This window comes from Leucopleurus acutus (genome assembly GCF_964270905.1).
Source record: "Leucopleurus acutus genome assembly, chromosome: 2".
NCBI lineage: Eukaryota > Metazoa > Chordata > Mammalia > Artiodactyla > Delphinidae > Leucopleurus > Leucopleurus acutus.
Window position 1 is genome coordinate 76,371,386 of NC_139143.1, and position 116,916 is coordinate 76,488,301.

Below are 116,916 nucleotides of genomic sequence, written 5' to 3' on the forward strand. Positions count from 1 at the left end.
CCCACAGAAAACGCTGATCATGAGAAACGGAATTTTCCCCCAGACCAGCTTTTCATGTCATACACCCACTCCCCTCCTCTGTCAAACTGGAGACTTATGTGGGTATTAGTCCTGAAAAAGTAAGAAGGGGACAAGAAGGGAAGGAACTACAAGCCCTGCGCCCTGACAGAGACTGGACAGGACCAGCCGCAGGGTCTCTGTGCCCATCCTCCCAGTGCCAGCCTCCCTCTGTCTGTCCCTGCCTCAGCCCTCAGATACATGCCCTTGATTCCCACCCTGGAGCCCAGCTCACTGTCCCTCACCAAACCCTCTTACCTGCTTGTTCAACCAAAAGGATTAAGAGCAAGACCACTGCTGGAAACATCTTGGGCAGGGGCTGAGGGGCCGCGAGCTGGGGATCCGACGCTCTGACGGCACCGTGCAGCTGTGCTCTGCGAGCGGCTCCCGAGCGGCTCCCTGACCACAGCGTTGCCCCCTTCCTGCCACGCCTTCCTCTGAGCTCTGGCCCCATCCCCTTCCTGCACTAGAGACCGGGCGGCTCCCGGAAGGGCCAACCAAGGGAGCTAGGAGATCTGGTCTCCTACGTCTCCGTCCTTCAGTGACCAAGCCCCTGCTACCGTGGAAAGAGGCAACACCCATGCTTGGGAAAGGCTATCTAAACCCGCCATCTCACTCTAGCCCTGTTCAGAGACAGAGCTCTGATAACTTGCCCCTCAAAATTCCCTAATACCCCATGATAGCCCCTTTCTCTCCCCCCTGGAACTCTGTACCCAGTCTTGATTTGAGGAGTTTACCAATTGGTGTGGGCAGCAAGGTTTGGGCAGGGAGGAAGTAAGGGAAAAAGAGGAAATGGGCAATGGAGAAGTGGAAAGGACAAGGGTCACAAAAGGGGCAGAGATGCACAGGAAAAACTGCTAAGGACTGAGTCTAACAGAGAAGTACAGAGTTAACACTCATGAGTTTCCCATCAAACTGAAAGACAGTAAGATACTTAGAAAGACATACCCACAAGTTTGGGCTTGGGGCCAGAAGGCGGCTAATTTATTATAATTTCTCCTTTTCCAGTACATGCACAGAAAGCCTGACAGCTAAGCATTCATGTACGTGTACACACACACACACACACACACACACACACACACATACACACACACACACACACACACAGAGTCCCATTCCCAACGATGGACAGGCTCCGCAGACGAAGCAGGTAGGCAGGGATGTCCAATGCTGTTCCCGTGCTCACCGATCTACTTCTCCAAACACAATATCTTGGGTACCTAGGAGGTCAGGGGGAGGAGAAGAAAAGTGATGTTACCAAGAATCTAGAACTCATTACTGTGCTCAGGAAACTGAGGATTTCAGTCTATGCCCATAGTCTATGTTGAACAGAAGTGTTCAGTTTCTGTCCCCAATCAGAGTCTCAAACTCCCTTGCCTAAACACCTCTACTACACAACAGGCCTTGTACCTATGATGGCAACGACGTCCGCCAACATGTGTCCCTTAGACATCTTGTCCAAACCAGCCTGCAGAGATTAAGACAGAAACAGTGTTAGGCAAGATTAACAGGGTAGAAGGAGGAGGAGTGAAAGTGCATAAAAATCTCAACCAAGGCCATTAATTACTGGCTTCATGTATTAGCGTTAGAATCTTTGGGGTTGGTTCTTACCAGGTGGGCAAAACCAGGAGCCTTGATCTTGCATCGATAAGGGCGGCTGCTGCCATCAGACACCAGGTACACCCCAAACTCTCCCTGTCCAAGGAAGAAGGTTGGCTGCCTCCATTAACAGGAAGAACCCTTTCCTCTGCCAACAAAAACCTCTCTATTTACCCTCACGTCCTCTCTCTCACTGATGAACAAGCATTTATCTGAACATCCATCGCCAGTCACCCACTCCACGTACTGTCCTTTCCTTCCCCTTCTTGCCTCACCTTAGGAGCCTCGATGGCAGTGTATGTGGCACCTGGAGGAACTTGGTAGCCCTCAGTATACAACTTAAAATGATGAATCAGTGACTCCATAGAAGTCTGGAGAGAGGAAAAACGGAGCATCAACAGGCCAGACCCAAACTGTATGGCAGGTGTACCCACACACAGAATATAATCCTACCCCCAGGGAGTCTAAAATCCCACATGTAAGCCAATGAGCACAGAAGGTATAGAAAAAGAGAGGAGGCTACGGGAGGTTAAGAATCTTATACAGTGAATTCTTTGAAAAAGGAAAACTGAAAAGTAGGAATTTAATCCCAAGATACTCCTCCCCAGCCGCTGCCCCCTTTCCCCCTTTTCCCTCCCCCTATAGCTAACCTTCATCTCTGCTCGTTTTGGTGGAGACACTTTGGCATCATCAACCTTGATCTCCCCAGGAGGCATCTTGTTCAGACACTGTAAGATGATTCGAAGGGACTGGCGCATCTCCTCCACCCGACACAGGTACCTGAAGTAGATGAGACAGACTCAGATCAAGAGAAGAGCAGCCAGAGGATGAGATGTGAGGCTGGGAGGATGGATGCCCTTGGCCGAACTGAACAGTGCTAGGTAACTTTCCTCATCCTTTTCTCCTACTACAGCATCTCTGCTTGGCCTGGCCACCCATAGAAAACCTACAGTCTTCTGATTTGAGCACTGGGCCCTCTCCTAGTTTTCTCAGACCAAATCCTCTTCTAGTTTTCTCAGACCATGTCCTGTAGTAGTTCCCTCTTTAATTACCCTCTTAAACATTTTTTGGAGTATAGAACAGGTGAGAGTCAAAGTGACTCAAAAAGAAAACAGTAGCAAATTTTTCTTGGGGTCAGTAAAGAGGAATGGAATGTGAAGCTTAGAATCTAGTGGAAACAGCACTGGATAAGGAGGATTCTAGTCTCCAGCACTACTAACAGAATAATATCCCAGGCTAATCTCTAACTTTTAATGCTTCAGCTTTCTCAGCTATATGATGCAGCCCAAACTAGTTCCATCTAAGACATAAGAAGAATGTAAGGGTAAAATAAAACGTCCCATATGTGCAAGTACTTTGAAAAGCAACCTAGTTTAACACACACAAGAGCTCCAGTAGATACTGGAGAGTATGAGAAAGAAGAAAGCAATTAGGAGAAAAGTTAGACAGGGGAAACTAACTGGAAAATGAGCTAAGAAGGGATCTGGGCCTCACCTATCATAGCAGTCCCCTCGAGAGCCAATAGGAACATCAAACTCCACCTGGTCATAAACATCATAGGGCTGGGTCTTCCGCAGGTCCCACTGGATGCCCGAGCCCCGGAGCATTACCCCGCTGTAGAGAGTATAATGGGACCAAGGGTCACTTTCCACAAACCAAGAAAAGAGGCATGCTCTCTTCCCTAGTCTCCCCTCTCCCTCCCGCACGCTCTGGGCATGGGATACAAAGACAGCATGGCAAGGAAGGCGCCACGCCTGAAGCCAAGAGATTAAGCTGGAACCCACCCGCCCCTGAGGAGAGAAGTCTTATTCCTCACACCTAAAACCATAGTTAAGTGCGTCTTCTGCTGTTACAACCCCAATGTCAACTGTCCGATTCCGCCAGATCCTATTGTTGGTCAGCATCTGTTGGGCAAGAGAGCTGGTGTGTGAACACTCTTCATGACACTCTTCAAATACCTCTGTATTTCTTTATAATTGGGGATTAATCCCACAGATCCTCTTGGGGTAAAAGAGGGATTTTCCCCACGGACTCCTATCTTACCTCCTCCAGCTCATCGATGCGAAGAGAGAAGTTCTTAGAAAACTCATAAATGTCATCCATCAGCCCAAGGGGTAGGTCCTAGAAGACAAACGGAGAATCAGTAGTGAGTGCAGAGTCTCCACTGAGGAGAGCCAGCCCTGCCTCAGGGATACAGGGTTAGCGCTTCCATCAGCCTGGGCTGCCCTCCAGTGGCCACAGAGGATACAAGCAAGGACTGGACCTTAAGAGAGGCAGGGGAGCCTGCTCACCTGGTGCACACCTCCTGGCCGGACATAGGCAGCATGCATCCGAGCCCCAGACACTCGCTCGTAGAACTCAAACATCTTGAGAGGACACACTGGGAATTAGTGACAAAGTCCTGGGCCCCTAAGTCCAACACCACGATGGTCTACTCCCCCGCCCCCAGCCTTCTGGTGCCCAACCAACCCCTCATGACACAGAGCTCCTCAAGAATACAACCCAGGTTAAATATACCTTCTCCCCCTAAATGTTCTCTCTCCTTTTACTCTCGTCTCCTTCATACCTTCTCTACCTCTGGCACCTCCTTCCCTTTTCCTATTCTTTCCTCCTTCTCATACCTTCTCCCTTTCTTCAAACAACCAGAAGAAAGGGGTCATGGCCCCAATGTCCAGGGCATGTGTGGTCACAGCCATGATGTGGTTCAAAAGCCGAGTGATTTCTCCAAACAGCACTGTAGAGAGGTGAAGACAAGAAAAGGATATAGGAGCCAAGGATCCAGGCTGACAGAGCAGCTCTGGGCAGAGCCTGGGGTCTGCATACTAAGCTCCGGTTCGGCGCTCCTAAGATGCGGGGCAGAGGCACCATACTGTGCTCTCAGTGGGCCACAGGAAGAAGGGGATGGGGCATACCTCGGATCCACTGTGCCCTAGGAGGAGGTTGGATGTTGAGCAACTTCTCCACAGCCAGTGAATAGGCCTGTTCGTTACACATCATGGACACATAGTCTAGCCGGTCAAAGTATGGAAGGGCCTGGGAAGAGGGAGGAATCAGGATCACATCTAACAGGCCAAGGAACCCTCAGTCTGGCTGCTAGAAGCACTGCTCTCAGTGGGCATCAGAGGTCAGTGCTACATAAACCTTCCCAATCTCAGGAGTCTCAGAAAGGCAGGATGAAACACACTGAAGGGGTGAAGGTGGGGGGACCCCGATTTGTCATGTTTGCCCATTTCCATGGTGAAAATACTCCTACGAAGTCCCACTTTAAACTACCAACATTATGTAACTGACCACAGACAGCGCTGGGCCGAGTAGCACACCATTACACAGTATTTCCACGGTACAGATACAATGGAAGTAAATACCTAAGGAGCACAGCGTAGAAAAATGTAGTAAAATAATGAAGGCGTGGATTTTGATACTTCTTACCTTGATTTTTAATATATTAAATCACAAGCTAGTATAATCTGATTTTTAATAACAGCTGTGTTTAACAACTGGCTCACAAAATTCCTGAAAATTTAACAGTGTTCTTGTGAGCCACTGAGTTAGCTCCAGCACAGCACTGCCAACCAAGTCTTCTGGGCCAAGTGACGCCTCTGTCAAAGACGATCGCCTCTCTGAGATACTGCAGGAGAAAGGTAATCTCAGGAGGAAATTAAGAACACCAAGAAGAATGGGATTTGTTTCTGTAGGAAGAGTCAGGTAGAAATGGTTCTTCCCCAGAATACCAAGAAAGCTAAGTCCCAGCTGTATGCTGAACCAGCTTCAGCTTCCAGGAAGGAGGCGGAGCTAAGACGCCTCTCCTTGGAACAGCCAGTTCTTGCCCTGATGTCACTGTGACGTGGGATAAAGCTACAGGGTTTAACTCCATGGACTCTGGGACCAGAAACCATCATTGCCTGGACTCTTTGGGGGAATCACATTCTCGTCAGCTGGTTCTAACTCCTAACTCCATCGTCCTCTGTTATCAAGAGCTTTCTTCATGATAGTAAGAAAAAAACTTCAGATCCCTATCCCAGATCCAGTTTCTTCAAATCTGACCCTACCCTCATTATTTGGGTCACAGAGTTCTCCTAAAAACAGCAAACTCTGTTACAAACTCCCTCCCGGTCACTCTGACTCACTGAGTATTTCGAAAACAAACTTAGAACGCTGGAAGATACAAGAATCAGCTGTTAAACCTGGGGAGTTGACGTCTCTCTCCTCTTTCCCTGACCCCAGGGACACCAGCTCTGACGTACTAGTACGACATAAGAACAGGGAAACTGAGGCACTAGAGTAAGGATAAAGGGGTCAGCCAAAAGTCAGCCAGAGAAGAGCTAGGAGTGTAGCTCCAGCTCCGAAGTATTTCTGTTGGATAAACCAAATCCACATGATTCAAGTCAAGCATCCCCTGCCACATCCCTCCATCCTCCCAATCAAAACTGTCCTAATAACCTCAACGGGCTACTCCTCTCAACACCCTCCTCCCCTGGGGTTTTGGGGCAGTAAACTGGCAAAGTCTGAGGCTAAGGCATCCCCAGGTCCTGTCAACAGGTCCCCATTCACCCCCCACACCTGCAGATAGGTCTTGTATTCAATGAGCTTCTCCGTGCCTCGGTGCAGCAGCCCGATGTGAGGGTCACACTTGCGCACCATCTCCCCACTCAATTCCATCACTAGCCGCAGGACTCCATGGGCTGCTGGGTGCTGGGGCCCAAAGTTCAGGGTCAGGTTCGACACCAACGTGTCCTTTGGAGGGTCCTCATCTGAGAAGTGGGAAATAGTTGAGCCAAATGGTAATTCCTTTGAGAACCCCCAAAAGACAGCAAGGAGTTAATATCTCCCTGGAGACTTTCCATCTCACCATTCCATACCGTGCTGATTTCCTAACCTTTATCATAACCAGGAGGAAGATCATTAGATGGGAAAAAGGGAAGGGAGACTAAACTTTCTCATGAGAGGGACCATGAGCCTCACTCTTTCCATGTCTCTCAGGATACCTTTAAAAAACTAATAATGAGGGGCTTCCCTGGTGGCGCAGTGGTTGAGAGTCCGCCTGCCGATGCAGGGGACGTGGGTTCGTGCCCCGGTCTGGGAAGATCCCACATGCTGCGGAGCGGCTGGGCCCGTGAGCCATGGCCGCTAAGCCTGCGCGTCCGGAGCCTGTGCTCCGCAACGGGAGAGGCCACGACAGTGGGAGGCCTGCGTACCAGGAAAAAAAAACCCAACAAACTAATAATGATAGATAACACTTATACAGTCCTTATTATGTGCCAGGCATTACTCTAAGCACTTTACTTATTTTAATTAATTTAATTATTTCAACAACCATATAAGTAGTCGATACTATCATTATCCTCATCTCATTGGAGAAGTTGAGGCCAGAAAGACTAAACGAATTGTCAGAGTTAGTAAGTGGCAGAGTCAGGATTTAACTCAGCCTGGTCAGCTCCAGACTCCACACTCTTAACCACGAAGATACACTGCTCTCCAGATGTATCTGCTGAATGGACAACTAATTGGGAAATGTATACTTAATTCTTACTATTACTAATTGACCGTTTTTACCCTCAAGAGGCTTACAATTTAATTCGGGAGATAAGTACATGTGAGAAACTAGTAACACAGGTCAAATTTACAAGTTGCCAAGTAAGTTGCTTAGCCGTTAAGTATTTAAAGAAAGGAAAGAACACTGTGAAGACCTCGTGGAGGCAAGATATGAGCTGGTTCTTAAACACAGGGAATGATTCAAATAGGTAGAGAGAAGAGGCATCCCATGCTATGGAATGAACACATGTCAAATCTCAGAAACAAGAAAGTAAATATCTATGGAACTCTTGTTTGCCAAGAGACAGATTAAGTGTTGGCAGGCAGTAGGGGGCAGTGGTTCAATTATCAATATTATTTATTTATTTAAAATTTATTTATTTTATTTATTTATTTTGGGCTGCACTGGGTCTTCATTGGTGCACACGGGCTTTCTCTAGTTGTGGCGAGCAGGGGCTACTCTTCGTTGCGGTGCGTGGGCTTCTCATTGCGGTGCCTTCTCTTGTTGCGGAGCACAGACTCTAGGCGCACGGGCTTCAGTAGTTGTGGCTCGCAGGCTCAGTATTTGTGGTGCACGGGCTTAGTTGCTCCGCGGCATGTGGGATCTTCTCGGATCAGGGCTTGAACCCGTGTCCTCTGCATTGGCAGGCAGATTCTTAACCACTGCACCACCAGGGAAGCCCCAATTATCAGTATTATTAGTAACACTTAGGAAGGACCTAGCATGAGCCAATCACTACATTACGTGGTTTACGTTACTTGTATCTCATTTAATTCTTACAATAACGCTATGAAGTAGGTACTTTATTCACTGGTAAATGGAGAGTTGAGATCTGAAACCAGAGTCTACCTATGCAACCAAAATTCTTCACCATGGGCTTTGGAGTCAGACAGACCCATGTACAAATCCACCTGTGTCCTCGACCACTTTTTAATCTCTCTACACCACAATTTCCTCAAAATTGGGATAATATTAGTATCACTCTCATAGGTCTGTTGTAACAACTAAGTGAAATAATGCATACAAAAACACTCAGCACATGGTAAGCACTCAGCTGTTGTTACTGTTAAATTTTTGAAAGGTTAACTGGAAGTTCCTTTGAAGGTTTTCGAGCAAAAGAATGAATGACATGCTAAAATGATGTTTGGGGAAGATAAAGGCATAGACACTGTATGGGATAGCTGGAGGGAGACTATATCAGTGGCAAGAACCCATCAAAGAGACTTCCGAAATAATCAAGGTCTAATACAAAATAAATCGAAACAACAAAGGGAGAAATGACCAGATGTGAAACATTATTAAAGAATCTGCATGTTATTGAACATAGACATGGAGGGCAAGAGAGAAAAAAGAGCCAAAGATGACTAAAAAGCTTCAATCCTGAGGGATTAGGAGAATGAGGGAGTCACTGATCAAAATTAAAAATCACGGGCTTCCCTGGTGGCGCAGTGGTTGAGAGTCTGCCTGCCAATGCAGGGGACACGGGTTCGAGCCCTGGTCTGGGAAGGTCCCACATGCCGCGGAGCGACTAGGCCCGTGAGCCACAACGACTGAGCCTGCGCGTCTGGAGCTTGTGCTCCGCAACGAGAGGCCGCGACAGTGAGAGGCCCGCGCACCGCGATGAAGAGTGGCCCCCGCTCGCCGCAACTAGAGAAAGCCCACGCACAGAAAAGACCCAGCACAGCCAAAAATAAATAAATGAAATTTAAAATATATATATATATATATATATATATATATACTGAATCTCTGGAAAAAGCTGAAGCTAAAGATATAAATTTGGTAGGGATCTTCGAGGGCTGACTGGGACCTTTTCTTTCTTTTCTCTTGAAATATTCTACTTGACAAATACCTCCTATTATCACTATAGTCACGTTTGTTGAGTTGCAAGGTTAAAGCAGCAAAAAGAGTTGGCGGCTAAAATTTGCCTCACACGGAGAGCTCAAGAGCACTTAGAAATCAGCTTGGGGCATGGAGGGGTGTAGGTTGCGACAGTGGCACTGGGCACTCACCATTCCAAGGTGGAGGCTTCCAGTGGGCTGTTTCCTTGGTGGGGTACATGACAGCGCCCCCAAACTGCTCTGCCCATTCCACATCTGGCTGCCATTGCCGAGCACCTCTGGGGAGGTAATGACAGATCCTACACAAAGGGCCTGAACAGTGCTTGGTTCCTCTGTTCCCATTCACTTTCAGGTGGGCCCAGGGAAGGGTGTCTTGGATTCTTCAATGTCAAGTCACTGACACAGAGTTGCGTCGCTTTGGCAGAACAAACCGGAGCTCTAGAGGTTCCATCCTTAATAACAACTTATTCCCGAAATCACTTCACCTATCACCCGTACACATGCAAAGCCGGGGATCCCAGCTCCTTTAAATTCTGGTCATATTCATATTCCCATGCTGGTGAATATGAACTCAAAAAGGTGTTTATTCAAGGTCAACCCAAGAGTAAGAAAAGAAAGGGGGGTGGGGCATGCTGGCTCCTTGGCTCTGCTCAAGTACGGCCAGAACAAAGCACTGAAGCCAACCGGGGATTCTTGGTTTATGTTCCTCCTTTAAGTCTATCGGGGTTGCTCTCCTTTTCTTCCACAGCGTTTAAAGAGACTTTTCACCAGTCGCGCCCCACCCGTGAAGGGGTTTGGGAAAAGCAGCAGGACATAAAGGGAGGGTGACACTATCACTAACACTGAGGCGCGGAGTCTCCCTCCAACTGATTTCACCTCTGGCAGATCGAGCTCAAACCCTCTTTCCTCCCTCGGCCAAGGCAGGCACCACTGGATCCTGGAACTCGATAGAGCAGGCCTGGACGAGGGGTCACGGGCCTGGGTCATTCTTTCCTAGGGGGTCACAGGGCCCGTGGAGTCCCCGGACTCGAGAAACCCTAGCCCTGGGGACAGCGCATCGAGGGCTGCGCTTGGTCTCACCTGGTGGGCTGAATCGGCAGTCGGGCCCCAGCCCCGGGCCGCAGCACCAGGGCCGCGACGCCCCGGAGGCCGCACAGAGCCCTGAGCGTCGCCATCTTGCCCCGCCACAGACTGCGGGAAGGAGAACCGGGCGGAAGTGCCTCTTGCGCGCCTCCTGTGGGCTTCTCGCCTATTGGCACCACTCAGCCGCCCTCTTGGAAGCTGGCGGGGTCGCCGAGCGCGAACCTGACAACATCCGGGTTCTGCACCCCGGCTTCACTTTCGCTTAAATACCGGAGGCTGAGGCCCTTGCTTCTCACCGCTCCTGGTGGGCTCTTCTAAGGCTGAGCAGGAGAAACTTGCAGTTCCTGCTGCGGGCAGCGGCGCCCTCGTGCACCATCGCCGAGCTGCCTGCGCGCCTTAGAAAGTGCCCTGCCGCCCGGAGCCAGGCGGACGGTCACATGGGGGCCCTTCCCCACTCCGCGCGTGAGCTCACCGCTGCTGTAGCCCTGCTCTCTGTGTCTGAGCCCTGCCCTTCTGGGGTAGACCCGGGCTTTGCCAATTACCTCCTTATCCCCGAATCCAAAAGATTCGGAGCCGGGAGAGCTAACTAATTTCCAGATGGCCTAAATGGGTTAGGGAAAAGGGGCCCAAGTGGGGCTGGGCGGGTCTGAGAGCTCCTGTCAAAGTAAAATGAAAAAAGAGTAGGATGCGAAGGCCACCAGCATTGGAACGGGCTGCTGCGGTGTGTAAGAGCCACCTCATGAGGATAGGAGGTCCCCTATGGGTGACCCTTATATCTGCCAGGCTTCCAGAGCCCACAGAATTACAGACCCAGGAAGTGCCCTTAGCGATGCCTCGCACCCCACTTCCACCCTGGGTCAGTCTCTTTCACCTCATATCTTTCTGACCCGGCCTTTGTACTGGCCAACGGCATAGAACTGCAGCACCATCAGGAGTCTGATCCTAATCCTGTGTGGAGGAGACAAAGAGGAGTTCCAGCCTTGGAGCTAGTTGCTGTTCTCTCTGCCTCCAAGCCCAGCTCCAGCTGGGCCACCCGTTAACTTTGCCCATCCCTCCCACTTGGGGTCTGGAAAGAGGCCTTCCCCAGATCTCCTCCAGACAGGGTGCCTGGGCCACAGCTCACCAGCAGGACAGCAGGGTGGGGCAGACAGACCAGGAGAGTGGCAGAGACAGGGAATTCTTAGCTGCAAAGAAAGAGGGGAAAGCCAGACTTCTAGCCGGGGAGTTGACCTAATGGGAACTGTACCAAAGGGTGGGGCCATATCTCTGACTGGGGGAACTGACTGGGACACCTGGGTGGGCTCGGCAGCCCTCACAGAGCCAGGCAGAGGCTGTGCCTCCCTGCTCCGCTCATTCCCCACCGTCTCCCTGGGCCTCCTCTCCCGGTACAGCTGAAACACACAGTGAATGTGGTGATAGTGAGGGAGAACGATGTCGGGACTGCATTTATTTGCCCTAATCCAGCCTAGGAGAAGACAGGATGGACTCCGGGCTGCTTGGCCCTAGGGGCAACTTGAGCTGGAGCTAGGGTGAGGGATCCTGGGGGGCTGCCTAGGACACTGCATCTTTTGTGCCTTCTCCAGGCTGCCAACGCTCCCCACACACACACTGCTGCTGTTACTCTAAGGCCTTTTGTCTCTCACTGCTTACTCGCCCCCTTTGTCCTCGTCTCAGATGCGGGTGCAGAGGGGCAGTAAGAGTCCTCTGGTGACAGCTCCTCTTGCTCCTGCCCCTTCTGGTCTCCCATCCTTTGTCTGACTCCTGCAGCACCAACCCCCTCCCCTTAGGACCAGGGTCAGGGCATGTGGTGGGTCAAGAGGTGGGTCCTGCAGTCCAAAGCGGGTGGGTGATACAGGAAGTGATGGTCACCAGGGCAGGTATCTGCAACCTGAGCAGGAAGGGAGGGGAAAAGGAAGTATTCTGGCGGATGGGTTGTGGAGGACAGGAGGTGACTAGGCCGAGAGTGAATAGAGGAGTGGGGGCAGGGGCAGGTGGTCTGCCTCTGGGAAAGGAAAGTGCTGACGGTACTCTCCTTCCTGGGGATATCCTGGGGAAAGGAGTGGCCATAGCATGGGGTGAGCAGAAATTGCCCCTACTTCTGAGCCCTTTCCTTCCTTGTCATGAGCATCCACCCCCAAGACTTCTTTGCTGAGTTCTCTCCGGTACCAAACCAAGGAAATCATTCTGCTTCCTTGCCCTAACATTGCCTCTTCCTCCCCAAGCACTCTCTCCATCCCAGGCACTGGGTTCCTGTTTCTCTCAGTTCCCTAATTTTCCTGTACCCACAGTGCTACAACCACCCTCTCCCTGTCCCATGGGGAATGAGAAATAAAAGATTACTAGATATTCCAGGAACCACTGGGTACTTAGGAAAAGGTGGGGCTGAAAAGGGGAACCAGGTGGGAATTCCCTCTGATGGACTGACATAGGGTACTTCTGGGTTCCTGAGAGAGCACTTCTTTCTTGTGCTGGGGGCTGGCTGACTTGAGGCTGGGGGAGGGTTTAGGGCAGTTGGGAGTGGGTAGGAGCAGGGCCAAGAGCCTGGGGGAAGCTACTGGGAGCTGGGCCAGGGAAATGGGGAGTCAGGAAGTGGGGAGGGGGAGTTCTGGGGGGAATGGAGGCTGGAGGCAGAATGGCTGTCTGGGCTTCTGAGGGGGCGGGGAATGGTAATTCAGGAAAGGGGATCCTGAGGGAGAGAAGGTGCCACCCTAGAGCTCCCTTCTGTAGAAGGAAGAGTCGTTAACCCCTCCTGCCTTGTCCTCTGCCGGCCCCGTGTGCCCATTCTAAGCAGACTCATCGTACCTTTGGGCAGTACACTCCCTGATCACTGTCTCCTTGCCTGCCCCTTCTCCCTGCCTCCTGTACTCTCTCCAGCTTCTCGGTCCCATCCTGAGCAGTGTCAAGCCACCTCCTTCCTTTGTTCGGCCGTCTTGATGCTTCCTTACCTGTTCCCCACCCTCTTTCCCTGGCAGCTCACTCAGTTCCCTCGGCCCTGGAAACCAGCCTCTAGGGGCAGAGGGCATCATGAGGGATCCCTGAGAAAAGGGAGGATGTGCCAGGTTAGACAGTGGGAGCTAGAATTCTCCTGGGACCGTGGTCCCTTCTCCGCGTGTGGTCCAGGCCCTTTCCCTGACTTCCTACCCCTCCTGGGGCTCTGTCCCACCAAAAAGGGAAAGAGACAGCTGAGAGCTGACCGTGGGGTTTGGGAAAAGACTATGTCATCAGCTGGCCCAGTGCCTATGATCCATCCGGCTGCTAGAGATTCCCCTCCCCTGGGCAAGTCCCATTTTTTTTTTTAAAGGAAAACAAAAACTAGATTTTTGGGAAGCAATGAAACACCCATCTGAGTCCTACCACCAGAGCTCCTGGCTGAATGGCTTATAGCTCAGCCAATCGTAGTGGCTCAGGATGCTTAAAAGAGCTGGCGCGGAGAAAGGCTGGGAAGAACTCACAGGGAGACCCACAGACTCATAGACACGGGAGAGAGAGGAGGAGAAAGACAGAAACAAAGGCACGGCGGAAGGAGGCAGAGAGAGGACAGGCACAGAAGCGAAGCCAGACAGAGTCTGAGGGAGTGCAAAAGGAGAGGCCAAAGAAGCTGCAGAAGACACAGGCAGGGAGAAACAAAGATCCAGGAGAGGAGGGTGTGGGAGGAGAGTTTGGAGGAACCAGACCACTAAGGCACCTCTCCTAAGCCTAAGGGCCAAGTTTTCTCCATCTCCTCTGAAGGTCCCCAGACCCTCTGAAAATTCTGCCTCTGACCCTGGCTGGGGTCCGAGCCCCGAGGCTGCAGAGAGGAGTTTTCCAAAGCCAGGGCAGGGAGGACTTGGTGCCCAGATGGCCTCAGTCCCTCCCAGCTTCAGCACCAGTGCCATGTCCCGGACGGACTCGCATCCCGGGAGGGGCTTGGCGGAGTGCTGCCTGTGGGGAATCCAACCCCGCCTGCTGCTCCCCAGCGTGCCCGTCTCCGAGCTGCTTCTGCTGCTGCTGGCCTCCCTCCTGCCCTCAGCCTGGCCGGCCAGCCCCCTCCCCCGGGAGGAGGAGATCGTGTTTCCAGAGAAGCTCAACGACAGCGTCCTGCCTGGTTTGGGCACCCCTGCCAGGCTGTCCTACCGCTTGCCAGCCTTTGGGGAGACGCTGCTACTAGAGCTGGAGCAGGACCCCGGCGTGCGGGTGGAGGGGCTGACGGTGCAATACCTGGGCCGGGCGCCTGAGCTCCTGGGCGGGGCAGAGCCGGGCACCTACCTCACTGGCACCATCAACGGAGATCCGGAGTCGGTGGCATCTCTGCACTGGGATGGGGGAGCCCTGTTAGGGGTGCTGCAGTATCGAGGGACCGAACTCCACATCCAGCCCCTGGAAGGAGGCACCCCTAACTCTGCTGGTGGGCCTGGGGCTCACATCCTACGCCGGAAGAGTCCAGCCAGCGGCCAGGGCCCCATTTGCAACGTCCAGGCTCCTCCCGGGAGCCCCAGTTCCAGCCCACGAAGAGCCAAGGTAGGCAGCCCTGGAGTCTGTGTCCTGCAGTGTCCTCCTGCCATGTCTGTCCTACTGACCCCTATTCACCTTCTCTCCACCCACTTCCACTTCTGGCCAGCCTGCTGCTTCCCTCCCTTCTGTCTGCCTTTTCTCTTTCCACTGGCCTCCTTTCCTGGGAAGGCTCTGGTTTTTCCCTGCCCCAACCCTTCTCCTAGCCAGACCGCTGATCCCAAGGGGGTTCCCAGGGTTGGGTCAGAGACGCTATGCTGGGAATGACCGCTCTCTCTCTCCACACCGACCCTGCCTGGCCATGGCATCCTACTGGCACAGTCCCCAACAAGGAGGCCCTCCTGATAGCCCCTTGGCCTTGACTCTTTTCTGGGCCCCAAATTTGATTTTCACCACCAGCTAAAGGAGTGAGGTTTGAGGCCCAAGAGACTGGCCTCTGGCTTCTGATGCTGTCTTCAAAATTGTTCTGGCAAACTGCAAACTAGGGCAGGAGTGGGCCGGGGAGGAAAGGCATCCTGAACCCACTTCTGGTCCGTCCCCTTCCCACATTGCGGACTGACTGCAAGGCTGCCTGAGGCTCCATCCTTTCCTCCCTCCCACTCCCAGTCTCCCCCCTTCTTCCCGTCCTTCCTCCCTCCCTCTCTAGCTTTAATCCAGACCAGACGCTCCCTCCACACCCGCCACGCTGAAATCTGGCCCTGGCCCTAGCTGCTGACTGAATTGTTCCTCCAACCACACAGGGAAGACACGTTGCAGCCCAGCCCTCTAGCCCCAGTCCTGCAGCCCCAGACACACTCAGGCATGGGGGACCCCAAAGTCCCTCCCAGAGGCAGTCCCAGCTGCTTTTCACCTCTTGGGCCCACATAGCCCTGGGACGTGGCATCCCCATCCCCTCCCCTTCTCAGAACCAGCAGATGATTTCTCAGCGTTACCACAAAAGCCCTGGGATTTGGAGTTGGGGGGGAGGCCCCACCGAGACCCATCAGGAATCCCGTGGGATGTATGTGGCCCAGCTGGCTCTGCTGAGTTCCAGACCCAGGAAGTAAGGGAGGGGAGAAGTGATCCATGGGTCTGGGAGGCTATTTCAGGATCCTCCTCCCCTTTTTTCCTCTCCAGCGCTTTGCTTCACTGAGTAGATTTGTGGAGACCCTGGTGGTGGCAGATGACAAGATGGCGGCGTTTCACGGTGCTGGGCTAAAGCGCTACCTGCTGACGGTCATGGCAGCGGCGGCCAAGGCCTTCAAGCACCCAAGCATCCGCAACCCTGTCAGCTTGGTGGTGACTCGGCTGGTGATTCTGGGGCCAGGTGAGGAAGGGCCCCAAGTAGGGCCCAGTGCCGCCCAGACCCTGCGCAGCTTCTGTGCCTGGCAGCGAGGACTCAACACCCCCGAGGACTCGGACCCTGACCACTTTGACACGGCCATTCTGTTTACCCGTCAGGTGAGGCCCCAATCAGCACCTCAGGCCATGCACTGCACAACTCCAAGAAGCACCACTGCACAGACCGTGATGTCAATGGTGCCCCTGGAGTTGTTCAACATGGTGCCCGGCCCCAGCCACACTGCCAGTGCTATCTGGGCCCTGACAGTGCTGGATACGCAGTGCCCAGGTCTCCACTAATCTGGATCTCAGCTCAGTGGATGCTGGTGTCTTGGTTCCTCATGTATTGTCTCTGATCTCCCTCTCCACAGGACCTGTGTGGGGTCTCTACTTGTGACACTCTAGGCATGGCTGATGTGGGCACTGTGTGTGACCCAGCTCGGAGCTGTGCTATCGTGGAGGATGACGGGCTCCAGTCAGCCTTCACTGCTGCCCATGAACTGGGTAAGTCAGGGGTGGGGTCATGGGGCACCTGTGATGAGTGAGAGAGCTATCAGGGGTGAGGTGAGGGGACAGTGAGCTCACCAGGGTACAAATGCAAGTCACAAGGTGTTTCTTCCTTTTCCCCAGGCCTAGGTCCAGGGCCATTACCCTTCTCTGCTCCGGATGTAGACAAACATTTAGATTTTTCTATTAAATGAGATAGTGTGTAGAAATCTACTGTGAACTGTGTTTGGAGGGGAGGTGGCACAGCACTGAGAGAGATTATTCACAAGAGTCAGTGATAGAGTGGATGGAATCAGGGTTGGGAATGTAGGCTATAAGGAAAAGTGGGTAGGGAGGGGCCCTGAGAGTATCATGGGGAGAGGGGAGACAGAGCAAGGGGGGCTACATATTGAGAAGCCCTTGGAGCACCAGAAAGACACTGGGGGCAGGTTGGGATGGGGAACGGATCTGACCATCCATACCTGCAACCAGGTTTCTGATGGGCCTGCAACCCCCTGAGGGCAAAGGGATGAGACCCTTGGACCCTAACAGGGCCTCTGCTCCCACAGGCCATGTCTTCAACATGCTCCATGACAACTCAAAGCCATGTGTTGGTCTGAATGGGCCTGGGAGTACCTCGCGCCATGTCATGGCTCCTGTGATGGCTCACGTGGACCCCGAGGAGCCCTGGTCCCCCTGCAGTGCCCGCTTCATCACTGACTTCCTGGACAATGGCTATGGTAAGCAGATGGCCCTCCCCTTTCCCTGTGCAGGACCCAGTTCCTGCCCCCCGCTGTACTTTCTCTTCTGCCGCATTTCACATGGGCCAAACTGACTCCTTCCAACGTGCCTCCTCTGCAGTGTGGGATGGAGTGAGAAATGCTGCTGCCTTTGTGTGGTTCCCACTTCCTCTCAAAATAAATAGCACAGCTACAGGAGGCAAGTTTTGGCTCAATAGAATTAGAACTGACCTTCTAAGGGCCACAGCTGTCCAACACTGCAAGGGGCTAGTTGTGAAAGAGGTGACTGCCTTGTCACTTGAGGTGTGCATGCCTAGCAGTATGACTATGGTTGGGCAGCGCTGTTGAGGAGAAGCAGACTCAAGAATTCTGTAGCTGGTTGGAATAGGTAGGAAGGTCTAGTGCTTTGAGTTCCTATCCTGATCCTGTTCTTTAGATGTGTGTAGACGTGTGACTGTAAGTTACCTCACTTCTGTGTAGCTGATCTGTAAGATACGCATAATAACGGTAACGACCTCATAGGCTTTGGCCATGATTAAACACGATACTGTTGGTCAAGCATCTAGCCGATGTTCATCACATAATAAGCATTGAATACATTTAGCTGCTACTTAAAGCTTCTTCCAGCCCTAGAATTTGGATCTTAGGATCTGTCAGGCCCTGGGGAGCCCAAGGCTGGCACCCCTTCAACCTATTGGTGACGTCATACCCCTGCCTCTTTTCCCAGGGCACTGTCTCTTAGACAAGCCAGAGGCTCCCCTGCATCTGCCTGTGACTTTCCCCGGCAAGGACTATGATGCTGACCGCCAGTGCCAGCTGACCTTTGGGCCTGACTCACGCCATTGTCCGCAGCTGCCGCCGCCCTGTGCTGCCCTCTGGTGCTCTGGCCATCTCAATGGCCACTCCATGTGCCAGACCAAGCATTCACCCTGGGCTGATGGTACCCCCTGTGGGCCCGCACAGGCCTGTATGGGTGGCCGCTGCCTCCACGTGGACCAGCTCCAGGACTTCAATGTGAGATCCCAAGGGCAGGGGAGGGGCAGAGGGCCTGGGGGAGGAGGGAGTGGCCCTGAGCCCAAGAGAGTGTATTCATCCCACTCTTCCATTCTGTCCTTCTGCAGATCCCACAGGCTGGTGGCTGGGGCCCCTGGGGATCGTGGGGTGACTGCTCTCGGAGCTGTGGAGGTGGTGTCCAGTTCTCTTCCCGGGACTGCACACGGCCCATCCCCCGGAATGGTGGCAAGTACTGTGAGGGCCGCCATACCCGCTTTCGTTCCTGCAATACCCAGGACTGCCCAACTGGCTCAGGTGAGGAGTGGGGGGGATGGGAGCCTTGGGAGGGATGGCTAGGACGGAAAGGACTGTCCCTTGAGTTCAGGGACCAAGGAGGTGTTGACTGCCCCTGCTGTTGGGGGGAATGACTCTACCCTTCAGGAAAGTGACAGGTAGTCTGTGGGGGAGAGAGCTGCCGTACTGTCTGGAGGTCTGAGAGGCTCGGTGGAGGGGCTGGTGGGGCAGCGTGAGGAGAGAGGGGCTCTGACTGTCCATTTTAATCCTACAGCACTGACCTTCCGTGAAGAGCAGTGTGCTGCCTACAACCACCGCACTGACCTCTTCAAGAACTTCCCAGGGCCCATGGACTGGGTTCCTCGCTACACAGGTGTGGCGCCCCGGGACCAGTGCAAACTCACCTGCCAGGCCCGGGCACTGGGCTACTATTATGTGCTGGAGCCACGGGTGAGAACCAGGATGTCCCAGGGCCCCGTCTAAGCTCACACACTACCCAACCCGCCCTCTACTTTCTGGTGGCAGAGATCCCAAACAGCACTACTGCTGGCGTTCCCACAGCCATGCCCGGGGCCCACTCAGACTTCTCTGGCCAGGGGTATTTAGAAAACTAGCCCTGGACTCTGGATAAGTTGCCAATCAGGCAGCTCTAGCCTGTCCCATTTCCCCTGGTTTCTTTTCCTCTCTCTCCCCCATCTTCCAGTGCTCCGTTTTGTGAGAATGGAAGTGCGTGGACTTTTGGGCCCTTCTCTGACCCCCTTCCCATGGGCTCGTCTGGCAAATTACAGTGGTGGCCTCACTGAGCTCATGGATGGCCAGTCCCTCACTGGACAGGCCTCCTGGAGACAGCAATGTCCCCGCACCCCTCCCTCTGTGATAGGGCCCTGGGTTGAGGCTGAAGAAAGAACAAGCCTAGCGGGTTGGCATCCTTCACCCCTGTTCTGGGGAGAAAGCCTGCGCGTTGACTGCCCTCTAGTGTCCAGCTGGGACGGTACCACCAAGATTTAGGGCTTGGGGTTGGGACTCAGACCTGCAATTCCCGTGTTGGCTTCTCTGCTTGCCAGCTGTGTAACCTTTGGGCAAGCTCCTAATCTTTCTAAACCTCAGCGTTCCATCTCTACAAACTTCAAATAGTGGTTTTGAGATTTATATAGCACTTAGCACCGTGCCTAATTCATAGTGAGTGCTCTGAAAATGGTGGCTTTTATGATTATCATCCCTTACAGTGGCTGGGGTTCCCTCCACACTCCATCCACATCCCCTCCCTGACCCAACTTTTCTGGCATCCCCTCCCTGATGGGATATGGGTCTTGTTCGACTTACCAACCCGTTTTGACTAAGGAAGACCCTTTCATCACTCCCTCTCTTCTCCTCAGGTGGTAGATGGGACCCCCTGTTCTCCAGACAGCTCCTCAGTCTGTGTCCAGGGTCGCTGCATCCATGCCGGCTGTGACCGCGTCATTGGCTCCAAAAAGAAATTTGACAAGTGCATGGTGTGCGGTGGGGATGGTTCTAGCTGCAGCAAGCAGTCTGGCTCCTTCAGAAAATTCAGGTTCGTTCACTATTTATTTCCTCCTCCCACCTTCCTGGATGTTGTCCTGGGCCCTGGGGATACGGAGGTGAACTCAACACTGCTTCTCCTTTCAAAGAGCTGACGTACAGTCTAGTAGCGGAGACAGACGAGTTCACAGTTACAGCGCAGTGTCCCACCTGCTCAAAGGTGTCAGCCTGGGCTGCTGTGAGGGCACTTGTGGGCATCAGGGAAGGCTTCCCAGGAGGTGACCTCCCTTCTGGAGGAAGAATAGGAATTGGACAGGCACCAAGGAGGCGGGGCTTAGATGGGGACATCAGTAAGGGGGCAGCAGGTGTAAAGGCCCAGAGAGGAGGAAGGAGGGCACATTTGCATGTAGCTCAGATCTAGGCTGGACAGCTCACGTAGGTCTGGGGAGACAACCTTCTATACACATACGATCATAACAAACACAGCTCAGAAAGGCTGAGAGGATTCAGGGAGATGCTGAGTTCTCCTCTACTCCTTGCACACAGGTACGGATACAACGATGTGGTCACCATCCCCGCAGGGGCCACCCACATCCTGGTCCGGCAGCAGGGTACCCCTGGTGTCCGGAGCCTCTACCTGGCCCTGAAGCTCCCCGATGGCTCCTATGCCCTCAATGGTGAATACACGCTGATACCCTCCGCCACAGACGTGGTCCTGCCCGGGGCAGTCAGCTTGCGCTACAGCGGGGCCACTGCAGCCTCGGAGACACTGTCCGGCCACGGGCCCCTGGCTCAGCCTTTGACGCTGCAGGTCCTGGTGGCTGGCAACCCCCAGAACGTACGCCTCCGCTACAGCTTCTTCGTGCCCTGGCCAACCCCTTCAACGCCACGCCCCCCTCCCCAGGACTGGGTGCACCGCAAGGCACAGATTCTGGAGATCCTCCGGCGGCGCTCCTGGGCGGGCAGGAAATAACCTCACCGTCCCGGCTGCCCTTTCTGGGCACCGGGGCCTCGGACTTGGCTGGGAGAATGAGGGGGTTCGGCAGCTGCCTCGCACCGAGACACAGTTGGGGAGGGGCTGTGAGGTGAGCCCGCCCCTCTTCTCTGCCTTACCGAGCAGGCTGGCCCTGCCCGGGTTTCCTGCCCTGGATGGCTGGTGGATGGAAGGGGCTGGGAGATAGTCCCCTATCTAAACTGCCCCCTCTGCCCTGCTGGTCACAGGAGGGAGGGGGAAGGCAGGGTAGACCCCGGTTGTATTTATTTAGTATTTATTCACTTTTATTTAGCACCAGGGAAGGGGATGAGGGCTAGGGTCCTGGGGAAACTGACCCCCTGCCCTCGTAGCCCTCACCCTGTCTAGGAAATCCAGGGTGGTGGTGATAGGTGTAAGTGATCTCTCTCTGTGTGTGTGTGTGTGTGTGTGTGTGTGTGTGTGTGTGTGTGTGAGAAGATGTGTGTGTGTGAGGTTCCTCCTGCCTAGCTTTCCTCTCCCTGAATTTTCTTTTGGGAGAGGAAGAGTCAAGGGTAGGATAGGCCTTCAGGGAGTAAGGGATTATCATATTTTTAAATATAAATTGAATTCTGCTATTTATGTGCTCCTTTTGGAGTCAGACAGATGTGGGTTGCACCCTGGCTCCACATCTCTGAACACTAGTTTCCTCATTTGACGATAATAATACCTCCCTTGGAAATATGTTGTAAGGATTAATGTAAATAAAGAACTAGCATAATGCCTAGCACTTGGTAAGTGCCCAACAAATGTCAGCTGCCGTCAGTTATTATTATCACCACCTTACCGTCCTCAGCTCCACTGTCCATGGAGTCCGCGGTGCATTTGAGTGTGGCAAGGATCTGCGTCAGCCCTGCCTGCCCTTGTCCCCCAGGCCCAATTCCTTTGGTTGGCAGAACCCTAGCCTGGATTTTGAAGGACTGTCAGAGAAAGGACAATTCTGTCCCTGATCTCTGGAGGCTCCCAACCACATGGAGGCGTAATAAACACTCGGCTACAAGCACAATTGACAAGAACACGAATGTGAAAGATAACTAGAACACTACCGTCAAAACAAACAAGCGCTTAGTAATGGGAGTGCTAGTTGAGGGCGTTGGGGGAAGCTGCTGTAGAAAGAGCACTGGAGCGGGAACCGATGGGTCTGAATCTCAGTTGGGGTTCAGCATCTTCCTAGCTGGTAGTGGTGGGTAAGTCACAGATGCTTACTTAGCCTTCGGTTGCTCATGTGTGTAATGGGGCTAAAACACACCTGTTCCCACAGGGTTGTTCTGAACAAATGTTACAATATTTTCAAAATAGTGAAGGCTGTACCCGTGTGAGAAAATAGTGAAGGATGCACCCATGTGAGAGGTTATCCTTATGACTACTGAGTGACTGGTACAGGGTCCCCAGAATCAACCAGTGTAAACCCAGCAGACTTCTTTGAAGATGTGATGTTAGAATGGAATTTAATAAGAGGAGTAGGGGATAGTCTGGAGGGCAAAAAAAAAAAAAGCATGGAGAGGGAGCTGAGGCGAGGGGGAGCCAGGTGCTCAGTGGTGGCGGAAATCAGTTCTACTTTTCCGTCTGAGCAGGTGACTCTGCTTAAGGGAACAGGGTTGGGAAAGGGCGGCAGGTGGACCCTGCAAGAATTTAGAGTCTTGACTGGTAGTAGCAGGACTGCTAGGGATTGGAGAGGGGCTGAATGTGGAGGTGAAGGAGGAGCTATAGGTAAAGAAGACCCTGAGGAGGGAGTGGAAGAGGGGGAAATGGGGGAACTAGGGGTGCTTCACTCTGCCGTAGTAGCTCTTAGCTGGGCTGCCCAGTACTGCTCGGGATATAGTGCTGGGACTAGGGGATTCAGGCAAGCCGTGGAGAGTGTAGCAGTTGTGTACACTCTGCTCACTGGGGCTGGGCTTCGCTGCTCAACTTCTGTACGAGGCAGCGCCTTACACGGTGCCCTGGACTTTGTACCACCAAGTATGGCATTTACTCCCTTGGCAGCACTGGGAACAGGGCAGCCCCCTGCTCTGCTCGGCCTCCTTTCTTCCGTATGCATGGCCCCCACTGCTGTGCTTGGGCCCAGGCCCTTCCTCCTGTCCTCCTACCAACCAGGCTAGAGGAGGGAGAAACAGGAGAGTGGGACAAGGCCAGAGCGATCTTCAACTATTTCATCTGATTAGCAAAATTGGACCACCAATAACATGTTTATAGACAGACCTTAATACTATGAGCTGATGGTACTATAAGCGGAGTTCTGTGCTAAGTAGATGTAAAGTACAAACGCCAACAACACACACATAAAGATGCTCACTGCAATCTGGGGGAAGGTTCTTCAAAGAGAAATATTGGATGGTACAAAGAACTGTATGATGAGGGCAAATTGAACCGTAGAGATTGATGCCTGGGCTTAATGGGCTATGAGGGTTAAGGAGGGTGAGTCTTGGGCTGGACCTTGAGGAACAGGTAACCACGGTAGCCCTTCTTACATTTCTTTAGTGCCTACGGTAATAAATCACCTATATAAATTATTTTAAGAGAAAGCCCTTTACTCACTGAGTAAGCTTCTGACTGCCATGAAGCCGTTTTTCCCAGAAAGTTACTGAGTTTAGGGGACACCTGTGTGATTGGATGGGTGGGGGCCGGGGGGAGGCATACAGTGAAAGAGAAGAGAAGACAGAGCTGCTCCTCAAAGAGAATTGATGGGTATCCTGGCCCTAAATCCCTAGCAAGGCCTCACCCCTTCCTGGAATGTTCTCGCCCATACCACCCTTGCCAGACCCAGGCTGTAGACTGCCTAATATCCCGATGTCAGGGGTCCAACAAGTTCTTGCTATGGATGTGGGGAGAGCATTATTGCCTTCATGGGTCTGAGCTGGGATGTGGGTGTACAAGCAGGAGGAGAAACAGGAATAACAGGAAGGAAGAAGGCATGGAGACAGTTCAAGTATCTGGTCCTTAAGGGAAAAAGAATGGTGATGAGCTGGAGGAAGAAGAGTCGGTGACTGCTGAGAGAACCCCGTCCCTGCAGAAGTTCAAGGAGAGAGGGACAGCTATTTTATGGGATGGCAAGTGTGCCTGTGTGTTCAAGGCGGGGGAAGAGGTCGAAGCAGTAACTGTGTGTTGGGCCAATTTCTCTAAGTCCTTTCTGTCCCTGAGGTTCTCGACTCCAGTGATTAGAGCGGAGGAAATCTGGGCATTTGTCCAACCCCTATCTGTGTGGTGGGGGTGAGAGAGCCAGCATTCCTGAGGGGTGCTGTGGGACCAGCTACTCGGTTACGTTTCTACTCCATCTCTGGCTCCACTTGTTTAATCTCCATACGGTATTACAGTGTTTTGTTTTCTGAAATACCAGATTGATAGTAATTGACAAAACCAGCATCCCATCGGTCAGGACTTGTGGGGGAGGAAGGGGGAAGAAAGTAGAACTTAACGTAGTAACATTTTATTGGCTCAGACGATGCCTCTGAACAAGTCGAACACCTTCCCCGTTGACTGTCGCTGGGGGCAAGCTAAAATCATTGGCAGCAAGAGTAACCAGCTGACAGCTGCAGGAAACCACCACTTCTAAAAATGCTCAGAAAGAGGCAGATGAGGGGAGGGGGGGGACAACAATTCCGAACAACTTCCTCGGATAGGACCTTGTATGGGGACAGGCCCAGAGTACTTAAGTAGCTTTAGGAAGGAAAGGGAGGGGAGGAAGTATAGATTGAAGGCATCCCTCACAGTCTTTGAGCAACCAATAACAGGCCCTACAAACCCAGTAATAGACAAATACACAAACAGTGACACACATTGACATACACATGTCCAACTCCATAGAGATACATTAGCACATTCTCTTGATAATGTGGATGCAAATAAGCATTGAGAAGCTGAAAATGTGAGAACTGGGGCCTGAAAACGGGTCAGAGGAAATATATTAACTGACCTAATTCCCCAGTGAGAATGAATTGTTCATCCCACTTATTTGTTCAATAAATAAGCCATTTTGTTATAAACTAGAATCAAATCATTCTCTCACAGTGTCTGGAAAGGACACAGATTTTTGGAGTCAGACTGAATCTAAGCTTTGCAAGAGCCAGGATGTAATGGCATGATCTTAAATTACTTGATCTCTGTGAGCCTCAGTTTCTTTATCTGTAAAATGGGTATATTACCACCTGCGTTATGGAGAGGTTGTCAGAACTTAAGAACATAATGATGTAAATGCTTGGCCCTGTGTGTGGCTTCTAGTAAGTGTCAATACATGCTGATTCTCTTCCCCTCAAATCTCTTCCGTTCCCTGTTCCCTTCCCACTCCTGCATTGGCCTGAGAAAATAAGTATACCAAGGAACTTTCTAGGTCAGATCTAAAATGGGCTATTTTGTAGAATTTGTGCCAAAAGTTGTAGGTTACTTTCAGGGGATAATAAAGAGGAAGACATGGTCTCTGTCCTCAGAGAGTTCATAGTCTGGTGGCTAAGGCAGTCAGGTAAGACAAAGATTCCAGACCTGTGTGATAGGTGCCATGATAGAAGAGGCGCATAGAATATGGGGTCAAGGAAGTGTTCCTGGAGGAGGTGTCTGCCTCCCCTTCTAGAAGTAAGCTATAAGGGGTTTTGGAGAGTAGGGTAGTGGTGGAAGGTGTGCTTGCTAGTTCAGCTCCCAGGCTCTGCTCTGTTATGCAAAATCAAAGTAAAGTGAACAGCCTTGAAGCTGGTGGATAATACTGTAAAGCAACTGAGTCGAGTTGGAAGGGGTAGTTTTGGGGAGAAGCTACCATCTCGGTAGAAAATGTTAAGTGGGGGAGAGAGGATTTTAAAGACATTGAGCTGTGTATTAAAATGTGCTCCTGCTTCACTCTCCCCTCCCCCATCCTCTGATGTTTCCTTGAGAAACTAAGTAAAGATTTAAATTATGTTAAATTAGTTTTTTTTATTACTAGACTGCGTTTCTTCGGTTATGTTGTGTGTCATGACTGGGCCTCTAGAGACCCCAGGATTTCTTCAGAATACAGAAAGATCGGATGTTGTGGTGGAAACCAGCATATCAGAATTTAAGGTTTCAGAAACTAGCAATTCTAGGGGATGACTAAGCCCAGGATGCGGCCAGGGTGAAAAAGAGTAGAGATGAAGGTTCTTGAAAACAGGGAGCTTGCAAATGAATGTAGAGGAGTTATCAGAAGATGGTAGATAGGAGGCATAAGAAGGTGAAGTCAGTTTTACAAGAGTAGAACACCGTGGAGGAGCAGAGGCTGAGGAAGTGTCCTCTAGAAGAACTACGTTTCAAGTTTCTGTATGTCTGTCTTTTCCACTACACAGTGAGATCTTTAAAAAAAAACAAAAAACAAAATGAGGGCTTTTCTTGGCTCTTACTTTGTGCTCAAAATCAGATGTATTGAATATCTGCTGTCTGCTGGCCCTTTTCCATAATTCTCACGAATTATCACAAAACCACTTAAGATGGGTTCACTGTGTGGATGAAACCCAGAGAGTGTATTGCTCAACATCACACAGCCAGTGGGTTTCAAAGCTGCCATTGTATTCAAATCCAGTATTATCTAATTCTGAGCCTCCATAGGCACCTCAAACTCATGAGGTCCAAAGTTTAACTTGTCATCTCTACTGTTTCCCCCAAATGTGCCTCTTCTAAGGTTTTGTTTTTTTTTTTTTTTTTGCGGTACGCGGGCCTCTCACTGTTGTGGCCTCTCCCGTTGCGGAGCACAGGCTCCGGACGCGCAGGCTCAGCGGCCATGGCTCACGGGCCCAGCCGCTCCGCGGCATGTGGGATCTTCCCGGACCCGGGCACGAACCCGTGCCCCCTGCATCGGCAGGCGGACTCCCAACCACTGCACCACCAGGGAAGCCCACCTCTTCTAAGTTTTGTTTCTCATTAAATGTCGCCACCATCCACCCAGTGATCCACATTAGAAATCTGGGAGTCGAGACCTCCCTGGTGGTCCAATGGTTAAGACTCTGTGGTCGCAATGCAGGGGGCCCAGGTTCTATCCCTGGTCAGGGAACTAGATCCCACATGCCACAACTAAGACCAGGCACAGCCAAATAAATTACTTACTTACTTAATTCATTAATTAAAAAAAAGAAATCTGGGAGTCCTCTTGGAGTCTTCTAACTCCCTGACTTGACACATCCAGCCAATCACCAAGTCCTATTTGCCTCCTAGAAGTTCTCAAAGGTGTCCTCTTCCTTCCAGTCCCACTGATATTACCTTGTTTTGCATGAGTTTCATCTCACTCCTGGATTGCTGCAGTAACCTCCTTGATAGGTCCCTGCTTCCGGTCTTGACCACTCCAATCATGCTCCTCGTTTCCACCGGAGTAAAATTCCTAGTTCTGATCGTAGCACTCTCTGTTTAGAGCGCTTTAAGGCTTTCTTCTTGCCCACAGGATAAAACTCAATCTCTTTCAATGTGGTTTATGGAGTCTTTCATTATCTGTCACCTATTTACCTCTTCAGTTTCATCTTAACCATTCCCCTGACTCTATTGTTTAGCCTATTGATCCATTTTTTAATTTCCCCAGCTCCCTAATTTCTTCCTCATTTCCAGACTTTTGCACTGTGGTTTCCTGTGTCTAGAACGCTATTCACCTGTTAAAAGATAATTTTCAGAAAAGGGTAAAATTATGACTCTCACACTGTTAAAGAAAAAATTATTCTGACACTTGTTAAAATGGTAAGAAAGACTTTATTCAGGACTATTGCAGTAGGTGCCAAGGCTATCCCAATCAGAGAGAGATTGGGTTCAACTCTGAATACAGTTAAGGACAGGTGGATAGTTATAGCCAATGAGCAGAATGAGTCAGTAGACGGAAAATTACATCAAGAGTAGGGAGACTCTTGCTCAACCAACTTAGAATTCTTGCTAAAGGCAGGCCAGGGTGATCAGAAATTAAGGGTGAGGGGATTCTTGCTAAAGTGACTTAGCAGGATTCTTGATAAAAATGGCTATAGGCCTAAGGATGAGGTCTATTAGAAAAGAGGGCTCAGGGGAGCCTGTCTAAAATTTGGTCAAGGAGAGAGTTTTTGTCAATACACGTATAAAAATGAACACCTGTTAAAGATTTTATTTAACTCATAAGGAAACCAGCAGATGTTATAACTCGTTAAAAAAAAACAGACACATTTACAGATCAGAAATAAAGAAATATGAAAATGGAGGCAAAATTGTTCTGTTTTGTTCTTCCCACAATGCGGGGGGGGGGGGGGCGGGGTGAGGAGGGGAGTAGGGGGTTAATTGAACCTCTCTCAGACAGGACAGAATTTGCATGTGGATCAGTTAACCTACACAGAATTGTAAAATAGCTCCATGGAGACTGAATCTTATAAAACAGAAGGACATGCTATAGACAAGTCCTTCAGGTTTTCCATTAGTCATCACTTCTTCTGGGAAACCTTCCCCAAACTTCAACTTGTGAATGAGGTGCAATTTTTAGGCTATCATATTTATCACACTATATTGTGTACAACTACCCTGACCCCCTTCACCCCCACCCCGACCCCGCACAAAAGAACATGAGCTTTTTGAGGCAGACACTGCGAGTTATTTAAGTTTCCTCAGTGTGATGATCTGCTTCCAAGTAGAAGCCACAAGATAAAACATATTGCATATTAACGAAGCGTCCATCTTACTCTAACAACTGGGGCAACACATTTTTACATTAAAGCGGACGCTGCCCTTCCCTCCACACTCAACGTTTCCTTGTTTTATTAACCGTTTCTATTTCAAGGCCTACGGGATACCTTGGGGATACAAAAATGCGCCAGAGGAGTCCGCAACGATGTACCCTGAGCAAGAAATAATTTTGATAATAAGTGGCACTAGGTTAAAGGGGGCGCCGCTGACACACTGGGAAAGGGGCTCAGGTCAACTTCGGGCGATAGTGAGGTCTTCCGATGCACCGGCCTCTCAGTACGTCTTGGCCCCGATAAAGGTCCTGGTTTGACTTGATGTTTTCACAAGTCTGAGGGGTGAGGGGTGAGGGGTGAGGGGTGAGGGGTGGGGGGTGGAATCCCGTTGGAAGTCGGTCCGGTGGGGATGAGCCCCCGCGCCTTCTCCCGAGGGATCGAGCCCCGAGAAGCCCGCACGATACCTTCACCCGTGCCCCACAGGCCGCGCGGGGCTCAGACCCTGCGCGTCGCGGGCCGGGGCGGCTCCACCCTAGGCCCCGCCCCGTGACGCGAGGCCCCGCCCCCGAAGCTCCCGCTTCCAAGATGGCGGCAGCGGTTTCTTTCCGGCTGTCGGGGTGGTGGTGAAGACTGGCTGCAGAAGGTCAGGTGTGTGGTCTGGGGCTGGTGGGGTGAGAGGCACGGGAGAAAGGTTCGGGAAATTGGGAAGGTGAGAAGTTTTGGGTAAAGGCTGGAGACAGCCTTGAGCAGGGAGGGGGACGTAAGTGCAAGTATGGACAGAGGCCGGTGGGCTCACATTGCAAGGTAGAGCAAACGCAGGAGGAGATTGGGGTGGGATGAGGGTGCTCCGAAACAACTGGGCTGTAAGCCCCTGCAGAGCGCTGACCACGCCCCTCTAGGTGAGCTAGCCCAGGTACCTCTGACAGGTTCTGCCCAGCCCTCCATCTCCCTATCTCATTTCACCAATAACCCCTGATCCCCACCTCCGATAGGACCGGGGAAAGGTAGAAAAAGGTAGGGGATGCTACCCCCATCCTATTCCCCGCCGCGCTGCAAGGTTGTTTGCATGCAGCTCCCAGGTGGTCACGCTCCCTGCACCTGCAGAGCTAGCTCCCAGAAACGTGAAGAACGGAAAGGAGCCAGTTTCCTCCGCCTCCCTGGGTTCTCTTGAGGCCACTCCACAGTCCTGTTAAGACTGCCTCACCCCCTGGCGAAAGTAAGATCTCCGATAGCTTCCCTTTCCCCACTCTCCAAACAGGTTGGTCCTGCTGGGGTGGAGGATGGTTAAGTACAGAGTGAATCTGACACACTAGAGGGTTACGGGGGAGAGGCCAGGGACCTAGCATCTACTGCTGCATCCCTTTTCTCTCCAGCCACTTTCCCTCCCTTCCCCAGCTGGGAAACCGGCTTCACCCTGATCCTCGTGTCTGCCCCTCTGCGGGTGGCTGGCTATCCTTGACCACTTCTGTTTCAGCTGGTCCTAAGATTGCTGTTGGAGTGCTGGATGGAGCCTTTCTCTGTCCTCTGTGACATTTCCAATTTTATATAATGCCTCACATCTCTGCTCCCCCGGGACCCCGTGGAGTCCCCATGATCCTGAAGAAGACAGCTTGAACCTAGGTGAGTCTATCTCTACCCCCTCTAAAATTGGAAGGGAGGTTCTCCAGAGAATGCTCTGAAATGACCTTGGGACATGAATGATGTAAGCATTCTTGGGGACTGATAGTAGGTGATAGGAGTGGTTTGAGGGAGGGGTGGAGGAGAGTGAAACTTGGGCTGGAAGTGACAGGTGGTAGGTCTGATAGTGGTAGCATTCTATTTCTTTCCATACATCTGTGTGCTCCCTTCTGTGACTTTGTTCTTTTCCTCTTTACCCCGGCACTGCCTTCATCCATGCCCAATGATCTCTTTCTGCTGGCTTGCTCTCTTCCTGCCTGCCCCAGCACTCTCCTCTCTCCCTCTCCAGACTACACCCCAGGATGCTGCGGAGGCTGCTGGAGCGACCCTGCACTCTGGCCCTGCTTGTGGGCTCCCAGCTGGCTGTCATGATGTACCTGTCGCTGGGGGGCTTCCGAAGCCTCAGCGCTCTATTTGGCCGAGAGCAGGAGCCAACATTTGACTACTCTCATCCTCATGATGTCTACAGTAACCTCAGTCACCTGCCTGGGGCCCCTGTTGCCCCAGGGGGCCCCCCAGCTCCTCAAGGTCTGCCCTACTGTCCAGAACGATCTCCTCTCTTAGGTGAGTGCAGAAGGAAGGCAGAAGTGAAGGCGAGGCCAAGGTGTGGGGACAGGGAGGCTTGGACAGGCACAGGATGGCAGGAGTGGGTCTTAGAACAGGAGGCTCACGTAACTGGAAGGGAGGCTGAGGTTGAGATAGAATGGACTCTAAATTTGGAGTTTCGACTGGGCTCTTGGGTTGAGCCACAGCCCATTTATGGGCTCTGCTTGCCTTGGGCTAGGACTTGCTTCTTTTGTAGATCACTCCTAGTTTAGTGAGTTAGTTGGAAGTCCATCTGTTCTCTCCATCCCCTAACTGTAAGCTTCTAACCTTGTGAGGCAGGGGGGAGTTATGGAACCCTCAAATAAGAAGGTAGGCTAGGTAAGGAGCCTTCACCTTCCAGACTTTGCAAAGCTGTCCCAGTGATGGGGAACTCAAGGTTTTGTGAGGTTTCTGAGCAAGCCCTTGGGGGAGCTGAGCCCCAGAATAAGACTGCCAGGGACAGTTCTTCTTGCCCTTCTAATCCCTGACCTTGCCATTCCCTCCCAACAGTGGGTCCCGTGTCCGTGTCCTTTAGCCCAGTGCCGTCACTGGCAGAGATTGTGGAGAGGAATCCCCGGGTGGAACCGGGGGGCCGGTACCACCCTGCAGGGTGTGAGCCCCGGTCCCGAACAGCCATCATTGTGCCCCATCGTGCCCGGGAGCACCACCTGCGCCTGCTGCTCTACCACCTGCACCCGTTCCTGCAACGTCAACAGCTTGCTTATGGCATCTATGTCATCCACCAGGTACCCCCAATTCCCATACCCTTCTGATTTTCTTTCTTATAAGGAAGCCTCAAACAAATTCCACTCCACTCTCATATAATGGATCCCTGAAATAATTTTAAGAGGGGCAGACAAAAAAAAAAAAGAGGGTCAGACTGTTGAATGTGAGAAAGCAGGGGGCTTCCCTGGTGGGGCAGTGGTTAAGAATCCGCCTGCCGATGCAGGGGACACAGGTTCAAGCCCTGTCCGGGAAGATCCCACATGCCACAGAGCAGCTAAGTCCGTGCACCACAACTACTGAGCCTGCACTCTAGAGCCCATGAGCCACAACTACTGAGCCCACGCGCCTAGAGCCCATGCTCCGCAACAAGAGAAGCCACTGCGACAAAGAGTAGCCCCCGCTCACCGCAACTAGAGAAAGCCTGCGTGCAGCAACAAAGACCCAATGCAGCCCTAAAAAAAAAAAAAAAAAAAAAAAATACATACACACACACACACATATATAAAAAGAAAGCAGCAGCTGGCACTGCTCTGCCAACGTGTTAGTCGCATACTTCTCCTTAAGGATATTCCCACTGTCCTATAATCTTCCATGATTTTTCCGTTCTTGAATTTGGAAGTGGATAGATTTGGGCTAAAATTCTGGGTTCTGCCACTTGTTCCATATGTCACCTTGAGCAGGATCCCCAACCTGCTAAAATGAGGCAAAGAGTGATAACTAGTGTACCACCTGTTCCACATGGCTGGTTTGTTGTCGGGATTAAATGCTAAATAGCAGCATGCAAGTGTCAGGCACATACTGATGCTCAAAAAATATTTTGTTGAATGAAAAAACAAAGACGTTGTCTTTCTCTTCATTCTCCTTGTCCCATATCCCACTTTGATTTCCCTCTTTTCACTTTTATGCTTCTTTTCCATGCTACCTATAGACCTAGTTTGGTCCTCCGCCATTATCTTCCAGGCTGGAAATGGAACATTTAACAGGGCAAAGCTGCTGAATGTTGGGGTGCGGGAGGCCCTGCGTGATGAAGAATGGGACTGCTTGTTCTTGCATGATGTGGACCTCTTGCCAGAGAATGACCACAATCTGTATGTGTGTGACCCCCGAGGACCCCGGCATGTTGCTGTTGCCATGAACAAGTTTGGATACAGGTAGAGGGCTTGAGAGGGTACTGGAAGCAGGAATTCCACCACCCAGTGGAAGAAGGGGGGATGGCCCCCCAGAAGACTTGTGGAATCCAAGGATGTTTCTCTCCCCAGCCTCCCGTACCCCCAGTACTTTGGAGGGGTCTCGGCGCTCACTCCTGACCAGTATCTGAAGATGAATGGCTTCCCCAATGAATACTGGGGCTGGGGTGGTGAGGATGATGACATTGCTACCAGGTCAGACTTCCTGCCACCACCTCCCTCCCTAACCCCAGCCTGGATCACTGTCCTGTGAGACCACCCCTAGCCATAGTCCTTTACCACTAACTTTTAGCTCCCTGGTGTTGCACTGTGCCCATTCCTCTCCCTTAGTCTTTTCAGTCTACCCAGGTCAGGCTTTGCATACTGCTCCCCATTCTTTTATCCTTCAGTCTCTTAGATCTGGTTAGTAATGTCCCTGGGAGAGATCAGATCAGTAGACTATAGTATCATGGGATTCCAGAGCTGGAAAGGGGCCTAGAGACAGTTTAGTCCTGCCTCTGCTAGGGTTGCATCCAAACCACACTTCCTTTCAGGGCTGGGAGAGGAGAGGCTCAGCTCCACATAGCCCAGAACCACTTTTTTTTTTTTAAAAAAAAAGCCTGGGCCATTGGCATGATGCCAGCTTATTTTTAGCATGTGAAACATTTTGACCTTCAGCCTCAGCTGACCCAATTTCCTGTCATTTGACTATTTGAACTTGATATGCTGGACCCACTGCTTCTCCTCCCCCTTTGTCCTCGGGCATGACATCTCTATGAATTCTTGTCTTCTGTATGTGTGTAAAGCACCCAGCAATTTCTAAATGTATGTATTCTTTCAGTACCTTCCCAGGCCATCTTCACTTCTTGCTACTGTGGGTCAGAGTGGGAGTTTGTTTCTTTCCAGGTCCTGATTACTTGGTTCCACTCTTTTCTTAAGGTGGGTGGGCGGTAGGGGATGTGGCAGAGTACTCGTCTAAATAAGAATCGCTGAGCTTGGGTCTGTGACTCCCAGTCTTGCCCTCCCTTTTTGAGAAAATGGCTCCTCTCCCGGTCCTTTCCAGACTGCAGGGGCAGCTCCTGGGAGCCATTTAGGAAGCAAAGGTGGGAGGTGCCAATCTACCTCTGCCAATTGTTTAAAGCCCCCGGGGTGCCTGGCAGTAGGCCCCGAGGATCTGGATACATCCAGGCTTTTACATTCTCTTCAGCCATTTCTTTCTTTGTGTTTGACTTTCTCTCCCCTTCCAGTACTTGGCACTTCTTCTGCCTAGTTAGCAGCAGCTGTTCTTTGTGTAAAGAAACGTGCAATTCCGTCCTTGCTAGCCTTAGCTCTTCTTGCTCACCTGTCAGCAGCTTTCTTCTGCTCTGGGTCCTCCAAGTTGCCCTCACTTTTCCCACAGGGTACGCCTGGCTGGGATGAAGATCTCTCGGCCCCCCACATCTGTGGGACACTATAAGATGGTGAAGCACCGAGGAGATAAGGGCAACGAGGAAAATCCCCACAGGTAGGATGGGAGGGCTGCCTGGGAATTACTACTGGATCCTCAGGATTCTGCACCCTAGCCAGGCAGTTCCTGAAGGTTCCTAGATTCCTGGCTGTTCCTTTCCAGGTCTTAGTCTCCAATCTCTAATCCTCAGATTTGACCTCCTGGTCCGAACCCGGAATTCCTGGACTCAAGATGGGATGAACTCACTGACATACCGATTGCTGGCTCGAGAGCTGGGCCCTCTCTATACCAACATCACAGCAGACATTGGAACTGACCCTCGGGGTCCTCAGACTCCCTCTGGTCCCCGTTACCCACCTGGTTCCTCCCAGGCCTTCCGTCAGGAGATGCTGCAGCGCCGGCCCCCAGCCAGGCCCGACCCTCTGCCTGCTGCCAACCACACAGCTCCCCATGGTTCACACTGACTCCTCCTTAATCATGAAACTGAATCAGAAGAGTTGTGTTCTCCCCACCCTCAGCTCCTCACTGCTCTTAGAGGGGATGGGGGGGAAATGAACTCTACTGCCGTGCTGGGGGCAGGGGCCTCTCCTCACTGCTGGACTGGAGCTGGGCTCCTCTAGCCCTGGGGGTCCCTCTTTCTAGGGTCACCAGCCAGGGCTTATGACTGTGAATCCTTGATGTCATGATTTTCTGTGATGACTCCTAGGAGTCCCCTGCCCATGGGGTAAGAGCAGGGCTGGACCCCAAATCCCTTCCTCTTCCATGGAGAGAAGAGTGTTCTGACTTCTCCCGGGACCTCTGTGAATATTTATTCTATTTATGGTTCCCAGGAAGTGTGTTTGAAGGAAGCCCCTCCCAGGGTACTTTCTGCCAGTGCTGGAGTAGCTCCCTCTTCTGGACCTTGCTCAGGGGGCTGGGATTTTGATATATTTTCTAATAAAGGACTTTGTCTTGCCTCTGCTCCTGCTTTCTGTATCCTAAGCACCCTTTACCTACCTTTGCTCACCCACCCCACCCACGCCCACAGGAGACAGAACAGCCAGACCAAGCCACGCTCCAGCATCTTTTATTTTCATGGGTGAGAGAATCCCTGTGAGCAGGGGCAGGAAGAAGTGGGGTTTGAGGATCAACTGTTAGGTTCTGTGCCCAGGACACGGGCTGCTGCCTGGCGCCCACTCTCTATACAATCATTGACAGCAACCCCCTCATACGAGGCTCCGGCCAGAGTCAAAGGCAGCTTCTGAGCAGCCAGGAATTGGGTAGCTGACTCTGGGAGGAAAAGATAAAAGGAATGTTACAGCCGGGGGTCTATTTTCACAGCTCTTCTCAGCCCAGCTGCTTTCCCAACTTACCCAGTTTTTGCCAGTGGCCTAAAGTATACTGGGGGATACAGTTCTGGGGAGAGAAGAGGGGATACAGGGAAAGATTATCACTGATAGATAGACAGATCTATCTATCACTGATAGATAGATATCACTGATAGAAAGATTATCACAGGTCCCAGGCCTGGGTAGACAATGCCTCCAGTGGGTAGCTGAAGAGTGTTTACCTTGTGTAGATGGACCAAGCAGTGACTTGGTGGCTCCTTCAGTCCTAACTGAGTGGCAGCTGCTTTCTCTGCCTCCTTTTGGAACAGCTCCTGAGATAAGACACTGCCCCTGGCTTCTAATGTCCGTAACCAGGAACCTCCCAACATCACCTAAAGAGGGAATACGGCACTGACCAGCCTGGCCTTACTACGCTGGGGCACAGAGGAGCTCTTGGGAAACTCCCACTAAGCAAAGCTGCCTTCTCTCACAGTCACTCTGAGGCCAGGGGGACTCCCATCCTGCTCAGGGAAAGCAACTGAGTCATACACGATTCCCAGGATGCCTGGGTCTTCTGAGGATGGCACCAAATGTCCAAATCCCTGGAGAAAAGGAAGAGACTGGGTCAGGAGGGAAGAGTTCCAGTTGAGCCCACATCTCCCCTTCTTCTGTGTCACACCTGGACAGGCAGACGAGCTCCTCGGTACTGCAGATTCACCACAGCCACAGACACAGCAGTGATGGTACTCAGAGCGCGAGCCAGCGGTGCAGCCTCAGCAGGAAGCAGCTTGCTGAGCACTGGAGGAGAGCAGGCAGAGGCCTGCCTCAGGAGGCATTCACACTTCAATTTTACCAACCCTCCTTGGGATTAGACTCCCACAGGGTTGACCAGTTCAGGGGCATGGCATGGTCCTGCTGGCCCAGAAAGAAGCTACGTTGCCTCAACCTGGTTGGAGAAGGGGAGGGTGACCACCACATTACCTGAAGCTGGAATGGCACTAATAATGTGGTCAGCCTCCAGGTTGCTGTCCCCTAGAGACACCTGAGAGGAAGAAAACATTTAAAAGACACAGAGGGCTTCCCTGGCGGCGCAGTGGTTGGGAGTTTGCCTGCTGATGCGGGGGACGCGGGTTCGTGCCCCGGTCCGGGAGGATCCCGCATGCCGTGGAGCGGCTGGGCCCATGAGCCATAGCCGCTGAGCCTGCGCGTCCGGAGCCTGTGCTCCGCAGCGGGAGAGGCCACAACAGTGAGAGGCCCGCGTACCGCAAAAAAAATAAAATAAAATAAAAGACACAGAGATCATGGGAATTTTGCCTTAGTTTCCCAGGCAGGAGAGAGACTGGGTGCTGACTCAGGATGAACAGACTAAGTAGTCAGCACAAAAATCATCCCCCCATTACTCCAGGAAGTGGGCCAGACAAAAGCCCGTGGGCTACTCTGAAATGTTTAGTGGAGCTCAGTGGTTCTTGCCCCTAGCTGGGAGCCACTTATATATATTCTATCCACAGGTTTGGATCAAACAGGTCTTGGAGGAAGGTCCACAAATAAGGCCTAGGAATGTGGAGTAGCCCATATTTAAATAGCTTCTAGGACAGGAGAACAAGGAGAAACTCCAGTCCTGCCGGCTAAAGCATTTAGACAAAGTTGGAAACTCTAACAGACAGGTTCATTACACTCCAGGGGGCTCTCCTACCTTCCAGCACCCTTCTGCTTCGAGGCTGAGCCCACAGACTGGCTGGCCTCTGAGAACACTGACACCCCTACTAGTCAGGTGGGTGTTAAGGGCCTGAGGCAATGTCTCCAGCCCTCCACGGAGTGACCACTGGCTCCAGCGCTCAGCCCGAGCCTGGCGAATAAGTGCTGAGTCTGGCTGTGGGCCCCGCCCTGCAGAGGAGGAAGTAGAGAAGAATCATTAAAATAGCACACCTTGCTTCCAGTCCCTCACTCTGGCAGTCCTTAATATCTTCAACCCTTGAACCAACTCCCCCCTCACCTGCCCCCAGCAGCAGCCCCAATAATATGGATCGATGGGTTTGCTCAGCTTGGAAGAGACTGGGAAAGCAGGACCTGATGCTGAGCTCACGGCTGTTGCCTGCAAACACTCCACGGCAAAGACTGTCCATGGCTAGAGACGCCACCTTAAGGGTGAGACTGGGATTGAGAGGCCAAGGAATAAGTTGCACTAATTTCCACTGTCCCTGCTTGGCAGAGAATAGGGGTGGGGTGGGGTTTGGTTGGAAAGCAGTCCCACTATTACAGAAGGATGGAAAGGAAATGAAGGCATTCACCCCCAACACTGGGTTTGGGGGGCTACTGGGTATGAAGAGAAGAGGGCGTTTTCAGATGATACAGAAGAGGCCCTAGTGGAAGGTTTGAGTATGGGGATCTGCAGCTGGTTTAGGAGGGGAGGGATTTGGGGGCTTCTGGGCGGTGTTACCTCAGGACCAAGGCGGCGCTGGGCGAAACTGTGCACAGTCTCATCAGGGTCTTTGCCCCGGGGCGTAGTCAACTCCTTCAGCCCAGCCCAAAACAGAGGTTTGGAGAAGGGAGGTGAAGGGCGGAGTAGCCCCCTGCATGGAGGAAGGCACAGTGAAGAGGGAGCTCTGATTTAACCCCCCAGCTCCAGGGGGTCATTTCCATTCATTTGGCCCCTTTTGCTGGGAGGGCTGACAAACTGGAAGATGAGAAAATGGAAAGGATGTGAGGATGGAAGCGGAGAAGGATGGCAGTAAAGAGGTGATAGCATTACCTGATGCCAGAGGGCAGGGCGTGCAGGGCGCCACCTACATACAGGAACCTATTCTGGGCAGCTGCATGGTCTCCCCGGACAGGCAACACTTCTGAGTCCAAGCCAAGCTCGGAAACCTGCTCCACACGTCCTCAGAAAGAGCATAAACTAAGGAAAGGACTGACCACCAAATCTACTTGCTCCCCTTCACTCTGTTCTCCAGTGAAGGTCCCTCCACAACCTCTCCTAGGCATTGCACAAGCCGCTCACCATGAGCAGGGTCCGGGCTCCCAGGACTCCCGCCGGCCGAATTCCTCGAGGTCCAAGTTCAAAGACAGCACCATCTGGCCCTCGTACCGAGCGGATCCAGCCTCCCAGGCGCTCGCTGCCCTCCACCAATACCACCTGGGGACAAGAGGGAGACACTGCGGCCTATAGCCGCGGCCGCGGCCGCGGCGGCGTAAAGGGTCAGGAGGGGAATGGGGCGGCGCATTCCCTCTTGCTGGAAATGGGAGAGGAGTATTAAAGGAGGCTCCCTCTGGCACGGAGGGGGGGGGGCACTCACCTTGGGGGGACAAGGGGCCCGGCTCAGGTGGTAACTAGCGGCCAAGCCGCTGATCCCTCCGCCCAGCACGACCACGGTCCGGCCCATGGTGAAGCCTGCGGGTGTGGAGGCGATACGGACAGGCTGACCAGAAGCACCCTGCTCTCCAGAAGACCTGCGGGTTCCGCGTTCCACCCCCGGCCATTCGCTGCTTTAGGGGAAACTAAGGCCGAGCCCGCGGATGGGGTGGTGGAACTGTGAGGTCCCCGCCCAGGGCCTAGGACTCACCCACGAGAGGAACGAGAAAAATGAGGGGAAAGGAGGAGACAGAGGTCTCAACACATCATGCCGCCAGCGTCCCAGGGGCGGGGGCTGGGAGGTGGATAAGGGCCACACCCACGCTATCTGCTAGCGCAGGGCTCTGGGCTCCGACCGGCCACCAGTCTTCTGAAGCGCTTTCCGTCCCGCCCGCCCCCACTAGGCCTAGAGTTTCAGGCCGCTGCCTCGCCGCCCGCCCCGCTCCCAGTTTTTCGGTCTCTCCGACTCTCCGTCCACTCTATTCTCGCGGCACACTCCCAACCTTACCTTCCTGCTCCTGGATTGGTGGGTCCTGGAAGGCCCCGATCACACTCACCAATGAAAACACTGAACCGGCAACGGCTCCTCCTCCCGCAAAGGCGGAGGGTTGGCCCCTGTAGAAGGTTGCTCTGTGGAGCTGGAGATTAGTTAACTGTTTCGATGCCAGGTTGGGGAGAGTATCCGTATCCATCACTGACTTCCCCTCAAGGCTGGAGCGGCGAGAGCTGCGTGCTGGTTAGCATTCCCCAGCTCGAGCTTCCCAGGCCCAGCTAGGCTGAGAACCCTGGAGGGAGAGCCTCATGAGCTTTGGTTGTAGGGAGAATAGATAGGGACACTGGAGGCTGGTCCGTGGGGAGGTGGCTCCATAAACAGCCCCTTGATGGTAGCAACAGCCTGGACCTACGGGAGTTAGGGCGGCCCGGCAACGTACCGTGTTTATCAACAGGGGTCCTTGAGCACCTCGCTCTCGAGGGGGCAGCCCCCTACGCCGGCAAAACCCGTCTACCCAGTGCCTGCGCTCTAGCTCCAGGCTTCCCTACAGCTTCACGAGTCTCAAACTCGCCTTCCCTTTTCCTCCCAATGTAAACCTTCACTGCGTGGTCAAACCTTGGCATCAACGGGTCCTGGTCCGGCACCTCTATCCCCACTCCCACCCCCATGGCTTTGAGCGCGCCCCATCTGTTCAGAGAGGGAACTGAGTCCCAGGAAGACTCCAATTCGGCCTAGTTCTGTATCTCCACCCCCTTTAAGCACAAATACAAATAAGGACATCATTTTTTCTTAATAAATTTATTCACAAAAAAAAGTGAGACTGTAGAGGGTCTGGGGGCTGTACACGGGCAGGGGCCTGGGGAGCTCTGTACATGGGGCTGGGAGACAGGGGAGCCTCCAGGTAGAAGGGTATTTTTTAATAAAAAAAATAATGGGAGGTACAACCACCCCCTCCCCCCTCCCCGATTAAAAAGACACAAAAATAGACGTCTCTGAGGTAAATGGGGAGCCTGGGGGCTTGAGGGTGTTGAAAGGGTTTCACAGGTGCCAGGGCTTAAAGGGGATGTCACAGGCACCGGGGTGGCTCCTGCATCAGTTGGTAGAACAGCACGTAGCCCTCACTGGATGCCACCTGGTTTTCACTGACAGGGGAGACACTAGGAAGAAGGGAGATGGGGAAGGAGGTGTGATCATTCCTGCATATTCCCCCCTCCCCACATGATCAACCTCACAGCACCCCGGTAGTGATGAGGAAAGACGCCCCCATACCCCCCCACACACACACCCACCGCCCGCCTTTTACCAGGCACTGTGCTCTCCTGGGGCTCCGTATTAGGGAAAGGTGTCAGGGCTGCAGCGGGAATGGGGCAGGAGTTGAATAGGAGGCTATTCTCACCGAGAGTCATTGTAGACATGCCAACCAGTCTGGCACCGGCACAGGGCTGTGTAGTGGCCATAGTGGACACTGCCCGAGTGGTTGCAAAGGGCATACAGCTGATATACGGGGCTTCCTTCGGGGTTAGAGATGACCAAATTCTATAGTCAGAGCTGTGCCCCACTCCCACTCTCTCCCTCCCCTTCATGGGAGCTCCTCAGGACCTTCCCTACAAGACTCACCGGCTTTGTCACTGGCAAAGTCCCCTAGGCTCAGTCGCTGCAGCGGGAAGTCTACACCTACTGAACTTTTCTTGATGGAGCCCCGGGAGGCGGAAAATCGATTAAGATCTAAGCTCTGGTTAAGGAGAATTTGGGAGGCAGAGGGCCTCTGAGGGCGGCTGAGGAATTGAATGTTGTCCACTCCCCTCCCTGAACACACATGGGGAGTTTGGTAGGGAAAGGTGGAGTGGCAGGCTTTTCCTAAGGAAAACTGAATTCCCAAATGTCCAACCTCTGCAAACATGGGGAATGAGGAAAAAGAATGAATGGGAGAAATAAGAATTTGAAGATTAGGATACGGAGCACGAGGATTCGGGGGAATCTTTGTACTGTCAACTTTTTGGTACTTCGTGTTTTCTGCCGACATTGGTCACACACCTGAGTAAATGTCAAATAATATAAGGTTAACGTGCTCCTCACCTCCGTTGGCTTTTCTGACACCCTGACTCACATACAAATTTACTATGCTCCCTATTACTTCTGTATCCTCTGGGCCACTGCCCTCTGCCCTGGGAATCCCAGGACATATCTGAAACTCCTACACAAACCCAGACATATATAAGTGTTATTCTTCATACTAAGGCATCATGCAACCCCTTTTACCCTTATGGAGCCCCCCCCAGGTCTCCCACCCTTACTATATCCCTCGTGAACCCACACATACTGGGGCATTCTCCGATTCTAGCTCTTCTTCCTTGGTGAAAAGGCTGAAACAATCCCGCAGAGACACCTTGCCCCCGGCAAATCCTTTCTGGGGGGAAAGGAGAGTGAAGGGTCAGCATGTTCTGAATTTCCTTTTCCAACTCTTCTCAATTAATCCAAGCTTCATTTCTGCTCCAGAGACCCACAGGGTTCCCTCCCACACTGGGGGTGGGTAGGGTTGGGTCACAGAACCCATGTCCCATCCACCCCTGGAATCTTCTGGAATCCCACCTTGGGGATGGGCAGGGACAGGTCACAAAAAACCTCGAAGGTCGTGGAGCGATACCCACAGGACTGGCACTTGAGACAACTTTTCAACTGGCCCACAAACAGGTCTAGATAGAAGCAAAGGGGCAGGAGAAACAGTCATTGTGGGATGCCTGAGATGCTTCCTTGGATTCCCATCTCTTCCCACCCGTTTGCCTGATGCTTCCTTTCCCACCACCAACACTCCTCACAAACCCGTCACAACTTCTCCACATTTTCGTCATCCAGTCTTATTCCCACACCCCTGGATAGGATTGGTTTTTTTCTGCCAAGCCCGCATCCCCCACACACTAACTTTCCCCATCACTTTGTCTCATTCCATACCCACAATCTTGCTGTCCTCTCGCTCCAGGTAACGCTTCCACATTAGGTTGGCTCGGTCGTCATCGCTAGGACAGATCAAGGGAAGTGGGGAGCACCCATGAGACAGCAGGAACACTGGGCACCCCCAACACCACTGAAATGATCCACAGAGCCCTGTACCCCACCCATACCCCAGCTCCTTCTCTAAATTTCAAGAAACAGACAAAGGAGTAATGCTTCAGAAGACCTTCCGGGGAAATCCAAGGTGAGAGGAAAAGAAAGGAATGTCGACAAGGGAAGAACATGCCGTCTTCCTCCACCTGGCTTCAGACCCCTTAGGTACCTTGTAAATTAATTATCCCCTCCTCCATCAATATGGTGACAGCCATAGCACTGTCTTCTGCCTCCATCTGTGCGCCTCAGCCTCCCTCCTCCTCCTGCCTTCTTCCTACTTCTGCACTGCTTCTCAAACCATTTTCTGAGCTAAGTATTTCCTTGGACACTACATCCTCAATCTTGACTAGCTTACTTCTGTGAAGGATGAATGCTGCTGATAAACTACTGCAGAGGAGAAGGAGGGGAGCAACCTTACCTTAACTCAGGTTCTTCTAGCAGAGCCCCTCCACGGCGGGGTTGGGAGGGAGCTGGACTATTGGCCAGGACTGGCGGAGCCCGGCGGTCTCGTCGGTTGATTTCGAGGTGCAGCCGCTCCATGAGGAGCTTCAGAAACTCTTGGGCATCCTGCTGGCTGCAGTCAGACAAAGAACATGGGCAACTGACCCCTGCCTAGTCCACAGTCACTAACCCCTGTCCCCACTTCCTGGATGAAGAGCGTCTCAAGGCTCAGAATGATGCTTCTTGGCCCTACCCCCAGACAAGGCCAGAGAGAAATCCCATACCCTCCAGCTCTCCCACCTGTATCCAGAGAAGGAGGGAACGTATTTCTGGAAGACAGCTCGGAATCGAGTAGGATTCACAGCTTCACAGGAGTCAGGGTGCCACAGGGCACCAATCACATCTGCAAAGGCTATTAGGGTGGGAGTGGGGAAGGGAAACAGTGGTTAATGACTAGAAGAGGGAAGCAAGAGGAGGCTTAGAAGGTGGAAAAAACAACCTCTAGGAAATCAGGCACTGGGAAAAACAGATACACCTGCCAGCTTTCAGGGTTGGGGCCACTGGCACTGGCAGATGGACCTACAAGGGTTTGGGGAAAAGAGGACTTGAAAGAAGGGAGCAGGAGTTGTCGCCCCACCTTCAGTGAGCTCTTGGGCTCGGCCCCCTCCAGGCACCTCTTGCCGGAAGTCCCTTCGCAGACAGAAGTCCCGAAGAGGCCGAGTGCTACTCAAACACTGTAGCACAGCATTCAGGAAGCACTGGGGAGCAGTAAAGACAGTGCCATTACCTCCCCAGACCAGTGCCTAGGAAGCCTTAGGAGAACTTCAGTGCTGTCCTTCCCCAAGCTTCCCTCCCCATGCCTGCCTCCAACACCAGTTCACATTCCTGTTAGGAAAGACAGGAGAATGGCTCTCACCGTGTTCCCCAGGTTTCGGAGGCCAACATGACCAGAGCCCAGAAGCAGTGTGTGATGAGCCTGGAAGGTCAGAGTACAGTCATCACGTTCCCATATATCCCACCTGGCGCTTTAACCTTTCAACAGCATGCTGCCCACTGCCTTCCCCACCCCATCCTTCACCCCCAAACTCTACACTTTTTCCGTCACTGGGTATTAGGGTCTCCCTACCTCAATGGCCATGAGCAGTAAGCCTAACACAGCTGAGTGTACCACGGACTCAGCCATGGCTGTCCCACCTATTCCCCACTTACTCCTCTGCCCAGCTAGCCGGCGATGCAGCTCCTGGGGCAACTCCCCAAGCACTGGCATGGTTGCCCAGCTGCTCCCCACCTCCACCTTGCTACCCCCAAGGCCCCCTCCTGCACCCGTGGCCCCTTCCTGCACCCTCTCCTGACGGCTCCAATTGCAATCAGCCTAGCTCACTTAGCTCGGGAAATGGGCAACCGCACGAGCTCAGATGTTCTGAGCCTGCCCCTCTTCAGCTCCAGAGATTAATTAGGCCTAGGCAGCATCCTAGGAGACAAGGTACAGCAAGGGAAGGTAAGGGCCTGGGGACCCAAAGAATTCCAAATGGTTTATTCCTTGGGGACTGAAATGGCACACCATTCTGGGGAGTCACAGACAACCCTGGAAAGGGTCTATGAGGCTTAAAGTTACTTAAATAAGGGAGAGGAGAGTCCAAACTACTGAAATGAAGGGGGTGAAAAAGGAACTTGGCAAAAAGGGGAAAGGAAAGCCATATGATGGCAAGAAAGCTGGAGGCATGGAGGAACATGGGCATGGAAGGCGTGTGCTGGCAAGTCCTCACCATCTTGTCATCGGAGTAGAAAGGTTCAGAGGGCCGGGCAGATATCACGTGGAAGGAGCCATGGGAAGTAGGGGGCTCTGTCCGTATGCTGAACAAGGTGGGTGGCCCAGAAAAGCCCCCAAGGCGGCGGAGAGAGGTGCTACGTCTCAAAGTGGGTGGCTCAGGCCGAAGAGCCAAGCGGCTCAGTGCAGCCCCTAGCTCTCCAGTGCCGCGGTGCCCTCCCAAGGCAATCCCCATTGGACGCAAGTCCCCACTGCTCACAGACTTGGAACGGGCTAGGTTGGTTCTTGATGGGAGAGGCAGAGCCACAGTTGGGGGTGGTGAGCCAGGCAGGGGAACTCCATGATCTGCCCGAAGCGGGCCTCTGGGACGAGGGCCTGAGGTCCGTCCCCGTCCCAGCTCCAGTTTCTTGAGCCGTTCCTCAGGGGGACCTGGCCTAGGAGGCAGAGGTCGTAACACAGGGTTCGGCCCAGGGCCTGGGTTTCGGCGCTCCTTGCTCCGGGCCCTGGGAGCAAATGGTAGCTTGGATCCCACTCGGGGCTGGACATTAAGAGGTGGCTCTCGGGTCCGTCCCAGGCGGTGCTCAGAAGCCTGGGGCATTGTGGACACCACAGGCTGGACCTGGGAGGAGAAGAGACGATCAGCGTTTGAATATGGAGGGAGGTGGGAACGTAGGCTGCCATACTAGCTACATGCATGGAGGGCAGGAACCATGTCTAGTGTATCAATCATTGTATCCCCTGTGCCTAGTATAGTGTTTGGTACAAAGTAAACACTTAGTATCCATTGAGTAAATGAATGAATGAATGATAGCAGGCAGGGCTTTGACTCTTTCTACATTCCTCACGCCCTTCCTGCAGAATACTGCTTTACTGGAGAGCCAATGATAAAGAGTTCCTATCTCGGCTGTCTTTATAATCTAGGTGCTCATGAAGGTTCCCCCATACCTGCCTAGTCAAGTGGGATGTGCTCTGGGTCACTTGGGACCTCTGGTCAAATAGCGGTGTGGATGCAAGTATAACAGCCCCAAGGACAGCATTCCATTCTCAAACCCCTGCCCCTCCTGGCTGCAAATGAAACACACTAAAAAGGTTCCTCCCTCCCCCACCTCTGAGCTCCAAAGTGGTGTTGGGGCTCAGGGGCTGTGGCGGGGAGGGAGGACGAACTAACTCCCTGACCCCTAATCTCTGCACATCTCCCACCACAGGAGGTTTCAACCGGGTCCGCCCCCCTCGAGGGCAGAAAGGCCGAGGCTGCTGATTGGCTACGGGGTCCAGCGGCATATTCTACACGATCCATGGATGCTGGTCCCTCCAGCCCAGTTCTCGCAGGCCTGCCGGGCCCCCAGCACCTCTGCTTTTGGGGTGGGCGATCTCTCGGGTCTGGAACAGTCTTCCCTCGGCACCCCCACACCATAACGCCCCGGACCGTACCTGTCCCCGGGTGAGGCGGCGGGGTAGGCCAGCCGGGGCCAGGCCCCAGCTCAGGGCCACCCCCTACTACCCTCGTGCAGCGCCCCCGCGGGCCCGGCTGCAGCTTTAGCCGCAGCTAGTGCCCAGATCTCTCCCACCGCAGGGGCCGCCGCCATCTTTGTTGGTCCCGCCCGGCCACCGGCCGCCGGCTTCACTGTCTCTCAGAGCGCCTGCGCACCCACACTCAGACTCCGCCCACCGGCTTCCTCGGCGCTTGCGTGAACCCGCCCCCTAGGCTCCGCTGCCGACACCATGGAAACACAGCCAACTTTAGGACCGCCAGTTCCCAGCTTTGGCAAGAATTGTCTTTAAACCATCGCTCCAAAGCAAGTCCCTAAAGTAGAGTCCCATCGCCCCACCCCGTGGCTCTAAAGGATATAGATCTGACAATCGTAGTATGGCCCCCCGGCTTGCAGCACAGATCCTTTCCAGGGAGCAGGGGTGCGAATGCAGGGCCTGGGTCCAGCCCACAGACCAGTGAAGTATCCACATAGGGTTGGGAAGATCCCTGGAGGGCAGGGAATACTGGCCCTGCAAAACCAGTCGTCAAGCATCTTGCAGGCCAAAGCGGTAGGCTCCCTGCTGAAGGACAAAAGCAGATCTCAGCAGCAGGGAGAGCAGTCAGGATTTCCTTTCATTCCCCAGCTCCAGAACAGAGCATCCTCCATTTCCCCTTCCCTCCCGAACTAGTATAGTTGTACATGTGCCTTGGGTCTTAGCCTGCTGACCCTAAGCCTGCTCACCCTCTATTAACAGCCACCAATGAGAACCACAAGCCAAGCCACAGGAGGAAGCAGCTTTTATTGATGAGTTATCTCCAGAAACCAAAAAGACTATGTACCCACTTTCAGTCACCCCCTATCCCTCCAGGACCTCACACTGCTCCACCTGGACAAGGGATATAAATTGCCTTTTGGTTTTTCAAGGCCCTAGTCTTTCTTCTTCCTGTGTAGCCCAACTTAGAAATTCAGCAGCAATACCGTTGTTTTTTTCAGCAGTGTCTGCTGCAACTGTTGATACTTAGTAACAATTATGGGTGTGGGGGGAAGTGGTTAGATGAGTAAAAAGAATGATGCACAGGAAAACAGGAACGTAGCCTATGGAAGGTCCCTCTGTCCTGCCTCAGTGGATTGATCCTTCATTGGCTGCATTTCTCTTTATGCTGAATCACTCCCTTCTGAATCAGATCGGGGATTTCCACTGCCAGCCACGGACCCAGCTGCAATACAAGGGAGACCCTGTGAGATTACTACCACCCAATCAATGCCTCTTATTCCATCAGAAGCTCCTTCCTAGAGATATTCTAGGAGAGCACGCCCAAAGGAAAACACTGTTATTCCTTGTTTACTCTCAGTTACTTTTCTTATACCACTCAGGACCTAACCCCTTCTCCCCTTATATACCAAATACTCCAAACTTACCCCCAGAGCCATGAGATGAGCTAGTCCAAACTTAGGCACATTCCTGGCCCACAAAGGCTTAAAGTGATCAGTCAGGCATATTTTGCCACCCCTGTGAGAGGGACAAGATGATCAGAAGGTGTTGACATGCAAGGTATACCATAAAGCACAGCAGGCTCTTGAGAGCACAGGAAGACTACTGGTGATCGGAATTGAGAACAAGGTCAGCTAAGTGCTTCGCCCAGGCTTGGCAGAGGGAGACCTGGAGTCTCTCTAGGCCTGCAGACTCTGGGAAAACTCCTGCCTCAGAGAGTTCTTCCCCAAGGCTTTCTTTGACCTTTTCCCATCTCCTATTCGGTCCTACCTGTACATCTTTGCTGTTTTTCCATCCAGTTCAGGGACTGCGATTTCTGGAGCAGTAGTGGGATATGTGATAGGAATCTGGAAGAATTATAAAGCTTTAATAAAACAGAATCAGAATAGAAAGGAACTAATCTAATCAGATATACACATTTCTTGGTTGAACTGAAATGTTCTATAAACTCATCAAGCAGCAGTCACACACCAGGATTCTGGACATGGAGATGAATAACTATAACCTATGCTTGTTTCAAACCTCAGCTTTTCCCTCCCATTTAAAAAGTTATCTTTGGTCCCTCCTGGTTAGCTTGTTAACAATCACCTAATCCCTCCTGTTCTACTAACCTCCATAATTCCCACTCCATCATACTCACGTCAAACTCGATGTCAAACTCATATCTGAGGAGGTCATGGATGTACCAGCATTTTCCAAACCACCTGTAACACAGACCAACCTCAGTGCAATTTTCCCATTCTTCTAATACTCAGATGACATCTTCTTGGCTTAGGTCACTGGCCTGGGAGACTCATGGGGTGGGAATTGGGGAACTCTGGAGTTGTGGGAGTGGAGACCAGAAAGGGGCAGGAAAGGCCTAGCAGTGGGCTCTGGGACACCAAAATGCTCAAGCTATGTGGCATCCCCACCCTCACACCTCCCAAGAGGGTCTGCCTACCGAGTCCCTTCCTTGTTGGACTCCAGTCGGAACCAATCATTGTCTGCATTCTTGTTGTTCTCCACGTACTAAAAGTAAGAGAGTGAGGTCTTTGAGGGGAGTGTTGAGGTCAAGGGCAGTCCCCCTTCCCTCAAAAGAAAAGTGTGTGATTACTTCCTCTCTTAAGCACCCATATGCTGATGACTTTTAAATCTTTATCTTTAATCTAGAGCTTTTCTCAAAGCTTCAACTCCATTATCCAACTGTGTATTGAAATTTCTACCTTCATTCCACAGGTACCTCAAACTTGGCAGTCCGTTTCCCTCTAGTCTTTCAGACTTGTTTCTCCACTGCACCAATCTCAGTTGGCAGTATTAGCATTCAGTCACCCAAGCCAAAGACCTGGGAATCATCCTTGACCCTCCTTCTCCTTTACTCTACAAACCAATCTTTTACAACGTCCTGCTGATTTTACCTTCTGAATATTCTTTAAATCTACCTCTCCTCTCTATCTTCACCATAACTCCCAAGTTTAGAGATCATCATCTTTCTTTTGCCTAGATTAATGACAGCCTCCTAACTTCAATCTTATCCCTGTCAATTCTATTTTCCTCTCTACTGCCAGTGACTGATCTAAACCCAAATCTCATCGTGTTACTCCTCTGCTTAACATCCTTTAAAGGTATCCCAATGCCTCCAAGATAAAATTCAAGTGCTCAAATCTATTTGTCAAGCCTTATCTACCACTCCCTGCCACACTTTGATGCTCTAACAACTCTGATCTACTTGTGTTTCTTCATATATGTCATGGTGTTTCTAGCTTCTATGACTGCTCATGCTGTTCCTTTTGCCTTGAATGTTCTTCTCTTACCTTCATGTTTTATCAGGCCAACTTATGTTCACCCTTTAAGCCTCAGCTCAAGCATTGCCTCTTCTAGGAAACCTTCCCTGACCAGACCCAAGCTGGATTTCGGTATCTCCCCTCCTGCTTCAAAACATCTTAGCAATTTCTCAGACTCCTTCTCCCTGTTTCTCCACATAATGTATTATCATGATATGTTTCTGTCCACCTCCGTAGGCTCAATTTTATTCGGCTTTGGATGCCCTTCCTAGGTACTTGGTGTACACTAAATGTTTTTTAGTGAATGAATACATGCATCAGGAAAGCTGCTAGCCTTTGAAACAGAGACCACCGCAAGAAAGTCAAATTTTCTTCTCCTTCCACAGAAGGGAGATTAGCTCAGAAGATGGCTCGTTCCTAACCCTGAGCTCAGCTCCTTGTCTCTCTGCAACTAATATCTACCTGAATTTTTAGTTCTAACGTGGATTCCTCCCTCAGGACAAGTGAAAGAGGGAGCGGAGAGACGCGGACCGGGACTTAGGGCTCCAGGAATTCCTTTTGACCACCTCCCCTACATCCAGGAGAGCAATCACCTGGGGCCAGGAGGACACGTCATTCTCCGGGGCGGCATATCCCCCAAATAACTGCTGCTTTCAGTCAGAAAGTCTAGCGCCACCGTGGATCCTAACCTGAGTCTCTTGGGAGGCACCTCCTCCCCACCGCGCTTCCCTAAGTCCCCCAGCCCCGCAGTCGTCCAATATCTATGAATTCGTAAAGTTAAACTTTAAAACCGGAAGCGGCTTCCACACGGAGCCTATTCCTAAGGACACCAGATTACCCGCAACCCTTTTGCGACGCGGTTGGCAGTAGAAGCACAACTGACCCGGATAAGAGACTGATATTCCTCCTTGAGTCTCTGCACCCACAACTCCCGATCTCGCGGTCCGGCATTGGTCTTCAGCACCGGGATCTCAGACACGACACGCCGGGTGGCCTCATCCGCCATCTTGGACCAGGGCGCAAGAGAAACACGGAAGTGGTATTACCTGCAGTTTACATTCAGGGCGCCTCCATCTTTACTACTGGACGATGGGGAGTAGGGCTGCCTTGAAACTTCTTTGAATACGATCTTTATTTTATAGTAACGAAGAGAAATTTGTCACCTGATCACTTGCTTATGGGTGTAACGAGAAGAAAAGAATGGAAACGGATGTCTCTGTCCTGTCCTGAATATAATTAAACCGCAGATTGCTCAAAGGGTGACTTCCGCTCATGCTCAGAGACGTAATCTCAGAAAACGCTTCCGGACACTTGAAGAGTTGTTACAGTTTCAGGCAGTTCTAGGCGCTCTTCCGGACGCTGTCATCCTAAAACGCGCGATTCACATGTTTCGGCTTCGAATAAACTTCTTTAACTTATTGTAGTTAAGCTGAGATAGCGGGGGGCCAATGCAGTTATCCATTAGGAGGGTAGTAAACTCCTGAGAATTGTTGGGAACCGTGGAGAATCAAAGTATATACAGTCTCAGCCTTGAACCGTTAACACAATTGAATTAGAAAATTCTTAATAAATGCCAAAGGAGTTGAGAGGTCACGGGAAGACTTGCCTTAGTGTAGCTTAGGTATTTGGGTCTGGAATGAACTCATCTAGGAAGGAATCATGTCTCTTATCTCTAGTGCATGGCACACAGTAGGTACCCAGTAATCCTTTTGCGAAATTTGTATCTTCCAGTTGATTTTTAAACCTAAGCACATTATTTTTGGCCTTAACTTACATATCTTGTTGCAGTGTTAATCGTTCCAACCCATGGCAGTAATTTTGGATCAAATCCCATTAATCATCAATTCTATAGTCTATCTACAACTTTAATTTCTAATGGCTGAAAACTCCAGTACAGTGTTGAGATGAGACAACCTTGTCTTGTTCTGATTTTAGAGGGGAAAGCATTGTCCCTTCCTTAAGTATGATGTTACCTGTAGGCTTTTCGTGGATGCCCTTTATCAAGTTAAGGAAGTTCCCTTCTCTTCCTAGTTTTGAAGGTTTTTATCATGAATGGATATGGATTTTTTTCCCAAACGCTTTTTCTTTATTCACTGAGATGATGATGTGGTTTTTGTCTTTTATTTGCATGCTATATATTTCTTTCTTTGAAATATTGGATATTGGATAAGGGTAAGGCAAAGCTTGTAATATCTCACTAGAGTTCTTTCTCCTAGAGAAATAAAGATTTATTCCATTTAGGGTGTAGGCTCTGTGGTGTGGTAGAGTGCAGAGATTCGGAATGAGGCTTGCAATTTAATTGTCATAAGACTTTAGAGACGGGGGAGAGAGAAATGGGGAAACGTAGGTCAAAGGATACGAACTCTCAGTTATAAAAAGAATAAATTCTGAGGATTTAATGTACAGCATGGTGACTATAATTAATAAAATGGTATCGTATGTTTGAAAGTTGCTGAGAGTAGATCTTAAGCATTCTTAACCACACATGTGTAAACTATGTGAAGTGATGGATGTGGATATTGATCTTGGTAATCATTCATATATATATATATATATAAAACTATCACATGTATATGATTTATATGTATATCAAACCATCACGTTATACAATTATATTTGTCAACTATTCCTCAGTAAAACTGCGGGGGGGAAAGACTTTGGAGAGTTACTCTGTGAACTGCATTTTCTCCCCTATAAAAGGAGGATAGTAATGCTTATAGGGTGACTGTAACTATATATGCAGTGTCTCTTCATTCATTCACATAATAGATTTTCAGAATGAAATTCACATTAAATATATGGCAGGGCTTCCCTGGTGGCTAAGTGGTTAAGAATCCGCCTGCCAATGCAGGGGACACGGGTTCAAGCCCTGGTCCGGGAAGATCCCACATGCCGCGGAGCAACTAAGCCCGTGAGCCACAACTATTGAGCCCGTGCGCCACAACTACTGAGCCTGCGCTCTAGAGCCCGTGAGCCACAACTACTGAGCCTGCATGCCACAACTACTGAAGCCTGTGTGCCTAGAGCCCGTGCTCCGCAACAAGAGAAGCCACTGCAATGAGATGCCCACGCACTGCAACGAAGAGTTTTTTTAGTATAAAAAAATAGTATAGTACTATTTTTACTACTAGCTAGTAAGATCTTGGCAAGGGTTGGGAGTGTCAGAGGATTTGGTTAACAAAGATGAAAAGACGTATTCTTTGGGGAGGAAAAACTAATAAGCAGTCAATTACCATAAAATAAAAAATCTCTATTCTGGAGGTATACAAAGTACTGTCTGAGTAAGTATTCCTGAGAATCAGGTAAGGCTGTTAGTATTTGAACTGGAACTGTTAGGATGAGCACATTGAATGTGCGGGCAAGGAGAGAGCAGGGTAAGTATGGCATTCTAAGCAGAAAGAAGAACATGTGTAAGGCAGGAAGGCATGAGGGAATATAGTATTATATTAATGACACAAAATATCTAGATCATTATTTATAACAGAAGAGGGAAGAAAGCTCCTAGAAACTGTTAATGTTATATTAACTATATGGAATATGCTATAGAGAAATATTTATAAAATAAGTGTAAAATCAGAACACAAAATTGTACATAGATGTGGTTTTAAAATATTTACTTTTGAATAGGTAATACATACACCTGCTCAAAATTCAAAAGATACAAAAGGATATAGAGTGAAACGTTGTCTCCCTCTTATCTCATTCCTTGGCTAGTTCCCTTCCCCAGGGGCCTCTCCCCTCCAACTAGTTTTTTGTATATCCTTCCAGATATACTCTATGCACTTACTAATATGTACACACATACACATTCTTTTAAAACATTTTATAAAAATCATAGCATACTATTCACATTTCTGCACATTGCTTTTTTCACTGAATAATATATCTTGGAGGCTGTTCTATATTAATACATACAAAACTACCTCATTCTTCCCCCCCTCCCCCTCTTTCTTCTTTTGTAGATGCATCCCATTGTATGGATCTACCATAATTTATTCAACAAAACCCTCAGGATGTTTATTTAGGTTGTCTTTTGCTATTACGAACAGTGCTGCAGTTAATAGCCTTGCCTACTCATCATTTTGTACATATGTAATAAATACTTAGATATGGAATTGTTGCCTCAAAAGATTTGTGTATTTTAAATTTTGTTAAATATTGCCAATTTGCCTCTAGAAAGATTAAACCAATTTGTATTACTATTAGCAATATATAAAATGACAAGTTTCCCCACCGCTCCCCCTCAAAAAATCAGAGTTGTTTTTGCCAATTTCATGATTGAAATGGAATCTCAAGACAATTTTAATGTCTATTTCTCTTATTATGAGTAAGGCTGAATATCTTTTCATATGTTTAGGATCCATTTGTATTTCCTTTTCTGTAAATTCTTATATCCTTTGCTCCTTTTTAATTGTCATTCATTTTTTCTTACTGATTTGTATGAGTTTAAAAAATATATATATTAAAGAGGTTAGCCGTTTGTGATGAGTTGTAAATATTTTTCCCAGTTAGTCATCTGTCTTTGCTTTTGTTCAAAGTATTTTTAACCATGTGGAAAATTTTCATACATGAGGTCAAGTCTACCAGTCTTTTTTGCTTATAACTTCTGGTGTTGAGTCACCACAACAGTCTATATTATTTTAAAAAAATATCCCATGTTTTCCTCTAGTACTTTTTCTCTTAAAATGAAAATGACTTTGTTCCAGCTTATTTAAACAATACGGAAAAATAAAATTAATTCAAAATCCTACCCCAAGAGACAAAAACTTCTATCATTTTAAGTATACATCCTTCCAGGCATCTCTATGTGCACATTTTCTTTCTTCTGCTTTCTTTGGGTTTAATTTACTGTTATATAGGTTCTTTTTGTTTGTTTGTTTGTTTTTTGTTTGTTTTTTTGGCGGTACGCGGGCCTCACTACTGTGGCCTCCCCCGTTGCGGAGCACAGGCTCCGGACGTGCAGGCTCAGCGGCCATGGCTCACCGGCCCAGCCGCTCCGCGGCATGTGGGATCTTCCCGGACCGGGGCACGAACCCGTGTCCCCTGCATCGGCAGGCGGACTCTCAACCACTGCGCCACCAGGGAAGCCCTATAGGTTCTTTTTTTAAAATTAATTTTTACTGGAGTATAGTTGCTTTGTGTTATATAGGTTCTTGAAATGAATGCAAAGCTTATGAACTTTCAGCTTTTCTTTTTTCCTAATATGTGCACTTAAGACTATACATTTTCCTGTAAGCACAGCTTTAGTTACATCTAAGTTTTGGTATGTAATATTTTTTATTATCATTCAGTTCAAATTATTTTCTAACTCCAATTGTGATTTTTTTGGGGGTTACTTAGAAGTAGTGTATTTCACAACTTCTAGTTACTTTTTTGTTACTGATTTGTAGCTTAACTACAAATCAAGAAACACACTTTGTATAATTTTAATACTTTGAAATTTGTTAAAATTTGCCTTATAGCACACTACGTTCAGTTTTTAAAATGTTTCAAGTGTGCTTGAAAATAATTTGTAATTTAAAGTTTTGGAGTACAGTGACTATATATCTGCTTGTTGAGTCAAATTTGCTGCTCACGTTATTTTTTATATCCTTACTAATTTTTTTGGGGGGTGTCTACTGGTTCTGAAAGAGGTATCCTCTATCAGTGGATGACAGCAGTATATTAATCTCCTATTATGATAGTGAATTTGTCTATTTTTTTCCTTGTAGCTCTGTTGCTCTATATAATATGAAGTTAAGTGCATACAAATTTAAAACTTCCTGGTAAATTGGACTTGTTGATATGAAGTGCCCTTGTTTATTTCTAGTAATGCTTTTGCTTTCAAGTCTACTGTATGTTATTATATAATTTCCTTTGGGTTTATATTTGCACAGTATATCTTTTCCAATTCTTTTACTTTCAACCTTTTTGAACCATTATGTTTTATTTATTTTTTTAATAAAATTTTTAAAATTAATTAATTTTTGGTTGCATTGGGTCTTCGTTGCTGTATGTGGGCTTTCTCTAGTTGCGGCAAGTGGGGGCTACTCTTCGTTGTGGTGTGCGGGCTTCTCATTGTGGTGGCTTCTCTTGTTGTGGAGCACGTGCTCTAGGTGCACGAGCTTCAGTAGTTGTGGCACACGGGCTTTGTTGCTCCATGGCATTTGGGATCTTCCCGGACCAGGGCTTGAACCCGTGTCCCCTACATGGGCAGGCGGATTCTTAACCATTGCACCACCAGGGAAGTCCCTGTACCGTTACGTTTTAGATAGTTTCTAGTATTTTATATTAATTACGATTGGCTATTAATACATGTGGAAGTAATTTTAAAGGGTATGTATAATCTTTCCACTGATCTAAGGTGACACCTTTATCAATACAAAATTTCCTCACGTATTTGGGTCTATCCAAGAACATGATATTATTTTCCGTTTGATCAAGTTCTCTTTTATGTGGGTAGCATTTTATTTTAATTTATTTATATATTTAGTTAGTTAGTTTTGCTGCATTGGGTCTTCGTTGCTGCACATGTGCTACTCTTTGTTGCAGTGCGCGGGCTTCTCATTGTGGTGGCTTCTTTTGTTGTGGAGCACGGGGGCTCTAGGCACGTGGGCTTCAGTAGTTGTGGCTCGTGGGCTCTAGAGCACAGTCTCAGTAGTTGTGGCGCACGGTCTTAGTTGCTCCATGGCGTGTGGGATCTTCCTGGCCCAGGGCTCGAACCCGTGTCCCCTGCATCGGCAGGCGGATTCTTAACCACTGCACCACGAGGGAAGCCCGTGGGTAGCATTTTAAAATTTCATTCATATTGGGAATTCCCTGGCTGCCTAGTGGTTAGAGCTCTGTGCTTTCACTGCCAAGGACACAGGTTCAATCCCTGGTCAGGGAACTAAGATCCTGCAAGCTATGCGGCACGGGGAAAAAAATTTTTTTTTTCATTCATACAGATCTTGCCTATTCTTGTTAATTATTCCTAGGTATTTTATCTGACTTGTCACTATTGGGTCTTTTTTTGATTATACCTTTAACTTATTGTTTATATATAAGGGATATTTATTTCTGCATGTTACTTCCCCTCCCAACCACCACTTTACTAAATTTTAGTAATAATTTTAAAGTTGATTCTCATGATTATATCTATGTAAATAAGCTATCATCTGCAATAATAATTACATTATTATTTTAGCTATATAAAATGTTTACAAATAGCTAAAGCTTGGAAGAAAACATTAAGAAATGAGGTAAAATGAGTTAGGAAAAGTCTTTTTGTTAGTTATAAGTTCATTAATGATTAGCTAAAATGGTAACAGGATTCTTAGCATTTTAAATGAGTTCAGGGCCTGGACACATGGTATTCTAGAAATGAGAAATATTTGTAAGTGAAATTGTTTTCTGTCTAGGTCATCTGAGGAACACACAATATAGCAAATGTCCACATTTTCAAAGAGGGAAATTCTAGATGGTGAATTCTGGAAACTAAAAAACTAAGATTATTGATTCTTAGTCAAACTGTAAAAGTTATTAAAGAGTATTTTATGAATAGAAAAGAAAGCAGCGATCCCCAGATGCCTACAGTGGTTCATGGCGATGTGATTCAGTCTCCCAAGGTGTCGGCTCTTCCTTGCCTTTGGGCCTTTAGCAGGTATCCTCTCAGCCTGGGATATTCCCCCCTTTTCTTCAAGAAGGCTGGCTCCTTTGAGTCTCAGCTTCCATGTAACCTCCTCAAAGAGAGCTTTCCCTGATCATTCATTTTTCTGTCACAGCATTCTGTTCTTTTCCTTCATAGCACCTATCTTAAGTTAAAATGATATATTTGCTATTTTCTTTCCTTAGTGTCAGCCTACCCATGTAAACTGTAAACTCCATGAAGACATGGACCATGTCTGCTTTGTTCACCACTCTGTATCCTATCCTATATGCCTATCACAGTACTTGACATTAGTAAATGCCTAACGTATATTTATTAAGTAAATGACTGAATGACTTTCCTTGTCAGTGTTACTAGATTAACAGACTAGAACATCATACAGTACATCTTGACTTCAGGAAAACATAACAGTTTCCTGATATGTTCTTTGAAAAAGATAGTGAATTTGCTAGAATATAGAATCATTTTTATTTGACTGAAAAACCAACCAAAGAGAATTAATTCTCTAATTAGCTGGTGGGGTTGGTAAAAGAGGGCTGTTTTTTGTCATGGCCTACCTGTGGGATAACCAATGACTTGGAAAAATCATCCCCATGGGGGCAGCAGAGAGCATTAACAAAGATCCTCCTGAATTTCTGAAACCTGGTGAAAATTGTTGTATATAAATATTAGGTAACATTTATCCGCTGCTTACAATGAGCTAGGCCCTGTGCTGACACTGCACATATATTATTTAATATAATCATTAAAACAGGGACCTATGACATGGATGTTATTTTATATTTGCCCTTTTTACAGATGAGAAAAAAAGCTCAGAGAAGGAACTTGCCCAAAGTCATATTAGTGAGGGTCAGAGCTGGCAAATGAAGGGAACAGGCTAAGGAGAATTCTGGACAGCAGATCATTAGGATTCAGTGACTGATTGTGGTCTCTACTCTTCTATTCAGGAGCCAGCAGACACTGGAATTCTAGCTAAGGGCTTACAGCTAGGTTTGAAGTACAACTGAAATTAGGAGCAAGTATGATGCTTGGGTGAAAATGAGTAGCTAGAGCAGCTTGGAGTTAATGGGAAACCAAGACCTAGAGAGGACTGTCAGGTCATCAAGTCATTGTAGGATAAAGTTCAAGAGGAAAGCCCAGGCAGGGACATAGGGATCAGAGTGGGCCTGGAAGAGTCAAGAGGATACTTGTGACAATAGGTTGCTAACAGGGTATAGAATTCCTTAAGGGGATGTCTGGTTTAAAAAGATTTTAATTCTGGCAGAGCTGGGGAACAGCATGGACTGGGACAAGCAGCCTCAAAAGAGTATTCAGATTAAAAAAGATAAGAGATCTACTATAATTTGAATTGGTAGTACCACTGACTGGGAAAAAAATATTTAGTAGGGACATAGTAGCTATCTGAAGGGCTGACATTTAGCTCTGATGTGTTGATCCAGAGGAAAAAAAAATAGGACCAATAAATGGAAGTTACAAAGAGATTTTTCTAAGTACAGAAAAAAAAAAGGCGTTTCTAACCACTGAAAATTAGAGTGAATTGAGAATTAAGTGCAGGACATACTGGAAATGGGAGTATGTGAAAGGTAGCTGAAGGATGTCAGTTTAATGATTCTAGTGAAGGAAGAGATAATTGTGGGAAGAGAGTGTATTGAGAAGAAGAAAAGAATGGGATTCAGAGTCCAGTTGGAGGGGCCCGTCTTTGAAAGCTGGAGGGATGTTATCTCAGCTGAGGCTCCAAGGAAGAGACAGGAACTGATAGAAAGGAAGAGACATGAAAGGCGGAGGAACAGGAGAATCCTACATAGGGTTCTCAATCTTCTGAGAGTTTTCTCGAGTTTTTAGTTGAAGGAGAGGGTGGAAAAAGAACATCAGGCAAGAGATGAAGTTTTTGCTTTAACTGCAGAGATGATGTACAGTTTAAGCCAAAGGGGAACAGCTGCTTAGCTACACCTAACAAAAAATCTTAGTGTTTGAAATATTTTTTCTCAGTGCTGGGCATAAGAGTGCCCGTCTCCTTGGTTTAGTTAGTATTTATCCCATTTCACCTCAGGAAATCTGCTCAGCTCTCTTTATTGGCATTATGATCTCTTCAGCACCTATTATATCTCAAGGCTTCGTTTTTTGTTTGTCTGTCTTTTGTTTTGGCCATGCAGCGTGGCATGTGGGATCTTAGTTCCCTGACCACGGATCAAACCTGTGCCCCCTGCAATGGAAGCACGGAGTTCTAACCACTGGACTGCCAGGGAATTCCCAAAGGCTTCACGTTTTAAGAGTGAATTTCCAGGGCCCCCCCAAACAGAAAACTTTCCTACAAATGCAGTCATGAATGGACTAACTTAGGAACAGCTGGCCAGGCAACTGTCCCAATGTCTGGAATTTGTAAAATTTAGTTAAGGTTTGGCCCCAGGGAAAAGGATTAGGTCCTTCCAGTCCTATAAAGGAAGAGGGATTACTTTGAAGGCCTAATGAAGGAAAATCCCAGTCCTTCCTTTAGCTTTCCATTCTGAGTGAAGAAGGCAATCTATCTTTTCCCCAGAGGCTGCAAAGAGCAGACAGGACACCATACTATTAGAGAAGGGAGTCCTCAGCATGGACTTTCCTCTCTAATCCTCTAAATGAGGTTGGGTTAAGTTTAGGAGACGGGCTCATGGAAAGGAATTACTACCATGATGTCAAGATTGCTAAGTATCAAACCACTTCCGGATATGGGTAGGGAGAGAACATGATTCTATTTTAAGAAGTAGTGCCTGCATCTGCCTCTTTTGTGGGCTTATGTGGGTGGGGCACATCCCCCTTCCATATATCACAGCTAGCTACCTCTGTCCTGATGACTCGTCCACTAGGAAAAGTTAGCGAGTAATCTGTGAAGAAAATGAGAATATAGGGGAGGCTGTTTACAAGAGAACAGAGTTCCAGTATGGGGTGGTGGTGAAGCGGGGGTAGACATTTTTGGCTTTTTCTAATGGATATCTCTTCCCTTCAACTGTGTAAAGTAGAGGTTGTTCGTTCTTCTACTCCTGTAGGAAAGGGTGGCAGGGTATCATCCTTCTCTTTGCAATCCACTGCTACTTTCAGATGATTGTGCTCTCATCCTCTTGTAAAAACTCTTCCTTCTTTAAAGCCTATGCCATTTGGCTCTACTACTCTTTATCCCTCATGCTTACTGAGAACTCCAGTGCCTATTAAATAACCTCTCTGTGCCAACTCTTCCTATCTGGGTGGTTTTAGGAAAATCTACGTGATCGTTAGCTAGTTTTTGACCTTCTCAACTGCAACTTATACTCCTACTTTCTTTTTTGTTTTTAATTAATTAATTTATTTTATTATTTTTTATTTTTTGGCTGTGTCAGGTCTTCGTTGTGGCATACGGGATCTTTCATTGCAGTGCGCGTGGGCTTCTCTCTAGTTGCGGCATGCGCGTTTTCTCTCTCTGTAGTTGTGGCGCACAGGCTCTGTAGTTTGCAGCATGAGGGCTCTCTAGTTGAGGCGTGCAAGCTTAGCTGCCCCACAGCATGTGGGAATCTTAGTTCCCCGACTAGGGATCGAGCCCGTGTCCCCTGCGTTGGAAGGCGGATTCTCTACCACTGGACAACCAGGGAGGTCCCTATTCCCACTTTCAATTCCTTAACTACCATTTCTGGCAACACAAGTTTTTCTTTCTGGCAGCTTAAGGGCCATAGTAAAGAATGGGAGAGGAAGCATTCTTGACTGTGGAAATATTAGTGGTGCCAGAACTGGCTGGTGTTGACTTCAAGACCCACTGAAAGACTGGAACTGGCAACCATGATATATAAGGATGGAACAGCATGGGGGTTGAATTCCACGTGATATTTGGTGATGGTTCAAGATCTGGATTTGACCTTTATGCCAAGTTCCCAGGAAACCTGAGTCTGGAGCTAGCTTTTAACCTTTCTTGTTAGCTGCCTTTCTGGGGACATCTGACACTTTTAATAACTTCCATCCTCTTGAAAGACTCTCTTCCTTCTGATTCTGTGACAATTAGGATCCAGTGTTTTTCTTCCTCACTGGTTGTTCCTTTTCAGAGATTCTCCAAGGGCTCTCCTACTTGTGCCTTAAATGTTAGAATTCACCAAGGCACTCTTCTTAGCCCTCTGCTGTTCTCTGGGGAGCTTATCCAAATCTATGGCTTCAGCTACCACTGAAATGTTCATGATCCCGAAATTCTGGCCTATACATCATTGGAGTTTTTAAAAAGCAGCTTTCTATAAAAGTAATATATGTTATGTATACAGTAAAACAAATTCAAACAGTAAAGATGAATCTAAAATAAAAAGCGTAAGTTTCATCCCTCCCAGGCCCACTCTTCATAGGTAATTTTTTAACACTTGTGTAAATATGTAAGTATTCTTCTGCACTTGCTTTTTTTCCATTTAATATAATTTCCTCCCATGTGTTAGATTTGTACCTTCAACTGCCATTTGGACATCTCCATCTGGCTGTCCCACAGATATCTAAAACTCCTTCCCTTTCTTTGTAATTCTCCCTTATGCTATACCCTACTTCTAGCCTCTTTCTACCGTCAACACCGTGAAGAAACTGTCTTTACACACTGTGCCTTTCCAGTCACGCAGTTTACCTCAATGTTGTTTCTACCCCCACTGTATCTCTGAAACAGCTTTCTCCAAAATTACTAAACGACTTACTTGTTGCAAAATCCAATGGACACATTTTAGTCCACATCTTACCTGATCTGTTATGTTTGACACTGACCAGTTTCCTTGATACTTCTCTCCTGGTTTCTTCTTTCCTTTCCTTCTCAATGTCCTCTTTTCCTCTCTCTTCCCTTATGTCATCTCAAATTCCTCTTTCTAGGCCATCTTAGTCACTTCCATGGCTTCAACAACCTTCTATGTTCACACGCTAGGGCGCGCCCCCCCCGTCCCCCAAACTTTCCTTTTCTTTTGTTTCCAAACAACCCACCTTATCTAATATTCTATTGTCTAATGTATATCCCACAGGCACCTAAAGCTCACTCTTCCCCCACCCCATACAACAATGAAAATGGCATTATTCCCCAGGTGCCCAAGCCAGAACACTGGGAAATACCTTGGATTCCTCCCTTAGCCTCATACCCGTTTCCGATCAATTTTTCCCCATCTGCACTCCCCACTTCTAGAGGACAGACCGCTGTAGTCTCTTACCAGGGTAAGAGCTTCCCAATTGTTCTTGCCTCTAACTTCACGCCCTCCAATTCATTCTCCTCATTGCAACCAGTGATCTTTCTAAAACGCAAATATATTTGTTCACACCTCTGCTAAGACTCTTCAAAACCTATTCATTACCCTTAGGATAAAATAAACTAATTCACAAGGCCTTGCGTAAACAGGCCCCTCCCAACCTCCGGGACTCATCTATTACCTCTCTTTTAACCAAACCAGGCTGCTGGCAGCTCCAGAAGGTACCTAGCCCCCCACCCTCAATTCCCAACAGTCCAGTATTCAGCTCCGGCGACACTTCCTTCAGGAAGTGGGTGCTCAAAAACCAAATGCTCAAAAGTGAAATCCGAGAGGGCATCTGAGAAGCACTTTCTGTTCCGGACCCAAGTTTACGGAACGTCCGGGTTACCAGGAAGCTCAGAGCAAAGGTCAAACCCAGATCATGAACCTTCCCCCAAGTTCGCGGGGCAATCCGACCCCCGTAATATTCCGCCCTTATGCGTCATGGCTGCCAGTCGCAGTCTTTCAATGGATCCTGAAGTCGACACCAGACAGCTCCCACCCCACCAACGTTTCCACACTCAAGAACGCAACCCTCTCTCATGCCTTACTACGGCCCTGAAGCCGTACTGAAGAAAAACTTGCGTTGCCAGCTTGCCCCAAAGCAAGATGGCTGCCAATCTCTATTCTCCGCTACCGAAATGAAGCTATCCACTTCCCGTTTAATGCCGCTGCCAGGCTGCCCTCAACTAGCATGGCTACTCCGGCTCATGCCTCACTATGGTCTCGAAGCCGCCACTAACCGGCCAGGTTCCGGGAGGCGCTGTTCAGGATGCAGCCACCCCCGCCCGCCTCTCCCCTCCCCCACGCCCGCGGCGGCGGCGGCGGCGGCTGGAGCCCGGATGCGGCGCCGTGAGACAGGCCCGGGAGAGCGGCGCGGATGGATCCAACATGGCGGCGCCGAGCCTGAGCCGAGAGTGAGGCGGCGGGGCGGCCGGAGTGGGGAGGGGGAGTCGAGCGGGACGGGGCGGGGCCGGGCGGGGCCGCAAAGGGCTTGGGGAAGGAAAGTGGAGGGGGAGGCGGTGGCGACGTCTAGCCTAAGAACCTGAAGAGAGGGAGGTGACGGGACGCTGCAAGGTGGGGGAGGGGAGCGGCCGAGGGGGGCGTGCGGGGGAGGTGGCAACTGTGGGAGAGGGCAGGGTCGAGGCGGAGGAGTGGGGCAGGGGAGGGGCGTAAACAAGGGCCGAGGCTGGGCCAGGCTAGGGGTATTAGAGAGGCCGAGGTGGGGAGTGGGGCTGCGGTCCCGCCGGGCTGAGGGGGTAGGAACGGGAAGGAGGGGCCGAGGGTGTGAAGGGGAAGGGGGCTTGTGGCATGTGGTTGGAAGAAGAACTGGACTCTTGTAAGGGGTGTTGTGGAGAGGTGGGAAAAGGTGAAGATTGGATTTGAGACGTTGGGGGGAGGTTCTGAAAGTGTTAAATTGGAGGTGGGAGGGGGAAGGGCCTAGGGGAGAATTTGGGTGGAAAAGGAGAGGACGGAGGTTTGGGGAATGGAGAGCGTGTCGGTGTGACGAGGTAATGGAGAAAGTGAGAGACTAGGAAGAAAGTTTGGGAGGAAGGGGAATGGGATGGGAGATAGGACAGTGTAGCTGCACGAGTGATAGAGGTTCAGGGGTTTCCTTTTCCCCTGTAGAAAGGAAGAGAGAGCAGAGTTAAGCAGCATCAGTTACAGCCAATTCTAATTGCCAGGCCTTTAGCTTTTACTAGGGTGGGAAGGGCAGAAGGGAATAGTCATGTGGATTTGGAGAATTGGGGTTGGATGAGGGTTCAACTGGATTTCCAGAAGCTGCCTAGCTTACTGCTCCCTTGTTTTTCGTGGTTACAAAAAGAAGAGAAAATGGGGAGCCTGGTATCGCTGGAGTGTGGAAGGAGTAAAGGACTTTTCTAGTTTTAAACAATTAGCAATGCCAGAATGGGGAAACAGCCATGCTATGTTGGAACGCTGTTTGCAGGGAACAGAAAACACAGGGTGGTGTCTAGGCAGCCATGCTAATTAAATGAGTGCTTTCGTTTCCAGACCCTTCTTTTGCTGTTTAAGTGTTAGGAGCGGGGGTCAGTATTCATACATAAAAAATGTTCCCTGGTGAAATGTAGATGTTTGACTGGATGCTGCCTCAGTGGATATTTTGTTCTCACAGTGTGTGAGAATTTGGAGGATAGTTCTGGTCTCATAAGTGAAGTAACGGAAAGAAAGTGCCTTCTTTGGCTGTAACCACTTTCCTCCTAGATCATCTAAAGATGAAAGTCAATGTTAATACTGTAACAAAGTAGGTGGGCCTCATAAGGAATTGAGGAGTCAGGTGAGGTGTCAGAGGATAATTGGTTTTCCCACAAGTTGTTGAATTTGGGACCTTTCTTGCCCTAAGCCACTGAGACTGGAAATTCTTGGAGTTGGTTTTGTGTTGTGAATTGGGTAACAGAAGGTTAGGGAAGCCTGGGGACTTTGATGGGAGTGAGTTCTCTCATTTAGCTTGGAGTGGATCATTTCAATTGAAATGGCTTTAGGCTTGTCTGTATATCTTTGCAGCTGAGATTGACTACCTCTTTGAGGTTTCAAAATAAAGCTTGAAAATTGACACTTCCCCCTCTTATTTGTTTTTGCTTTGCTGCTGGCTTTGAACCTTGTGCTAGGAAGAGACCTGGGAAATTAAGTTTCTTGCAGAGGTAAGTCTGGAACTTCTTATTGTTTTCAAACAATGGAAGGGAATGGAAATGGCATGAAATGGAAATGGCATATTGGGAGTTGAGCTCAGTAATGGGGTAGCTGACAGGGAAAATGGGTTTTCAGTGGGTAAGATCTGTTGCAGTCGTTGTCCCTTTGGGTCACTGGAGATTGGTAGGAGGGAAAGGAGAACAGAAGTTAGGTGTCTTAGGGCAAGACTCCAGCCTTGTTTTGTTATTATCTAGCCTTCGTGGTCAGCTCTGAGAGAAACATTTTTAAACATATGGAACTCTGTACTCTAGTACGGTGTCTACTAAACGTTGGCCTTGGAGGGTTGCGGAGGCACCTGCCCTGGGAAGGCTTTTCCTCTAGCTTACTCTTTATCCTAGTTGTTCTGGAATCTTCATTTTGAAAACACAGTTTGTAATTCTGACTTCCAGATATTTGGTTACATTTTCTTGGTCCTACCAGCAAGAAAGCTCTTTATGTAGTCGTCTTAGTCATCTTTAAGGTTTTCCATGTCCTTTACATTTCAGGTTTCAAGACATCACTCTTTTTTAGATTTTCCACATGACTTTCCCTCTCACAGGGCTTCTGAGAGAGTCAAATACCTCTAGTTCTTTTGGGATGAAACTAGACTGTTGTTTTCATTTCGAGACATCACTCTTTTTATTTCTTCCACGTGACTTCTAAGGGCTTCTGAGAGAATCAAGTACCTCAAAAAATACAGATCTCATCCCTGGTTGGGATGAGACTAGACTTTGCATGGAAGTAGAAATCTAATAGATAACGATTAGTCAAGAGGAAGTCCTGTAGATACATATAGATTGTTTGTTGGCCCTTGGCTGGCTTGGACCTCCTCCCAAAAGAAAGCGAACAACAAAAAACCCTGCAGCCCCAGGAAATGCAGCAATTCATCAGAATAAAGAATGAGTCTTGGGAACCTATTAAGGGTGATCCATACGTTAGGCTCTCAAATAGACCCAAATCAGCCAGCAGGATCAGGACTGTTGTTTACTGGAGTGTTTGTCTCTTGGTATCTGGCGATGTTTCAGGCACCAAGATTCTGAAGTTCTTTCCAATCTTCATTTTTAGAGGGGGTATATTCTCCTCACTGCCCTGATACTTTTCATCTAGGATCTCTGTATAATTTAAGCTGAGTTCCTTCGATTCACTGCCACAGAAAGCTGAGTATATTTTGGTTTAAGGGGAAGTTGGCCACGTTCTTTTAGTGCTGAAGTTAGATAGATTCTTGGAACCCCCATCTGGATTGCTGAGTGAGTGAACTCACCATCCTAGATGATAATTAAGTGGGGAGGGCTGCCTATTAGTCTGCATGCCAGCCTCCTGACATTTCTCCCAAGGACAAGCATGGCCTTGGGAAACTTCTGCCTCTTTTTGCTTCATTGCATAAGCAGTATAAGTCTGATCAGCAGCCTAACAAGGAAGGGTCTGCTTTTGGTTTAGTTTTGGGACTTTAAAGATGGCTGCAAGGTTTAAGTGCAGGATCCTTTCTGTCTGTCTTGCAGAGGATGGCATTTCTCTGATCTGCACAGAAATTTAGATTGAACTAGGTCAAATTAGACCTCCTGGGATGGGGCGGAAGGGAGTGTAGTCCTGTCACCTGCTGTTCACCTAAATGGCAACAGCAGGTGATAGAGAAGCCAAGGTTGGAGTGGGATGGAACTCCTTAGTTAAGTTAAATGAGTCTTTGTCTGACTGGCTTTTCTTCTGGAATATTGTTTGATGGGTTTGGGTTGGAGGGACCAAATTACTTCCTTTTCCAGATATAGGATGGAAGTGACATGCTGTCTCTCCTTTTGACCCTCCATCTAGAATAGGATTTCTCATCTTTAGCATTATTGACATTTTGGACCAGATAATTCTTTGTTGTAAGAGGCCGTCCTGTGCATTATAGGATGTTTAGCATCATCCATCGCATTTACTCACTGCACGCCAGTAGCACCCTCCCTTACCACCCTCCCAGTCATGACAATCTAAAATGACTCCAGACATTGCTGAATTCCCCTGGAGGGCAAAATCGCTCCTGGTTGAGAACCACTGACCTAGAAGCTCTGATAATTCCTGTCACTTTGATCCAGCCTAGGATCTATGACTTAAAGGTGGCTGTTTTTTCCTCAAATCTAGGGAGTTAACCCTCAGGATTGAGACCTATTGTAGAATTGCATCCATTGATACATAATTAGGACCACAGTGCTTCCCTGTATTCTGCTTCATTTTCCAGTGACCAGGTATGTGGGGACAATATTTCCTAATTTCCTGGGGTTTATAGTCAGGACACTTTGAATTAGGGACCTCTGAAGCAGCCTGCTCTTCTGATTGGTTGAATGTGAAACCTGCCCATCTGTTTTTTATGGGATCCACATAATGAACAGCTGGCCAAGGGGAACAGGTGGGATAGGGAACAAGGAGAAGTTGTAGGGGCTCTAAGGAGACTCAGTTTTCTCATGTTACCTGCTATGAGCAAGAAGTTGTTTTCCTTCAGTCCCCTCTATTTGTAGCCAGTGACTGCAGCAGGTGAAACAAGAGAGGAAGAGACGAGGAAAACCAGTCAATAGTTGAATCACTATTTTCCCTGTTGTTCTCCATGCTTTGGGTGGGACATCTGGGCTCTCATAACTAGATATGGGCTATATTTCCTGTCCACCTATCTGAATCCATGGTATGGGGCTAGGTGATTACAGGGTGGCCCTCCCTTTTTCTTTTCTTATTTGTTTATTTATTTTTGGCTGTGTTGGGTCTTCATTGCTGTGCATGGGCTTTCTTTAGTTGCGTCGGGCGGGGGCTGCTTGTTGTGGCAGTGCGCGGGCTTCTCACTGCAGCGGCTTTTCTTGTTGGGGAGTATGGGCTCTAGGCACGTGGGCTCAGTAGTTGTGGCTCGCGGGCTCTAGAGCGCAGGCTCAGTAGTTGAGGCGCACGGGCTTAGTTGCTCCGCAGCATGTGGGATCTTCCCGGACCAGGGCTCGAACCCGTGTCTCCTGCATTGGCAGGCAGATTCTTAACCACTGTGCCACCAGGGAAGCCCTCCCCTTTTCTTAAGGGTATGCGTCTCTCTGTGCTTCCGTTTCAGGATTAAAAGAGAGAACCAGGTCCTACTTGCTCTTCAATTTTTCTGAGTCCCCAACAGCTTGACTTTTCTGAAGTAGTTTATAATTTTATTCTCATTCTAACCTAGCCTCAGTTTCTTGGAGTATAAAATGGACAGAACGGCCTGTCTTGCTGTTGAGTAGGGTGCTATGGTATGGGTAGTTTTGCAGTGTGGGGGAGGCTATAGCCAGTTAGAGTATATGCATGATACCTGAGTTGCGTGTACTTTTAATTGGGTCCTGTCACTCTTGGATTTTTGTGAGTTTTTTTCTTAATCGGTGTCGCTTGTGGTGATCTCTTGGAGATTCATTTCAGTTCAACAACAGGTTACTCCTACTATATGCCAGCCTCCATCTATTGCTAGGCACTAGACACATAAAGATGAAAATGACCTAGGCCCTCTACATGAGTCGCTTAAGATCTAATAGGATAATAAATACACAAATAATTTTAGTACACTTCAATAAATGGTTTAAGGGAAATATGTACAGTGTTCCATAGGAGCACAGAAAAGGACTACTTATACCAGCATGGGGGTGTAGAGAATGAATTTGAAGATGGCATCTGAGCTGATTCTTAAAGGATGAGTAGGAGTTAACCATCTGAAAAAGGGTGGTAATGGGGGGTGTGGAAGAGAAGGGAGAGGGGCATTCAGGCAAGGAGAATAGTCTGAAGAAAGTTACAGAGAAATGAATTGTATGATGTATATGAACTATAAACAAACGGATAATGTTAGAGAATAAAAGGTGAGTTATGAGGTTGGCAAAGTAGGCAAGGCCTGATCTTGGAAGGTTTGGTGTGTTGGGTAAGGAGTTTGGAGTGTTCTTACTGGTAAGGAGGGGACTGTAGCGAGGTCTTAAGCCGAAAAGTGATGTGGTCAGTTGTGCATTTTAGATAATTCAGCTGGACGTGGGGGATTGATGTAGGCAGGTTAGGGTTGGTGGCTGCAACAGCCTTAGAGAGGCTGTTGCAGTAATCCAGGTGAGAGATTGCTGGGGCCTGAACCAGCATGGTAGAGGTGGAAGGGTGAGGCAGATGTAAGAAGTAGAAAGTAGCATCAACAGGAATTTATAATTGATTGGGTGATTGGAGGCTGTGGTCAGATGGTGGAGCAGTATTGGGTGGTACTCTCTGCCAGGGCAGTAAATAGTAGTGGCTGGAGAGGAGGTGAAAGTTGTTGGACTTGAGGATTGGTTATTGGCTGGGTCACTGATATTACCCAGGATGATGGAGGAAATTTGTGAATTAAATGCCAAGATATATAATAAAAGTAGGACTGTGATTGGTCATTGACAGGGGATTGGTAAATGACAACCATGAGGAAAGGTTAGAAGGTGACATATCCAAACGGTGTGTGAACATCAGGCGAGTACAGGTGGCATAGGAGACTTACAACAGTGCTCAACCTAGGAGCTTAGTGATGTTTATTGTTTCAAATCCATGCGTTTTGGTGGATATTTAATTAACTTTCTTAGCATTTATTCTCCTGGACTTGGTTTGATTGTTGGAAAAATGAGGTTAGGTTTGTGGAGAGATGAGTCTGGCTGCAGAGGCTAGGATGCTTATCTCTTTGAAATCTCTTAACCATTTAGGTAAGTTTTACAGTGATTTCACATGCATCTTCTCATTGGATTCTTAACTCGAGGAGTAGTTTCTTTCATCCCTGTTTTGTAGATGGGGACAGTGAGACTTTGAAGTTAAGTGACTTAAGGTCACACAGCTACACAGTTTGTTAATGACATAGGCAGAATTTTTTTTTTTTAAGTCCCATTTTTCTTTTTTCTCTTTAGTTATTTATGGCTGCGCTGGGTCTTCATTGCTGCACGTGGTCTTTTTCTCTAGTTGCGGCGAGCAGGGGCTACTGTTGTGGTGCACAGACTTCATTTTGGTGGCTTCTCTTATTATGGAGCACGGGCTCTAGACGTGTGGGCTTCAGTAGTTGGAGCTCACAGGCTTAGTTGCTCCATGGCATGTGGGATCTTCCTGGACCAGGGATCGAACCCGTTTCCCTTGCATTGGCAGGCGGATTCTTAACCACTGTGCCACCAGGGAAGTCCTGAAATAGGCAGAATTAAAACTAGTTCTAGGGCTTCCCTGGTAGTGCAGTGGTTGAAAGTCTGCCTGCCAGTGCAGGGGACACAGGTTCAAGCCCTGGTCTGGGAAGATCCCACATGCCGCAGAGCAGCTAGGCCCGTGAGCCACAATTACTGAGCCTGCGCGTCTGGAGCCTGTGCTCCGCAACGGGAGAGGCTGCGATAGTGAGAGGCCTGCGCACCGTGATGAAGAGTGGCCCCTGCTTGCCGCAACTAGAGAAAGCCCTCGCACAGAAACGAAGACCCAACACAGCCTTAAATAAATAAAATTAAAAAACAAAAAACAAAAAACAAAACTAGTACTAACCCTAAAGGCTTTCAGTTTCCCTGTTGTCGGCCCCTAAGTTCATCTGATGCAGCTTCTATATTAGAATTTAGAGTGAATTCTCTACTTCTCCTCATTTCACTTACATTTAAGGGATGAATTGATAGGGGGTGCTGGCAGGGAGAGCACAAGGGACCAAAAGCAGTATTTTGGAGGCCAGAGGAACAATTGGGGTAATATTTAATAGAAAATTCTGCTGAATATGTAGCGCTAAAATTGCAGTTAACAAGTCTTACTTAGCAGAAGTTACTATCTATCTCCAGTAGGATCTGGACTTAGGGCAGCATCTGTTGGATATACAGAGCTCTAGGCTGTATTCTTTTTTTTTTTTTTTTTTGCTGTACGCGGGCCTCTCACCACTGCGGCCTCTCCTGTTGTGGAGCACAGGCTCTGGACGCACAGGCTCAGCGGCCATGGCTCACAGGCCCAGCTGCTCCGCGGGCACGAACCCGCGTCCCCTGCATCCGCAGGCGGACTCCCAACTACTGCGCCGCCAGGGAAGCCCTAGGCTGTACTTTTTAATAAGTACTTTGTAGGGACTTCCCTGGCAGTCCAGCAGTTAAGACTCCGTGCTTCCAATGCAAGGGTCGGGGAACTAAGATCCCACATGCCGTGTGGTGCAGTCAAAAAAATAAATACTTTGTAAAAGTTAATAAATGCTTATTAAGCACTACACTGTGCCAGGCATTGTGTTGGGCTCTGGGAATATAGGAATGGATGACTAATTCCTGACATTGAGTGCTTCACAGGTTCTTTCCTTTTCCTTATAGTATAGTGGGGATTGCAGCTGCTGAGCAGGGATTCTGGAAAGCGTTGTGCACCTGAGCCCCCAGCATGGCGGGCCTAAAGCGGAGGGCAAGCCAGGTGTGGCCCGAAGAGCATGGTGAGCAAGAGCATGGGCTGTATAGCCTGCATCGCATGTTTGACATCGTGGGCACCCACCTGACACACAGAGACGTACGAGTTCTTTCCTTCCTCTTTGTTGATGTCATTGATGACCACGAGCGTGGCCTCATCCGAAATGGACGTGACTTCTTATTGGCGCTGGAGCGCCAGGGCCGCTGTGATGAGAGTAACTTTCGCCAGGTGCTGCAACTGCTGCGCATCATCACTCGCCATGACCTGCTGCCCTACGTCACCCTCAAGAGGAGACGGGCTGGTGAGGGTGCATTGGGGGCTGGGGACACTGGAATCAGGGAAGAGCTGTGGGCGGCCCTGTGTGAGCACCATGGGAGTCCAAGCAGAAGGAGGCATTGACGCTGGGGAGTACTGAGGAGAATAAGTTACGAGGCCCATTGGAGGGTTGGACTAGGAGAAGGGAAGGGTGTATCTTTTCCTGAGTGAACCCCTCTCCCCCTACAGTGTGCCCTGATCTTGTAGACAAATATCTGGAAGAGACATCAATTCGCTATGTGACACCCAGAGCCCTCAGCGATCCAGAACCGAGGCCTCCCCACCCCCCTAAAACAGGTGAGACAATATTAACTCCCCCTAATTTCCATAATCAGGAAAGAGGACACTGGACCCATCTTTTCCCAGTTTTGCCAGCCTAAATGAAAGGACAGTGTCCCCCCCACCCATATCTGGCTCCCAAAAAATCAGATGAGGTGTTAATGCTTTATCTGGGTCCTGTAATTGTTCCCACATTGTGTCCACCTTTCAGGTCACATTCTTGATACTGTTTTTAGTGCTAAGTCTAAATGATCCTTCCTCATTCCAAGTGAACTGTTTGAATTTCTGCTTTTACCCTACTATGTCTCCCTTTTTACCCTCTGGTCAGTGCCTCCCCACTATCCTGTGGTGTGCTGCCCCACTTCGGGCCCTCAGATGTGTAGCAAGCGGCCAGCTCGAGGGAGAGCCACACTTGGGAGCCAGCGAAAACGCCGGAAGTCAGTGACACCAGATCCCAAGGAAAAGCAGACATGCGGTGAGGAAGTTCAAGGGTTCTAGAGGTAGAGTAGACTTGAAGGGAAATACAAAGAACTGCTGGAATACTAGGCAGTTATTCTATTCAGTGTAAGGCTCAGTTTGATTGCTGTTGCAAAGTGAGATTGAATGGTATAGTCTCTGGGAGGAGAACTCCTCTACCTTTGTGGCAGAGTACATTTCAACTCTTTCTAGGTAATACTAGATGAAAGGGATGCTGTTATGACATCCTTATCGTAGGATGACCCAAGTCATGATAGAGTATTAAAGTGAAATTCTGTGTCTGTTAATTAGGAAAATATCTCCTAGAATCAAGGTGCTACTTGTGAGTGATGGAAGTAATCTGACCTGGGCATGGCCCATTTAAGGGAACCTCTTGAGTTCAGGCAAGGATTTCAGAGGTACACAGAAAAGAACTAGTCCTGGGAAGAGGTAGAGAAGCTGTCAGGTGATATTCCCAACTTTGCTACTCTGCTGTTCTATTCAACCTTTCAGACTTGGCTGTAAACTGCAACCTCTTCTGCATATCTTCTTTTCCCCACAGACATCAGACTGCGGGTTCGGGCTGAATACTGCCAGCATGAGACTGCTCTGCAGGGCAACGTCTTCTCTAACAAGCAGGACCCACTTGAGCGCCAGTTTGAGCGCTTTAACCAGGCCAACACCATCCTCAAGTCCCGGGACCTGGGCTCCATCATCTGTGACATCAAGTTCTCTGAGCTCACCTACCTCGATGCATTCTGGCGCGACTATATCAATGGCTCATTACTAGAGGCACTTAAAGGTGTCTTCATCACAGACTCCCTCAAGCAGGCTGTGGGCCACGAGGCCATCAAGCTGCTGGTGAATGTGGACGAGGAGGACTATGAGCTGGGCCGACAGAAACTCCTGAGGAACTTGATGCTGCAAGCATTGCCCTGACCTTTTTCCCCTTCTCACTTCTCGGGGGACTTCTTACCACCCACCTCTGGAGCTTACATACCGTTCTGGGGTTTGTCCTCTACCCTTCCAACCAATCACACCCCTGCCTTTTTTTTTTTTTTTTAAAGGAAAAGACAAATGAAAAATGGAAGTGGTGTTCCCCACCCCTCCCTGCACCCATGTGCCTGGGCTTCCCTTTGTTTCCCTTTTCCACCTACACCCCTCATGTGTGTCTCTACAGCCACCTTGCCATTGAGCCATAAGACAAATGTATAGGGAGAAGCAAAGTCTATAGAACATAGTCTTTGTAAGGGATTGAAGTGATCACTGCTTTTGGGTGCATTGAGGGGTTATCAGTACTTCTGGCTTTATGAGGGCTCTTAAATTTTGTCTGAGAAACCAAAGGGCTGTCAGTAGGGAGCTGTGTGGAAGGTGGGACTCTGAAGTGTATTTTGGAAATTAATCACCACCCTCTCCCAAATTATAGAATTTTTAAAAAACAAAGAAGCTGTGGCCCTTTCCACTCTCTTCTGGCCCTTGGTGCTGCTCCTCTCTGCCTCGTTTCCTCCATTCCATGGCTTGAAACCTCGGCCTGGTGTGGCTCCTTCCTTTTCCCTCTTTGTCAAATCCTCTTCAAAGGAGTAATAGGTAAGCGGACTAGGTCAGCCTAGTCGCCCTCCCAACTGTGTTGTGTGTGTACACACATACACAGGGTGGATGGAGAAGAGGTTGCTGATTAAAATACACTCCCCCTAAAAAGGGGAAGGGGGAGTGTGACACTTCCTTTCCATGTTCAAGTGAAAATAAATAATGTACCCTGCAGCCCTTTTCCCCTTTGCTTTCTTCTGGCTTGGGCAAAGGGCATCATAGGTGAAAGTGAAATGATTCAATTCCTTTCTTCTTTTTCTTTCCCCATCCTCTATCCCCACTCCCACCCCCAAGCTTGGGAGCATGGGGTTGGGACATGCACTGAGTGTCGCACTTTTATTTAGATAGGGAGGCATGTTGAATGAGTCAGGAGGCCTAGAACTGGAGTCTAGTCCAGCTGGTACAATACCACCTCCCCTTTCAGCTCCCAAAAGAAATATCCAGACACAGACTTTATGATTATTATATTTTTTTCATTGCCAGTGCTGCTCAGCCCTCAGCATAACTTCAGTTTTCATGAAATAAACGGTGACTATATAAAATTCCACCTTTCTGAAACTGAAATCTGAGCTCAGGTGAAAGTTTCTTCTTTCCCAAGAAGCTGAGCCTGTGTTCCAGCAAGAGAGACAAGGTTCTCCAAGTGAGGGGAGCTGCACCTGGGTCGTGCCTACAAGTCACAGCAACACCAGCTCACAATGGGGGTCTCAACGGACAGAAGTCAAAAGTCTTAAGACAGTGGGTGACCCAGATGGCCATAGAGTTCAGGCCTACGATGCTGGAACACAGGCAGGTGTTGGCGCAACCGTCGCAGATAATTGAGGTCAATTCGGGCAAGGCAGAGGCCTGGTCCTTCAGAGCAGCGGGCCACCACTGTTCCCCAGGGATCTACCACCATGCTATGGCCATAACTTGCTCTCTTCTCATGGTGGCGTCCACACTGTGCTGCCGCCACTACGTAGCACTGGCTTTCAATGGCACGGGCCCGCAGCAACACCTGGGGATGGAGGAGATAGGCGTTCACTTAAATACAGGTAGCAGCTAGTAGGGAAGTGATAGGCCATGGACATTACAGGCCAATCTACCCACTGTGACCATTCTGATAATTGCCTATGAATGATTTACTATGTTAACTATTCTGAGAGGCAACAATCTGGGGAAATGAATTTTCCCACTAGGTGGGAAGGAGAAGAAAATCTTTTAACTGGTAGAGCCAAGGGAGGAGAATGAGGTAAGAGAAGGCCCTTATGTTCTAAAGAGGTGTCCTCTTACCTCCCAATGGGCTGGGCCTGTAACAGATCCAAACGCTGAAGGGTAGGTAAGTATTTCTGCTCCAGCCTGAACCAATGCCAGAGAGAGTTCAGGGAACCGCATGTCATAGCAGATAGCTAGACCAATCTGGAATGAAAACAGCCTATTTAGTCTCCCGCCCTGTTTGTCACAGCATCTGGTCATAACCCCGCTACTGCACTCCTTAGGGCTTTCTATCCTCTACTACCACTTCAAAATATTCCTATTCCCCTCCCTCTTGTTCCTCTCCCACCCTCATCCTTTCACAACTCCCACCTTGCCTGCTGGTGTGCTGATAGGAGACTCAAGACTGGGCCCAGGTATGGTAGAGTTGCTTTCATGCATAGGCCCCTGCCCTGGAATCTCTACGTCACACAGATGCGTCTTCCTATACGTGGCCACTACTGACCCTTGAGTAAGAGGGAGAAAGAGTACTCAGTGCTGGTGCTCTAGAAGCCCAGCTTAGTTCCTCTCCTCCCAAAGAGGAGGTAGCTTATAGGCTAGGAACAGAAATACAAATGGCCCTAAAACCCTTGGCCAAGGAAACAGTTGAGAAACAACACAGAATTCTGGAGAATCTTAGGTAGAAGAGCGTGAGAAGAGGCAGGCTGAAGAGTCTCACCCTTGTTGTTCAGAATCACATGACAATTGTAGATTTTCTGAGTCTGCTCCCAGTCTTGGCCACGCTCATGGAAACCACCCAAGGACAGCCAGAGTCCACATTCCCTGAGGGGGAGGGGACACTGACAACTCTTCTCAAGGCTCTACCCTCATATCTGGCAATCCTGGGACATTACCCAGAAAGAAACTACTTCTCCCTCCCCCTTTCCCTGATACCTGGCAAGCTGGGTATATTCTCCCAAAAGGTTCCCACCCAGTGGCTCAGACAGGTGAAGCGTCTCTTCAGGGTTCCGTGCAATGAAGTCAAATGCCTCAGGCAGGAAAGCCAGGCAAGCGCCCAGTCTGGCAGCCTCCCGAATCAGCTCAGCACATGTTATAAAGTTCTGCTCCTTGTCTGGTGTCGATGTTACCTGGCACACAGCCACCAGGGGTAGTTCCCAGGAGGAAGAGGAGACAGCCATGGCTCTGAGTCTGTAAATGGCACAGGCAGGACTCAGACTGACTAGCATGGGGAAACCCAAGTTTAATGATAAGAGGCTAAAATGGGGAGGCAGGAAGGCTGGGCTTTCCTTTGAATCTGCTCTTACAGGGCACAGTGACCCATGGTACAATGACCCACTGATCAAATGTTCTGTGATGGTTGGCACCCCAGTGTTTCCCACCATCCATACATTTAACAAACATTTATTGAGCATCTACTACGTGCCAGGCACTGAGAACACAACAAAACATGTTACCTGGGCTGAGCACAAAGTACTGAGAGTCGAGGTATCCGGAGTCCAGGACACAAAAGAAGGGACAGGAGCTGGTGAGGAGGCCTGATGATGAAGCCCAACCTGAAGAAGGTGAGAAATCAGGACACCAACCCCACTCTCAAGCAATAAATTTCTAAGATCCTCTGACTTCTCTCTTCATACTGTGAAGCTGAATCAGGGCCCCGCTTGTAAAACCCCCCAAGTCTTCAAAACACTCTGTACCATAAGTAATTATGGGCTACCGGAAGAGCTCATAAAGTGGGAAGATGGAGGAAAGGGCTTTGATCTCACATTAAATTGAAGCCTCTTTCCTCAAATGTTTCCGCAGTTCACAAGTCATCTCCAAGATACTTCTTTGGTTTTCCCAGCCTCTGTTCTTGACTGTGCACCTGCACAGTTTTATTGACGCAAAGCATATTTCCCCCACCAGAGTCTCTGAGGGGAAGTTCACCCTCCCTCGTTCCTCATCACCCAGGGCCCAACCCGCGCCCCACTCTCCAGTTAACCCGTTCTTCCCCGCCTCTCCCAGGGGCAGCGTCTCTGTTGCACAAGTTAAAGCATGGCAGGTGAGAGTCACCGCAGCGGTTGGTATAGGTATGAGGTCCTACATGAAGATACGACCAAAACGATTCGCAGGATCCGAACCGAAGAGCGGCCTGGAGGTGGGGTCGCTGGGGGCGAGAGGGCGGTAACTCCGAGACCGGACGTGACGCAGGGCGGGTGGGCTGAGCTACGCAGGCCGGAAGCCCAGCAGGCGGTGAAGATGGCGGAGAACAGCGGTCGCACTGGCAAGAACAGCGGGAGCGGCGCGGGGAAGGGGACGGTGTCAGCAGAGCAGGTGGGGAGCAGGGAACGCGAAGGAGGGCAACCCGGCTGGGTCCGGAGTCGATGTGAGAACGGGGGAAGCCTGTGGCTGGTGCAGACCTTTACTCCAGTCCCACATTTGCGTGGCCACCCAGAGAGGGGCGGGTCCTTGGAGAAGCTAGCCGAGCCCCCGGGGAGAGAGTAGGCGGATTGGTAGGTGAAAGCCACGCCCCCTCGGGGTGTTGAGTGAGCCAGGGGGATAGAAAAGCTCTGAGAAGCAGGGTCTGGGAGGATGCGCAAGTCTGAGGAAAGATGGGTGGTCACTTTCCCTATTTTCCTCCGCACCTTCAAACAGGGTATGGCTGGGCAAGGCAGCTTCTAACGAATCCCAGGGGATTAGTCAACGGCTGGGAGTGTAGTCTGTTACTGGACCCTGAAACCACGTTGAAAATCGTCATCGCTCTGCAGAGACACGTGACTCACATACTCGAACAGTCTAGTGTTTCATACTATTTTGATTCGGGAGTCATTACTAGATTGAATTTTTTTTAGAGACCAGAAATCCTTTACTAAGAATCCGAGCATGCATTTCCCCTAGTGCCTTGCCTAGCACCGGGAAACGTTTGATAAATTAATCAGAAAAGCCCCTTGTGGCTTGGGAACCATGGTTTGCTAATAGTGGGGCTAGTGTTTACTAGGGGTGGGAAGAAATCTGCGTAATAGGGAAACGTAGTCGAAACAACAGCTTTCTATTATTTTTTTTAAAAAAAACTTTTTAAAAGTGCTTTATTTGCAGAGAGACTATGATTTGTGGCCTCTCCCGTTGCGGAGCACAGGCTCCGGACGCGCAGGCTCAGCGGCCATGGCTCATGGGCCCAGCCGCTCCGCGGCATGTGGGATCTTCCCGGACCGGGGCACGAACCCGTGTCCTCTGCATCAGCAGGCGGACTCTCAACCACTGGGCCACCAGGGAAGCCCCAACAACAGCTTTTTAAATTATAGTTTCATTTATCAGTTATTTGTTGAACAGTTACTATAGGCAGAGGTATTTGCATAAAGATCTTTAAAACTGACCCCTACAGTCAAAGAGCTTATAGTCTGGTGGGAAAAATATGACATACAAAATGTTAATGTGAGGCAGAAATATATCTAAGGGAGATATAAAGTGCTATGGAATTTTGGGGAGGAAAGAAGAGATAGTTTCTGACTTAGGGGGAAAAAGGCAAGGGAGAAGGAACTTAATACTTTTTGAGGGTCTGCCATGTGTCAGACATTCTGCTGGGTACAGGGAAAAAGATAAATGAAATAGACCTTGTTTTCAAGTTAACACAGACTCATTTGAGAAAAGACAAAGCAAACAGTTTTTTTTTTTGAATTTTACATTATTTTTTATACAGCAGGTTCTTATTAGTTATCTATTTTATACATATTAGTGTATATATGTCAATCCCAATCTCCCAATTCATCCCACCACCACCCCTCTCCCGCCACTTTCCCCCCTTGGTGTCCATACATTTGTTTCTCTACATCTGTGTCTTTATTTCTGCCCTGCAAACAGGTTCATCTGTACCATTTTTCTAGGTTCCACATATATGCGTTAATATACGATACTTGTTTTTCTCTTTCTGACTTACTTCACTCTGTATGACAGTCTCTAGATCCATCCACGTCTCAACAAATGGCCCAGTTTCGTTTCTTTTTATGGCTGAGTAATATTCCATTGTATATATGTACTACATCTTTATCCATTCGTCTGTTGATGGGCATTTAGTTTGCTTCCATGACCTGGCTATTGTAAATAGTGCTGCAATGAACATTGGGGTGCATGTGTCTTTTTGAATTATGGTTTTCTCAGAGTATATGCCCAGTAGTGGGATTGCTGGGTGGTATGGTAGTTCTATTTTTAGTTTTTTAAGGAACCTCCATACTGTTCTCCATAGTGGCTGTATCAGTTTACATTCCTACCAACAGTGCAAGAGGGTTCCCTTTTCTCCACACCCTCTCCAGCATTTGCTGTTTGTAGATTTTCTGATGATGCCCATTCTAACTGGTGTGAGGTGATACCTCATTGTAGTTTTGATTTGCATTTCTCTAATAATTAGTGATGTTGAGCAGCTTTTCATGTGCTTCTTGGCAATCTGTATGTCTTCTTTGGAGAAATGTCTATTTAGGCCTCTGCCCATTTTTTGATTAGGTTGCCAAAAAGTAAGTTTTATAATGTTCCTCACGGGCCTTCTTAATGGCAGCTAGAGGAGGGACCTCTAACTAAGCAGGAGATTATGAGATTGGGGGGTGGGTGGGAAAGGGAAGTGTGGTATAGTGGGGTGGCTAAGAGTGTAATGAGTGCACTGGGTTCAGATAGATCTGTATTTGAATCACATTTCTACCTTTTACTACCTATATATGACCTCCCATGAGTTACTTCTTTTGGTCTTCTTCTGTGGAAACGTAATGGTGCTTACCTCACTGTATTTCAATTATTAGGCTAGACAACGCATACAAAGTGTTTTGCACAGTGATTGGAATATACTACGTGCTTAATAAGTGTTAATTACTTTGTTTTGTAAAAATGATAATCCTTCAGCTCAATTCTAAAGGATGAGAGAAGTTAGTCAAGCAAAGAAGGAAATGGAGGATTTTCTAGGTAGAGGGAATAATGTGTTTAAAAACACTGTGGCATGAAACTGCCTGACATGTTTGGGATGCAGGTGGACTTAAAGTTTGGGATGGACTGCAAGACTTGGACGTGGAGAAAAAGAGATAAAAGAGGAATCTAGGATGTCCCTCAGGTTTCTGTTTTTGATGGTGCCACAGGGAATGTAGGAAGATGGACAGGTTTGGGGAGAAAATAAGTTTGAATTTGGGTTTCTTGTGGGATATCCAGGTAGAGACATGTAGCAGGTTGTTTGATTTATAATCTTGAGTTACAGAAAGAAATCTGAGTTGGAGATACAGATTAGAGAATTGTAAGTTTATAGATGGTAGACAAAGCCATGGCTGTGGATGAAATCACCTACAGTTTGTACAGAAAGTGAACAAAGAAGTAGAACAGGAGTGAAACTAATAGTTAAGGGGTGGTAGAGAAAAAGAAGCCCTCGAAAGAGACTGAAGAATTGTGGTAACTGAGTTCTGAGGCTTTCCTTGCTTAACATTCTCTGGCCTTTGTTTGTGTTCCAGAGAGAACACTGGGTAAAAAATATTATACTTATCACTGGTGAAAATTTGAGCCATATAGACAAGATGGAGGCAAGTGGCACATTGAGCTAGGCACTTTACTTGTTTTATCTTCTGTTACTTAATTACTGCCATTTGAAGTAGCAGTATTGTCCTCAGGATGTTTGAATTTCGGAGGCTAACTTACCCAGTGTCAGTAACTGGGAGAGCAGGGCTTTTAATTGAGGGCCTTGAGCATCAGACAGACCTATTTTTTATACCATAATCCTATTAGAGATATTTGGGCTGAGCCGGAAGGATTGGATAAATTTGAACAGGTGACAGTAGAAATAGAATATAGGGAATAGGGTAAGAAGAGATCTTACCCTATGAGGAAAGCATACATTGACATGAAGTGCAGTGACTAGTTTAGCTAAATCATGAGTTACAAGTTAGAAAGATGTAGTCCTTAAAGCAAGCTGAGTCTTTGCATGGCAAAGAATTCAGGACTTTTTAATGTAAGCAGTGAGGGAGACATAGAAGGGTATATGTTATACTATTAATTTTTTTTTTATTACATAAAATTATACACATTCATTTTAGAAATTGTAGAAAACACAAGAAGTACAAAATAAGAAATAAATTACCCATGATCCTACTTTACCTATGATCCTACTATCCAGAGGTAACTATTCTTACCATTTTGAAATATATCCTTTGAGAGGTTCCCCCCTCCTTTATGTTTTTGTATATGTGTGTGTAGATGGAAAGGGAGGGCCTGTATATTTTACATATTTAATTTTATAAAATTAGTATTATACACTATTTGCTGTTTGGTAATCTGCTTTTTTCTCTTTAAAAGATTTATTTATTATTTATTTATTTTAGGCTGCATCGGGTCTTAGTTGCGGCACGCGGGCTTCTCTCTAGTTGTGGCATGTGGGTTTTCTCTTCTCTAGTTGTGGCATGCAGCCTCCAGGGTGTGTGGGCTGTGTAGTTTGCCGCACGTGGGCCCTAGCTGAAGCGCATGAGCTCAGTAGTTGTGGTGTGCAGGCTTAGTTGCCCCTTGGCATGTGGGATCTCAGTTCCCCGACCAGGGATCGAACCCCCGGCCCCTGCATTGTAAGGCGGATTCTTTACCACTGGACCACCAGGAAAGTCCCCATAATCTGCTTTTTAAGCCTAATAATATATCACGAATATTTTTCTATGTCACCCAAGTGCTAAAAGAATTAAATTAGCAACAATGTATAGGATGGATTTGGAGAGTCCAAAAATGGGGAGATAATTTAGAAGACTGTTGCAGTAGTTCAGACAAGAGGTAATGAAGGCCTCAACTAGGGTGATGTCAGTAAGCCTAAGAAAAATTGCTGAGGTAGAGGCAATAAATTTGGCAGTTGATGGGATAAGGGTGTGTCCAAAGATGAAACCAGGGTTTCCTACCAGGCTAGAGTCATGTCACTAGCAGAAATAGGGGAGACAAGAAGAAGAGCAGTTTAAAATGGAGTAAAAGAAAATTCAGCTTTGAATGACCTGAGTTTAAGGTATCCATAGGACATTTAGGGGGAGGTGTTTTATAATAATAGCAGGCACTGTTTATTGACAATCTGTTGTATGCTGGATATTGTCCTAAGTCCTTGATGTAATTAATGAATCCTCTCAACATCCTATGAGGCAGATATCTCCATTTTTTTTGAAAAAACTTAGATTAAAAAGAGAAGTAACAACAACAAAAAAGTAACTTGGGAATTCCCTGGCGGTCCAGTGGTGAGGACTCGGTGCTTTCACTGCCATGGCCCAGGTTCAGTCCCTGGTTGGGGAACTAAGATCCCGCAAGCCTCATGGCCTGACCAAAAAAATAAATAAATAAAATGAATTGGGAGGTGAGGAAGTGGAGGCAGTGCATGTAGACTAGTCCTAAAATATTTGATGAAGAGAAGGGATGAGAATCATCATTTGACGATGGTCAAATCATCATTTGATAAGGTCGGAGAAATTTTTAGAGTTGAGTATGTTTGTCAGAAAAGGGGGCACTGAACTGAAAAGAAGATATTTAGTGCAGCAATAGCCCAGAAAATGCTTTTCCAGATGCATCCAGTCATAATTCTCTACCTCTTTTATTGTTCCATTGAACCCAATAAGAGTAAATATCATGTAGATGAGAAGACCAAAGGACCTTTTGGGGATAAATGTAATGATTGTAGATTTTCCCCAAAGTTATCAAAATTATATGGTATCAATTAAACAAAAAAGAAAGAAAAGAAAACCAAAATAAATCAAGTGGAAATAGTTTGACTTTTTTTTTTTACGGTTGTGTGTGTGAACTTTTTTTTTTTAACTTGTTTATCTTATTTATTTTATTTTTGGCTGCACTGGGTCTTCGTTGCTGCAGGCGGGCTTTCTCTAGTTGCAGTGAGCGGGGGCTACTCTGTTGTGGTGCACAGGCTTCTCATTGCGGTGGCTTCTCGTTGCGGAGCATGGGCTCTAGGCACGTGGGCTTCCATAGTTGTGGCACTCGGGCTCAGTAGTTGTGGCTTGCAGGCTCTAGAGTGCAGGCTCAGTAGTTGTGGCACACGGGCTTAGTTGCTCTGTGGCATGTGGGATCTTCCCAGAACAGGGCTTGAACCCGTGTCCCATGCATTGGCAAGTGGATTCTTTTTTTTTTTAACATCTTTATTGGAGTATAATTGCTTTACATTGTTGTGTTAGTTTCTGCTGTATAACAAAGTGAATCAGCTATACATATACATATATTCCCATATCCCCTTTCTCTTGAGCCTCCCTCCCACCGTCCCTATATCACACCTCTCTAGGTGGTCACAAAGCACAGAGCTGATCTCCCGGTGCTATGCAGCTGCTTCCCACTGGCTATCTATTTTACATTTGGTAGTGTATATATGTCAGTGGCACTCTCTCACTTCGTCCCAGCTTACCCTTCCCCCTCCCCGTGTCCTCAAGTCCATTCTCTATGTCTGGCAGGTGGATTCTTAATCACTGGGAACAACAAAAGATGATTGTGTCCTGTGTAAAATTATTTGTACATGCCAAATATGAAAATGTAAAGAGCTCTGCATGGTTGTAAGGCTTGAAGTTACTTTAGAATAGGAAAAATAGGGAATTCCCTGGCGGTCCAGTGGTTAGGACTCCGTGCTTCCACTGCAGGGGTCACGGGTTCCATCCCTGGTCGGGGAAACTAAGATCCCGCATGCTGTGCCGCACTGCCAAAAGAAAAAAAAAGGAAAAATAGTTGGTATTTTAATTGGATTCTTTTTCAGCAGGGATGTTTATATGTTAGATGATTTAATAGGGTTGAGAGAGTCAACAGTGACCTGGCCATCCCTACTCATGCCAGACTGCTTTAGGAGAACACGAAATAAGGGAAAGGGAAGGAAAATTAGGTCAAGCCATAGGGGAGAAAACCACTAGTAAGTTGTATTTTAGGAGGAAGAATGTGGGAATAGAGCATAGCCTCTCTGTCTTCATTACCTGGCAGACCTCAGAGATGGCAGGTTAATATCAGCTTATTTTGCGTTTAACTAAAAGTTAGTTGTCAGTTAGCTGCTAAGAGATTTCATTTTCTTCAAGTGCATCAGTGGCTGAAATTTTCCATAACAACTGTGGATAACTCATACACTTAGATATATTTACTTTAGTTTGGTGTTGTAATAAACTCTATAACTGGACCAAGAGGAAATAGGGGTTGTTAATTAGCAAAAGTATTTGAAGAAAAGTTGGAATTAAAATCTTTTTGCCTATAGTGTTAAATTGGTGGTTGAAAAGTAGATTCCTACTAATTACTAAGGAAAATAAGTTCAGGCCTCAGAAATTTTAGACATTTAAGCTGCGTTCATTAGTGTGTGTTAAATATGACATACATGCAGAAGAGTGGATGTCATTTGGGTGCTAGGAGAACATCTAGAGTCTAGTTTAGTTGTGGAATTTTCTTAGAGGAAAGTATTTTGATCTGTAACATTGACAGTGGAGAAAATGCTAATTATAAATGGAATAGTTTTGATATAGGCAATGAAGGTGAAGGAAAAACAGCTTGTAGATGAGTGAGATTTCCAAGGCGTTTGCTGAAATGAGTGGATGAAGCGGATTGAGATGAAAGGATGATGGATGGGAGAAGGAAACAAGTTGCTCTAATGACAAGTTCCTAGTCAAATTTATTCCTTCATTTATTGGGCAGTAGAAAGGCTGTAGGGGTGGTACAGGACAGTCATTTGGATTATCTTAGCTGTATATGAATCTTGCGGAGAGAAAGAGCTAGAGATAAGGGACCCTAGAAAAGATGAGGTGGTTAGTCAGTGATGGCAGTGAGACTAGAGATGATGTAAATGAGAGTGAGAGATTTGGCAGTGGTTTGAATGAATGGGCTCACTGCTCTCAGTGGACCAGGAGGGTCCAAGGTACACTTTGGGTTTGGAGAGAAGGTCATAATAGTAATTAATACACTTCACTGCTTACAAAGCCGTTTCACATTAATTCATTCACGTGATACAACAGCCCTATGAAGTAGGTATCATCCCCTTTTACAGGTTAGGAAACTAAGGCTCAGAGACATTAACCCAGTGGTTCTCAGTTCTGGCTGCACATGAGAATTTCATGGGACATCTTTTTTTAAATACTGAGGCCTGGGCCTCACTCCCAGTGATTGTGTAATTGTTCTGAGGCTCCACTATTCACATTTTAAAAATGGTCCCCTGGTGATTCTAATGTGTAGCCAGGGTTGAATGAACAGGGCTAAAAGTCTGTCAGAGTTCATAAAGCCAAAATGTGGCAGAGGCAAAACTTGAAACCTGGTCTTTTGTCTTTCCAAATACAGTCCTCAGAGCCCTATACTAGAAGTGATGCTGGTGGTGGTATTAGTACCCTGTCTGATTTTCACACTGTTTAATTCTCTGCTCAGTTTCTGGAGAACAGGAAGCTGGTGGTAATCACTTCTTTGGGTCTTTATGTGTGTTATTATGCTTCTTTTGTACCACTACCCCCACCCCCACCCCCAGGTTCTCATCCTTCAGGCTTCAGTTAAGGCATTATCTCTCAGGAAGCCTGTATCAGTTAGGGTTTAGAGGCTACAGATGCAGGCTTTGGGCAACTTATTTATTATTTTTTTTAAAAGAGTGTTTTAGAAGGACGGTGGTAGGTCACAGAATTGAACACAGTGAAAAGGAACATTAAACAACTAGGCCACACAGAGTTCAATAACTAGGGCAGCTTTGGGGATTTTAGGAATAGGAATGGAGAACCATCTTTATAGGACAACTATAGGTGTCTTAGCTCCAGCTGCCTTCTTTACCTGTTTGTCTCTACCCCAAATTCAATTCCTATAGTATAGAATATAGGTCACTGCCCCTGTGGTCAAAGAGCAAGGGTCCTGTGATTAGTAGCCACACAAGAACCCCAGTGAATTAGGAGGGGCACTTGCCTAATGGGAGGGCTGCTGGGCGGACCCAAACAAGAGTTACTCATTACATGGGACTTCCCTGGTGGCGCAGTGGTTAAGAATCCGCCTGCCAATGCAAGGGACACGGGTTCGGGCCCTGGTCCGGGAAGATCCCACATGCCACGGAGCAACTAAGCCCATGTGCCGTAACTACTGAAGCCTGCGCGCCTAGAGCCCGTGCTCCACAACAAGAGAGGCCACTTCTCTTCATTGCGGTGCGCAATGAGAAGCCCGCGCACCGCAACGAAGAGTAGTGCCCGCTCCCTGCAACTAGAGAAAGCCCGCGTGCAGCAACAAAGACCCAACACAGCCAAAAATAAATAAATAAATAAATAAAATAAAATAAAAAAAAGTTACTCGTTACAAAGCCTTTCCTGACATCCCTCTTTACCTGCAAGTTTAAGCTCCACTGTAGGTGCTCCAGTAGCTCTCCGCCCCCATTCCTATGTAACAAATGCCTAATCCTCACTGAACTAAGCTGCAAGATGGCCTAGCAAGTATCTCACCCCTAGTAGGCACTCAGTGTTGGGTGAATGGAATTCCAGACTTAATTTAGAAACTGCCAACTGTTCTACTCCTTTTCCAAGATAGGTGTCTACTACTGCATCTTTGTAAAGCCTGCTATCCTATGTTGACCCTCTGCCATTTCCACTGTCCCCTCTCTCACCTCTATCTCTTTCTCACCTTCTTAGGTAATCGCTGGCTTCAACCGCCTTCGGCAGGAACAGCGTGGCCTGGCATCCAAAGCAGCTGAGCTGGAGATGGAGTTGAATGAGCACAGGTGAGGAAGCCGGGAGAAGCAAACAACAGGAGAGTTGGATGGGCCCCTTTTTTGGGGGGGGGGGGATGGGCCGTTTTGTAAGAGAGGGTTGCAGCAGAGTGGGACTGAATTCTCAGATCCTGCCTTGTCCTCCTACCTCAGCCTAGTGATCGATACTCTGAAGGAGGTAGATGAGACCCGCAAGTGCTACCGCATGGTTGGAGGGGTACTGGTGGAGCGGACTGTCAAAGAGGTGCTGCCTGCCTTGGAGAACAACAAGGAGCAGGTGAGCAAGAATCCCTGCGCAGATGCTCTGGGCAACCAAGCAGTAAGGGAAGGGAGGCCAGGGCTTTAGGGAATGTGGGGGAGGAAAGTGTGGGTAGGAACTCATGTTGAAGGCAGCATAAATAGCCTATCAGCCTATGCTCTTCAGCTATGCTACGTCTAACTCCTTAGACAAAGGAGTTGCTGACTATGCCTCTTTTCTGGCTGAATTGGGGGAGGGGAGGTGGTTAGAGTGGAGTTTCTCACAGTGTAGTCCATGGCTACGTATATCCAGATCACCTGGAAGACTAATTTAAAATGCAGCTTCCCGGACCCTCTCCTGTACCCACTGATTCAGAACCTTTGGGGATGGGAGCCATGAAGTGGCATTTTAAAAATAAGCAGCCCAGGTGATTCTTACGTATACTACAGCTTATAAACCTTGTTTTAAAGAAAGGAATACTTTTTGTGTCTGGGCTCTACTATTAATACTTGGTTAAAGTTGAGGTTAGAGGTATCATCACTCCTTCACTTCCCCCAACCATAGTCTGTAACAGATGGGGGAAGGGAGTCCTGAAATCCTTACATAATCCCTGTCGTTTGCCCTCTAGATACAGAAGATCATTGAGACACTGACACAGCAGCTTCAGGCAAAGGGAAAAGAACTAAATGAATTCCGGGAAAAGCACAATATTCGTCTCATGGGGGAAGACGAGAAGCCAACAGCCAAGGAAAACTCAGACGGGGCTGGGGCTAAGTCCAGCTCAGCTGGAGTGTTGGTCTCCTAGAGACCGAGGCCTTTGCATTTTTTTCTACCCTGATTCCCACTTCTTCTAATTTCTCTTTATTGTTATTATTTTCTCTGCTATTGTAATTTTTTTTGTTAATTAAATGTTTTGTTCAGAATGTTTAGCTCTAGCCTGAAGCTTTCACCCAGTATTAGGGGTAGAATTTGCACAGGGCATGGGCAAGCATATGATTTGTGGTTTTGGGTCCATCTGGTTAATGGCTCACAATATCAAACTAGGTCCCATATTTTATCCTTTACCTTGCAAATAAAGATGCACCTCCTTATTTACTTCCCTCCCCGCCAAAAGATTCAGAAACAAACGTTAACTCTCAGGTTGAAATTTAATCAGCATTTGAAATGAGGCAGATAGCTCTGGTGCTAACTAAAGCTTTATGAGTCTGCAATAAAACAGAGGCTTGGGGCTTCCCTGGTGGCGCAGTGGTTGAGAGTCTGCCTGCCGATGCAGGGGACACGGGTTCGTGCCCCAGTCCGGGAAGATCCCACATGCCACGGAGCGGCTGGGCCCGTGAGCCATGGCCGCTGAGCCTGCGCGTCCGGAGCCTGTGCTCCGCAACAGGAGAGGCCACAACAGTGAGAGGCCCGCGTACCGCAAAAAACAAAAACAAAAACAAAACAAACAGAGGCTTGGTGGTGTATCTTGGCACTATTCTTCAGATAAAGAGGTCCAGAATGCAAACCTGTGGACTAGCTGTCCTGCCATCCTCACCAAAACCCCCAACCAGGTAGAGCTGATCATTCCAAAGGCAGGTCCGATGGCCCACGCGTTTTAGTCCATGGTCTGCACAGGGGAAGTGGAACCACAGAGAAGGAGACTTTCCTGTTGGGTAAGGGCAGAGAGTGGTTATTGAGGCAGTAGCGCTTTGGCTCCCATGGGGCTCTTAACAAGACCAAAGATTTGCTCATTATTTTTCTCCTCACTGGATTTGTGGCCTCTTCAAAATTTAGCATCCTGTGTATTCCTTTAATTTGTCGACTAAATCTTCCTTCTCCCTACCCCATTACTCCATCCTCTTTCTTTCTGTAGTCTGCAGGTTCTCCTATCTTCCCACCTTTTCCCCTTCTCAGCCATTAAGCCCCTTCTCACGGGTATCATAGATGTAGAGGTCATTGCAGATGGTGTCTCGGGCTCTAGTCAGAGTTTCTCCACCAAACAGCACAGCAAAGGGCCCAACCACAGAACACGAGTGATGCCGGAGTCCTCGAGGCCCCTGCTGGGACCCCTGCCCACTGCTCACGAGACTTGCAAGCTGTTCCGTCAAACGGGGGGCAACAGGTGGTTCCTCCTTGGGGGGGAGAGAAGGGACCGTCTGCAGGGATTTGGGCAGCCCCATTTTAGCCCCCTTCCACCCTTAGCAAGATGTGAGCAGATAATACCTTAATCTTCCCATGACTCCAACGCCCAGCTACTTCTGCTTCAGCTGAGTTGCAGCCTCCAAAGAGCAATAGCTGGTGACCTGGGTGGGGCCCAGGACTTCGGAGTAGGGCAGCGCAGTGACCTGAACGTGAGACTGTGTGGTAGCCTTCTTCCTTATAGCTGTGAAAGTCAGGCCTGAGTTGGGTTTTCTTTAAAATATAAGTGCTGTACTGCCTTTTCCCCAACCCCCTTGCCAAGGATAGAAAGGAGACATGGGACAGTGCCATATGTAGTTCGGTTGAGAGGGAGGGTAATGTTGATAAGAGAGTTCAGCTATCTTAGACATGGAAGATTCCCGGGGAAGGAGGGTTCTAGGGTGAGGATATTAGATAAATTGCCTGCGAAGCTGTTTTTCCAGAGTGTAAGTGAGGGAGCATGAAAGGTTTTGGGCAAGGGGTGTCATACCAATAGGTGCGGGCGCCAGGGTCCAGCCTTAACGTGTAGATGCTTCCATAACGACGCTGAGTGCGAGTCCCGCCCTCCCTGCCTGCCACCCGCAGCTCTCGGTCGGAGAGGCGGGTACAGGTGTGACTACTGAGGCCGGCAGGGGAGCAGCTGCCGGGGGCGGCGGTCCACGCCTCCCACACACCGCGCTCGGTGTCCAGGGCGCTTACTGTGGCCAGGCGGCGCGACCCATCCCAGCCGCCCACCACACAGAGCCAGCGCCCGCCCACCGGCGCCGCGTCGTGGTGGCTGCGCCTCGGGCCGCCCCGGGCTCCCACCCGCATGGCCTGGCCCTCAGCCGGATCGAAGACCACCGTATCACTGCTCGGCTCTCTCGCTCCTCCAGCTAGGAGACCCCCCACCAGATAGAACCGTCCCCGCAGTTCGGTGCATGAATGGAAGGCCCGCGCCAGCAGCGGATCCCGCGCCACCGGCCGCCAAGTCCAGCCTGAGCCCCCTGTCCCACCCACCGCCCCGGCCATGGGCCCGGGGAGGGGCGGGCTGCGGGGCCGGCGGCCCGGAGCACCCCTACCTGGGGGCGCAGGCTTCCCCGGAACCGCCTGTACACCCCTACCGGAAGCCTGTCCGGGTCCCCACCTTAAGCCACCTGCTTCTCTCCGCCGTCGCCCAGCAACCACTGCAGCGGCTGCAGCACGACCGCTGCAAACTGAAGGTCGCAAAGCACCGGTTACCGTGGAGACAGGAGACCTGGGTAGCCACCATGAATTAGTGTTGTCACCATGGCGACAGGAGCTGTGCGAGGTCAATAAAAATCTTGAAAGTCTGTTAAATTCGGAAAGTCCGAGGACAGCCAGTTCCTCAGAAGGACCCATGTTATCCAAGATGTGAATTCACTTGGGACTATGACGTTTCAGGTGCAGGCGTTGCTCTGCAAGGGTTGAGGAGGAACCATGTCCTTTTTGGCTTTGGCGTTTTGGGCGTTTTTCTGATTCGTTCTGACCTCCCCAGGGATAAGCTAGGAGGGGGAGACAAAAGTCAGAGGGGAGGCAGTGAAAGTGGATTAAGCACTGACCTGGGAGTCAGGAGACTTGAGTTCCGGTCCCAACTACACCCTGACTCTCAAAGTGATTATTTTCCTCTAGGCCTCTTCTTTCTCATTTATTAAATGTGCTGTTGGGGCTTCCCTGGTGGCGCAGTGGTTGAGAGTCCGCCTGCCGATGCAGGGGACACGGGTTCACGGGTTCCGGGAAGATCCCACATGCCACGGAGCGGCTGCGCCCGTGAGCCATGGCCGCTGAGCCTGCGCGTCCGGAGCCTGTGCTCCGCAACGGGAGAGGCCACAACAGTGAGAGGCCCGCGTACCGCAAAAAAAAAAAAAAAAAAAAAAAAAAAAGTGCTGTTGGCTTATCCCTTAGGTGTCTTCCAGACCAAAGACCGTGGTAAAGTCTTGAAGGTCTTGATCGACGGGGTGGGACAGCCCTTTCCTCTCTGGCCACTAGAGGGTAGTAGAACCCAGTCTCGCAGGGCACATTGTAGAGTGAGTGAGTGAGTGAGTGAGTGAGTGAGTGAGAGAGAGAGAGAGAGAGAGAGAGAGAGAGAGAGAGAGAGAGAGAGATTGGGTTGAGGGTGACGGAAAATACCTTAGGCATTGGAGAACTTTTCACTATTGAGTCCTAGGAAGAGTAACTCCTTATTTCCTTTCGTCTCATAAGCTCATAGAGCAGGAGGAAATTGAGGTACCGTGGCATCTGGAACTCAGAATTAAGGTCAGGGAGTTTCTCCTGATAAGATCCAGGGCAGAAGCTGCCTAGTCTTAGAAGCTGGATGGGGGTGAAGCAGGCGAGGAGTGAGAAAAACAAACTCCTGCCCCTCCCTGGTATCTTCCATTTATTCAAGCCAGGTCCTTGAGCTGCTTCTTGACTCTATCCCTTCAAGACCCAGTGAAGAATGAAGAGGCCCAGATCCAAGCTGACTAGTTTTAGCTACTGGTGAAAATGCAGACAGATTTCTACTCCCAGCATAGCTGGGGTGGGACAGAAACAGGACTTGTGTCCCCCAGGGCTGGTCTGTAAATGAGAGTGATGACTGCTTACTTTTGCCTTTGGTTTCTATTCATCAACTTGATCCCCATCAGGCCCAAGAAATGGAGGCCATAGAGAGTGGCTAGAGCTGCAGTGAGGCTGGACATGTAATTCAGGGCAGGGCTCTTCCCATTCCAGATCCTAACTCTTGGTCCTTAGAGAAAATAGCATGAGGAGGGTATGGGCAGGAAGGCACATTTAGAGAGACTGGTAGATACCAGGACCTGTTCCCCACCTATACCTTAAAGCCGAGACCCAGTAGTAGCTTTGAAAGTCTCTGCCCACCCAACTCTAGCTTTCCCAGATTTTGACAAAGAGGATCCTCGGTTTTCCAGACCATGGTAAAAAAAAAAAAAAAAAAAAAAAAAAAAATCACTAACTTCTAACATCCTTGGCTGAAATCTGAAAGCCAGCCTTTTCCCTAAATCTTCTGACTGGCTAACCTCCCAACCGCTGGCTTCAGATCTGTCATACTCCTAGGATTTCAGCGAGGAGCTGCCTAGTGGGTGGTGTCATTTTGCTTTAAACCGTACTGGCCTATATGCCCATTTTAGGCTCTTGCTTTTGCTTAAGTCTTTGACTGTCGTGCCAGTCTCCTGGATAGAACGGGGAACTCCCCACCCCAGGGGCCTTTCCAGTTCCTCTCTCCCAGCTTTGTTTTCCTTCTCCTCCCAGCTGCCACTCCGACTCTGAGTCCTCAGCAGTTGTCATCTCACTCGAACATGGAGCCTGAACCTCACATTGCTCCTTGGCTGTCCCCTCCCAGTTCTGCACCTCCTCCAGTTCCACCTAGTAGCTAGAGGTGTCCATCCATTGCTGCTCCAAACATAGACCTGGGGGAGGAATCCTACCTCCCCTGTTTAGTCTGAAGTAAGCCCGTATTTTGGAGGAGGCAGAAAAGAAACTGGGGGAGGAGAAGGGGAAGAAGAAGAAGGAGAAGAAAAGAGAGGAAGAAAATAAGCCAATTTGTACTTGTCTGACAAACACTTGACACCCCAGGGCAGCATCATAAGTGGTGTATAATGACCCCGTCAATGATAAAAAACTGAAAGGCACAGGGACAACCTCTGTCCAGGAGTGGAAGTGGGGGCTGATCATTCTGAAAGTCTCAGAATCCTGATGTGATCCTATGAGTTTGGTTTCCTCAGTTGGCTGTTTCTGGCAAGCAAGGATCCCTGAAGCTCAGCTTCTTAGTCTTAGATGTCTGTCCCAGCCCCAAATCTACACACCCTTGTCTCAAACCTTCATAAAACTTTTAGTCTAGGGGCTTCCCTGGTGGCGCAGTGGTTGAGAGTCCGCCTGCCGATGCAGGGGACACGGGTTCGTGCCCCGGTCCGGGAAGATCCCACATGCGGCGGAGCGGCTGGGCCCGTGAGCCATGGCCGCTGAGCCTGCGCATCCGGAGCCTGTGCTCCGCAACGGGAGAGGCCACAGCAGTGAGAGGCCCGCATACCGCAAAAAAAAAAAAAAAAAAATTTTAGTCTAACTTCTCCTCCCCTTAACCTCATTTTCTGACCCTGGAACCATCCCTGGTTCACAGCATTGTTCAGTACACACAAAAAGCCAACAATTGGACCCTAGGGGTCTTAGTCACACTCTCAAGACTCTCTCAATTGCCTCTGCCTACGTCTCCCAGGCTGTCGCATCCTTCAGGCGGTCTCTGCGGCTCTTCCTTTATTGTCCTCTGGCCTTTCTACATTTTTCCCACAGTTCATTCTGCCTATAGCTGACTTCCGGGCCTCATGTCTTCTTGGTCCCAATTCTGGCTTTTTGCTCTCAGCTCAGCCAGAATAAGGACGTGGGCAAACAGGAGGACAGAGGAATGACCAGGAAAAGAGATTTCAAGAGGCCAGATCTTGAGACGTGATTGAGACGTGAGCTGAAAGTAGTTGGTGAGAGAAGTGGAACTGTGAGCAGCCCTGGGGTGGAGGGGAGTGGGAATCAGATGGGTTAGAGAATGATGGAGAGGTGGGGTAAGGATGGGGAAAAACTTGAGTTTTTGAGGGACATGGCGATATTGAGTAGGAAAGTATCAATGGGTCATTGTTGAGTGGTGGAAATTGAGGGTGGAAGAGGGAAGTACCTGAGTGATCCCAGCAGTGGGCAAGTAGGCGTCCAGAAATTTCTCTTTAGGTATTTCTGTCTCTGTTTCAGATTTTGTCTCAGCTTCTTATCTCTTTGAATTACCCCCCTTCAATAACTCGTGTGTGTGTGTGTGTGTGTGTGTGTGTGTGTGCGTGTGTGTGTGTGTATCTGTGTGTCTGTGTGTTACTCCCTCTCTGTATCTATCTCTAGGTTTCGACCTGTCTCACGGTGCCTTGAGATCTCTCTCACCATATCTACTTTGTGTTTTTCTCTCTGGGTCTCTGCCCTTCTGTCGCCCCTGCCCTCTCTCTCCTGCTGGACAGAGCCAACCATCTGACTTTTCTGCAAGGAGCTTTGGAACCTTCTAGGAGTGGCCAGGATTCTCCCCCTTTGGCTGTATGCTAGAACTGTAGAACCAGTTTGGGGTCCCTGGGCACAGTCATAGCGTATTGATTACTGATGAGGTCCTGAGTGAGCTTCAACAAAAGGGGCCTTTTCAGGGAGTAGGATTTCCCCACTGAGGACCTTAGAGCATGGAGGCCTGGGCCCAGGGAGAGAAGCAGGCTGGCACGGGGAGATGAGACTCCGGTCTTTGTTCCTCTACCTTTCCTTATAGCCAATGCTTCCTGATCTCGCTAGTTTTCATGAGTGAGGGACTAGTTAGTTATCACTAGTTAGTTATCTCACTAGTTATCATTAGCAAGGGACTCTTGCTCTGTGTCTTGATCCCTAGCCCTTCTTCTTTTATGCTACTTCTAGAATTGATGGAAAAATTGAGGTTCAGGAAGGCTTCAGGGTGAGGCTGGAGGGCAGTTACCAGGGGTTCCTGCAAGGAAAGCATGAAGTCCATCCGGGGATGTATGGGGAAGATGCTCAGAAGGGACTCAGGGGCACGCTCTACTCGGCTTCCATCCCTGCTTCTCCCGCAGCCTGGGACCTACCTCCTCCATCCTCAGCTCAAAGGCTCCCAACTTTGCTATCTCTAGGACTGAAAACAGATGCAGGACAGGGTCCGAGTCTCTTAGTGCAGTGAGACCAAGGCCAAGAACTAGTCCTGCAGCACTGGGGCTTTGGGGGTGTCTCGGAACCTGAAGACCCAGCCCCTGCTTTCCAGGATGAGGCAGAGAAAGCCCAGGGCACTGAGACTAGGGCTCCTCTACAGCTGCACCACATCCTGGCCTCTGACCAGGGCAGCTACACCTGCCTGCTGAGTGCTGAGCACTGATAATGGAAACAGGCGGAGCTGCAGGTTTGAGGTAACTTTGGGTTCTGGTGTGGAGAGAAAGGAGGGAATTAGAGTTGACGTGATGGAAAGGTGAATACTCCTGGGCCATACAGAAGGAGGACTCTGCTAACAAATTTCAAAAGAAAATCTACTCTCTAATTACGAGAATCCCCAGGTCCTATTGGTTCCCCCGATTCCCAACTGCTGCTCGTGTCCTCTCAGCTTCTAGCCCTCTCCTCTAACGTCTTCCCTCAGAGTCCTTTCAACACTGGCCCTCTCCCCTTGGGGTCTTCTGCGCTCTTCCCCCTAAGATCCCACCTCTTCCAGGCTTCCACAGCCCTTGGGTCTCATGGTGTCTTTCTCCATCCGCGGCCCCATATTCTGCTCCGCAGCTGTCTTGCCTCCCCCAGGGCCTGTTCCAAGGGTGATGTTTGATCGCAGGGCCTCAGGAGGCTTTCCCCTAGGGAAGCCAAGTTGGGCGGTGGCAGGAGCCCAAGCTGATGGCCAGGAAGTGGCAGTCTTTGGTTTAGAGAGGAACCACACCCTCAGCATCTAAGCTGGATACCTGGAGATGAGTGTGAGAAACTACAGAGGCCAGGTGTTACCTGAAAATGCCCTGGTGGTGCAGGCTCTGCAGGCTGGGCTGGCCCTTGGGGGCTGCCTACATGCATGTTCCTCAACAGGTGAGCTCCCTGGGAGGAGCCTGGCTCTTTCTGTGGTCAGGGGTGGGGACAGGGATGGGGAGAATGCAGAGGAGCGCAGCTTGGGGTCCTCACTAGAATCCATTCTCTCATCAAATTCTTAGGACCCCACTTAAACTTTGCTCTTACCTCCTCCTAACCACTGCATCTTCTGCTGCTTTTGTCAGCACTTGGAAGACTCTGATTTCCACGAGGCCTCCTACTCTTGTCCTGGGCCAGCCAGGACCTATTTCTAGAGCCTTCTAAAAGTGCTAGCCTACCCAGAGACCACAGGGTCAAAGAATAAGGCATCTCTCTCTTTACCCATGCCCTGGTCCCTGATTCTACGACCATGTGTTTACAGAAGTTTGGGGAGTCCATGGGGTGAGAGCAAGGAGGAGGGGGCTCTGCACACAGCGGCCTACTGAGATACAGGGCCCAAATGTGCCGTATGTTCAGCTACTTCCTCACTCTAGCTTCAGGACTCTTTAGGAACAAGCAAATCCAGCCTCCTGAACTGTAAGTGATGTTGTTAGGCAACCAGGAAGTGTGGTTGTCATTAAGGGATGGGGCTGGGTACTGGGGATCAGTGGGCCTGCAGGATAGGCAGATAGGAACAGCACAGCACATGGCAATGTTTAGATGGAATCTCTTGGAAAGCAGGATGCCACCATCCTAATACGGGGCACAGTGAAGCTCCAGCTGGGGGGGGAGCAAAGGCGATTTGCAGTGGAGGAAAAGCTGCAGGAGTACCTGTTTTCTGTGTGAGGATCGCTTCCCAGTCCTCCGTGGGTGAGGAGAGTCCTAGGGAGGAGCAGGAAGAAGGACCTTGAAGCTTCTACCTGAAATAGCCTTGGTCCTGGGGGATGCAATCAAGTCCCCTATCAGTAATCTTCCACTACAGCATCAGTCAACCTCCCAACACTTCTCTGTACAAAGAAGCCAAGGCAATGAGCAGATCAAGAATAGCTTAGTATCACACAGAGACACAAAGCTGTATAGAAATGGATTACAGACATTTGGTCCACATCCATGCTTGCAACGAGTTCCACTCTGATTTATTATCCACTCTTATCTCTCCCAAAGCCCGAGGGTCTCCCTGCCAGCCTCTGACTCTTTGACCTGGGATCTCACTGCAGACAAATAAGATATTACTCACTAAGAAACCCTCTCATCTGCTCCTTCCCCCAACCCATCCTCCTGATACCCCGCCCCCAGCCCTTCCCACTTTGACCCACTCCCTCCTTCCCCCACTCACTCACTCTGACCCTCACTCACTCTTCTTCTCCCCCACACCACCCCACCCATCCTTGTCCCTCCCTGACTCACCTCCAAGTCCCATTGACACAAACAAAAATTTCAGCACAACCCACTCCAACCGGTTTGGCTGAGGTGTGCAGCCTGCCATGGGGACAGACACAGGTTACAAGCGGATCATCAGATACACGCAGGTGATGAACATCTGCGGTTACACACATAGAGACAGCCCCGGGTATGGACACGGCATATATACAGACAGAGACATATAGGCAACACGTGATGGAGGGGACATAGCATGTTATAGTTGTTTATGTGTCTGCCTGTCCTAACTGAGGACTCCTTGAAGGCAGGGACCATGTATTAGGTGTCTCTGTCCTCTCCCTGGATCCTGGCACGAAGAGGTGCTTACCTAATGTCTGTCGAATGAACTCAGGTATGCAGGCCTTGCGTGCAGTGGTGCTGCTCAGACAATTTACATGCTAAGGATTCTGTCTTGACTTGAATTGTTCCCATTCTTAGGGCCCAGAATGCAGGTAGGAGGAGGGTAGGTAGTGAGGCATGAGGGGAATGGGGGTTCACTGAGGAAGAAAGAACAGAACCTAAGAGACCAGGCACTGGTCTGGAAAGTCTTCCCCAGCCAGTATTTCCTTCTAGCCCCAACCCTGGCATTTGCCTTCTGCAAGCTTCATCCCAGAAGAGTGAAGGCAAGGCCGAAGGATGAGGGCATATTCCCCAAGAGCATGGCCCTTGTGAGATGTGCGGGACTGAGGGCACAGGGGGCAGGGGGACTTGGAGACCGGTATTTGTTAGATAAGGGGGAGGAAGATCCCTAGCTCGAGCAGAGGGCTGGAATCACTGCCTGGCCCAAGCGCTCCCTTTCAGGCCCAGTGGTACACGTAGCCCTCCCTCCAAGGCCACCTCTGGGGTCTAATAGGACCTGAACATACCCATGAAAAGATATTTGGCTCAGCCTGGACTTAACACCTCTGGAACGTCCAGCCTCCATGCTCCACATGGCTGGAGTTGGGGGTGGGTGACTGAGGGTCCCAGCCAGAGGCTCACAGACTTCCTGACTGGCAGTACTGGGATGTATTGTGAGCTAAAAGGCTGAAGGAGATATAGGGACAGGATACCCACCTTTTGATCTAACTGCTTTCCTACCACCGTGCCTCAGTTTCTCCTGTGGTTTCCTGGACCAGGAGGGCTGAATCTGTGGGAAGGAAGGGAGTTCCTCTGAAATCACACGATAGGATCCAAGGTTTGATGATTATAATTATAACACGGGACGCTCCTCCCTCCCATTCCCCCCTGCTCTACCCCACCCCTGCCACCATGCATCTCAAAGCAGCATAGGGGTGGGGCTGCTTCCCTGGCACAGGTGGGATGTGAGTCCCGAAGAGGGGAAGGGGTTCACCAAAGTGGAGGCGGAGAGAAACAGGAGATTTGGCATTCGGCCTGGCCCCGACCTGTGGGAAACAGCCCTCCAAGAAGAGGTCGCTACCATGGACACTGCTGAGATTTGGGATCTAGAGAGAGAGAGCTGGGGTCACGGTCCAGAGGCAGGGTTAAAGTCTGGGTCACTAACCAGATTCAGGAGAGTCAGGATCTCCACTCCTCTACCTGACCGCCTTTTCCGTTCATAACATCATGCCTTCAACAAAAATGTATTCAGTCTCCATTAAGTGCTGTGGACTGTCCTAGCATGGATGACTGAGACAAGATTATAAAACAAGCCTGACTTTCCAGGAGTTCACAGACTACAGCTCTCGTCCTGTCCCTCCATTTAACACATTTACTGAATCCTTGGCACACAGCAGGCTTCAATTGTTGCTTCTTGAAGTGAAGCTTACAATTTAGTTAAGGAGATAAGATGTGCACAAATTATGAGTACACAGACTATAATAAAGGGACTAGCAGAGGCTGAGGAAGAACAGAAAGGAGAAAGGTTAATTTTAGGTGGGAGGAGCTGAGAAGGCTTCATGGAAGATGTGGCACTTGAGGTCAGTTTTGAAAGATGAGTAAGATTTTGACAGGTAGAGGCGGGGGTGTGTGTGTGTGTGGAAAATATTCTACCTGAAATGACCTCCCACCTTGCTGGTACCGGCCCCTCCTTCCTGCCCCTCTCCAGACGAAAGGATCCCACTGCAAGATTTTAACCCGTATGTATCTTCTCTTCTCTCCTGTCTACCTGTATATATATTTTTAGCTCCAGTATGTCAGCAATCTTGCCCCTCCCCATCCCTCAATTTTCAGGAAGTTCAGAGTCTGCCCCCTCCTCTGGCTATCCCAGCTAGGCCAATAAGTTTTTGTGTAACTTGGTGGTTACATTATATGCATCCAACACGGAAACGTGTGGTCTTACAGGTCTGAGTACACCTATAGGGACATAAGGATAGAGTATTTGGAATCAAGATTGTCCTTGCGGGCTTCCCTGGAGGCACAGTTGTTGAGAGTCCGCCTGCCGATGCAGAGGACGCGGGTTCGTGCCCCGGTCTGGGAAGATCCCACATGCCGCGGAGCGGCTGGGCCCGTGAGCCATGGCCGCTGAGCCTGCGTGTCCGGAGCCTGTGCTCCGCAATGCGAGAGGCCACAGCAGTGAGAGGCCCGCGTACCACAAAAAAAAAAAGATTGTCCTTGCAAAGTCCAGACATGTGGCTTGTCCAATGACCATGGGATAAATGGATAAAATGACCATGGAGATGGTGGAAAGGAACCCCTTTCCACTCAGGTAGTGCTGACTCACTTTGGGGACTTCTGGCCAGTAATGAGAAGGTGTTGATGCTGAGGGAGGGTCCTGCTAGGGAGGCCAGGAATCTGTGGGGTTGATTCCTCGGTCAATCCCTTGACTTATCCTCTGTGGGGTAGGGGTGAAGCGGAGGGGGTCGCTTAAGTTCCATCTGAGGGGTCTTTGAACTAACTCCCTGCCTCAGGGATAGGGATGCAGGGATACCACCTAAGTTGTGTGTCCTCCAGCAAGCCCCTTCCTCACTCTGGGCCTCTGTTTTCTCATCTGATGGATGAGGTATTTGGGCCAGTACTGTCCTCAGTTCTGGCCTTCTCTGATTCTGGCTCCCAAGCTGAACCCCTCTGGGAGACTGGGGAACTCGGCAAGGCCGGGGGGAAGGCAGCAAGGCTGGCTGGGGTGTGGGATGCTTGGGTTCCTTTCCACCCACAAGGGCCTTGCCCCTGTTCCTCCTGGCCTGGCGCCTCCCTCTTTGAGCCACACCAGGCCTTCTCCTACCCAGCCCCTATCCCCCCCCGCCCCCCCACCAAGCCTTTCCTCTCCGGTCACAGCCCCTTCCACACACTGCCAGGTAAAGCCTGGAGCTGACGATGGGATCCCACCTCCCAGGTCCTTCCCTCCTTCCCTCCCTCTCTGGCACCCATTAGCCAGCGCAGGCTGTGAGGGTGGCGGCTGCCGTGTCTCCGCGCCAGGCCCAGCCCCCAAAGACGCACCTGTTCTGACCTGCTGAGCAGGTTCCCAAGTTTCTGCTGTCGTTGTTGGCCACGGCGTGGGAAGCAGCTCTGGGGGAGCTCGGAGATCCCGATCACGGCTCCTTGCGGGTAGCTACGGTTGGGTGGGTGGCACGGGGCCGGGTCCCCGAGTGGAGATCCTAGTGGGATAGGCAGGCGCGGCAGTGCCTGAGGACTCCGTGACTTCCCGTCTTCTGGGTCGGTGCCCGATCCAGCTCTAGAGCCGGCTCCCAGGGAGAACTCAGTGGAACTTCAGAAACACCGGGCAGCTCTGCCTTTTGACCGATGCCTCTGTCCCTGGGAGCCGAGATGTGCGGGCCTGAGGCATGGCTGCCACTACTGCTCCTGGCATCGTTTACAGGTAGGACTTGCTTCTGAGCCCAAGCCAACACACACACACACACACACACACACACACACACACACACACACATACACGCACCCACACATACACATTCCCTTTCCTTTTACTCTGAACTGAGGAATCAATCTCTCTCTCCCACCTCCAGCGGATAGTAGTGCCCCCAGAAGAGCCACTGTAGCTCTCCTGCTTCATGTCCCCTTCCAGCCCCAGGCCAGGTCATTGGGTCTGGGGTCCCTGACCACCTCAGCCAAAGGGCTGGAGCTGTCTCTTGGGGAAGAGACACGGTGACCCGTTGCAGGTGGCCAGGGAGGTAGAACTGGTGGGGACCATTTCACCCCAGGTTTTCCTGGAGGTTCCCTCGCCTACACCCTGGGCTTCAGAATTGCTGACTGGGGCTGCAGCTGGTTTCCCCAGTCATCAAGGTGAGGGAAGCCTGATGCCCAGAGAGCAGACAGGGTCTTTCTATCTCCTTCTCCTCTGTTCATGATATCCTAGAATACTGTTGGGTGACTACAGGGGAGCTGGAAGCTCTTCTCTCTCTGGCCCCCTCTGTCCCTGAGCACACTATGAGGTACCAGGGTGGGAATCAGGTGGTTACTCAGAAGAGTGGGGGTCTAGGGTAGGGGCACCTTCTAGAGTGCCCTACCCTGGGGCACTCTTTCGTTTATCCCCTGACCCCCCATTTTCTCAACTAGATGCCTTGTATCGCTCTCGTGTAATGTATATACAGAAGATATAAATTATAGGAATTTATAATCTTCAGAGTGGGGGAGAGTATATGTGTGTGTGTGCGTGCGTGAACATGAGTCCACGGTAGGTAGGATTCTGAAGGCTGTTCCCAGGATAATGGGCAACTGAGAAATCTTTCTCCTTGGAAAGACAAGGCCTTATCTATATGGGACAGTTTGATTCCCAGTCCCAGGATCAGTAGTGACGGAGCCTCAGTTGTCCAGCAGGGCCTAGCAGTGATGTCCCCCAACCTCCATCCCCAGCTAAGGCTGTGCGGAGGAGAGTGAGTTCTAGACGTGTGGATGGGTAGGGGCTGCTTCTGCTCTGATCTTATAATGGAAAGGCTGTTGGCCCAGCCTCCAATCGCAGGTTACTGAAACTCCAAGCCCTGCCATCCCCCCTACCCCCTACATCTTAATTCCCATCTTCCAGACAACCTTCTCACTCGCTTAGGCCAAGAGGGTGGGGCCTGTTTGCTGGGGCCAGGGAACTCGGCAGTCATTTTCCTGTAGGATCTACCCACGCCTAAAGAATGGAGCCATGATGTCTCAGGACTCAGAAGTTACCAAAGAGATCATCGATTCAACTCCCTCATTTTACAGATGGGAAAACTGAAAGAAACAGATAGGCAAGTGAGCTAACAATATTACTCAGTGTTAGAAACGTAACCAGGGTTAGCGTCTTGGTCTCCCAGTTCCTAGTTCATTAAAGCATAGTGCCTGAGTGCACACTAGAGATAGCCAGGGTGCTGGATGCTGGAGATGCAGCAGTGAACAAGACAAAGTCCCCAGAGAAGCCAGGGAAGGGTAGAGGACACCCCTTCTAGTTAGGGCATCACCCCAACCTTGCCCAGTGCCTGGACAGGTGCTGTGGCTACCCGGCTCCAGGGAAGCTGGTGCCCAGTGAGCCATGATCTACTGCTATAACCTGCACGGAGCCCGAGGGTGCTCTGAAGGCTGGAACTCAGACTCCAGGTTCCTAGCCCGAGGATCAGATGCGCCCACCTAACTGCCACCCCTATTCCTCTGTAGGCATCTCCTCAATGGCCCCAGGAAACTAGAGTGTTTCTTGTCTCTGAAAAAGCCTTGGACTGGGAAGTCAGGAGTCTTGGGTTCTGGTCCCTGCCTGCAATTAATTTGCTACACGACCTTGGGCAACTAAGAAACTAGACTTCAGCAGACCAAGAGGTAGAACCAGATGATCCCTATAGGCCGTCCAGCTCTGAAAGCCTGTGGCTGCGTAAATATGCAGCCCCGAACTGAAGGTGGGTGCTGGGTGCTGGAAGAGGCGGTGAGTCTGGCTGTGGTGACAGAAGGGGGAAATGTCCTGACCCCATTTCTCAGTGGGGACCAAGGGTAGCTTTACGCTGGATATTGCCTTCTGCCCCTGCACTGCTGCAAATTAGTGCCCCCACCAAGTCCTGGGCCATTAGAGCTCTGAGCCCCAGGGCCCTGCCCCACCCCTGACAGGGAAAGGAGCCCAGGCTAGGGAGGCACCTCGACACCACAGTTCTTTGTCTCTCCTTAATGGGATGAGTTTCCAGGTGAGGTCCCCTCCCTTCTCCCTCCCCATCTCCTGCCCTGGGCCTTAGGGACCTAAATCTACAGATATCCCTCCAATAAGATCCTAGTTCCTAGATCTATTTTGGGGCCCAACTGAGCCCTGCACGGGGTTCTCTGAATTCTGAGGTCTCTCCTCTGAGGGTTAGGACCAGCTTTCTGTCTGAAGTTAGTTTCCTAGAAAGGGAAGGGCCCCATCCCTGCTTTTCTACTCCTGTTTACAGAGGGGGGCAGGCCCTTTCCTGTAGGATCTACCCAAAGCCGGGGAAGCCAGAAAGGCAGGCTAGCTTCCCTGCCCAAGGTGGGGAGAACTAGGGGGAATCCCAGGGAAGCCCTGTGGCCCCATTGACCTTGGTCCCACCCCAGTGTTTCAGGGAGCTGGGCTAAGGGGACCCCAGCCACAGAGATGGCAGTGAGGGGCTCATAGTAGAGTCCACAGTCCCAGCCTCTAGACCCCAGCCTCGGGATCCTGGGGTCCTCCAGGCAAAGTGAAGGGGGGTCAGCCACCGTGGGGAGCCAGCCTAGTGAGGAGAGAACACCTGGGCTTCCCGGCCTTCCAAACTTGCCCTGGTGCTAACCAAAGTCTGGACAGAGAGAAGGGATGGGGGTGGGGTGGGGAGCTGAGTCAGGAGTGAAGGGAGGAGAGGAGCCTAGGGGTTGGATCTGGGAACAGAATCTAAAATGCGAAGGTCAAGTTCAGAACTGGGGGCAAGCCACCAAGCCCCCTGGAGCAGGGCTGTGCAGGAGGGGGTCGGGGTCACTCTTTCACTGAGGCAGGGAGCCTCTGGCCTCAGAAGTTTACCCACAGTTCTCAGGCCACCCTCCTCCCCTCTAGCCTTTAAAACTGGCTGGCATGTCCTGAGAGCTGGGTTGAGGTTGTGATTTGGGGCGGGGCAGAGCTGGCCACACTTGCAGAGATGTGGGAGGGGGGTGGTTGGCTGGCAGGACTGGGGAGGGGGTTAGGATCTCAGGAGTTTGGGAGAAGCGGAATTCTGGGTCTCCCACCCACCGTGTGGCTGTTTTGGTGACTCAGCCGGGCTCAGACTCTGGCTCCCTGGGGGTTTAGGGGACTTACCTGTGCTGGAAGCTGTGTCTGGGCCAGAGCCGGGGCTGCCTCAAGGCCTGTCCTCCCCCATTGTTCTCACCTCCCTTTGTGATTGGTGTGGCCCCCCTCTCCATCCACTAATCTGTGGTGGGCGCTTTGCCCGGGTTGGGAAGCTCTCACTAAGCTGGGGGGCTTAGGACAATGTGGGGTAAATGAGGGAGGTGGATGAATGCAGAGGGAGAATCTTGCTGGTTTTCAAAGTTCCTTAGCGTTCCAAGGCCAAGGCTATGGGGGGAAGGATGGAAGAAAAAAAGTGCTGGGTTGTGTATATCACCTGTCCTGAATGGGGGGCTTCAGGGTTCCCCTCCCACGTCCTTTCTTATCCCAAACTCACCCACATATTCCACCTGTCTCTGGTGGAGGCTGCTTCTGTGGGGTGAGGGGAGGCAAGAGTTAACAAAGGAGAGTGAGACCCTAGACAGCTTGGACCCCTCCCCCTAGCCCCAGGCAGGGTCTCCCCCCACCACTTCCCACCAAACCTACACCAGACAACCCTCACCCCAGGCCTGGAGCTAGAGCTGGTTTTTCTGGTGGTGGCAGCAGCAGAGGCCTGACGGAGATTCCCAGGGAGAGGCCTCCTTGGGGGGCCAGAGGTGCTGGAGGGCCTGGGGGCGTGGCTGGGGGGTGAGAAGGGTGGGGGTCCTTCTAGTAGGAACCTGAGGAGCAAGGGTAGAGAGAGCTTTTGTTTTGTTCTGTTGGGGAGTCCTTGAAGGTTATTTCCCATCACCCTGGAGGGACAGTGACCTCATCTCTGGGTCCCCCCACCTGAGATGCATCTGCCCTCAGGTCTGGGGTGGGGTGGGGAGGGCTGCCTGGGCGACACTCCAAACGGGTGCAGAGGCGAAGGTGCCGAGCAACACACCACTGACCTAAGGCAGCTGAGACAGACAGCCATGCAGAAGCCAAGAGAAACCGACATGAAAATATTTACTGTGTGTGCACATTCACACACACACGCATTTCATAGCCCCCTCTGGATGCAGACAAGCACACACGCTTTCCTGAAATGTGCAAAACGCCCCCAAGTTCACGCAAAGAGACAGCCTCTCCTGCACGTTAACCAGCACTGAGACTCACCAGACCCTCACCCAAAGATGTACGTTCAGACGCAAAAGGCTCACACTTATTCCCTTCTTCCTACTCACAGGCCCATCTCTAGGACCCCACTGCGTACCCCTAGATGTACTAGCAGGGGACGCTGAAGGAGACAGTCTCCTCAGAAAGAAAAGCCTCCTTCCCCAGAGATGCTGTCATCTGCAGCTGCCAGCCTGTTGCCCCTCTGGAGATCAGAGGCCGGGCCTCACACAGATAGGAAAGTTGGGACCCAGGCACAGGGTGGGGAACAGGCAGCCAGCCCAAGCCAGGAATGGAGGGCCTGTCTGGGAGCAGGCAGGGTACACAGAGGGCAGGGCCCCAGAGAGGCCCGTGGGGGCTTGGCCCGGGGTGGGGGAGGCTGAGGGCAGGGATCCCGTCTGGCCAGTTGGGCCTGTTCTCTCCCTTGCGCAAGGTGGTTGCTGGTGGTGACTGAGGCTAGGCCTGCTGTGCAGCAGTGGCTGAATCACCCAGGCTCCTGATGAGCATCCTGGTACTCCCAGAAGCAGGGGAGGGGAGGGGAGGGGAGTGGGGGGGAGGGTCAGAGGGATGAGCGCCCAGCCAGCAGAGTCCACCAGGCTCAGGAAACAATTTGCAGCAGAAGGGTCCGTGGGCCTGGCCTGGCTACTACATGCCCGCAGGGTGACCTCACCAGGCAGGCGGAGTGTCTCCTTTGCTCTGGTGACATCATCATGCGGATGCTGGGTGGGCACTGGGTGGGGGAGAGAAGTGGGAGGCAGTCCTGGCCTACCTTACCCTGGGAGTATGAGCTTCTGGGTCCACTGAGCCCAGGACGGGGATTCTAAAGCCCAAGTTCTCTTTTCCTTCTCTTGCAGCGTGTGTGTGTGCGTGTGTGTGTGTGTGTGTGCACGTGTGTGTAAGTGAAGGAAGGCGTTGCTCAAGCTGATATGCTCCCACTAAACAGTGGATTTAGGACAATGGGGAGCTCACCCAGAAGGGACTTTCTGGTTTTACTGGGTTCTTCAACCTGCAAAGCTTGGGCTCATCACTTGGGTTCATGGGGATCTCGGACCCACAGGTAGGGATGTGGAAGATTGGACTCAGACATGTGCTGGGGACTTGATGCATGTTGTACCCTAAGAGGGTATTTTTGGGAATTCCCTGGCAGTTCAGTGGTTAGGACTCTGAGCTTCCACTGCAGGGGGCATGAGTTCGATCCCTGGTTGGGGAACTAAGATCCAGCATGCCGCTGTGTGGCAAAAAAAAAAAAGGTATTTTTTTGGGGGGGAAATGTGAGTGATTCGTGTTGGGGAGGGGCCAGCTGGTTAGCAAGTGTAGGGATGGGGATGGAAAATATGCCATCTGACGTTGTCCTAGAAATAGTCTTTGAAAGGGTTTGAGTGTCCCAGTGGAGCAGGCCTTGGACTCCCTGTGACCTGCATGGACACCAGTGTTCAAAGCAGAGGAAGTACTGGGAAGCCCCTATCTCAAGCCCACCTCCAGCCCTTCCTTGGCAGCCCTGTTCCCTCTGGCGCCAGGAGGAGGTGTCTGGGAGAGGTGCAGATGGTTAACTGGACTCCCAGGCTGGGCTGGGTGGGACCAACATCAGCTTAGGCAGGTCAGGGCCCTGGTATCTGGCCCTGCAGGTCTGTCCTGTTTGGGACCTCCCAGCTCCCAAGAGTATCCTCCCTTCCTCCTCCCTTGCTAGCAGGGCCATGGGACCCCCTTCCTCTGTCCCACGCTCTGCCTCACTGGAACCCTCTGGTCCACTCTAGCGGGGCTTCACTTTCTCCCTCCATGCCTGACGCCCTGCATCCCCTTCCTTCTCCCTAGGTCCAGTCTGGAGGTGTTTCCTTCGGCAGAGAACCCAGGTAGCCAGCCTATCCTGTCTCTAAGGTTGTCTCTAAGGCAAGCCTAAGGTTGCCATGCCAACCCCCTCCCTGCCCAGCCCAACCAAAGACTGCACATTCCTCCTCATTCTCCCCTTTCCTTCTTCCGCCTGTCTCTCGCATTCATTCATTCACACACCCATTCACTCAGTCAGTCAGTCAATAAACATTAACTGAGCACTAATTATGTGCCGGGAATGCAGACCACTGAGCACTAAATCAGAAACCGTGTTTCCATATGTGATGTGAGACCGAGTTTATACTCTTGAGGTTCTCAATCTGGTGGAAGAGGCAGACAAGAAAATAGCAAATACAATCTGTGGTATAAAGTACTATGATGGGTCAAAGCAGGGTGCTAGAGGAGAACAGAGGAAGGGCACCTCACTCTGCCTGAGGTGGGGGTGGGGGGAGGGAGGACTCCAGGAGCAAGTGATGTCTAAGCAGAGTCTTCAAGGATGAGTAGGAGTTACCCAGACAGTGATGACTAGGAGCTGCCAGACATAGGGAGGAGGGCGTTCCAGCAGGAGCTCCAGGTGGAAGCAAGGTGAGGGCCAGCAGGGTGTGTGAAGTGCTGGCCAGAGGCAGGAGCTTTGAACTTTTGGGAATTGCTGCATATGCATTCCAATGCAAGGAGCTCTTGCCATCCCAGAGAGCCTTCACTCTGTCTGCAGCCTCAGCCCCCAGCCCTGTGTTTCACACGCTTTATTCCACAACTCCAAATTTCTTTCTTCCCAGCCATGAGATTCCCCGGCCATGCCTCCCTCATAAGTTACTTATCCTAGAAACCCAGGAGTTGTCTTTGAGACTCTTCTCTCTCTTTCTGGTCAGTGACCAAATCCTGCCAAACTTCCCCTGGAACTGTCCCGTCCTCTCAGCAGCACGGTGCAGGATGGCAGCTGGAGGGTCCTAGAGGGTCTCCTGTCCCCAGTCTCCCTACTTTCTAGTCTGAGGGCACACGCCCATTGGCTTCATGCTTTAGGGACTCCCTATGTCATCTTGGCCAAATCTGAATTCCTTTGCCTGGTATGGAAGGTCCTGGGTGATTTTTCTCTGACCAGATGTCCCACTTCCTGCTCTGCCTTAGTTCTGTCCTCTCCTCTCTGCTTCCTGAACCAGCCAGCCTCTCCACCTCCTTGGGGTTTGCCCACATTGGTCCCTTACCTGGGACCCCTTTCCAGGTCTCATCCCCTCCTGATTCTACCCAACTCATGCATGAGCCCCTCCCATGTGACTCGGGACCACTGTGACTGTCCCATCCCACGACTAACCTGCAACACACCACTAAGCACTAAATCAGAAACCATCACAAGTGTTTCCATAGCTGTCTCCATACGTATCTCCTCTTCCAGAATAAAGCTCAGGTTCTGTGAGTGCAGGAAATGCATCCTTCTTTGCAGATAAGGCTACATGATAGATACCCCTGAGTACTTCATACTGCTCCTTGTCATGCACAAAACACTTGCCTTTTGTCACTGGCCCCTATCTCTGGTCCTCCGATTCTGGCTCACGGTTCTGACCCTGTCATGTGTGTCTGTGCTGACCTCGTATCTCTGGGCCTCTGACCTGGGGCCTTTCTGTCTTCGGTGACTTTCTCATTCTTGTCTCTGAGCCTTGGTTCGTGCCCTTCCTCCCAAATAGAATACCTTCTTCTCTCTGGGAATCCAGGTCTCTCATCTTAAAGCCATGAAAAGACTGTTCCGAAGGGCCTGCTGGTTTGGACCCTTCCTACACTACATGTCCCATCCCAGACACCAACTGTTCTTGCCCCTTGCCTTGGTTCCTGGCCACACTTTCTGAAAGCATTCACTTTTCCCCCCCTTGGTAGGTTGAGCCTTCTGTGAAAGTTTGTCCATGGCTTCCCGTCTTTGTGTGCACAAAATCCATTTCCCGGAGCTCCCTGAGGGCAGAGGCTGGGTCTCTCCTCTTGTTATAGCCCCCACCTTACAATTGCTCAGGATACAATCCTGGGCTGAGAGAGGGTATGACTCTTCCACATACCACCTGTGTGGCCTTAGGCAAGTCACTTCCTGTCTCTGGGTCTCAGTTTTCTCATCTGTTGAACGGCGATAATAACACCTGCCTCTTGGGAATGTTTTGTGAATCTAATGAGGTAATGGACTGAACGTGCTTTGCAAGCATAAAGTGCTCCAGGAGTTCCGGGCTGCCTTTGCGGACATTATCATTGTGGTTAAGTGTTCCCCCGGCTCTGGCGGCGCCCCTAATCCTGGCTGCTTCTGTCTGCCCCCCTGCAGGTCGGTGCCCGGCGGGCGAGCTGGAGACCTCGGACTTGGTGACCGTGGTGCTGGGCCAGGACGCAAAACTGCCCTGCTTCTACCGAGGGGACCCGGGCGAGCAGGTGGAGCAAGTGGCATGGGCTCGTGTGCATGAGGGCGAGGGCGGCCAGGAGCTGGCACTTCTGAACTCTAAATACGGGCTGTACGTGAGCTCAGCCTACGAGGGCCGCGTGGAACAGCCGCCTCCCCCAAGGAACCCCCTGGACGGTGCGGTGCTTCTGCGCAACGCGGTGCAGGCGGACGAGGGCGAGTACGAGTGTCGCGTCAGTACCTTCCCTGCCGGCAGCTTCCAGGCGCAGCTTCGGCTCCGCGTGCTGGGTAAGTGGGGCCCGTTGGGCATGGGGGCGGGGGTGCTGTGTGTGCAGAAGCACCAGGTCCTCAGGCCCCGGGTCTTGGAGGGCAGAAGCTGGAGGCGGGGGGATGCAGAGATGGAGCGGGCAGAAGCGGAACAGGAAGAAGAGGTGGGGCCCTGTAGGGATGAGGGAGCTTCATTTAGCCACCCCCCCTCACCCCAATCCAGAAATTCTCTCCAAGTGACCCCAAAAGCTTGATACTGCTTCGTCGGGCTTGGGGAAGAATCCACGTATTAGGCTGTTCTTCCTTCTGCTGATCTGAAATCTCCCTCTCGGTTGCTTTCACCCACCCCAGCAAGATGACACAGGCTTATTCTCCCTTCTGCACGACAGCCTTTCCACCAGCTGAGGACCTCTGTCATGCCCCACCCAAGTCTCTTCTTCTTCAAGCTAAACTTACAGGTTTCTGCAACAGTTCTACTAAAGACACTCATTCAGAGCTTCCCTCATCACCTTGGGCTCCATGGTTTTAGAATGTGGTGCCTAGATGTGGACATGCAGACCCAGCTATGACCAGTGTGGCTGTGCATGACCAGTGGGGCTGAGACCTTTCCTGATCTGGACCTTCAGTGAATGTGGTTGGAGACCACAATCACCTTTTAAACCACCACTTTGCACGGATGCCCTAGACGTATGGTCAAGTTAAGTCTTTTCCATTCTGGGCTTGGACTGTTAATGTTATGAAGATAAAAATAAATAAAGGCCTTTATAGTTTCCCTTTATCTACACGGAAGTTAGTAATACCAGCCTTGGTAGAAAAATCTGGGTGTGGATCTTGGCTTCACCACCTAATAGCTACTGATCTGGAATAAATCATTTAACCTCCCTGGGCTTCAGTTTCTTCAGCTGTAAAATACAGATAGTAACACCTACTTCATGTCTGTTGACAGGATTAAAAGAGACAACGTTTGTAAAGTGTTTAGCACAATTCTGGGCACATAGTAAGTGCTTAATAAATGATGGCTATTATTATTATTATTATATAGATGTTATCAGGTTAGTTTTTTAATTACTTCATTATTTTTATTTGAAAAATGACCCGTACTCATTGTAAAAAATTCAAGCATTGGAGAAAGGTACAAAGTCCGCTGAAATGCTACCACTCACCTGGCATCTTTGTTGATGAAATAAAAGAAGAAAAAGGGGCCTGAAACTTTGCACCTGTGCAAGACTGAACTGGGATGGGGCGGGGCCTCCTGACAGGGGTTGTGAAGGTTGTGATTTCTGCCTCCCCCCCATCTGCAGTGCCTCCCCTGCCCTCGCTGAATCCTGGTCCAGCACTGGAAGAGGGCCAGGGCCTGACACTGGCAGCTTCCTGCACAGCAGAGGGTAGCCCGGCCCCCAGCGTGACCTGGGACACAGAGGTCAAGGGCACAACATCCAGCCGCTCTTTCACGCACTCTCGCTCAGCTGCTGTCACTTCAGAATTCCATCTGGTGCCCAGCCGCAGCATGAATGGACAGCCACTTACCTGCGTGGTGTCGCACCCTGGCCTGCTCCAGGACCAAAGGATCACCCACATCCTCCAAGTGGCCTGTGAGTACCTGGATCTTGGGTAGGGCACCCCCATGGGCTCCAAGAGGATTGGTGAGATAGTGAGAGACCCTAAGCCACACCAGTCTGGCCAGCCTGGGTCCTGGAGGCCACCTTGTATGGCTGAGAGAGCACCAGTCCAAGGTAAGAGACCTGGAGCCCATCCCAGGTGACCTTGGCAAATCACTCTGACCTTGTGTCCTTCTGTTTACAAAGGAGCTGGCCCTACTTCAGGGGTTGTTGGGAGAATCAGATATAAACATGGAATTAAAAGCATTTTGGAAAATAGTTTAGGATTTGAAGACAGATAGACTTGGGATGAGCCCTGGTTCTGCTGTTTACCAGCTGTTAGTCAATCTTATTAAGGTTCATTTTCTTCATCAGCAGAAGGAGTATTATTATGTCAACTTTACAGGGTTCTGAACGAATGCAGTGCCTCTCGCATAGCGCTTAGTGCATAGAAGGTGCTCGGTCGACAGTCGATATTGTTTTCCTGGCATTAGACTTTGAGCCTCTCTGGAGGATAGCACTGTTTTCTACTCATACTAACCCAGGATTTGGCACTAAGTAGGTCCTCAACAAATGTCTGTGAAAGAAGTGAATGAACCGGAATTCCCTGGTGATCCAGTGGTTAGGATTCCATGCTTTTGCTGCCAAAGGCCCGGGTTCGATCCCTGGTCGGGGAATTAAGATCGCACAAGCTGCACCACACAGCCAAGGAAAAAAATAAAGAAATGAATGAACTAGTAGGATGGTTAAGCCTTTGATGGATCAGGGAGTGTTTGCTGAGCACCTGTTCTGTGACTAGCGCTATGCTACGGACCACGGGGGATTCAGAAAAGGTGTGCCACATTGCTGTGCAGAGGGACTTATAGGCTCATTGCACAGGTAAACCCATGTGGACTCTCTGAACTTCGAGAGGGGAGGGAGCTGTCAGTAAGGCGGGGCTGGGCTAGCTTTGGCCGCAGATGAGTAAGATGGAGAAGGGCAGGGGGAGGCTATTCCAGGCAAAGTGGGGCCTGGGGCGGGGGCCCTTTGAGGAAGAGCATGATCAAAGGTATCATTTCCATTCTTTCTCCTCCAACTTTTCATTCCAGTCCTTGCTGAGGCCTCTGTGAGGGGCCTTGAAGACCAAAAGCTGTGGCAGGTTGGCAGAGAAGGAGCTATGCTCAAGTGCCTGAGTGAAGGGCAGCCTCCTCCCTCGTACAACTGGACACGGTAAGGGCCTAGCTTGGGACCAGGGTCTTTCCCTCAGGACCAGCACATACTCACCGTGGGCTGGGACAATATATTCTGAACCCCAGATAAATTAGGGCACGTGTTCAAACCAATACAAGAATATGCATGGTCACCAAACATTGTTATTGCCTTGCACCTAGGAGTGTAGGATACATGGTAATTGGCAGGAAATTAGCTGATAAGTCCTTGGCTTTTTTTTCCTTAACTTTAAAATTGTGAAATATAATACAGCATTTCAATGTTAATACTTTATATATTTATGTAAGTGCCTAAAGTGAATAAGACAAAAAGATACAGCTGACTGTGACTGTTGTGAAACTAACACTCTTAGAGTCACTACCAGGTTGCTAGCACCTCAGAAGCACCCACCCATCTCTGCCAGTTCTTTGACTTTTTTTCAGGGTCTGAGATGTCCAGACAATCAGGGAGGGGTCAGGGACACATGTGTGTGAGCCCATGACAGGCTCACATGTGAGCAGATGAGCCATGCATGTGGCCTTGTGCCTGGGGCTGTGTTCATGTATCCTGCCATGAAACATCGTGGGTGCTGGAGCATGCAGTCACATTGTCCAAGTACATCTGAGCCCCGATAGGAAGGAACAGTCCTGTTGTGTGGACTTTATATACCATGTGGACCTGGTACCTAGTGCGGGATGACGTGATGCCTATGGAGCTTGTGGGACGGCACGCGTGTGGATCTTCCCCAAGTGTGTGTGTGGGTGCCTGGGTCAGGCTGGGCGGCAGGGAGAAGGGACCTCTGCCTAGACCTGCCTAGGGGAAGGAGGGGCACCGTGGGAACAGCCGGTGGCTCTGGGTGACGTCATGGGGGAGGGAGGTGGAGAGCTGCCCGGGCACGTTGGGTCGTGGCAGTCTCAGCCCTCCCCAGCCAGCACCCATCAGCTTCCCTGTCCTCCAGGCTGGACGGGCCTCTGCCCAGTGGGGTACAAGCAGAAGGAGATACCCTGACCTTTCCCCCGCTGACCACTGAGCACAGTGGCACCTACGTCTGCCATGTCAGCAATGAGCTCTCCTCAAGGGATTTGCAGGTGGATGTGGATGTTCTTGGTAAGCACTGGGGCAGAGGCTGGGACCTGGTCCAAGGGCCTGGTCGGGGGACAGGGAGCAAGACAGAGAGAATGAATTGGGAGAGTATTGATTTGGAGGGGGCTGGACTGCATGTATTTTGCAGAGGGCCAGGCTGAGGGGGTGGTCCTGGGACGTGTTTTGTGAGGACAGTGTGTGGGGGGCTGTGGAGTCCGGGGGCCGGTCAGGGATCTGGGCATCGGCCTCAGACAGTGGCCTGTCTCCAGCAGACCCCCAGGATACCACGGGGAAGCAGGTGGATCTGGTGTCGGCCTCCGTGGTGGTGGTGGGTGTGATCGCCGCACTCTTGTTCTGCCTTCTGGTGGTGGTGGTGGTGCTCATGTCCCGATACCATCGGCGCAAGGCCCAGCAGATGACCCAGAAATAGTGAGTACTGGCCACTCATGGGCGGGTAGAGGTAAGCAGGGAACAAAGGGGAGGCAAGCAGGAGGTGGGCCAGGACCGAGGAGCGAGAGGAGACTGGGCGGCCTGACATCTGAGGAGCTTGTGGACCAGAGGTAGGCAGAGCCAGTCTTCTGGGAGGTGAGAAGGGCCTTGGGGCCTGGGTCGCAGCTGGATGAGGGGAGCCACACTGCCTGAGTGAGGGTCAGATCCACATGCACGTGTATCACAGGGGCACACACACGCTCTGCAGCCGCACCGCCACCTACAGCCACTCACTCGCACTTGCAGGGACAACCCAGCGCCCACACCCTCCAGCCCCGGCTCACATAGGCTTGGCCAGGCTAGGTTCACCTTGGGAGGCTACCACTACCCTCAGCTCCTGACCAGGGGGTGTCTTCCCAGTGAGGAGGAGCTGACCCTGACCAGGGAGAACTCCATCCGGAGGCTGCATTCCCATCACTCGGACCCCAGGAACCAGGTGTGTGCCAAGGTTGGATGCATTCTTGGGGCCGGGGCCCCTCTGCGGACCAGAAGCGCAGCCCGACCCCAGGTCTGGCCGCCGCTGACTCAGCCCCGGCAGGTCTGGAGCTGCTCTGGGTTTGCTGGGCTCCTTCAGAGGGCCCCCTTCAGCAACCCCCTTCGAGGTTGCTGTGGGAAGCCACCCTCAGCACTGGTTTCATGGCGGGATGAGGGTGGGATGAGGGTAGGGGTGGGGGAAGTGAGGATGTTTGCATCGAGGAGAGAATGGACAGGTCAGGCTGGGGGAAGGTTATTGGGGGGAGGCTGGGGGAGGACAGAGGTGAAGAGGCTGAGCGTTGTTCTGACTCCTCCCCCATGTGCGGGCCTTGCAGCCGGAGGAGAGTGTAGGGCTGAGAGCCGAGGGCCACCCTGATGGTCTCAAGGACAACAGTAGCTGCTCTGTGATGGTGAGGCCCCCGGCCCCACCGGCGTCCCTCCCACTCTCCTCAGGCCCCTCTCCGGGTCCCAGATGTGGTGCGTCAGCTGCCCCTTCACCGGTCCCTGATACCTCAGACTCATGCTGCCCCATCCCATCCCCTCCCCGCCCCGCTATGCCTTTGCTCTCTAGTCTCCCCTTCCCCAGGCCTAACATTCATTCCTGGCCCCCCATCTCTGAGCCGTTGAGCAACCATAACCCCTGCTTGTGCCTTACCTCTGACCCCAGCGTGCCCCAGCCGACCCCCTCACGTCTGGCTGCCCCGCCTTGGTTCCTGACTTGCCCTCCGCCCTTGGTCTCCAGAGCGAAGAGGCAGAGGGCCGCAGTTACTCCACGCTGACCACAGTGCGGGAGATTGAAACACAGACTGAACTGTTGTCTCCAGGCTCTGGGCGGACAGAGGAGGAGGAAGATCAGGATGAAGGCATCAAACAGGCCATGAACCATTTTGTTCAGGAGAACGGGACCCTGCGGGCCAAGCCCACGGGCAATGGCATCTACATCAATGGGCGGGGGCACCTGGTCTGACCCAGGCTTGCCTCCGTCCCCTAAGCCTGGCTCCCTCTGCTGACATGGAAGATTTCAGCTCATCCCCGGGGAGCCTCCCTACACACCTCATTTCCTGAGGAAGATGCTCCCCACCCCACTGACTGCTCGACCTTTTCCTCCGGTCCTTCTGTTGGATGACGGAAGGGCTCTGCTTGTTGAGTCCCTCCCACAGTGTGTGCAGGTCACTGTGTGTGCATTAGTGCTTGTCTGAGTGTGCACTGTGTGTGCGCGGAGGGGTGACCGTGCCCACGGTGTGCGTTGTGTTGTCACGTCAGAGTCCAAGTGAACCGTGGTGTGTGTGCCACAGGGTTCAGTGGCTGCATGGGGAACGCCACAGGGGATCGGTGCATGTGTCGTGTGGCTGTGTGACCTTTGCCTGTAAAACGCAGGTGTTTTCCTCAGACCCCAGAGCAGTATTAATGATGCAGAGGTTGGAGGCGGGAGGTGGAGACTGTGGGCCAGGTCCAGGTGTGCGGGCATAGCTGGAGCTGGAATCTGGCCTCCTGAGTGCGGGAGCCGGGCTCCCACCACTTGGGAGCTGTCAGGGCAAGTGTAAAGCAGCGGGCCTAGGGGTGGGCCAGAGGCTCAAACTGTTACAGAAGAAACCCTCTGCCCTCTGGTGGCCTCTGGGCCTGCTGCATGTACGTATTTGTTGTACGTAAACCTGCACAGTGGAGCTTCTTTGAGGACTACTGCCCCAAATGCATTCATAAGACAAAAGACTTTTTATAAACTTTTGATTCACCTGGACATTTATTACTGCAAGGACGGCTTAAAGTGACATCAGCCTACACTAGAATTCAGCAAAGCTAGACCTTGCTCAGGTCCTACCCCAGGGGGTTAGTTCCTGTGGTTCTGAAAGGTGCTCCGTCTAAGGCATCTTAATCTAGGCAGGCTCTTGGGAGGGAGCCGAAGAGCTGATAGAGTTTGAAGGAGGGGTGTGCGCCCCTCCGTTACTGGCTATGGGAGGGTAGGTAGGGTCCTTGGCCCTAGGGGCTCCTGAGCTCTTCCCCTAGCCTCATGTTTTCTTAGTTGTATCCACAGTTGTTTGTGATCCCTTGGTGGGGGGCTGCTAGGACTTGGTGACAAGGGCTTCTGGTTTGGTTGTGGTGTAGGGGAGAGAGAAGAGTGATTATAGACCAAGGGAGGTGAAGGAGCTGCTGGGAGCAAGAATGTCTCCTTTTCCCCAGGGGTCTCAGGGTTACTAACTTGGGTCACTAACTTCCAGCCGTTTCTCTGGTTGGGATTAGATAAGGTCCATTTTTGCCTGCCCCACCCAAATACATTCAACCAGAATATCTAGATTTAGTGCCCAAAGCCTGCTCAGCCCGAACTCTGCTGGATTTCTGGACCAAAGGAGAGACTCTCATCCCCTGCTCTCCAGCCAGCCCAGGACTTTG

General features: G+C 50.1%; 12 protein-coding genes across 20 annotated transcripts in view; 5 read left to right on the forward strand and 7 right to left on the reverse strand.

Moving 5' to 3' along the window:
* FCER1G (Fc epsilon receptor Ig) overlaps window positions 1-606 on the reverse strand; it is a 3,432-nt gene extending 2,826 nt beyond the window's left edge. Inside the window, exon 1 of the mRNA XM_082865777.1 lies at window positions 316-606. Coding sequence (XP_082721903.1) covers window positions 316-511 — 196 coding nt within the window. The 5' untranslated portion in view covers window positions 512-606. The remainder of the gene's footprint in view (window positions 1-315) is intronic.
* Window positions 607-1,019: 413 nt separating this feature from the next.
* Window positions 1,020-10,223, reverse strand: NDUFS2 (NADH:ubiquinone oxidoreductase core subunit S2). The gene is made up of 14 exons (XM_082834785.1): window positions 10,114-10,223; window positions 9,205-9,311; window positions 6,220-6,410; window positions 4,572-4,692; window positions 4,281-4,393; window positions 3,951-4,025; window positions 3,703-3,780; window positions 3,478-3,563; window positions 3,154-3,273; window positions 2,310-2,439; window positions 1,935-2,030; window positions 1,672-1,755; window positions 1,471-1,528; window positions 1,020-1,280 (listed from the first exon to the last, which is right to left on the reverse strand). The coding sequence occupies exons 1-14, from the start codon at window positions 10,206-10,208 to the stop codon at window positions 1,243-1,245; spliced, it is 1,392 nt and encodes a 463-aa protein (XP_082690911.1). The 5' UTR covers window positions 10,209-10,223; the 3' UTR covers window positions 1,020-1,242.
* Window positions 10,224-13,961: 3,738 nt separating this feature from the next.
* ADAMTS4 (ADAM metallopeptidase with thrombospondin type 1 motif 4) lies at window positions 13,962-21,028 on the forward strand. 2 transcript variants are annotated; one of them, XM_082864517.1, is made up of 9 exons: window positions 13,962-14,613; window positions 15,721-16,044; window positions 16,296-16,428; window positions 16,980-17,150; window positions 17,878-18,164; window positions 18,272-18,458; window positions 18,712-18,887; window positions 19,814-19,989; window positions 20,484-21,028. In XM_082864517.1, the coding sequence occupies exons 1-9, from the start codon at window positions 13,990-13,992 to the stop codon at window positions 20,908-20,910; spliced, it is 2,505 nt and encodes an 834-aa protein (XP_082720643.1). In that variant the 5' UTR covers window positions 13,962-13,989; the 3' UTR covers window positions 20,911-21,028. The 2 variants fall into 2 exon arrangements, with proteins under 2 accessions (XP_082720643.1, XP_082720644.1); XM_082864518.1 differs by having other exon boundaries at window positions 13,986-14,613; window positions 20,645-21,028.
* An 8,148-nt stretch (window positions 21,029-29,176) lies between these two features.
* Window positions 29,177-35,075, forward strand: B4GALT3 (beta-1,4-galactosyltransferase 3). Its single transcript, XM_082832477.1, is given in 9 exon segments — window positions 29,177-29,201; window positions 30,028-30,173; window positions 30,520-30,794; window positions 31,326-31,561; window positions 32,470-32,472; window positions 32,475-32,692; window positions 32,801-32,923; window positions 34,107-34,211; window positions 34,345-35,075. Coding segments are annotated over 7 exon segments (1,221 nt in total). The 5' UTR covers window positions 29,177-29,201; window positions 30,028-30,173; window positions 30,520-30,532; the 3' UTR covers window positions 34,619-35,075.
* A 139-nt stretch (window positions 35,076-35,214) lies between these two features.
* Window positions 35,215-39,192, reverse strand: PPOX (protoporphyrinogen oxidase). 2 transcript variants are annotated; one of them, XM_082833393.1, is made up of 13 exons: window positions 39,022-39,192; window positions 38,755-38,849; window positions 38,460-38,594; window positions 38,211-38,326; window positions 37,899-38,031; window positions 37,455-37,599; window positions 37,155-37,345; window positions 36,443-36,503; window positions 36,141-36,259; window positions 35,953-36,063; window positions 35,704-35,853; window positions 35,507-35,549; window positions 35,215-35,423 (listed from the first exon to the last, which is right to left on the reverse strand). In XM_082833393.1, exons 2-13 carry the CDS (start codon window positions 38,839-38,841, stop codon window positions 35,281-35,283), a joined length of 1,434 nt encoding a protein of 477 aa, XP_082689519.1. In that variant the 5' UTR covers window positions 38,842-38,849; window positions 39,022-39,192; the 3' UTR covers window positions 35,215-35,280. The 2 variants fall into 2 exon arrangements, with proteins under 2 accessions (XP_082689519.1, XP_082689520.1); XM_082833394.1 differs by lacking the exons at window positions 38,460-38,594; window positions 38,755-38,849; window positions 39,022-39,192 and having other exon boundaries at window positions 37,455-37,612; window positions 38,211-38,306.
* Window positions 39,193-40,173: 981 nt separating this feature from the next.
* On the reverse strand, window positions 40,174-45,235 carry USP21 (ubiquitin specific peptidase 21). The gene is made up of 12 exons (XM_082832564.1): window positions 44,613-45,235; window positions 43,763-43,822; window positions 43,484-43,604; window positions 43,147-43,258; window positions 42,824-42,979; window positions 42,253-42,317; window positions 41,893-41,996; window positions 41,624-41,710; window positions 41,259-41,337; window positions 40,921-41,028; window positions 40,700-40,814; window positions 40,174-40,460 (listed from the first exon to the last, which is right to left on the reverse strand). Exons 1-12 carry the CDS (start codon window positions 45,210-45,212, stop codon window positions 40,370-40,372), a joined length of 1,698 nt encoding a protein of 565 aa, XP_082688690.1. The 5' UTR covers window positions 45,213-45,235; the 3' UTR covers window positions 40,174-40,369.
* A 1,631-nt stretch (window positions 45,236-46,866) lies between these two features.
* On the reverse strand, window positions 46,867-50,524 carry UFC1 (ubiquitin-fold modifier conjugating enzyme 1). Its single transcript, XM_082832957.1, has 6 exons — window positions 50,222-50,524; window positions 48,519-48,586; window positions 48,219-48,282; window positions 47,849-47,925; window positions 47,506-47,596; window positions 46,867-47,303 (listed from the first exon to the last, which is right to left on the reverse strand). The coding sequence occupies exons 1-6, from the start codon at window positions 50,342-50,344 to the stop codon at window positions 47,223-47,225; spliced, it is 504 nt and encodes a 167-aa protein (XP_082689083.1). The 5' UTR covers window positions 50,345-50,524; the 3' UTR covers window positions 46,867-47,222.
* Window positions 50,525-63,013: 12,489 nt separating this feature from the next.
* On the forward strand, window positions 63,014-74,073 carry DEDD (death effector domain containing). Of its 4 annotated transcripts, none has more exons than XM_082833187.1 (7): window positions 63,014-63,119; window positions 64,830-64,862; window positions 71,157-71,343; window positions 71,473-71,545; window positions 71,749-71,856; window positions 72,167-72,313; window positions 72,857-74,073. In XM_082833187.1, exons 3-7 carry the CDS (start codon window positions 71,221-71,223, stop codon window positions 73,231-73,233), a joined length of 828 nt encoding a protein of 275 aa, XP_082689313.1. In that variant the 5' UTR covers window positions 63,014-63,119; window positions 64,830-64,862; window positions 71,157-71,220; the 3' UTR covers window positions 73,234-74,073. The 4 variants fall into 4 exon arrangements, with proteins under 4 accessions (XP_082689313.1, XP_082689311.1, XP_082689310.1 ...); XM_082833185.1 differs by adding an exon at window positions 67,009-67,112 and having other exon boundaries at window positions 71,157-71,545; window positions 72,857-74,070; XM_082833184.1 differs by having other exon boundaries at window positions 71,157-71,545; window positions 72,857-74,069.
* Window positions 74,074-74,274: 201 nt separating this feature from the next.
* On the reverse strand, window positions 74,275-77,229 carry NIT1 (nitrilase 1). 3 transcript variants are annotated; one of them, XM_082833182.1, is made up of 7 exons: window positions 77,153-77,229; window positions 76,527-76,625; window positions 76,006-76,260; window positions 75,791-75,894; window positions 75,445-75,578; window positions 75,151-75,276; window positions 74,275-74,875 (listed from the first exon to the last, which is right to left on the reverse strand). In XM_082833182.1, coding segments are annotated over exons 1-7 (987 nt in total). In that variant the 5' UTR covers window positions 77,155-77,229; the 3' UTR covers window positions 74,275-74,608. The 3 variants fall into 3 exon arrangements, with proteins under 3 accessions (XP_082689308.1, XP_082689309.1, XP_082689307.1); XM_082833183.1 differs by having other exon boundaries at window positions 77,122-77,214; XM_082833181.1 differs by having other exon boundaries at window positions 74,276-74,875; window positions 76,836-77,209.
* Window positions 77,230-77,296: 67 nt separating this feature from the next.
* Window positions 77,297-87,883, forward strand: PFDN2 (prefoldin subunit 2). The gene is made up of 4 exons (XM_082861659.1): window positions 77,297-77,382; window positions 86,640-86,728; window positions 86,870-86,993; window positions 87,583-87,883. Exons 1-4 carry the CDS (start codon window positions 77,308-77,310, stop codon window positions 87,757-87,759), a joined length of 465 nt encoding a protein of 154 aa, XP_082717785.1. The 5' UTR covers window positions 77,297-77,307; the 3' UTR covers window positions 87,760-87,883.
* Window positions 87,884-88,432: 549 nt separating this feature from the next.
* On the reverse strand, window positions 88,433-90,219 carry KLHDC9 (kelch domain containing 9; the record flags this gene model as incomplete). Its single annotated transcript, XM_082861639.1, has 4 exons — window positions 89,602-90,219; window positions 89,157-89,316; window positions 88,867-89,065; window positions 88,433-88,599 (listed from the first exon to the last, which is right to left on the reverse strand). The coding sequence occupies exons 1-4, from the start codon at window positions 90,120-90,122 to the stop codon at window positions 88,433-88,435; spliced, it is 1,047 nt and encodes a 348-aa protein (XP_082717765.1). The 5' UTR covers window positions 90,123-90,219.
* Window positions 90,220-100,691: 10,472 nt separating this feature from the next.
* Window positions 100,692-115,544, forward strand: NECTIN4 (nectin cell adhesion molecule 4; the record flags this gene model as incomplete). Of its 2 annotated transcripts, XM_082861622.1 has the most annotated exons (9): window positions 100,692-100,767; window positions 109,358-109,717; window positions 110,998-111,288; window positions 112,383-112,503; window positions 113,441-113,589; window positions 113,838-113,994; window positions 114,415-114,490; window positions 114,864-114,938; window positions 115,271-115,544. In XM_082861622.1, 9 exons carry the CDS (start codon window positions 100,692-100,694, stop codon window positions 115,493-115,495), a joined length of 1,530 nt encoding a protein of 509 aa, XP_082717748.1. In that variant the 3' UTR covers window positions 115,496-115,544. The 2 variants fall into 2 exon arrangements, with proteins under 2 accessions (XP_082717748.1, XP_082717749.1); XM_082861623.1 differs by lacking the exon at window positions 114,864-114,938.
* Window positions 115,545-116,916: the final 1,372 nt, after the last annotated feature.

What these genes read in the sequence shown, in the direction of transcription:
- USP21 (XM_082832564.1), bottom strand. Translation starts at nt 45,212, where the DNA reads ATGCCCCAGGCTTCTGAGCACCGCCTGGGACGGACCCGAGAGCCACCT. An exon ending in TCCGAAACCTGGGGAACACG is followed by an intron (nt 43,605 to 43,762) that starts GTGAGAGCCATT and finishes ACTGCTCCCCAG; the next exon opens with TGCTTCCTGAATGCTGTGCT. An exon ending in CTAGAAGAACCTGAGTTAAG is followed by an intron (nt 42,318 to 42,823) that starts GTAAGGTTGCTC and finishes GATCTGTCCTAG; the next exon opens with CGATGACGACCGAGCCAACC.
- NIT1 (XM_082833182.1), bottom strand. An exon ending in GTACTTTGTGCTCAGCCCAG is followed by an intron (nt 76,261 to 76,526) that starts GTAACATGTTTT and finishes TGCCATTTACAG; the next exon opens with ACTCAGAGCCATGGCTGTCT. An exon ending in CAGGCCCAGCCCATTGGGAG is followed by an intron (nt 74,876 to 75,150) that starts GTAAGAGGACAC and finishes CTCCATCCCCAG; the next exon opens with GTGTTGCTGCGGGCCCGTGC.
- ADAMTS4 (XM_082864517.1), top strand. Translation starts at nt 13,990, where the DNA reads ATGTCCCGGACGGACTCGCATCCCGGGAGGGGCTTGGCGGAGTGCTGC. An exon ending in CTTCCTGGACAATGGCTATG is followed by an intron (nt 17,151 to 17,877) that starts GTAAGCAGATGG and finishes CTCTTTTCCCAG; the next exon opens with GGCACTGTCTCTTAGACAAG. An exon ending in GGACTGCCCAACTGGCTCAG is followed by an intron (nt 18,459 to 18,711) that starts GTGAGGAGTGGG and finishes TTAATCCTACAG; the next exon opens with CACTGACCTTCCGTGAAGAG.
- UFC1 (XM_082832957.1), bottom strand. Translation starts at nt 50,344, where the DNA reads ATGGCGGATGAGGCCACCCGGCGTGTCGTGTCTGAGATCCCGGTGCTG. An exon ending in AATATCAGTCTCTTATCCGG is followed by an intron (nt 48,587 to 50,221) that starts GTCAGTTGTGCT and finishes TCTTACTTTTAG; the next exon opens with TACGTGGAGAACAACAAGAA. An exon ending in AGTTTGACATCGAGTTTGAC is followed by an intron (nt 47,926 to 48,218) that starts GTGAGTATGATG and finishes TAATTCTTCCAG; the next exon opens with ATTCCTATCACATATCCCAC.
- PPOX (XM_082833393.1), bottom strand. Translation starts at nt 38,841, where the DNA reads ATGGGCCGGACCGTGGTCGTGCTGGGCGGAGGGATCAGCGGCTTGGCC. An exon ending in GGGCCCCTTGTCCCCCCAAG is followed by an intron (nt 38,595 to 38,754) that starts GTGAGTGCCCCC and finishes TCTTGTCCCCAG; the next exon opens with GTGGTATTGGTGGAGGGCAG. An exon ending in CCCCTGGCCTCAGAGTGACT is followed by an intron (nt 35,854 to 35,952) that starts GTGAGAGAAGGC and finishes TTCCCTCTTTAG; the next exon opens with GTGATGTTGGGAGGTTCCTG.
- PFDN2 (XM_082861659.1), top strand. Translation starts at nt 77,308, where the DNA reads ATGGCGGAGAACAGCGGTCGCACTGGCAAGAACAGCGGGAGCGGCGCG. An exon ending in GGACGGTGTCAGCAGAGCAG is followed by an intron (nt 77,383 to 86,639) that starts GTGGGGAGCAGG and finishes TCACCTTCTTAG; the next exon opens with GTAATCGCTGGCTTCAACCG. An exon ending in TGGAGAACAACAAGGAGCAG is followed by an intron (nt 86,994 to 87,582) that starts GTGAGCAAGAAT and finishes TTTGCCCTCTAG; the next exon opens with ATACAGAAGATCATTGAGAC.
- DEDD (XM_082833185.1), top strand. Translation starts at nt 71,221, where the DNA reads ATGGCGGGCCTAAAGCGGAGGGCAAGCCAGGTGTGGCCCGAAGAGCAT. An exon ending in TCCCCACCCCCCTAAAACAG is followed by an intron (nt 71,857 to 72,166) that starts GTGAGACAATAT and finishes CCCTCTGGTCAG; the next exon opens with TGCCTCCCCACTATCCTGTG. An exon ending in CAAGGAAAAGCAGACATGCG is followed by an intron (nt 72,314 to 72,856) that starts GTGAGGAAGTTC and finishes TTTTCCCCACAG; the next exon opens with ACATCAGACTGCGGGTTCGG.
- NDUFS2 (XM_082834785.1), bottom strand. Translation starts at nt 10,208, where the DNA reads ATGGCGACGCTCAGGGCTCTGTGCGGCCTCCGGGGCGTCGCGGCCCTG. An exon ending in CTGCCGATTCAGCCCACCAG is followed by an intron (nt 9,312 to 10,113) that starts GTGAGACCAAGC and finishes TTACCTCCCCAG; the next exon opens with AGGTGCTCGGCAATGGCAGC. An exon ending in CTGCCATCGAGGCTCCTAAG is followed by an intron (nt 1,756 to 1,934) that starts GTGAGGCAAGAA and finishes TTCCTTGGACAG; the next exon opens with GGAGAGTTTGGGGTGTACCT.